The sequence below is a fragment of the Erythrolamprus reginae genome, chromosome 7 (assembly GCF_031021105.1).
Source record: "Erythrolamprus reginae isolate rEryReg1 chromosome 7, rEryReg1.hap1, whole genome shotgun sequence".
Classification (NCBI taxonomy): Eukaryota; Metazoa; Chordata; class Lepidosauria; order Squamata; family Dipsadidae; genus Erythrolamprus; species Erythrolamprus reginae.
In genome coordinates, this window is record NC_091956.1 from 9,766,868 (window position 1) to 9,911,046 (window position 144,179).

Here is a 144,179-nt window from a genome sequence, read left to right on the forward strand (position 1 = left end):
GCCTCGAATTCTACTAACCATATAACCTCTAACCCTGTCCCATCAGTTCCTGCACTTTATTTTCATATATTCACCTTCATAGCCATAATTTCGAACTGAATGTGTTTCACCGTGTACCGGTACCAATTTTGTATTGTCCATTTTGTTGCATCCTTCCAACCTAAAACTATTACTACGTGGGCACTTTCTACAGCTGCTTCTTTAGAGAGAGGAGGGCATCTCCTCTCTCTAAAGAGACATAGAAACCCTGGAGAAGGTGCAGAAAAGATGATGAGGGGACTAGAAACCAAGACTTATAAAGAGAGATTGCTGGAACTGGGCATGGATAGCCTAGAGAAAAGAAGGACCAGGGGGGACACGATAGCAGTCTACAGATACTTGAGGGGTTGTCATAGAGGAGGGGGTCACACTGTTTTCCAGGGCACCACAGGGCCAGACAAGGGCAACGGTTGGAAGCTGACCAAGGAGAGATTCAACCCAGAAATAAGGAAGAACTTCCCGACGGTCAGAGCAATCAACCAGTGGCCTGCCACCGGAGGTTGTGGACCCCCCAACTTGGAAGATTGGACTGTCATTTAGCTGGGGTGCTGTAGGACAGTGTTTCCCAACCTTGGCAACTTGAAGATATTTGGACTTCAACTCCCAGATTGCTGGCTGGGGAATTCTGGGAGTTAAAGTCCAAATATCTTCAAGTTGCCAAGGTTGGGAAACACTGCTGTAGGATTTCCTGCTTAGGCAGGGGGTTGGACTTGATGACCTGCAAGGTCCCTTTCAAAACAAACAAACAAACAAATCTGATAGTCCGGAAAATACGGTCCTTGCTTTGTTCCTTTCTAAGATATTTTCTGGTATCCCAAAGCTGATTTAATGCTAGCCCTTTCCTTTTATGAGACAAGTTAGAATGTACTTTTCCTTCCTGCTAAAACTGAGGGGATTTTTCACAAATTACTTTATTGCATGAGTTATATAGGCCAGTTACAGTTCACCATACTTACCCCTGCCACGTCCTCTGGATCCCCCACGCCCACTAGTTGTAGCACCTCTGCCTCCCTTTTGTTGCTGTTGCTGCTGCCTATATACATCTTTGGGCTGTGCTACTTTGATCTCACACTAGGACAAAAGAAGAGCGTGTGTAAATTTCAATACAAAATAAATGAAGAATATGCGAAGTTCAGTACAGTTAACAGATGAGAAATACCTTGCCAGAACCAATCTGATGGTATCTGCTTTCTAGCAATTTCTTCACTGGTTCTTCATCGGAGTATGTGATGAAGCAGAAACCTCTCCTTTCGTTTGTTTTTGTGTCCATGGGAAGCTCTATATTCTCAATCTGCAAAGCCACATTAAAAAAACAATCAAAGGGTATTCACCTGATCCAAGCTCCTTATATAGGACCTTCAATTTTTAAAACAACCTCTTCCGTTTAACACTGTTCTGCCTTTTTCTATGCTTGGAAAGCATCATAAACTTTATGGAGTTGTAGTTCACATCATTTAAACCACTGATTCTCACCTGGGGGTCGGGATCTCTTTGGAGGGGTTGAACGACCGTTTCATAGGGATAGGACCATTGGGGGGAAAACATTTTCCATGGTGTTAGGAACTAAAGAGTCTCGTGTTCGGAAACTTCAGATCGTGCAGAATGCAGCTGCGAGAGCAATTATGGGCTTCTCTAAGTATGCCCATATTACTCCAACACTCCGCAGTCTGCATTGGTTGCCGATCAGTTTCCGGTCACAATTCAAAGTGTTGGTTATGACCTATAAAGCCCTTCATGGCACCGGACCAGAATATCTTCGGGACCGCCTCCTGCCGCACGAATCCCAGCGACCGGTTAGGTCCCAAAGAGTCGGCCTTCTCCGGGTCCCGTCGACTAAACAATGTCGTCTGGCGGGACCCAGGGGAAGAGCCTTCTCTGTGGGGGCTCTGACCCTCTGGAACCAGCTCCCCCCTGAGATTAGGATTGCCCCCACCCTCCCTGCCTTTCGGAAACTCCTTAAAACCCACCTGTCGTCAAGCATGGGGGAACTAAAACATCTCCCCCTTGCCCATGTTGTTTTGCCGTTTGATTGATTGACTGTGTGCCTGGTTTTTTTATATATATATATATTGGGATTGTTTTATGAATTTTTTATTTTAAAATTGTAATTAGATTGGTGGGAATTGGATTTGTTACTATGTACTGTTTTTATTGTTGTTGTGAGCCGCCCCGAGTTTGCGGAGAGGGGCGGCATATAAATCCAATAAATCTAATCTAATCTAATCTCTTCTAGTGCCTTGGAATGTATTTTTACAATCCTTGGCCATTTTACCTTATTTTTGCCTTTTTCTAGTTTTTTTCACTTCTGTGCATGCGCAGAAGTGAAAAAAACCCAGAAATCTCACATACGTGTGTCCTCGGGTTTCTGCACATGTGCAGAAGCTGAATCCTGCACAGGGGCGCACATACTCCCGGCCCATTCCGGTAGGGCCACCCCTGCTTGGAACATATTTTTACAATGGACCAATCAGGCAATTACAGTGGGGGTGTACCTCTGATCTTCCTGCCAATCAGCTTAAAGCTCTGTTGAGAAAATTGGTGCTAGACTTATGGTTGGGAGTCACCACAACACAAGGAACTATATTAAGGGATCACAGCATTAGAAAGGTGGAGAATCACTGCAAACCAACTCCGTAAACTTTAGCAACAAAATCTTTTAGAAAATAATCACTAACCCTTCAACATGCTAGTGTCATCTCTACCCTGACAATACAATCACCATCTTACTACAAACACTGAGTTATCCCCCCCCCCCAAAAAAAGCAAATTCCCTCCCATTCTTCTCAATGCAAATTCATCCCCAATATTTGCAAGGTACAGTGGTACCTCGGTACTCGAACGCTTCCTTTCTCGTACATTTCGGATAACGAACAAAGTTTTCGGCAAAAATTTGCTTCGGTATCTGAACAAAAATTCAGATACCGAACAACCAGAGAAAATTTTGTTCATTATCCGAAATGTAATCCCGGCAGCTTCAGGGGGCTGAGGAGCTCTCTAAGAGCTCCAAGCTGCAGGAAGGGTGGGGGCTGCTGCAATCTTGTCAGCTTCTGGGGGCTCCTTTCCTCATTGCTTCCTCTTATTACCTGTAAGCAGCTTCAAAAACTTTCTCCTTCCCTGTGGCTGCAACAGCGGCAGCTTCCCTTCCAGTAGCAACAGCGCCGGAAACGTCACGTGATGAAGGGAAGCCGCCGGAGCCATCTCAGCAGTTGCTGCCGCTCCAGCAGCTTCCCTTCATTACGTGACTTCCCGGCGCTCTTGCTACTGGAAGGGAAGCCGCCGCTGTTGCAGCCACAGGGAAGGAGAAAGTTTTTGAAGCTGCTTACAGGTAATAAAAGGAAGCAATGAAGAAAAGAGCCCCCCAAAGCTGCCGGGATTGCAGCAGCCCCCACCTTTCCTGCAGCTTGGAGTAGCGAATTTATTTATCCCATTGGAAATAAAGAAAATAGATTTAATTGGTTCCCAGTGAGTTAACAGGGGCTGGGAACCAATTAAATCCATTTCCATTATTTCCTATGGGATAAATAAATTCGGTACTCGGCCAAATCGGTTCTCGACCACACTTCTGGAACGAATTGTGGTCGAGTACCGAGGTACCACTGTACTTGGGATGCTGTTTCTTGATTTAGAAGAAGCTACACAGGAAGCTACACACTATGGTTTTAACTAGACATTATGCTGGGTAACAGACACACACACACCATTTGGATAAAGCTTCATATGGATTATACCTCTCCAAAGCCACCAAAATACTCCTTGATTTGTTCTTCAGATGTATCCGGGCTCAGTCCACCAACAAACACCTTTTTGGGCGGCTCTTTCCCTTTAAGGGCTTTTGCCCTTTTGGGGTCTATTAACTTGCCATCCAATTTGTGTTCTTTCAATTCCAAGACCTAAAAAAAAGAAGAAGAGATGTATTGGTAATTTAGTTCCAGGAGGAAAAATCAACAACAGGTGTTTGGATTTCCATGGTCCCCAGAGGTGACTACATACCTTCTCAACACTGGCAGCATCTTTGAAAAGCACAAACCCAAACCCTCTTGACCTCCCTGTGACAGGATCTGTTTTTATTGTGCAATCCACCACTTCACCAAAGCGAGATAAATACTCCGTCAAGTCCTTTTTGCTCGTATCCCAGCTCAGACCACCAATGAACATTTTACTGGCAGAGAAAAAAAAAGTTTCAAAAACTGACATTCAGAGCAGTTATACATTGCTCTAAAAACATATTAGCTAATTTGCTCTAATTCAAGTTTGTGGTTCAGATACAAATTGTATTGGGGGGGGGGGATTCCAGAGACACATTTTTAATTGAAACAGGAGGGAAAACAAAAGGAATTCCCCCAGAATGTTCCCCTTCATCTACTTTCCCTCAGAAAACATGTACATAATTCAGAATATCACCTAAATCAGACGATATCAACTGCCCAACAATCCAAAGTAAGTTTATCATAAACGCTAGGTATGCAAAACATTTTGAATGTAAACAACTATCTTAAGCAAAAAAGTAACATGAAATAGAAAATGACTTCAGCCATTCTGGAAACATTCCAAATTCAAAACAGTCCCACAATTCAACCATAAAACGCCATTTGCAAAAAATTGTTATAAAACTTATGATGCAGAAGAACAGTACAGGCATACTTAGGATACATCATGTCAAAATATTACTTTTTGAACTTTAAAAACCTTATTTGAATAAAGTACTGAAATTGGGTATTCGAAATTTCTGCATGTCTCTACTAAATTTCTGATAATTAACATTTGGAAGTCTTTAAAAAGCAGGGCTTTTCATTAAAAAAAATTAAGAGCTTGTCTGTATATATTCTGAAATTTATGGCTGGTTATATCAATTCTACAGATAAAATTTGGAGCATGTTTATTGAAAAGGTTAATGGACTACAGTGGGATTTCTTTCCTATTTTTTTTCCTGAATCAAAGCAGTGTAATAAAATAACAAAACTACAGTACTTAGTCTAGTTAGATGTAATTAGAGATCAAGAAAAGTAACTGGATTATTCCAATAGTTGAAAAAAATGTAAAGTATAACAAGAAATAACTTTTAAAAGAGAGTAAAAACTTGCACATTTTATTCCAAGATAGGTAACAATCGCACCTTCCTATAAAATCAGAATATAGGTGTACCACCTATCAACTTGTTACAAAGATATTTTGCAAATTATCACAGCAATTGTGTGAGACACTGGATTAGCAAATTCAGATATCCCTGATGCCATTTCAATTTCTTAATCATTACACTGCACTGTGTAAATTCTCCTTAACTATAAGGGCATGTAAGATGTTTATGCATTTGAAGGTCCATCTACTGCAGCTCTGCACAAAAGTGACATTTGTCCATGAAGATTCAAACAATCTTTCTTTTAAATGTAATTAAAACAAATAACTAAAATAGGAAAACCAAACCATGTGTCTGCCAAAAGCTACTGGAACCATAAATTTTGCAGTGGGAATCAAATGGCAAGGTATAACTAATATGATGTTGATTTTGCTAAAATGAAGGTGGACATCCTGAACACCAATAATCCTCAAATATGTACATATGTGACAGATGGGATAGTTATATCTCCTTCATAGTTGTGAAGAATGCCATTTTGTGACATTTGAAACTTGAAGCACTCAAGATTTGTACTATATTCTCCAAGGAGTTAAGGATCCTTCATCTGCACCCAAAATAACAATCCAAGCAATTTCTTGCATATGTTTAATCATACAGTCCTTTGGATTTTTTCTAGATCTATTTTGGCTTCCAAGTGCTATGTGTAGCTCTCTCTCTAGACCAGGGGGTCTCCAACTTTGGCACCTTTTAAGACTAGTGGACTTCTACTCCCAGAGTTCCTCAGCCAGTGGAAATAACAAGTCTTAAAGCTGCCAAAATTGGAGACCCCTGCCCTAGGCTATATACTCTGCCCTGCACATGGCTCACTTTCTCAAAATACAGGCAGTCTCCAACTGCCAACCATTCATTGAGTGATCCTTCAAACAGCACTGAAAAAGTGACTTCAAGACTGCTTTGTCAGAGTAATAAGTCACACAGTAGATTCTTCCAGAATAAAGACACTACACAGCAGAGATTCATTCTTGCAGAAGACTTTTACTTTGTTTCAACACACACCATGGGGCTGCTTTTTTGTGTGATTTGATTAGTCAGTGTATATATTCGAATGCACCCTTTGTGTGTGAGTAGTAAGGATTGCCCCACTGTCAAGTATGAGGTGCTCGGTAATTGGTATACAGTAGTTGCCTTGATTCACTTAATTGTGGCAAGAAAAGTTGTAAAATGAGGCAAAAGCCATCTGTTTTGCTTAGCAACATACATTTTGGGCTCAATTGCTACCTGTAACTCACCTCCAATCATCTTCTAGATGGATTTCAAATTTGGCAACTTTAAAGACATGCAGGCTTCAACTCCCTTTAATTCCCTAACCAGCAAGGTTAGGAGTTGAAAAACAGATTTTTAAATGTTTTGGACAGCACTTTAGACCAGGGGTCTCCAACCTTGGCAACTTTACAACCCATGCATGCGCTCGCTGAGGAATTCTGGGAGTTGAAGTCCACAAGTCGTAAAGTTGCCAAGGTTGGTGACCCCTGTTTTAATTAAAGACAATCGTTTCTCTCCAGGGGCCTTGGACTGAATCTCAGCCAAGAATAAAAAAACATAATCTAATATTAGCTCTTCTACAACTAGTTGAGAGGAAAGAGACTGGCCAATAAAAAATTAATCAGGATCTGAAATGTTGAGCGTCCTAGGGGAGAAATCAAACCCAAGATCACTCTTAAAAATAAAAGGTCTTTAAAAATAAAAGGAACACATCCTAGATCTGAATGAATGAAATATTCTCATTGAATATTTCATTTGCACAACTATTCCATTTGCACAACAGCATGTGAAATTGACTGCCAATCAGTATTGCTTCCTAAGTGGACAGTTTGTTTCCACAGAAGTTTGATTGATATTCTGTTTTTTAAGCGTTCCCTTTATTATTATTTTTGAGCAGTGTATAAAACAGATCGGAGGCTTTTCAGCCAGCCACGCTTCCAGTCCGCAAAGCAAGAATGGCGCAGAAGGGAAGCCCGGGAAGACCGCCCACAATGCACCGTTTTGCCAACTCCGCCCCCTGCCCTTCCTTCCCCCATTCTCAATGTTGCCAAGGTTTGACTTCGCCCCGCCCACCCGACGGGGGCCACCAACGCGCATTCTCGGCCGCCCAGGCCCGCCCACTGCGTTCCTACTGGCTGCCGGTGGCGTCACGAGGCAACGATCAACCCGCCTCTCTCAACCCCTCCGCCGTTCCACCCATTCCGGACGTGGAGACCCGCCCCCCCTCCGTTCCTCTCGCGAGAGTGATAGTGGTGGGGGGGTGAAAAGACACAAAGGGAATTGCGGTGGCGGGAGGTGCCCCGCTCGCCAAGGAAGAGCGCGGTCACGTGGCAGCTGCCGGGCGAAAGGCCTCGCTGAGGGCTTCCCCCCATTAACTCTTTTTTAAAAAACAGGCCAAAATGGCGTCCGGCCCATCAACTCGCTCTTCTCACCCCCTCCCTCGTTCGGCAAAGCTTCCCTTATCCCACCCAGCCACCCTCCGCTCGGGATTGAATCCCCTCGTACCCGTCATCCTGCTGATTCTTGCTGGCGTTGATCTTGGAGCCTTCGGCGAATTCTTCCTGGCCGCCGCCGCCGGAGCCTGTGTTGTTGTTGTTATTGCTGCTGCCATAGTCGGTGTTCTCCTCCATAGCGGGAACGGGCCGAAGGGGGGGGCGATAAAAAAAAGCGCGCGCACACCGACGCGAAGAGGTTGACTACTGCGCGGTCCGACCCGAGTAATAAAATGGCGGCCGTAACAAGAGATCCGGGCAGAGCCTGCGCTGCATTTATATAGGGCCGCGCTCGGCCAATCGGGGCGCTCCGACGGCGCAGGCGCAATGCGGCTTCTGAAGGAGCGGCGGCGGGTGGAGGAGGGTCCGGGTTGCCCATGGCGGAAGGGCAGAGGCGGGGAGCCCAATACGCCTCTGCGAGGCTTCCCTTCTCTTAAACGGCCACTTTGTGGATCCCCGGGCACTTTTCCAACAATAATTCTCCTGAATTTGGGCCGGCCTCCGTTGCGACGAGGGTAACCCGCCGAATATGACAAAAACATGAGCCGACCATGGCTTTCCTCAGGAATCCACCCTCAAAACACATATATGTGCAGAGTCACCGACCGCCCCACGTGTGCAGGTCGTAACTTGTGAACACGCGGGTTTAACGGTGTCCTTGCGATGGGCTGCATTGAGAGGAGCTGGCTCATAAGTCGGATTTAAAATATTTTCTTAAATTAGGCGTCAAGTCCTAAAATGCAGGGCTGGTTTATTTCTTTATTTTCATTTGTATTTATTTGTTTTGTCAAGTACGTATTGGTGATATACAAAGATATACTAATAATATTTATATGCATGATACTAGTAAAAAAGAACATTAGGACGGGACGGAAGGCACTCTGGTGCAGTTCATAATTCATATTTTTCTGTGCATTATTTTTGCCTCCATTTTTTAAAACAAATCACAAACTTGTTGGAAGGGCTTTTGCAATCTCAAATTGGTTTGGCATTTGCTATCGCCTTTTTTTATACTATAACCACTTATTGCATGCTTCATCTGCAATTTTAGGCCATATAAACAGGACACCTTATTTTTAAAGTATAATAAAGACTATCACAGTATATAGAAAGTATAATAAAGGATATCACAGACCAAATGATATACAGTGCTCAAAAAAATAAAGGGAACACTTAAACAACACAATATAACTCCAAGGAAATCAAACTTCTGTGAAATCAAACTGTCCACTTAGGAAGCAACACTGATTGACAATCAATTTCACATGGCTGTTGTACACATTCAACTTTGTACAGAACAAAGTATTCAATGAAATTATTTCATTCAGATGCAGGATGTGTTATTTGAGTGTTCCCTTTTTTTTTTTTTAGCAGTACTGTATACATTTAGATGTATCTCCTACTTTTTAAAAAAATAATGTGAAGGTTTACTTTGCAAATTTTCCAAATGATTTAATGTTTATGAATTATTTAAAACTAAAGTTAATCTGCTCTAATTACATGTGTACCGAGTCTACGGAGAGGGGCGGCATACAAATTTAATAAATAATAATAAATAATAATAATGTGTATAATAGTTTTTAAATTATTTCTTTTGTAAGTGGCTGTCATTAACAAAGGAGATACTGGTCTGCATTATATTTTTAATACAAATTGGCTGTCTCACTAATAATAATAATAATAATAAAAATAAAAATAATAATAATAATAATAATAATAATTTATTAGATTTGTATGCCGCCCCTCTCCGAAGACTCGGGGTGGCTCACAACAACATAAACAGTGTACAAATTCAATTTTAAAAAAATACAATTTAAATCTCTTATAATAAAATAATCACACAATCCAATCAAACCATACACTAACCATGACAATTGGGGGGGGGGGGCGGAAGTGTCAATTTCCCCATGCCTGGCGGCAAAGATGAGTTTTTAATGACTTACGAAAGGTGAGGAGGGTGGGGGTTCCAGAGGGCCGGGGCCGCCACAGAGAAGTTTCTTTCCCTGGGTCCTGCCAGACAACATTGTTTAGTTGACGGGACATGGAGAAGGCCAACTCTGTGGGACCTAATCGGCCACTGGGATTCATGCGGCAGAAGGCGGTCCGGCAGGTATTCTGATCCGATGCCATGTAGGGCTTCATAGGTCATAACCAACACTTTGAATTGCGACCGGAAATTGATCGGCAGCCAGTGCAGGCCACAGAGTGTTGATGAGACATGGGCATATCTGGGGAGGCCCATGATTGCTCTCGCGGCCGCATTCTGCACGATCTTACGTTTCCGAACACTCTTCAAAGATAGCCCCATGTAGAGAGCATTGCAGTAGTCGAACCTCGAGGTGATGAAGGCATGAGTGACTGTGAGCAGTGACTCCCAGTCCAAATAGGGCCGCAACTGGTAAACCAGGCGAACCTGGGCAAACGCCCTCCTCGCCACAGCTGAAAGATGGTGCTCTAATGTTTGCTGTGGATCGAGGAGGATGCCCAAGTTGTGGACCCTCTCTAAGGAGGTCAATAATTCCCCCCTCAGGTAATGGACGGAAGATGGGATTGTCCTTGGGAGGCAAAACCCACAGCCACTCTGTCTTGTCAGGGTTGAGCTTGAGCCTGTTGACACCCATGCAGACCCCAACAGCCTCCAGGCACCTGCAAATCACTGCTTTCCTTGGAAAATTGACAAAGTGACACATTGTCCCCTTCCTGTTACAAAACTGATGGAAAGCCCACCTCTGTAGAGATAGAATTTAGGAGACTATAATCTCTAAATAGGAGTATAAAAGATTAATTGGGTATAAAATATCTTTGGACACAATTTGCCGTTGGAACTAAGACAGCCTGTGCTTTTGATGGAAACAGACAGCATTGTTGCTTTTTACAAAACAATAATTTATTAAATTTGTATACTACTTGAGTTTCAACTATTCTGGGTAGCTCTCAACAATCAAATGAGAGTAAAATAAACTAAAACATTGCATACAATGAAATCAAATTTTATTGTAAGGGAGTGTATTGGTCGGCGCTATGTACGTAGTTGATTGTATATGTTGTATCTTTATTGTAATTAGTCTGTTTTTGTATTGTTTTGTTTTTTCTGTTTGTCTATTTTTGTTGAAGTGTGTATACAATTTCTGTTTTTAAAGGAAAACTCAACAAAATTATTTTTTTAAAAATATTGCTTAAAACAGTGAGAACAGAGGAAATGAAATTAGAAAAATAGACATAGTTTAATCAGAAAATCGGAGTCACCTTCGTTTTTTAACTTCCAATTTATTAAGCAAACTTAATAAGAGGCAAAACTATGCCAAAGGTTGCATTCTCTATAGTCATTTCTGGTGTCCCTGAGATTTCCAGAGATGTTGGATTTCAATTTCCATCATCCCCATGCAATCCTAGACCCAGCCTGCATGGCATTGCTCACATTCAAAGGTCCATGATGTCTTAGAAAAAATATATAAAATTCCATTGTATGTATGGAGACACCCCAAAAATAAAATCACCAATACCTGTTTTTTTAGCCAAACTGTTGATGTGCCTTTTGAAGATTACAAAAAATGAATCCCATCACTGGCAACTCCAAATATTGTATTTATTAAACTTTTACAAAGGTTATAGCTGAAGCGAATTCATCAGTGTTCTGTCGGGCTCTCTGGTAGACTCCTCCCAAAAATTCACAGGTACAAATTTCAGACACACACACGTTTGACAATTCAAAACAATTCACTTAAACCAAGACCTCTTTTGGTATCGCAAAGAGCACTGGTCTCCAAACAAACTGGTAATTTGTACAAGTCCCTTATCAGTTCTGTGATACTTAGCTTGCAGCTGTGAGGCAATTCACAGTCCTTCTTCTTTCACAAAGTGAAACACACTTTGCTCTGGTTTAGTTTCAAAGCGGGGGAAAATCAGCACACAAAAGGTCAAAGTCAGTAAAGCAGTCAGGAAACACAACAATCAGATAATCCTCCACAATGGCCAAACCCACAGGCTGCTATTTATAGCAGCCTCACTAATTACCACAGCCCCACCCAACCACAGGTGGCCTCATTTTCTTTGATAATAATCTCTCAGTTGTTGCCGATGCATTGCTCTCCGCATGCGTGGCTGTATCATTAACTCTTGTTCTGAATCCAAGGAGGAGCTAGATAATTGATCTCCTTCTGAGCTGTCTGCCACACTCTCCTCCTCCCTGTCACTCATGTCTTCTTGGTCAGAGGAGCCTTCATCAGAAGATTCCACTGGGGGCAAAACAGGCCTGCAGCATGTGGATGTCTCCCCGACACCCACAGTCCTTGGGGCAGGAGCTGGGCCAGAGCTAACCACAACAATCAGGATGTAGGAAAACTGTATTGCTAAAATAATTCACCATAAAGAGGCTCGATATTAGAAATAATCACTGAGTGAGGTCCCCTTGTGCAAAAGGAGTGTATCTTTGAATGTCTGGTCTGTACAACTAAAAGAAGAAGAGAGGTAGAACACTTGGCCCTTATAATTTTGGGGCTTCCCAGAGACAAAATGATTAGATCATACCTAGGAAAACAAGGATCTTCATCACTACAGCTAATCCTTGACTTACAATCACAATTGAGCACAAAATTTATGTTACTAAGTAAGACAGTGAGGTATATTTTGCTCAATTATTTTCTGTTACCAACCAGGAAGAAGTAACACTCATGCACTCATCACCTCGAGATTCGACTACTGTAATGCTCTCTACATGGGGTTACCTTTTAAAAGTGTTCGGAAACATCAGATCGTGCAGAATGCAGCTGCGAGAGCAATCATGTTCCATCAACACTCCATAGTCTGCATTGGTTGCCGATCAATTTCCGGTCACAATTCAAAGTGTTGGTTATGACCTATAAAGCCCTTCATGGCATCGGACCAGAATATCTCCGGGACCGCCTTCTGCCGCACGAATCCCAGCGACCTATTACGTCCCACAGAGTTGGCCTTCTCCGGGTCCCGTCGACTAAACAATGTCGTTTGGCGGGACCCAGGGGAAGAGTCTTCTCTGTGGCGGCCCTGATCCTCTGGAACCAGCTCCCCCCTGAGATTAGAACTGCCCCCACCCTCCGTGCCTTTCGTAAACTCTTTAAAACCCACCTCTGCCATCAGGCATGGGGGAATTGAGACATCTCCCCCGGGCCTATACAATTCATGTATGGTATGTTTGTGTGTATGTCTGCTTTAATAATGGGTTTTTAAATGTTTTTAAATTATTAGATTTGTCTTGAATTGTTTTATTGTTGTTGTGAGCCACCCCGAGTCTATGGATAGGGGCGGCATACAAATCTAATAAATAAATAAACAAATAAATAAATAAACAAATAAATAAATAAATAAAAAATATATAAAATAAAATAAAATAATATAATAAAATAAAATAATATAATAAAATAAAATAATAAAATAAAATGAATGGCTGTAAGACGACTACCCCAGGCACATTTGGAAATTTAAGGACATGCTGGCGGAATTCATAGCCATAATGATGGTGCTGTTCTTCTACCAATAAATCAGAATAGAACAGGAAGGGACACTGGAGATCTTCAAGTGCAAGTGAATGCTCCATCTCTTCTTAAAAATCTCCAGAGATGAAGTACTCACAATTTCTGAAGGCAAGCTTGTTCTACTGGTTAATTATCCTCACCACAATCTGGAATTAAATTCCTCCTTAATTCTACATTGTTTCTCTCCTTGATTAGTTTCCATCCCTTGTTTCTTGTCTTGCCTCCTGGTGCTGCGGAAAATAAACTGACTCTTTGTGGCAGCCTCTCAAATACTGGAATTATTATTATTATTATTATTATTATTATTATTATTATTATTATTATTATTTAGATTTGTATACCGCCCTTCTCCGTAGAATACAGCTATCATGTCCCCCCTAGTCCTTTTTTTCTCTAGACTAACCAAACCCAAGTCCTGCAACCTTTCTTCATGTTTTAGTCTCCAGTCCAGGCACTTAATCATTTTATCTGCTCCTTTGCACTTTTTCCAAATTTTCAACATTTTTTTTAATAATGTGGTGACCAAAACTGGATTAATTATTCCAGGTATGGCTTTACTAAAGTGGTACTAATATTTTTTTGATTCTATGCCTCTGTTTATACAACAAAGACTGTATTATATACAATAATCCTTTAGGAAATTAGCAGCCACTCCTCTCCTAGGAAAATAAGTTATTTTAGGCAATATTAAAAGGGCAGAATATTTCCCCTAAAAGAGAGGCAGAAACTCAGCCTTCCCCTTTGTCAATGGGCCATTAAAGCCTGAGCCAGTATCTTCTACATAACAAAGATCTAACCCCTTCAACTCCAGGGTGATGGGATTAAGACAGAGGTCTTCAAATTTGGCAACTTTTAACACAGGTGGACTTAATAGGACTTGTGGACAACTCCCAGAATTCTCCAGCCAGCTATTCTGGGAGTTGAAGCCCAAGAGTCTTAAAGGTGCCCACTTTGAAGCCCTCTGTCTTAATCCCATCACCCTGACATGGTCCTCAAAACATGATAGGATTAGCCCTTTACCCATCTCACCCAATGGCACCTGGGAACATTACATCACCAGCAAGGATCAACCAAGCCTGGGAGAGTTAACAAGAGTTAACAGAGTTAACCAAGACCACCAGCCCTGGGAGTCTGACCACCAATCAGAGTGCATTTCTTACACCGGAACAGGAAGTTGTAGGGTGGGGCTTAGAAATGGGATAAAATCAGGGCACCCAGAACATCTGGGCCATTTTACAGTATTATTCTTCATCCCCCCCCCCCCCCAGATTAGAACTGCTCCCACCCTCCCTGTCTTTCGTAAACTACTCAAGACTCACTTGTACCTCCAGGCATGGGGGAGTTGAGATATTCCTTCCCCCTAGGCCATTACAAGTTATACATGGTATGTTTGTGTGTATGTTTGGTTTTATAATAAGGGTTTTTAGTTGTTTTTATTATTGGATTGTACATGTTGTTGTTTTTATTATTGTTGTTAGCCGCCCCGAGTCTATGGAGAGGGGCGGCATACAAATCCAATAAATAATAATAATAATAATAATAATAATAATAATTATTATTATTATTATTATTATTATTATTATTATTATCTTCAAGGCATGTGATCCTGTCCACCATTAAAACCATCTTTCCAAGCAGACACCACCGTTTCCAGTCTTTTCCCCACTTGGAACTGAACCCAGAATGATATTTCTTGCAACAATATTTATTTATTTATTATTTATTTATTTATTTATTCGATTTTTATGCCGCCCTTCTCTTTAGACTCAGGGCGGCTTACAACATGTTAGCAATAGCACTTTTTAACAGAGCCAGGCTATTGCCCCCACAATCCGGGTCCTCATTTCACCCACCTCGGAAGGATGGAAGGCTGAGTCAACCTTGAGCCGGTGATGAGATTTGAACTGCTGACCTACAGATCTACAGCCAGCTTCAGTGGCCTGCAGTACAGCACTCTACCCACTGCGCCACCCCGGCTCATTACATTTGTATGCCGCCCCTCTCCGAAGACTTGACATATATTAATATGTATTTAATTACATATTATTTAATATGTAATAATATGTAAGACAAATAATATGTATTTTAAAAAGTGGTGGGCACAACCTCCATTTGCCTCAAATGGAGGCAAACACCGAGTGAGTGGTGGGCACAACTTCAAATGCTCCATTTGCAAAGGTAAAACTGACTTTCACCTTCACTTTTAGTGAAAGTGTATGATGCATATTGGAATGAATGCGATTAATTTTAAGTATTGGGTTTTTAAGATTGTATTTTAACTTAGATTTCTAACATGCTTCCTTAATTTTTGCTGTAAGCCGCCCTGAGTCTCAGAAAGGCGGCAAAGAAATTGAATGGATGAATTTAGCATACGGCAGGTGCCCTGTTGCCTTTTGAGCAGCTGGGCACCCTTCCAAACAGATAAGAGGTAGTCCATTGGCAACAATGTCGTCTGGCGGGACCCAGGGGAAGAGCCTTCTCTGTGGTGGCCCCAACCCTCTGGAATCAACTCCCCCCGGGAGAATAGGATTGCCCCCACCCTCCTTGCCTTTTGAAAACTCCTTAAAAATCCACCTCTGCCATCAGGCATGGGGAAATTGATTCCCTGTGCCGTTTCCGCTTTACATATGGTTTGTATGAGATGCATGTTTGTTTTTTATATTAAGGGTTTTAAATTGTTTCAACCATTGGATTTGTACTGTTTTGTTGTTGTGAGCCGCTCCAAGTCTCCGGAGAGGGGCGGCATACAAATCTTTAATAATAATAATAATAATAATAATAATAATAATAATAATAATAATAATAATAATAATAATAATAATAGGTTGCAGGAATCGGGGCAAAAATCCCGAAGCATCAGAATGAGTTTAGATGTCCCCCTAAAGCCGGGCACTATTACTTTTAACCCACATTGAAGTATTGCCGTATTTACTGTGCCCTTTTTAAAAGCGAGCGTGGAAGAAATCTAGAGCCTAAAATAGTCTTCCTTGCAGGTCGACAAACGCTTGCTTTAGACCAGAGGTCTTCAAACTTGGAAATGACATTGACTACCTGCCAATGACTACTTCAGCTTCAACCGCAACAACACAAGAGCATGCAACAGATTCAAACTTAATATTAACCGCTCCAAACTTGACTAAAAAATATGACTTCAGCAACCGGGTTGTCGAAGCGTGGAACTCATTACCTGACTCAGTAGTGTCAACCCCTAACCCCCAACATTTTTCCCTTAGACTGTTCACGATTGACCTCTCCAGGTTCCTAAGAGGTCAGTAAGGGGTGTGCATAAGTGCACCAGTGTGCCTTCCGTCCCCTGTCGAATTGTCTCTCCTTATCACATTTATCTTTCCTTCCTTTCAAATATGTTCACCTATACTTTTATATCTTTTCTTCTATTCTTTTCTTTATTTATATTATTACATATCTATTCTCTTTAATGTGTATTATGTATTGGACGAAATAAATAAATAAACTTTAAGACCTGTGGACTTCAACTCCCAGAATTCTATGCTGGCTGGAGAATTCTGGGAGTTGAAGTCCACAGGTCTTAAAGTTCCCAAGTTTGGGGACCCCTGCTTTAGACTATTTCAGATTGGGAAGCATGGCAAGGCAAATCGGAAGGCCGAATTTCAAGGATGTGCAGAGCACCACTCAGTTCTTATTCCACCACCACCTTAAAAGGTTGATGCGTTATATGGTTTCCTAACTCTTCCAAGAGTGCAGGGCTAATTCCACGGGTCACCTAACTCAGTGTTTCCCAACCTTGGCTACTTGAAGATATCTGGACTTCAACTCCCAGAATTCCCCAGCCAGTGTTTGCTGGCTGGGGAATTCTGGGACTTGAAGTCCAGATACCTTCAAGTGGCCAAGGTTGGGAAACACTGGCGTAACCCACCCACCCGTGCAATGTGGCCGGCAAAGCTCTGCCGAATCCAGGCGCAACTTTTAAAAGGACCGTCTTTCCTAAGGAGGAAAAGCCGGGCGCCGGCTCAGCAGCGCGCAAGACGCCTTCGCTTCCCGGCCTTGATCCCATTTTACACACGCAGAGTCACGCGCACGCGTGCACACGCGCTGGGAAAATGGCCGCTCGTCTTACACAACATGGTCGTATGGGGCGTGCACGTTCACGCGCGGGTTCTTTGCACCGAGTTTCTCTTTTTCTCCCGAGGGATAATTAAAGCACGAATGTTAGTGGGATACGATCGAGGGCCACGGCAGCGTTTTGCACACTGGTTTCACTCTGCAAACACGCACGCACGCGCACACACACACTAAAATCATCGTTTCCTGAAACGGCAAGATGGCCTTTAAAAATTTAAAAAAATAAAATAAAAATCGGCTCTTCAAAACCCGGGAATTTTGCAAGCTTTTTTTCTTGGCCTCCAGTTTCCGGGGACGAAGTAATCGATCCCTCTTCCTGTGCAACCGTGCGGTGGGGGAATGGGGAAGCCCCTCGCGTCTCCGTGTGATTTGCACCGGGCGTGCAACCGCGTCTGTTTACACGTTTTCGAGCGAAGGTGCAAAAAATAAACCCAAACCCAAGGGAAAAGATGTAAGGCAAACGCGAGGCTTGCAACCAACGGCCATCCATCCACCCATTCACTCACTCGCAACCTCCCTCTCTCCGCCCGCAAAGATCAATGTCCCCCAACCTTGGCAACTTGAAGATATTTGCACTTCAACTCCCAGAATTCCCCAGCCAGCATTCGCTGGCTTGGGAATTCTGGGAGTTGAAGTCCAAATATCTTCAAGTTGCCAAGGTTGGGAAACACTGGCATAGATGATTGAAGACCAGAGACATACACACACACACTGTATCTCTCCCCCTCGGACAGACAGATACACACACACTTTATGCCCCCCCTCCGAGAAACACACAACACACACTTTATCTTCCCCCTTAGAGACACATACACACACACACACACACTTTGTCACTCCCCCCAAACATACAATCCCCCCCAGACACATACACTTTATCTCCTCCATCAGACACACACACACAATCTGCCCCCCCAGACACACACACACACATTAACTTCCCCCTCACACACAGGGACACACTATATCTTCCCCCTTAGAGGGCACACTCACAAACCCCTCTGACAGACACTTTTAATTCTCCCCACCCAGGCACACACATACATACATTTTATCTCCCTTCTCACACACACACTTTAATAACAACAACAACAACAATAATAATAATTTATTAGATTTGTATGCCACCCCTCTCCGAGGACTCGGAGCGGCTCACAACAACAATAAATACAATAGAATACAAATCCAATATAAACTATATTAAAAAACCCATTATTATTAAAAACTAGCAATTCTAAAACAAGCACACCAATCTCATAGGTTGAATCAGGAAAAGTGAGGGGAGAAATTAATCTCCCCATGCTTGGTGGCATAGATGGGCCTTCAACATTTTAGGGAAGGCAAGGAGGGTGGGGGCAATTCAAATCTTGGGGGAGTTGATTCCAGAGGCTGCCACAGAGAAGGCTCTTCCCCTAGGTTCTGCCAGATGACAGGACCCAGAGAAGGCCGGCTGTGTGGGACCTAATTGGTCGCTGGGATTCATGCAGCAAGAGGCGATCCCGTAGGTATTCTGGTCTGATGCCATGTAGGGCTTTATAGGTCATTACCAACACTTCCCCCTCACACACACACAAACACAAACACACACGTTATCTCCCCCCCCCCATACTAGACACACTCACAGACTTTAACCCACCCTCAGACTGACACACACACTCTTTAACTCCCCCCCAGACATCTACATTTTTATCTCCCCATTCAGATAGACATAAAATCTCCCCCCTCAGAAAGACAATCTCACACACACACTTTAACTTCCCCCTCAGACACACACACACCACACACACACACACAGTTAGGTCCCACAGAGTGGATCTTCTCCAGGTCCCGTCAACTAAAGAATGTCGCTTGGCAGGACCCAGGGGAAGAGCCTTCTCTGTGGTGGCCCCGGCCCTCTGGAACCAACTCCCCCAAAGATTAGAATTGCCCCCACCCTCCTTGCCTTTCGTAAGCTCCTTAAAATCCACCTCTGCCGTCAGGCATGGGGGAATTGAGACCCTCTTCCCCCTAGGCCTTTACAATCCTATGCATGGTATGTATATATGTTTGGTTTTTTATATTAATGGGCTTTTAATTATTTCTAATATCAGACTACTATTGTTCACTGCTTTATTGTTGCTGTTAGCCGCCCCGAGTCTCCAGAGGGGCGGCATACAAATCCAATAAATAAATAAATAAACTCCCCCCCTTAGAGACACATACACACATTTTAACTCCCCCCCTCAGAGACACACACACTTTACCTCACCCCTCAGACAGACACACTTTAACTTCCCCCTGACACACACACAAACTCCCACCTCAGAGACACACACACACACTTTAATTCCCCCCCCTCAGACAGACTCACACACTTTAACTCCCCTCTCTCTCACACACACACACTCTAACCCCCACCTCAGACAGACAAATAGACACACGCACATACACACTTTATCCCCCGACCCCAGGCAGACACACTTTTACCTCCCCCTCCCCGTTTCCAGCCACCAATCAGAGCGCCGCGACCCGGCCGATGCGGCGTCTCCACTTCCAGCCACGTGGGTCTCCGCCCTCCCGCTCGTGCTCGCGGAGGGCTCGTGGCAGCCCCGCCGTCTCTCTGGGGGAAGTCGCCTCCGGAAGCTTTTCATTTTGCCGGAGCGGCTGCTCCCCCCACCCTCCCTCACCCCGATTCCCAGGGAATTTCCCTCGATCGCATCTGTTTTCACGTTCCCCCCCCCCCCCCCGGAGAAAATCGAGGCTTGGCGAAGAAACCGGCCCAAAAGCTTCCAGCCGGGGACATGGTGGGTTTCACGGTCCCCGCGGAAGTCAGCGTCTTTTTGCTCGACATAGAAGGCACCACCACTCCGATCACGTTTGTCAAGGTGAGTTGTTGGGGTGGGAGTGCGAGTTGCGTACCTTGCGATCCTCTCAGGCTTGTAGGGGAAAAAAAGGGGGGGGGGCGTTTATAGAGGGGGGCTATTGCCCCCCCAAAATGCACACACACATACACACACGGGAAGAAGCAATCGCCCTTTGCCCTGCCTTAAACTGGACGCGCGTGGGAATTTTTTTTTTTGGGGGGGGCGATCTACTTCAGTCTGGCCTTTTGCAGAAAAAAACCCCCAAAACACGTGAGGATGCCCCCCCCCCCCGCGTGTAGATCGCGCAGCCGGTTTAAAAAGTGGGGAAGGTGCTGGATTTTAGAACCACCACCACCCCCTTCCAGCAGGCAACTAAAATCTGGTCCTTTCTCTTAAGTGCTGAAACCTGGCTGAGTTATGTTAAAACTTAAGAACCACTCACTCAGCCCCCAGCCTACTTTGCAGGGTTGTTTGGAAGAAGGAGTGTTAGTAAGCCCAGCTTGAGTGCAACAAGAATCAAGGTAGAGTGGAAATTGTGTCTATGGGTGTGTATTTATTGTAGCTTGGATGAAAGTGACAGTGTAGGGATGTGTTTCTCAAACGTTGGGAACTTTTTAAGATTGGGGGGGGGGCCTTCAATTCCCAGAATTCTGAGGGGGAATTCTGGGAGTTGAAGTCCACTCACATTAAAAAGTTGCCAACATTGAAAAACCTTGTGGGTGGTTGGTTGGTTGGTAGGTTGGTAGATTGGTAGATTAGATAGATGGATGGATAATGATGATGATGAAGATAGGTATGTAGGTAGGTAGTTAGGTAGGTAGGTAGATAGATAATAATAATAATAATAATAATTTATTAGATTTGTATGCCGCCCCTCTCCGAAGACTCGGGGCGGCTCACAACAAGCGATAAAACAATATTGTACAGGCACAAATCTAATACAGTATTAAGAAAAAAACTAAACTAGATAGATAGATAGATAGATAGATAGATAGATAGATAGATAGATAGATAGATAGATAGATAGATAGATGCGGATACAGTACTGTTTATCTTTGTATCAAGTGCTGGGTTGGGTGTGGGGCTTTTTTCTGTAAAGCTATTCTTTCATAGGAAGGAAATTGATTTAAATTCTACATAAAAAGATTAACTGTTGGGTAGATTTTACTGAAAGGAAGATACAATTATATGAGTCCTGTTTTTTTTAAAAAACTTTCCTTTTGCGTTACATGATGTAAATATTACTTTTTAAACCTCATATTGGCCATGCAGTCGAATGTTGGCTGATAATCCATATGCTAATCCAGTGTTTCCCAACCTTGGTAACTTGAAGACATTTGGACTTCAACTCCCAGAATTCCCCAGCCAGCAAATGCTGGGGGGGGGGGGGATTCTGGGAGCTGAAGTCCAAATATCTTCAAGTTGCCAAGGTTGGGAAACACAGTACTAATCTATGCAAAATTTGGCTGGGCTGAAAGGATGGATGGATAGATGGATGTGATTGGATGCGGTGTTTTGGGTGAATTCAGCCAACTCTGAAAACATTCAGTGAAGGATTATTTTTTTAAAAAAATTTTTTATTGAAATTTCCAATTTTAAAAACAACTCCACATAAAAAGACAAAGACAAACCAACATAAGAAAAATACACATATAAAAGACAAATACATAAAATATAATTTCACTAATGCAGGTTTCTTATCATTATTAAATGATAGCTTTGTGCAGTTCAGTCTGAGACTCTAAGCCAATACTGTATTGTGGCATTGCCATCAGGAAAAAAAATGATTAAATTATATTTTATATCTGTCTTCCCATTTTTTCCACAACACCAATCCGGAGAGATAAGTTGGACTGACAAAGAGCAACCTCTATGCCTGTGGGTGGATTTGAACCTGGATTTCTCCAGTACTAGTCTTAACACATTAAATGCATTGGCTTTTCAAATTCCGCAACAGCCTAGTGCATGTTTATTGGGCAGTAAATAGCAGTGCCCCTATGGACCTATTACCATGGAAAGGCAGGAAGATATAATAGCTAGGAATCAACTTTCTGATTAGAGTGAGTGTCGACTTACAAACACAATTGAGGCCAGAATTTATGTTGCTTAGCGAGACATTTCTTAAATAAGCTTTGCCCCATTTTACAACTTTTCTTGCCACAATTATTGCAGTTATGTTAGTAACACGGCTGTTAAGTGAATTTGTTCTATCCATTGACTTTGCTTGTCAGAAGATCACAAAAGGAGACCGAGTGATCTCGGAACACCGCAACCGTCAGAGAGGGTCCGCAACTTGGGCGTCCTCCTCGATCCACAGCTCACATTAGAGAACCATCTTTCAGCTGTGGCGAGGGGGACGTTTGCCCAGGTTCGCCTGGTGCACCATTTGCGGCCCTATCTGGACCGGGACTCACTGCTCACAGTCACTCATGCACTCATCACCTCGAGGTTCGACTACTGCAATGCTCTCTACATGGGGCTACCTTTGAAGAATGTTCGGAAACTTCAGATCGTGCAGAATGCAGCTGCGAGAGCAATTATGGGGTTTCCCAAATATGCCCATGTTACACCAACACTCCCCAGTCTGCATTGGTTGCCGATCAATTTCCGGTCACAATTCAAAGTGTTGGTTATGACCTATAACAGTGTTTTTCAACCAGTGTGCCGGGGCACACTAGTGTGCCGCGAGACATGGTCAGGTGTACTGCGAAGCTCAGCAAGAGAGAGAAAGAGAGAGAGAAAGAAAGCAAGAGAGAGAGAGAGAAAACAAGAGAGAGAGAGAAAAAAAGAGAGAGAGAGAAAGAAAGGCAGGGAAGGAGGGAGAGATAGAAAGAGCAAAAAAGAGAGGAAGGAAGGGAGAAAGAAAGGGATGGAGAGAGAGGAAGGAAGGAAGAGAGAGAAAGAGGGAGAGAAATAGAGTGAAAGGGAGGAAGAGAGAGATAATTTTTTTGTCCAAACTTTTTTTAGCCCCCACCCCCACCCCCACCCCGCTCAATGTGCCCCATGATTTTGTATATGTAAAAAATGTGCCGCAGCTCAAAAAAGGTTGAAAATCACTGACCTATAAAGCCCTTCATGGCACCGGACCAGAATATCTCCGGGACCGCCTTCTGCCGCACGTATCCCAGCGACCGGTTAGGCCCCACAGAGTTCGCCTTCTCCGGGTCCCGTCGACTAAGCAATGTTGTTTGGCGGGACCCAGGAGAAGAGCCTTCTCTGTGGCGGCCCCGACCCTCTGGAACCAGCTCCCCCCAGATATCAGAGTTGCCCCCACCCTCCTTGCCTTTCGCAAGCTCCTTAAAACCCACCTCTGCCGTCAGGCATGGGGGAATTGAAATTTCCCTTCCCCCTAGGCTTATATGATTTATACATGGTATGCTTGTATGTATGAGTGGTTCTTTAAATTGGGGTTTTTAAGATTGTTTTTAATATTAGATTTGTTTACATTGTCTTTTTATATTGTTGTGAGCCGCCCCGAATCTTCGGAGAGGGGCGGCATACAAATCTAATAAATACAAATACAAATGTGTGACTGAGGTTGCCCGCAGTCTGAATATTGATCAAGTGACCATGGGGATGCTGCAATGGTTGTAAGTCTGAAAAATGGACATAGGTAACTTGTTTTTTTTCAAATGATGTCATAACTTTGAACGGCCGCTAAATGAATTGTTCTAAGTCGAGGACTACCTGTAATATTCTACGGCGCAGGAATCAAGTTCAATTTCATTGAGGATCGCTTCATGATTGTGTTTGACTGTGGGGGTGGCCAGCTCAGTGTCCGTCATGTCGGGGATGCCTGTGATGGCTGAGCACTCTGCCAGCGAAAAGAGGCTCCCAAGGTCTGTTTTCACTTGCGACGGCCTCCTGCAACTCACTGCCAGTGAACATGGAGCTTGGGAAGGCCACCTACAGTCCTGTTGTGTTTGGCTCTGGGCCAGCTCCTGAAGGCATGCAGCCCTCCTTCAGTGGGTCGCCCTCTAGGGAGGCACAGCATGCCATGATTGTCACATCAGAATGAAATGACAGAGAGGAAGTTTTCTCGATGGGAGGACGACCTCAAATGAATCAAGGTCTCTCCTATTTATTGTGTTTTCACAGTTCTGACATGTGGTACAGAATAACCAATTCGCGAACGTCACATACATTAAGCCAGCACCATATAAAGCAAACTTCTCTTTTGGCTTCCCTATAGATAATTAACGGAAGCTACAATCTTTGCCCCTTTCCTGGAATGTGTGTTTACTGGTGATTAACAAAGGAATGTGTAAGGCATATATTTCCTTATCGTGATTCTGCAGGATGCTTGCTCAGCCTGGACTTTGCTTCCTGCCTTTCCATAGAGGAAAAATAAAGATCTTATTCAGCACATAATTTAGGCTTAAAACATCACTCTCCAGCAATATTTTATTCCCAAATTCCAGTGCTTAAAAACCTATGATTACAACAAGCTCCTGCCCCAAGGACTGGGGGTGGATGTGGGTGATCCTCCCAGTGTCAGAGGTCTGTTTTACTGCCGACTGCTTCGGGCAGCAAAGTATCGTCGGAAACGGAGTGACTGTGAAATGGGACCCTCAGAGGGGGGCTTGGCAGGCAGCCCAGGAGGAAGCCATTCATCCTCCTCCTTATCTTCACTGGACTCTGATGAGGAAGCAGTTATAGATCCGCACATGCAAAGAGCCATGAATAGAAGAGAGCGGCTACGGAGGTATTACAAGAGATAAGAGAGTTCACCTGTGGCTGGGTGTGGTTCAAGTAATTAGGGCTGCTGTTAAATGGGCAGCGTGCCAGCCTCTTAGTGTGGAAGATTATCTCTTCGTGATTGTGGATTTGCCTTGACTCTTCGGATTCTCCAAGGACCCTGTGCTTTAATATCTGGACTCTGAACGTAAATCATAGTTAACCGTGTGAGTTAAACCAAAGTCTGAAGGAGGGTAGCTGTGACGACTTCACAGCTACTTGTTAATTGCTTTGAGGTGGTTTTTTTTTGTTATTTCACTGCCGTCAAGTCTGTTTGTTTTACGTGTGAGCCCTTTGACTCCAAAAAAGGGGGTTTGCTTCTATTTTTTCTGTGGATAAAGAAAGTATTGTTGACTTTTCCCGTGTGTGTGTCCGTTTTGGCTACTTTTGCATTTTATTATTATTATTATTATTATTATTATTATTATTATTATTATTATTTATTGGATTTGTATGCCGCCCCTCTCCGTGGACTTGGGGCGGCTAACAACAGTGATAAAAACAATAAGTAGCAATCCAATAATAAAACTACTGAAAACCCTTATTATAAAAACCAGACATACATACTGACATAGCATGAATAAACTGTAGAGGCCCAGGGGGAAAGAATATCTCAGTTCCCCCATGCCTGACGGCAGAGGTGGGTTTTAAGGATCTTACGAAAGGCACGGAGGGTGGGGGCAGTTCTGATCTCTGGAGGGAGTTGGTTCCAGAGGGCCGGGGCCGCCACAGAGAAGGCTCTTCCCCTGGGTCCCGCCAAACGACATTGTTTAGTTGACGGGACCCGGAGAAGGCCCACTCTGGTCACTGGGATTCGTGCGGCAGAAGGCGGTCCCGGAGATAATCTGGTCCAGTGCCATGAAGGGCTTTATAGGTCATAACCAACACTTTGAATTGTGACCAGAAACTGATCGGCAACCAATGCAGACTGCGGAGTGTTGGTGTAACATGGGCATACCTAGGTAAGCCCATGATTGCTCCCGCAGCTGCATTCTGCACGATCTGAAGTTTCCGAACACTTTTCAAAGGTAGCCCCATGTAGAGAGCGTTACAGTAGTCGAACCTCGAGGTGATGAGGGCATGAGTGACTGTGATCAGTGACTCCCGGTCCAGATAGGGCCGCAACTGGTGCACCAGGTGAACCTGGGCAAACGCCCCCCTCGCCACAGCTGAAAGATGGTTCTTTAATGTAATTCTTTAGAGGCTCGTGCCAAGAGCCGGGAGAACAGAGTCCTTCCGAACTCTGTTTTCGATGGTAGAAGCACCGCAGGCCGGTCCTTCACTGTTTCCAGGGCAGCCCCGCAGGCCAGATCTAAGCACCCGATGGGCCGGATCCAGCCCCCCACCTTGAGTTTGGCACCCCTGTTTTAAGGGATCTCCTGTTATATTCTTTCCCGTCTATGCAAAATATGCTGCTTTTTCACTTTGCACTGCAATCCACCTTAAAGTAACCCTATCCATTATAGACATAGTGTTGTGGTTAGCTCTGGCCCAGCGCTTGCCCCAAGGACTGTGGATGTGGGGGAGACATCCACATGCTGCAGGCCTGTTTTGCCCCCCGGTGGAATCTGCTGATGAAGGCTCCTCTGACCAAGAAGACATGAGTGACAGGGAGGAGGAGAGTGTGGCAGACAGCTCAGAAGGAGATCAATTATCTCTCTCCTCCTTGGATTCAGAACAAGAGTTCATGATACAGCCACGCATGCGGAGAGCGATGCATAGGCAACAACAACTGAGAGGTTATTATCAAAGAAAACGAGGCCACCTGTGGTTGGGTGGGGCTGTGGTCGTTAGTGAGGCTGCTATAAAGAGCAGCCTGTGGGTTTGGCCATTGTGGAGGATTATCTGATCGTTGTGTTTCGTGACTGCTTTACTGACTTTGACCTTTTGTGTGCTGATTTTTCCCCGCTTTGAAACTAAACCAGAGCAAAGTGTGTTTCACTTTGTGAAAGAAGAAGGACTGTGAATTGCCTCACAGCTGCAAGCTATGTATCACAGAACTGATAAGGGACTTGTACAAATTACCAGTTTGTTTGGAGACGAGTGCTCTTTGCTATCCCAAAAGAGGGCTTAGGTTAAGTGAATTTTCATTATAAAGAACATTGTTTTGAATTTTCAAACCTGTGTGTGTCTGAAATTTGTACCTGTGAATTTTGGGGAGGATTCTACCAGAGAGCCCGACAGAACACATAGTAACACTAGAAAGAAATAATTATGGACTGCAGTACAATGGCATGATTGATATAGATTATGTAATTGGCGACGCGAGGGGTGGGGGGATAGTGCTATGAGAAAACACTCCAGGGAGAATTGGCTGACCAGATACTATGAGGATTAAGTGTTCCTTCAAGTAACCAGGCTCTAAGTCAGGTAGGGCTTCATCAGCAGCACCTTGAAACCTACCAGGAAGCAACCTGTGCAGCTCTCAAAGTCAGAAGTGTTACATGGACATACTGAGTCATGGCCAATTACACCTACAACTGCTGCACTCTGGATCTGTTTAAACTTAATTTGTCTTTATGGGCAGCCCATGAAGAGCTGGGTGCAGTAGTCAAAGCATCAGATCAGCAAAGTCAACGGGGAAGCCAGATTCACTTAACAACCGTGTCACTAACTTAGCAGCTGAGGCCCCAGATTGTTGGGAGCAATATTATTTATTTATTTATTTAATTTAATTTGTTTATTTTAATTTACTTATTTACTTATTTACTTACTTATTTATTTACTTACTTACTTACTTACTTACTTACTTACTTACTTACTTACTTACTTACTTACTTACTTACTTACTTACTAGATTTTTATGCCGCCCCTCTCTGTAGACTTGGAGCGGCTCACAACAACAATAAAACAATATAAAACAAATCTCATAATTTAAAAGTCACTAAAAACCCCTTATTAAAAAAGCAAAAACATACACACAAACATACCATGTATAAACTGTATAGGCCCGGGGGAGATGTCTCAATTCCCCCATGCCTGACGGCAGAGGTGGGTTTTAAGGAGTTTACGAAAGGCAAGGAGGGTGGGGGCAATTCTAATCTCCGGGGGGGGAGCTGGTTCCAGAGGGTTGGGGCCGCCACAGAGAAGGCTCTTCCCCTGGGTCCCTCCAAACGACATTGTTTAGTCGACGGGACCTGGAGAAGGCCAACTCTGTGGGACCTAAGCAGAACTGAACACAGTATTCCAAATGTGGTGTCATCAGCGCTCTATATAGCGGGATCACAATCTCACTCTTCCTGCTTGTTAAACCTCTAGCTATGCAGCCAAGCATCCTACTTGCTTTTCCTACCGCCCGACCGCACTGCTCACCCATTTTGAGACTCTCAGAAATCACTACCTCTAAATCCTTCTCTTCTGAAGTTTTTGCTAACACAGAACTGCCAATATAATACTCAGATTGAGGATTCCTTTTCCCCAAGTGCATTATTTTACATTTGGGAACATTAAACCGCAGTTTCCATTGCTTTGACCATTTATCTAGTAAAGCTAAATCATTTACCATATTACAGACGCTTCCAGGAATATCAACCCTATTGCACACTTTAGAGTCATTGGCAAATAGGCAAACCTTCCCTACCAAACCTTCCCCTATGTCACTCACAAACATATTAAAAAGAATAGGACCCAGAACAGACCCTTGTGGCACACCGCTTGTATTAACCTGAATAACTATAAGAAGGTCACTTACATAGAATTAGTTTTCTCCATGATTTGCTTTTCAAGCACGAGCAGCCAACCTTAAACCCACGTTGCTTATTTTAACATGAAGGTCACATCATGGTTGCTTAGCAAGCCCAGTAGACCTGCACATGGAGATTTGGCAGACATGATCAATCTTCGTTTAATGTAGTTCTAGCTCATAGAGATGCTCCTCAAATTAATAGGCTTTTCTGATGTTTAAGAATAGCACTTACAGTTGCTGATTCAGCATTTAATTATACGGCTAATTGAAAGGCAAACAGACTGTTGGAACTGGAACAGGGAAAAATATAACAGGAAGGACTAATCTATCTCACATCACTGGCATCCTTGACTTAACAACTGTTCATTTAGCAACTGTTCAAAGACACAACAGGACTGACAGAAGTTACTTACCCCGGGTCTTTGTATTTATAATCACAGCACTGTCAATCAGGTGATCAAAATTTGAGTGCTTGATAACGGCACATACACTGCTCAAAAAAATAAAGGCAAGAGGGAGATGTCTCAGTTACCCCATGCCTGACGGCAGAGGTGGGTTTTAAGAAGTTTACGAAAGGCAAGGAGGGTGGGGGCAATCCTAATCTCTGGGGGGAGCTGGTTCCAGAGGGTCGGGGCCGCCACAGAGAAGGCTCTTCCCCTGGGTCCCGCCAGCCAATACCGTTTAGTCGACGGGACCCAGAGAAGGCCAGCTCGGTGGGACCTAACCGGCCGCTGGGATTCGTGCGGCAGAAGGCGGTCCCGGAGATATTCTGGTCCGGTGCCATGTAGGGCTTTATAGGTCATATTCAACACTTTGAATTGTGACCGGAAACTGATAGGCAAGCAATGCCAATCTATATTACTTTAACCAATTTAATCTATACAGTGATACCTTGCCTTACAAACTTAATTGGTTCCAGGACGAGGTTCTTAAGGTGAAAAGTTTGTAAGACGAAACAATGTTTCCCATAGGAATCAATGGAAAAGCGATTAATGCGTGCAAGCCCAAAATTCACCCCTTTTGCCAGCCGAAGCGCCCGTTTTTGTGCTGCTGGGATTGCCATGAGGCTCCCCTCCATGGGAAACCCCACCTCCAGACTTCTGTTGCCAGCAAAGTGCACATTTTTACGATGCTGGGATTCCCCTGCTGTGATTCGCCTGCAGCATCACAAAAACACGGAAGTCCGGAGGTGGTGTTTCCCATGGAGGGGAGCCTCAGGGGAATCCCAGCAGCGCAAAAACGAGTGCTTCGCTGGCAACGGAAGTCTGGAGGCGGGGCATCCCAGCGGCGGTGGTGGGTTTGTAAGATGAAAATAGTTTGTAAGAAGAGGCAAAAAAATCTTAAACCCCGGGTTTCTATCTCGAAAAGTTTGTATGACGTTTGTAAGACGAGGTATCACTGTATTACTTACCTTCTATGCATATTCATTCATTCAAAAAGATTCTGTCTCTTTTTCATCTTTGTCTTAAGTAAGTGCTCACTATTTCCCCTGGCTCCTTGTGTTTAAATTTCTCTTGGGAGAATTAGATTGTATAGATTTGGTGAAGTGACTAAATTAACACGTATTGGCTAATCCAGTGATTTTCAACCTTTTTTGAGCCGCGGCACATTTTTTACATTTACGAAACCCTGGGGCACATTGAGCGGGGGGAGGATGGGGGCTAAAAAAAGTTTGGACAAAAAAATTCTCTCTCTCTTCCTCCCTTTGGCTCTATTTCTCTCTCCCTCCCTCTTTCTCTCCCTTCCTTCTTTCTCTCTCCATCCCTCTTTCTTTCTCTTCCTTCCTTCCTCTCTTTTTTGCTCTCTTTCTCTCTCCCTCCCTGCCTCCCTCTTTCTCTCTCTCTTCTTCCCTCCCTCTCTTTCTCTCTCTTGCTTTCTTTCTCTCTCTTTCTCTCTCTTGCTTTCTTTCTCTTCTCTTTCTCTCTCTCGCTCTTTCTCTCGCTTTCTTTCTCTCTCTCTTGCTTTCTTTCTCTCTTGCTTTCTCTCTCTCTTTGAGCTTCGCGGCACACCTGACCATGTCTCACGGCACACTAGTGTGCCGCGGCACACTGGTTGAAAAACACTGGGCTAATCAATGCTTTTAAAGATGCCTTGAGGGTTCGATGTTGTTTGCAAACTTATGTCCACAGTAGCTTAAAACACCGATATCTTTTTTGTTGTGTCCCCAGGACATTTTGTTTCCTTACATCAGGGAAAATATTCGCGATTATCTAGAAGCTCATTGGGAAGAAGAAGAATGCCAGCAAGATGTTGGCCTGCTGAGAAAACAGGTAGCACATCTCTCCTTCATTATTTATTTAATTTAAAATATTAGTATGGCCTCCGATCTCAACATAACTCTGGCTCGTTTCATGCCAGTCTGGGTATTGGCAGAATTACAAAATAACATAACAAGAGTTACAGGATATGTTCCAAAAGTAATGCAATTTTTTTAAAAAAAAGTAATTTATTGAACAGATTTGTACAAACACTTAAAATTATTCAAAGCACTGTCCTTGGGCCTCTACATATTTTTTCCAGCGACTTTGCCATGACCGGTACGCACCCTGGAAGGTGTCTTCGGGGATGTCTCGCAAGATCTTCGTCACGGCTGATTGGATGAAAAAAGCGTCTTGCCACAACGCGCTACGAGTCCGCAAGTTCCTGGCCAAACACCAGGTGCCAACGCTGCCCCCCCCCCAATAGTCCTGACGTCGCCCCAGCAGATTTATTTTTGTTCCCAGCCCTGAAAGGAACCCGTTTTTCATCCATAGAAGAGATCCAATCAGCCGTGACGAAGACCTGGTGAGAGGTCCCCGAAGATGCCTTACAGGGCACGTACCGGTCATGGCAGAGTCACTGGAAAAAATGTGTAGAGACCCAAGGACAGTACTTTGAAGAATTTTAAGTGTTTGTGCAAATCTGTTCAATAAATTTATTTATTTATTTATTTATTGGATTTGTATGCCGCCCCTCTCCAGAGACTCGGGGCGGCTAACAGCGACAATAAAACAGTGTGCAATAGTAATTTGGTATTAGAAATGATTAAAAATCCATTAATATAAAAACCATACATACATACATACATACATACATACATACATACATACATACATACATACATACCATGCATAGAATTGTAAAGGCCTAAGTGGAAAGAGGATCTCAATTCCCCCATGCCTGGCTGCAGAGGTGGGTTTTAAGTTGTTTATGAAAGGCAAGCAGTTTTAATCTCTGGGGGGAATTGGTTCCAGAGGGCCAGGGCCGCCACAGAGAAGGCTCTTCCCCTGGGTCCCGCCAGGCGACATTGCTTAGTTGACGGGACCCGGAGAAGATCCACTCTGTGGGACCTAACTGGTCGCTGGGATTCGTGCAGCAGAAGGCGGTCCCTGAGATAATCTGGCCTGGTGCCATGAAGGGCTTTATAGGTCATAACCAACACTTTGAATTGTGACCGGAAACTGATCGGCAACCAATGCAGACTGCGGAGTGTTGGTGTAACATGGGCATTTTTGGGAAAGCCCACGATTGCTCTCGCAGCTGCAATTACTTTTTAAAAAATAATTGCATTACTTTTGGAACGCACCCTGTAGAAGGGACCTTGGAGGTCTTCTAGTCCAACCCCCTGCTCAGGGAGTGAACCTTATAAACTCGGTCCTGTGCAGCTATGTGAGCTTCAATTTCCGGAATTCAACTAGCAAGGTTCATGTTAAATATTCCAGATATTGAAGTCCACACATCTGGAATATATCCAGATTGGTGAAGGCATTGCTATTGACATTCTTTGGGAAATAAAAATGGATGAGCATGCCAGCAGAATCAAGAAGTTATGTGAAGGCAGGAACTATTATTTGGTGGTGGGGTTCGTCCATTGTCATCCCAGCTGGAAGCAGCACTTGGAATTCCCATCATCCTTGACATCTCAAGTGCAAATGAACAGTAGGTCATCTAGCCCAGTGGTCCCCAACGTTTTTTCCACCAGGGACCAGTTTCAGCAAGACAATTTTTCTATGGCCCGGTGGGGGCGGAAAGGGGTGTGGTTGGGGGCGGGATTAAGCATGGGGGTGCTGGTCCTCCCCGCCCCTCTTTCCCGCCATTGCCCTGTGGCCGGCAGAACCTGCCTCCCAAGCCCTCTTGCCCAGTGGGAGGCTAAGCGCTGGAGAGAGGGGGTCAGGCTGGCCCTCCTGCCTCCCCCCAGCCAAAAACGCAAAAGCGCCCCACGGCAGAAGCCAAAAGAGGCTTGAGCCTCTCGGTCCTTCCCGCCCCTCTGTCCCGTCCATCATCCTGTGGCCGGCAGAACCTGCCTCCCCAGGCCTCTTGCCCGGCGGGAGGCGAAGCGCTGGAGGGAGGGGGTGGCGGCATGAGGGCCGGCAGCTGCTGACTCCACGGACCGGTGCAACATGCCCCGCGACCCGGTACTGGTCCGCGGCCCGGTGGTTGGGGACCCCTGATCTAGCCCAGTGCTTTTCAACCTTTTTTGAGCCACGGCACATTTTTTACATTTACAAAATCCTGGGGCACACCACTAACCAAAATGACACCCTAAGACACTCTCCTCTCTTTTTCCATCCCTGTCTCCTCCCCACCCTTGTGTGTGTGTGTGTGTGTGTGTGTGTGTGTGTATACACACTCTTGAACCATTTCCAAAAACAAATGATGGATGGGTTTTTCTCTCTCTTATTCTTTGGGTGCTTTTTATCATATGCTTTAAATCAAGAGTCACTTCTCTCTCTCTTGTTTCTCTTTCTTTCCTCTCATTCTCTGTCTCAATCATTTTCTCATTTCTCTTTTTTCCTCCCCTTTTTGCTCATTTCTCTCTCTCTCTCTCCCTTCCTCTCCTTTTCTCTCTCTCTTGCTTTCGTTCTCTCTCTCTCCTCTTGCCTTCTTTCTCTCACACTCTTGCTTTCTCTCTCTTTCTCTCTTTTCTTTCTCTCTTGCTTTCTCTCTCTCTCTCACTCTTTCTCTCTCTCTTTCTCACTCTCACTCTCTCAGCAAAAAGTTGCGAGACCATGTCTCGCGGCACACTAGTGTGCCACGGCACACTGGTTGAAAAACACTGATCTAGCCTCACCCCACCCCGCCCAAACAGGAGATCATACCATTTCTAACTTATGTCAGTCTAGTCTCTTATTGAAAGCTCCCAGTGATGAAGGACCCACAAATTCTGAAGGCAACTTCTGTTCCATTGGTTGGTTGCTCTCATTGTCAAACATTTCGATGCTATTCATTTATTTATTTGGAAAATTTGTATAACAACCTACTCACTCACAGTGACTCTAGGAGGCTTGCAAGCATAGAAAAATAAAATGAAATAAAATAAATAAATATTATTATTATTATTATTATTATTATTATTATTATTATTATTATTATTAATTGGATTTGTATGCCGCCCCTCTCCGCAGACTCAGGGCGACTAACAACAATGATAAAAACAACATGTAACAATCCAATTAATAAAACAACTAAAAACCCTTATTATAATAACACAATGACACCCCCCGAGCAGCAATGAACAGTGAAATGAAGCATTTGATGGGGGTCCATCCCACTTCAGGGTTCCTGAGGCCCGCTGGGGAAAAAACCCCGAGTCTCCAGGCCCTTACGAAAAAGTGTCGAACTGGGGGCCAATCTAAGGATGATATTTCAAAAGGAGGGAGCCACCACGGAGAAGGCCCTCCTCCCGAGTCCTGCCAGATGGTATTTCCTTAGGCTATCACTTTGCTTGTTTCTCTGTTTCAGGCTGAAGAAGACTCTCATATGGAGGGAGTGGTGCCTATCCCATTGGAAACCAGGGATGGGGAAGAAGAGATTGAACGTGTCATCCAGGCCGTGATAGACAATGTCCTCTGGCAGATGTCACTGGATAGGAAGACCACAGCTTTGAAACAGCTCCAGGGCCACATGTGGAGAGCGGCCTACGAAAATGGGCGCCTGAAGGGCGAGTGAGTAGTTCCTTGTGGTAGGCAGATTTTTTTGCCCGAGGCTTCTCTATACATCATTTCCTTCATCATCCAATGTTTGGCTCTTTTTATCAGGGGCTGATTTAATGTAGGTAGTCCGACTTAAAACCATTCATTTAGCCCAGTGTTTCCCAACCTTGGCAACTTGAAGATATTTGGACTTCAACTCCCAGAATTCCCCAGCCAGCGAATCCTGGCTGGGGAATTCTGGGAGTTGAAGTCCAAATATCTTCAAGTTGCCAAGGTTGGGAAACACTGATTTAGCCGACCTAATTAGAACAATACTGGGGAGGGGAAAGGACTTTAGATCATTTTTCAAACTTATGACCTGTTCTGTCCGGCTCTCTGGCAGACTCCTCCCAAAAATTCACAGGTACAAATTTTAGACACACGTTTGAAAAGTCAAAACAATGTTCTTTATAATGAAAATTCACTTAAACCAAGCCCTCTTTTGGTATAGCAAAGAGCACTGCTCTCCAAACAAAACTGGTAATTTGTACAAGTCCCTTATCAGTTCTGTGAAACTTAGCTTGCAGCTGTGAGGCAATTCACAGTCCTTCTTCTTTCACAAAGTAAAACACACTTTGCTCTGGTTTAGTTTCAAAGCGGGGAAAAATCAGCACACAAAGGTCAAAGTCAGCAAAGCAGGCACGAAACACACCGATCAGATAATCCTCCACAATGGCCAAACCCACAGGCTGCTCTTTATAGCAGCCTCACTAATCACCACAGCCCCACCCAACCACAGGTGGCCTCATTTTCTTTGATAATAATCTCTCAGTTGTTGTTGCCTATGCATCGCTCTCCGCATGCGTGGCTGTATCATTAACTCTTGTTCCGAATCCAAGGAGGAGCTAGATAATTGATCTCCTTCTGAGCTGTCTGCCACACTCTCCTCCTCCCTGTCACTCATGTCTTCTTGGTCAGAGGAGCCTTCATCAGCAGATTCCACCGGGGGCAAAACAGGCCTGCAGCATGTGGATGTCTCCCCCACATCCACAGTCCTTGGGTCAGGAGCTGGGCCAGAGCTAACCACAACATGACTGTTCTAGCATCCCCCCGTGATCACATGATCAAAAGTCAGATGCTTTGCAATAGGTTCATATTTATGATGGCGGTCGTGTCCTGGAGTCATGTGATCCCCTTTCGTGACCTCCTGATGAGTCAATGGGGAAGCCAGATTCACTTAACAACGTAACAATGGAATTGTTTCATTGTTTAACAGCTGCGGCAAGAAACGTTGTAAAATGGAACCAAATTCACTTAATCTACTGTCTTGCTTGGCAGCAGAAATTTGGGGCTGAATTGAAGTCATAAATTGAGGACTACCCATACAGGATTGCCACAGAAAGTAGCATTTTCTACATTTATTATTATTATTATTATTATTATTATTATTATTATTATTATTATTATTATTATTATTATAGATTTCTATGCCGCCCCTCTCTGTAGACTCGGGGCGACTCACAGCATTAATAAAAACAATGTACAACAAATCTATATAGGCCTGGGGGAGATGTCTCAGTTCCCCCATGCCTGAGGGCAGAGATGGGTTTTAAGGAGTTTACGAAAGGCAAGGAGGGTGGGGGCAATCCTAATATCCGGAGGGAGCTGGCTCCAGAGGGTCGGGGCCACCACAGAGAAGGCTCTTCTCTTGGGTCCCACCAAGTGACATTGTTTAGTTGACGGGACCCGGAGAAGGCCAACTCTGTGGGACCTAACTGATCGCTGGGATTCGTGCGGCAGAAGGCGGTCCTGGAGGTATGCTGGTCCAATGCCATGAAGGGCTTTATAGGTCATAACGAACACTTTGAATTGTGACCGGAAACTGATCGGCAACCAATGCAGACTGCGGAGTGTTGGTGTAACATGGGCATACTAGAGAATTTACTCTACTCTCTGAAGTGCTTTGTCATTTATACAAGACACTTCCTCCCTGCACTATTTTCCAATGTTTTTGCTCAACCTTTCCTTAAATATTTAATGATTATCTGATTATTATGTTTTTACCATGGATGTTTTACTTGCTTTTCAATAACTTCATTTGCTGTTCAGGCTTCTACATCATGTTCATGATTGAAACATTTAAATATGTCAAAGGGTTAAATAAGGTTCAAGAGGGAAGTGTTTTTAATAGGAAAGTGAACACAAGAACAAGGGGACACAATCTGAAGTTAGTTGGGGGAAAGATCAAAAGCAACATGAGAAAATATTACTTTACTGAAAGAGTAGTAGATCCTTGGAACAAACTTCCAGCAGGCGTGGTTGGTAAATCCACAGTAAACATGCCTGGGATAAACATAGATCCATCCTAAGATAAAATACAAAAAACAGTATAAGGGAAGACTAGATGGATCGTGAGCTCTTTTTCTGCCGTCAGTCTTCTATGTTTCTGTGTTTCTATCATGATTAGGATAAGCTTCCAGTGATGTCTTAAAATATTGGTGAGGAAATCTGTTTCATTCATTCCCTTTTTCAACAATTCTGTTTCCCTGCCCTGCCCAACCCATTCCAGATTTTTTAAGGATGTCGTTCCGGCAGTGAAAAAGTGGAAAGAAGCAGGAAGAAAGGTGTATATTTATTCCTCTGGGAGTGTGGAGGCACAAAAGCTTTTGTTCGGGAATTCTACAGAAGGTGATATTTTACAGGTAAATATACAGTCTAAATGTCTATGGAAATTTTCAATTATCCAGGTCTTGGTTGTTGTTATTATTATTATTATTATTATTATTATTATTATTATTATTATTAATTAGATTTGTATGCCGCCCCTGTCCGCAGACTCGAGGTGGCTCACAGCAATAATAAAAAACAATGTACAATAACAAATCTAATATTTAAAAATATCTAAACCCCCCTTATTTAAAAACAGGACATACACACACACAAACATACCATACATAATTTTTTAAACAAATATTTTTATTTATTTTATAGATATGGTTACATAAAACAAACATAAAACAGTGCACAGTGCATCTACTACTCTTTCAGTAAAATAATATACAGTGTTCCCTCGATTTCCGCGGGGGATGCGTTCCGAGACCGCCCGCGAAAGTCGAATTTCCGCGAAGTAGAGATGCGGAAGTAAATACACCATTTTTGGCTATGGACAATATCACAAGCCACTCGTTAACACTTTAAACCACTAAATTACCATTTCCCATTCCCTTAACAATCATTTACTCATCATTATTACTGGTACTCACCATTGAATAGTGATCCTGGTATTTACAAACATAATTATTTATTAACAATAATTATTATTTTTGTTATTTGCAAAAATTATTAGTTTGGCGATGACATATGACATCATCGGATGGAAAAAACCGTGGTATAGGAAAAAAACCGCGAAGTATTTTTAAATTAATATTTTTTTAAAAAACGTGGTATAGGCTATCCGCGAAGTTCGAACCCGCGAAAATCGAGGGAACACTGTATTCTCATGTTGCTTTTGATCTTTCCCCCAACTAACTTCAGATTGTGTCCCCTTGTTCTTGTGTTCTCCTTCCATCTATCAGCTTTTTGACGGTCACTTTGACACCAAGATAGGACCTAAAGTTGACAGCGAGAGCTATCAGCGGATCGCTGCGAGCATTGGATGTGCCACAAACAACATACTATTCTTGACAGACGTAACTCAAGGTAATAAAGCTAGTGGGGGGCTCTCTGGTGTGGTGACAGGGTACATGTCTAGTTTGATGCTAGAGGCAAAGCAGAGCACACGTGTCCCCAAGGTCAACAGCACTGCGGGACAAAGTTTTCATAAAAATAATTACATCTTATATAATTCCCCCTTTAGGGAAGAAGAGCAATAGAGGAGATGCTTTGGATCTGAAACTGATCCGGTTTAATGTTTGACACCACCAGGTGGAGTGTGGAAGCCTCTGTTCCAGGCTCAGGATTTTAAGGCAACCACAATCCACCAGAGTCTGCTGTGGGACTTCCACAGTGTTGGGGTTAGAAATTGCCAAGAAAAAAAACGAAGGGGGAATATCCCTATTCAAATTCATTCTCACATTAAAACAAAACAAAACAAAACCTTGTTTGCGAACGTGAGAGTAACAGGATTGTTTCTGTAGGTAGGGACTTTTTTTGGGGGGGAGCAGGAGGTGTTAATATTTTTTTTATTTTTCTCCAAACTTCTCCAGTGCATTTTAAAATATTTTAGAATAGAATAGAATAGAATTTTTATTGGCCAAGTGTGATTGGACACACAAGGAATTTGTCTTGGTGCATATGCTCTCAGCGTACATAAAATAAAATATACATTTCATACTATAATAAAAACAGTATCGAGTTAGCTCATGATTTATAATTAATCTCCCCCAAAATATTAGGGTTTTTTACTTCTTTTTGACTCCTGCAGTATACAAGTCCTCAAGGAAAGGCAGGTGGGCAGTAATATTTTTTTCTGCAGGTTGCTTCTGCTGATTGCCGGCTGCCTGCAATTTTTCAGTTCGAATCTTACCAGGCTCAAGGTTGTCTCAGCCTTCCGTCCTTCGGAGGTCGGGAAAATGAGGACCCAGATTGTTGGGGGGCAATAGGCTGACTCTGTAAACCGCTTAGAGAGGGCTGTAAAAATACTGTAAAGCAGTATATAAATCTAAGTGCTATTGTCTAATGCAGTGTCTCCCAACCTTGGCAACTTGAAGATATTTGGACTTCAACTCCCAGAATTCCCCAGCCAGCAAATGCTGGCTGGGGAATTCTGGCAATTGAAGTCCAAATACAGTGATACCTGGTCTTACAAACTCCTCGTCATACAAACTTTTCGAGAAAGAAACCTGGGTTTTAATATTTTTTGCCTCTTCTTACAAACTATTTTCACCTTACAAACCCACTGCCGCCGCTGGGATGCCCCGCCTCCGGACTTCCATTGCCACTGAAGTGCCCATTTTTGCGCTGCTGGGGTTCCCCTGAGGCTCCCCTCCATGAGAAACTCCACCTCCGGACTTCTGTGTTTTTGTGATGCTGCAGGGGAATCCCAGCAGTGCAAAAACGGGCGCTTTGCTGGCAACGGAAGTCCGGAGGTGGGGTTTCCCAGCGAGGGGAGCCTCAGCGAAATCGCAGCATCACAAAAACACAGAGGTCCGGAGGTAGGGTTTCGAGGACTTTGGTGTTTTTGCGATGCTGCGATTTCACTGATGCTCCCTTCGCTGGGAAACCCCACCTCCGGACTTCCGTTGCCAGCGAAGCGCTCGTTTTTGCGCTGCTGGGATTCCCCTGCTGGGATTCCCCTGCAGCATCACGAAAACACAGAAGTCCGCAGGTGGGGGTTTCCCATGGAGGGGACCCTCAGGGGAATCCCAGCAGCACAAAAACGGGCGCTTCGGCTGGCAAAAGGGGTGCACCCATTAATCGCTTTTCCATTGATTCCTATGGGAAAACATTGTTTCGTCTTACAAACTTTTCACCTTAAGAACCTCGTCCCGGAACCAATTAAGTTTGCAAGACAAACTATCACTGTATCTTCAAGTTGCCAAGGTTGGGAAACACTGGCCTAATGACCCTTGCCTTGTGTCCTTTAGAAGCAGATGCTGCCGAAGAAGCGGACATGCATGTAGCTGTAGTGATCAGGCCGGGCAACGCAGGACTGACCGATGACGAGAAATCGTATTACAGACTCATAACCTCTTTCAGCGAACTGTTCCTGCCGTCCTCTGCTTAAAAGTTGCACCTAGGGATGCCAGGGAGGAGCAGCTGAGAAAATCACCCTTACCGTTTACTGTCGTTCCGCCAGCGATTAAAAAGAGTCTCGGAAACAAAACTACTGGGCGTCCGACTTCGCCGATGACACAACATGGAACCCGATGGAAAATTACCAGTTCTGCAATTGTAGCAAAGTGAAGGTCTCAAGTGGGGGTGTGGGGTGTGAACTTGGGTTTTTCCCCCCCCCCCCTTTGGAATCAAGAGGTGCAACTGAAAAGAAATAGGTCCTCCTGTCTTTTTGAGGTCAACCGGTAGGATGCAAAGCCCACCTCCCACTCAGTTCAAAGAGGACAGCCGTGTATATTTTCCTTGCGAGATGTGTCTTGGGTGTATAACTACAAACTCTCACCTCTTATTGGCGTCGCACGTGACTGCAGGTTTTTTAAAGTCTTCTGTTCTTGTTTGTAGTGAACGTAGGGGAAAAATCCAGGCTATTCAATGGCAAGCTGAGCTCTCTAAATCGGCTGGTTTTGGAAAAGGAAGGGGGGGGGAAAGTAGCACAGGCACCATTAACTAAGGCAAACATGGCAACTAGTAAGAACGGATGTGTCCGCTGGAACATGTTCGCATGTGGAAGGCATGGTTGATCCTTTGTCACAAAAAGAGTTGCATGATTCCTCAAAGGTTGTCCTACTTAAGTTAAAGGGCAACCTACTTAACGCGGAAAATTGCACCCTAAATCCTGCAGGTTAGTACTTTACCTACTGCGGCTTGAGACCTTAATTGTTTTGTGTGCAGCATTTCAAAGTGGTAAGCATGTCTCAATGTCAGCACCTCTTTTTTCCCATTTGGTTGACTTCTCAAGCCTCCCGAGTGTTTCAGCAGTCCAAAACGGAAATAATTCTGTCCCCTTAGCATGTTGCACATTTTACGTTCTGCTCGGAGTCATGTTTTGCCTCCTTAAACCCTGCTCCTTTTCAGTCAGTCTGTAAGGGGAACAATCCCAAAATCCTATTGAATGGAACTACTGTAATGGCAATACAGTAGTACCTCTAGATACGAGCTGCTCTACATGCGAGTATTTCAAGATACGAGCCACGAGGGGTGAGACATTTCTGTTCTATTCCCGAGCTCAAATTCGGGATACGAGCCGAGCGTCCACTAGGTGGCGCAAGAATCCTTGCTTTTGGTTATCTCGGAGGGGAAAAACAACTTGTTCCATATACGAGTTGCCTCGAGATACAAGCTCCCTTATGGAACGAACTATGCTCGTATCTAGGGGTACTACTGTATCCTTTTCCCCATTTGGCCAACCTATTTAGGAATTACATCCTTGCTTGGAAACGAGGCCTATTGTAACAACTCCAAAGATGAATAAAGTACAGAAATCATAAGATATCAAGAACATCTCGATTTAATTGGAAATGTCCTGAGAATCGAGTAGGCTGCCTAGAATCTTAACAATGGAACAAGCACATGAGATCTAATTCCTTTATATTTTTGTGGCGGGCAGCCCTTCCAGTACTTGAAGATGTTGTTAGAATCGGCCGTGCGGTTATGTTCCAGGTAGGAAAGGTGTGGTGTTACACACAAACGAGTAGCTGATCCTTGGAAATCTACTACACAATCCATGTAGGAAAAGTCCGACGTGCTATTAAAATTTTTCATGTACTGATCTTATAAATCCTTTCCCAGTCTGGATGCTAATGGACAATGGCTCCATATTGCCGATTTAGTCAGTGTCAATATAGGATCGTTGCCTTGTGGTGCATGTCTTGCCTTTAAATAAAATCTATGACTGAAGTAGAAGTGTCTGAAAGTCGCTTCCTCTTCGCTTGGTTGCCCATACGGTGTGCCTTTGGGAGGCAAAAAGTCAACTTTTATTCTTCACTGTTGATAACCTGTTCTTTTTATTTTTATTTTAAAAAAAAATTAATTAAAATTTATTGCAACAAACAAAAAAAATGCTTAAAAGAAAAAGTGCCCAACACCAATAAAACCCCACCACCATTTAGGGGGTTAAATTATTTGCAATAAGTTTCCATTTCTTCCTTAGCTCCGGTTTACATTTCTTTGCATACAAAAAGTGATTGGAATTTATTTTTCACATTGTCGTCATAAATTCTACTTAAGATATAATTTTTCACCTTATTCCATCGTGCCATCAGCTTCTCCAATTTATTTTCATCAAAGCATCCTACTTGCTTTCCCTACCGCCTGACTGCACTGTTCACCCAAGATCAAAGTTATTTAATCTTGGGTGAACAGTGCAGTCAGGCGGTAGGGAAAGCAAGTAGGATGCTTGGCTGCATAGCTAGAGGTATAACAAGCAGGAAGAGGGAGATTGTGATCCCGCTATATAGAATGCTGGTGAGACCACATTTGGAATACTGTGTTCAGTTCTGGAGACCTCACCTACAAAAAGATATTGACAAATTGAATGGGTCCAAAGACGGGCTACAAGAATGGTGGAAGGTCTTAAGCATAAAACGTATCAGGAAAGACTTAATGAACTCAATCTGTATAGTCTGGAGGACAGAAGGAAAAGGGGGGACATGATCGAAACATTTAAATATATTAAAGGATTAAATAAGGTCCAGGAGGGAAGTGTTTTTAATAGGAAAGTGAACACAAGAACAAGGGGACACAATCTGAAGTTAGTTGGGGGAAAGATCAAAAGCAACATGAGAAAATATTATTTTACTGAAAGAGTAGTAGATCCTTGGAACAAACTTCCAGCAGACCTGGTAGATAAATCCACAGTAACTGAATTTAAACATGCCTGGGATAAACATAGATCCATCCTAAGATAAAATACAGAAAATAGTATAAGGGCAGACTAGATGGACCATGAGGTCTTTTTCTGCCGTCAGACTTCTATGTTTCTATGTTTCTATCTTATTTCCATAATTTCGAAGTGGATGTGGTCCACCACGTACCAGTACCAATTCTGGATTGTCCATTTATTGCTATCCTTGATAACCTGTTCAATGTTTTTTTTCTAGTTTCTGAAGTAATGCCAATAAAGACAATGTCCTGTCCAGATAAATGAGATCTCTGCCTTGTATCTAAACCTTTAGGTCTTTAATTCAGATTTTCGTCAGACATGTGTCGTTTGCTGAGATCCAGATCAATACAGGTGGTCCTCCATTTACAACAGCTTAATGACCGAAGTTACAACAGCATTGAAAACAGTGACTTATGACCATTTCTCATACTTATGACCAAACCAGCATTTCCATGGTCGATGGGACTCATTCATTCATTCATTCATTCATTCATTCATTCATTCATTCATTCATTCGACTTCTATTATTATTATTATTATTATTATTATTATTATTATTATTATTATTATTATTAATTAGATTTGTATGCCGCCCAATCCCAAAGGACTCAGGGCGGCTTACAACAATAATAAAAAATAAAAATACAGTAGTACCTCGAGATACGAACCCGGGGTTCGGGATTTTTGTGCCTCTTCTTACAAACTTTTTTCGCCTAACGAACCTGCCGCTGCAAACACAGAAGTTCGGCAAAAGTTCGGGTTCGGCGTTTTGGAGGCCACCGAGAAGCGCCGCCACCCAGCTGTCACCTTTGCAGAAGAGCCGCAGAGCTGCCAAAACGTGGACTCCAGGAAGGACGTCTTCGTGACATCAAAGCTTCGCCCATGGAATTCCCTATTGGGATTCCCCACCTCCGTTTGAGCCTCCCGACCGGCTGACAGCTCCGCAGCTCTTTGCAAAAGTGACAGCCGGGTGGCGGTGCTTCTCGGTGGTCTCCTGAACCCGAGCGCCGAACCCGAACTTTTGCCGAACTTCCGGGTTCGGCATTTGGGAGAATGCTGAGAAGCCCCCCGGCTGTTTCAAAAGGTGACAGCCGGGCAGCGGCATTTCTCAGTGGCCTCCCGAACCTTTGCCGAACTTCCGGGTTCGGCGTTCAGGAGAATGCAGAGAAGCACCCGGCTGTCTCAAAAGGTGACAGCCACGCGGCGGCGCCCAACAGCGCGCCGTGTTTGCGATTTTTTCCCCCTTGCACGCATTAATTAGTTTAGTTTTATTGGATTTGTATCCCGTCCCTCTCCAGAGACTCGGGGCGGCTAACAGCAATAATAAAACAGTGTACAGTAATAATCCAATACTAAAAATGATTAAAAACCCATTAATATAAAAAACCAAACATACATACAGACATACCATGCATAAAATTGTAAAGGCCTAGGGGGAAAGAGGATCTCAATTCCCCCATGCCTGGCGACAGAGGTGGGTTTTAAGTAGCTTACGAAAGGCAAGGAGAGTGGGGGCAATTCTAATCTCTGGGGGGGAGTTGGTTCCAGAGAGCCGGGGCCGCCACAGAGAAGGCTCTTCCCCTGGGTCCCGCCAAGCGGCATTGTTTAGTTGACGGGACCCAGAGAAGACCCACTCTGTGGGACCTAACTCGTCGCTGGGATTCGTGCAGCAGAAGGCGGTCCCTGAGATAATCTGGCCCGGTGCCATGAAGGGCTTTATAGGTCATAACCAACACTTTGAATTGTGACCGGAAACTGATCGGCAACAAATGCAGACTGCAGAGTGTTGGTGTAACATGGGCATATTTGGGAAACCCCATGATTGCTCTCGCACCTGCATTCTGCACTATCTGAAGTTTCCGAACACTTTTCAAAGGTAGACCCATTAATCCATTTTACATTGTTTCCTATGGGAAACATTGTTTCGTCTTACGAACTTTCCGCCTTACGAACCTCCTCCCGGAACCAATTAAGTTCGTAAGACGAGGTATCACTGTATAAATAGATACAAAGGGATAAAAAAAAGTTGAACTTTATCTAAAACTAAAACATTTACATTCGGATGCTTGACCACTGTTTCATTTTTATGACGGTTGCGATGTCCCGCAGTCATGTGACCATCTTGGACAACCCCAAAGTCAATGGGGAAAACCAGATTCACAACCGTATTACTAATTTAACAATTGCAGTGATTCACAAATGTGGCAAGTCATAAAATGGGAACAAAACTCATTTAACAAATTTCTTGCTTAGCAGCTTAGATTCCGGGCTTCATTGTGGTCATAAGTCAAGGACTACCTGTATTACTTACTCCTTGCTCTGTTCTTCTCCTTCCCTACTACAGAGCTTAGGAAGAAAAGGGTGCAAATACAGATGGTCCCCACCTTACAATGATAATTGTAAGCCCTAACTCATGCTAAATTGTTAAGTGAGCCATCATGGGACCCAACTTGATTTTACATTTTTGCAGCTGCAACAGTCCTTAAGTGAATGCTGTAAATGTTAAAACGAACCATTGTCCATTGTCGGGGGTTTTTTTTTGGCAGAAACAAGAAATAGATGCCACTTTCCAATGAATTTCCAACATAGAAACATAGAAGTCTGACGGCAGAAAAAGACCTCATGGTCCATCTAGTCTGCCCTTATACTATTTTCTGTATTTTATCTTAGGATGGATATATGTTTATCCCAGGCATGTTTAAATTCAGTTACTGTGGATTTATCTACCACGTCTGCTGGAAGTTTGTTCCAAGGATCTACTACTCTTTCAGTAAAGTAATATTTTCTCATGTTGCTTTTGATCTTTCTCCCAACTAACTTCAGATTGTGTCCCCTTGTTCTTGTGTTCACTTTCCTATTAAAAACACTTCCCTCCTGGACCTTATTTAACCCTTGAACATATTTAAATGTTTCGATCATGTCCCCCCTTTTCCTTCTGTCCTCCAGACTATACAGATTGAGTTCATGAAGTCTTGCCTGATAGGTTTTATGCTTAAGACCTTCCACCATTCTTGTAGCCAGTCTTTGGACCCGTTCAATTTTTTATTATTATTTATTGGATATTGATTTTGTCAATATCTTTTTGTAGGTGAGGTCTCCAGAACTGAACACAGTATTCCAGATGTGGTCTCACCAGCGCTCTATATAGCAGGATCACAATCTCCCTCTTCCTCCTTGTTATACCTCCAGCTATGCAGCCAAGCATCCTACTGGCTTTCCCTACTGCCTGATATTGTAAATACGAAAATAAATGAATAAAATTGCACTCATCCGACCATGGGTCCCTGTACATTCCCCATGGAGAAAAGTGTAAATGTCATATAATTCCCTTTACATCTGGTTTTGGCTGAACCACTTCTGGATTGTCTTCCCTGCACAAACAGATGTTTCATTTGAACAAGGGCGTGCTTAGTGGGCTCCTGAATATTTTTCATTGTTTGGCATTTGGGCTCAGCTTTATAACGCAGGTAGGAATATAATTATGGTGTGTAGGTATGAGGGTCGCCCAGAAAGTAATGCACCACATTTTTTTTCTTCAACAATTATTTATTGAACACAACGAAACTTACACACAAGAAAGAATGATGTTTCTTCTACTCTCCCTATTTTTCCACGTAATCTCCGTCCTGTTCTATGGACTTTCTCCAGCGAGACACAAAGGGTGTGTATGCCCTGTGGGTACCACTCCTTGTTCTGGTCACGAAGTTTTGGAGCTCTGCCGAACCGTCTTCTTATGGCCTCCCCCTCGGTGCCCAGCGACTAATCGTACTTCTGTTGACTGCAGATTCTCCATAAACTGTACACAAACATTTGTGAATGTTCCCAACAGTTTCCTCTGAAAAGTGTTCGGAAACTTCAGATCATGTATTGTGGGGCTCCCTAGATTTGCCCACGTTTCTGCAACACTCCGTGGCCTGCATTGGCTGCCGATCAGTTTCTGGTCACAATTAAAAGTGTTGGTTATGAGCTTTAAAACCCTGCATGGCATTGGACCAAAGTACCTCCGGAACCGCCTGCTACCGCACGAATCCCAGCGACCGATAAGGTCTCACAGAGTTGGCCTTTTCCGGGTCCCGTCGACCAAACAATGTCGTTTGGCGTGCCCCAGGGGAAGAGCCTTCTCTGTGGCAGCCCCAGCCCTCTGGAATCAACTCCCCCCGGGGATTAGAACTGCCCTCACCCTCCTTGTCTTTCGTAAATTACTCAAGACCCATCTATACCGCCAGACATGGGGGAGTTGAGACACCTTTCCCCCAGGCTTTTTTATATTTATGTTTGGATATGTATATGTTGTTTGCTTTTTAAAATATGATAGGGTTTTATGTACTTTTTAATATTAGATTCGTTTTCGCTGGAATATTGTTTTTATTATTGTTGTGAGCTGCCCCGAGTCTTCGGAGAGGGGCGGCATACAAATCTAATAAATTGAATTGAATTGAATTGAATTCTTTCCCTGCAGTGAGAAATTAAATGATGACATGCTGCTTGTAATGTACATCATTTACAGACGCCATTTCGAAACACAGCTGCAGCTACGCTCTCTGTCTGAAGAAACACAAATTTTACACATGCACTCCTGACAATTCAAATAATGTATATCTAAAATTTTGCATTCGTACTATTACTGTAGGTTGAGGGGGGGAAAATATGGTGCATTACTTTCTGGGCGACCCTCGTACAAGGACAAAATAATACCCAGGCTTTCCATAAAAGAAATTTATTTAGTGGTCATGTGTCAGTATACAATTATGAAGTCTTTGCTCAACCATATTGAAAAATGTGCCGTAAGAAATACTTAAAAGATATTTACACTATTGTGGGGGGAAAATAAGTCAGGTTGCATATTCAATGGAGAGAGAGGAAATGTTCACAAAACAATTTTTCCCCCTCCCTTTCATGGAAAAAAAAATGCAAAATATAAATGATACAACATAAACATTTTTAAAAATTCACAATGAATTATTTACAGTAAAACAACATTTTAACAGGAACCCATTTAGCTGCTTGTTGGTGGATTTCTTAACATTCTCAACCTTTTCGTTAACTGGAGAATCACAGCTGGTTTGGATTCGTCTACAGCTGGGGTAAGCAACCTGTTACCCACCAGATGTTTATAATATAATCTCTTGCCCTTAGCCATTCTGTCGGGAGCTGATGGGAAATGGATTCCAAAACATCTGAACAGCATTTACAGTAGCTATCTACACCTGACTTACACCCTCTCTCGTAAACCCCTCTAATATAGAAACACTTGTGTATTTTACAATTCTGTGCGTGTTTTATGTCCTACGTTGAAAACCAGTATCCACTTTGACAGGTCTCCTATTTCTATCATTAAATTTAAGCTTTTCGTCCAATTCACTGTTCTCTCCGTTAAATATTTTCTTGAGTCCTATTTCAAGGATTCACTATCTCCGTCGAGATTATGGTGCAATTCTTGAAATTTAATGTTTTGGACTTAATCTAATTTATGTTCCAACCCACCCCGCTCCTCCCAAATTTATGTTTAATTAGGCTTACTCTGATGTGAAAGTAGATAGGATTGTGTGGCAAATAATTTCATCCCCAAAGTCTATATCTAGTTATTTCATTATTCCATATGGCAAATTAGCAACTTTTCAATTATCCCTTTACAAGATCCTCGTCGTTGCTACTTGGTTAATGTTCCAACATCTGATTTTATTTTATTTATTTATTGCCACTTCAAGCCACGTTATGCTTCCCTCCTTTTATTTATTTATTTATAAATAAATAAGCAGGAACCCTATAGCATCCAACCCGATAGCATCCAACAAAATAACAGTCCAATTTCCTCTTTAAAATGTCCAGAGTATTGGAGTTCACGACGTCCGCTGGTAGGTTGTTCCACTGGTTGATCGTTCTGAAGTCTTTGCTCAACCATATTGAAAAATGTGCCATAAGAAATACTTAAAGTATTAAGTAACAACTCTATCCCACAGCTTCACATTGGCAGATCTAGTATTAAAAATTCCAGCATAGAAACATCTTCCAATCTCTGAAAAAAAGATGTGTTAAATATACAGGCCATATGTATAAGAAAAAGAAAAGATTGCCTAATAAAGAGTATTTTTGCAGGACAGGTCCTTGAGATTCCTGCCTCTTTGCAAATACTAAAGGCTCAGCAACAATCCTGTCTTGTGTATCTGACCACCTAAGATTGCATAAATGCCCACTATCCATTCACTGGGCCCCCCAGAGAGAAGCCATATTAAAAAACATTCCTGTTTCTTTGTGTTCTTATTCCCTAAGTCAGTGAGAAGTTAAACCTGTTTTCAGTATAAAGGGTGGTAAAAGCACCAGAATAGGTAGACTTGATAATCCAAGCCCTGATTTTTGTGATGGTCAAACTCCATCTAATGGACCAGGCTGCAGTAAAAATTGGCAGTTCCTTTTCAGAGTCTGGAATGCAGGAAATGTGAGGGAAAAATGATATTGCACATCAGCAAACTGACCCCATAAACTCAACAACACGGGAAACTGGTCCACAAACCTCGGCAACAGAGATGGTATTTGCTTACTTTTTGCAAATGTGAGCGTGCTTTCCTCGCAGTGCGTGACTTCAAAATGTGCCTAAATAAGACGGCATAGCACCGGGGCAAGCAAACCGCTACTACCGGTTCACCCAAACTGAATGAATACCATCTCTGCTCCACAAAAATAGAGATGGCAACTGCAGATTCCACAGCCCAATGTACAGGTTATAGTACAGCTTATACATAATAGTCTAAGACAGGTAAGCAAAGTTGGTTCTTCTATGACTTGTGGACTTCAACTCCCAGAATTCCTGAGACAATCATACTAGCTCAGGAATTCTGGGAGTTGAAGTCCACAAGTCATAGAAGAGCCAACTTTGCCTACCCCAGGTCTAAGGTAACTAGCCGTGGTATCACAACCATAGCCTGTCTTCTGTATGGTGTATGCGTATAGACACCCGATGCAGCTTGCATTGCAACTTGACACTTGGTTTTTGCAAATCTGGATACACTTCCTCCACCATAGGTGGATGCCCTATGGCAGAGGTCTTCAAACGTGGCAATTTTAAGCCTTGTGGACTTCAACTCCCAGAATTCTCCAGCCAGTATAGCTGGCTAGAGAATTCTGGGAGTTGAAGTCCACAAGTCTTAAAATTGCCAAGTTTGGGGACCCCTGCCCTATGGGATGTCCACAGACCATGGTTGCTGCATAATCCTGGTTTAAAGCTTACCGCAGGTAACAAGACTCTTCCATTTTTTTTTTATAGCCACTCAAGGCGCAACTGCATATATTGTACGTATGGATAACAGTTTGTTCATAGTTCTCTGCTACCTCTTTTTGCGTAACATAACATAATGCAAAAATTAAAATTTTGCCAGCCAGTCACCAGTGAACTATGGGAAATTAACATAAAGCTAATATCTCATACCGTGTTATTAAAATGCCTTAAGGGGGGGAAAAAGGAGCAAAGAGGTAGTATGGGCCAAACGTTTCAAACCGAGCCATTTCGAGGACAAAACACCCTGTCTTAAAAGGGGGACAATTATTCTAAGCGAGATGTGGGTTGTTTTGAACATCGGGGGAAATGTGGTAGCAATGCTCTGACTTGAGCCCAGAAAACATGCAGGAAGTTTCCTGCTTGGAACTCGGAAAATAGACATTTTGCATTTTGTTTGGAGGCAGGATGTCCTCCAAAGGTGGACAAAAGGCAACTGGACTTTTGTCTTCCCTCGAATATGTTTCGCTTCTCATCCAAGAAGCCTCTTCGGTTCTGACTGAAGGACTGAAATGAACTGATGTCAGAAAGGAAGAAGTTTCCTAGATGAGAAGCGAAACGTCTTCAAGGAAAAACCGAAGTTCAGTTGGGACAACAACAGCCGTGATCTAGGTCAGTGTTTCCCAACCTTGGCAACTTGACGATATCTGGACTTCAACACCCAGAATTCCCCAGCCAGCAAATGCTGGCTGGGGAATTCTGGGAGATGAAGTCCAGATATCTCCAAGTTGCCAAGGTTGGGAAACAATGATCTAGGTCAGTGTTTTTCAACCAGTGTGCCGCAAGAGAGAGAAAGCAAGCAAGAGAGAGAGAAAGAAAACAAGAGAGAAAGAAAGAAAGAGAGAAAGAAAGTAAGTAAGAAAGAGAGAGAGAGAGAACAAGAGAAAGAAAGCAAGAAAGAGAGAAAGAGAGAGAAAGAAAGAAAGAAAGAAAGCAAGAGAGAGAGAAAGAGAGGGAGGGGAGGTGGGAGAGAGAAAGACATAGAGGAAGGGAGGGAGGGAGAGATAAAGAGAGCAAAAAAGAGGAAAGAAGGAAGAGAGAAAGAAAGAGGGATGGAGAGAGAGAAAAAAAAAAAGAGGAAGGGAGAGAAATAGGGAGGGAGAAATAGAACGAAAGGGAGGAAGAGAGAGAGAATTTTTTTGTCCAAACTTTTTTTAGCCCCCCCCCTTCAATGTATCCCATGGTTTTGTAAATGTAAAAAATGTACCGCAGCTCAAAAAAGGTTGAAAATCACTGATCTAGGTGACCGAATCTCCGCTGAATTTCGAGGCAGGGTGTTTGCGCTCAAACCCAAAGCGATTCAATTGGGAACCTTTTTTTAACAAAAAAATATATCCATGCAAAGAGGCATCTGGTTCTTTCTTCCGAACAAAGTTTGGGTGATCACAGAGAGAAATTAGCCCTCCCCCAAAAGTTAAAACACGGTAAATGAAAGTTCAATCCTTCGACATCAGACCTCAAACACCTGGTCAGCTGGGAGTTGAGTTACACCTGGTCTGTTTGATACTCGGAGGCTTCCGAGAGGGTTTCGGAGAAGCTGAGGAAATTCTCTTGGTACTCGGAGCAAATGATCTCGAAGCGGTAGTGTCTGAATTCCACGGCGAAGGAGCCGAAGAAACATAGGAAGCACATCACCATTCCCCACTGGATCCGTGCCGCGTGCATGTGCAACTTGAACTCGTTCATCAAAATGAAATCTGAAGGACGGTCAAGGAAACATATACGAAACATATATATATATACACACACATAGTAAAATACATGATGAAGGTTATAGAGGAGATATTCATAGTAAAATATATCTAAGAAATAATAGAAAAGAAGGTATAGTAATAAAACATATCATTGAAAGAATAGAAGAAGAGATATAGGAATAGAAGAAAGGTATAGGAGATATAGGAGAGCAATAGGACAGGGGACGGAAGGCACTCTAGTGCACTTGTACTCGCCCCTGTGTACAAGTGCCTGTGGCCGCCTGAACAGACTCACAGTTCAGCAAGAAAGGTGCAAAGCATCGCACAGGGATGAAGGTGTTGTGGTTAGCTCTGGCCCAGCTCCTGCCCCAAGGACTGTGGATGTGGGGGAGACATCCACATGATGCAGGCCTGTTTTGCCCCCGGTGGAATCTGCTGATGAAGGCTCCTCTGATCAAGAAGACATGAGTGACAGGGAGGAGGAGAGTGTGGCAGACAGCTCAGAAGGAGATCAATTATCTAGCTCCTCCTTGGATTCAGAACGAGAGTTAATGATACAGCCACGCATGCGGAGAGCGATGCATAGGCAGTAACAACTGAAAGATTATTATCAAAGAAAATGAGGCCACCTGTGGCTGGGTGGGGCTGTGGTCATTAGTGAGGCTGCTATAAATAGCAGCCTGTGGGTTTGGCCATTGTGGAGGATTATCTGATTGTTGTGTTTCGTGACTGCTTTACTGACTTTGACCTTTTGTGTGCTGATTTTTCCCCGCTTTGAAACTAAACCAGAGTAAAGTGTGTTTCACTTTGTGAAAGAAGAAGGACTGTGAATTGCCTCACAGCTGCAAGCTAAGTATCACAGAACTGATAAGGGACTTGTACAAATTACCAGTTTGTTTGGAGACAAGTGCTCTTTGCTATACCAAAAGAGGGCTTGGTTTAAGTGAATTTTCATGATAAAGAACATTGTTTTGAATTTTCAAACGTGTGTGTGTGTGTCTGAAATTTGTACCTGTGAATTTTTGGGAGGAGTCTACCAGAGAGCCTGACAGAACAGAAGGTAAAGGATTTAAACTCAGAAAGTCCTCTCAGCCTCGATTCTCCGCCATCCATGATGAGGAATGTTGTCTGCCACACCCACCTTCACTTAAAACAGTGATGGTGAACCTATGGCGCAGGTGCCACAGGTGGCACGCAGAGGTATGGTAATGTGTGCGCATGCGATTTCAGTGCCTGAGAGAAAAAAGGTTCGCCATCACGCCTTAGAAAGTCCCTTATATACTGGCAAGGCGTGGCCAAGTCTCTCATATATCTATTAATGCCAAGAACCCCTCCTTTTACCCCAAACAATTCTGGCAAGGTTATAAAATGGGACAAAGCAACTCTTGCTTCTTCTTCTTGTTGTTGTGCTGTATCGGTCATTGGATGTCAGCAATCATGTTGGCAATCCTATTTTTGTCAACAGCCGAATGAAAAAGTGTTGCTGAGTTTTGTCCAAACCAGCCCTTTACATTCTGAAGCCATGATGTTCTTCTTCTGCCTGGACCTCATTTGGCCTTCAATCTTTCCCTGGAGGATTAAGTGAAGGATGCTGTATTTTTATCTTGCTTATTTAACTTATTTAGTTGTATTTAACCTTTTTGCTTAGCAACAGAAATAGTTGGCAGAATTGCAAGCTCTATTTCGTATTGCCTATTCACCCACAGTTTGCAACTTGGTTAGTCATAGGAACAAAACCATATCAACCCATGGTAAAAAAAAACCTGGAAATGTTAATCCTGGGCTGCTAGGACTCGTACATATACTGCTGCTCGCACATATATTGCTGTTTTTCCACCCCACGGTATATGTTGTGGTTGACTCTGGCCCAGCTCCTGCCCCAGGGAATGTGGAGGTGGATGCAGGGGAAACTTCCACATGTCACAGGCCTGTGTTATTGCCGACAGAATCAGTTCAGAGTTTAGTTTCCTCGGACGAAGAAGAAGGTGGGAGTGACTCGGCAGAGGAGGGCTTGGCACACAGCCCAGGCAGTCAATCTTCCTTATCTTCCACTGATTCGGATGAAGACATTTTGTATCCACGCAAGTGCAGAATTATGCATAGAAGAGACCAAGTAAGGACATATTACAGGAGATAAGAGCGGCCACCTCTGTTTGGGTGGGGCTCCAGTAATTAGGGCTGCTGCTATAAATAGCAGCATGTTGGTTTGGCCGTTGTGGAAGAGTATCTGATCGCAGTTCATTAGGAATCCTGTGTTGCTGGTTTCTGGACTTTGTTGAATTTTTCACGCCTTTGAAAACAAAGCAGAGCAACGTGTGTGTGTGTGTGTGTCTCACTTCGTTGGAAGAAGAAGGGGTGTGAAGTTTCTTCACAGCTGCTAGCTAAGTACTTAATGACTGCTTAAGGTTAATTGTACAGACTACCAGGTTGTTTTGGGACGAGTGCTCTTTGCAATACAAAAAGAGGGCTTAGTTTATTTTGAATTTTGGGATGAAGAACATTGTTTTGAATTTTCAAATGTGTGTGTGTCTGAAATTTGTACCCTTGAATTTCTGGGAGGCTCCTTCCAGAGAGCCCGGCAGAACATTATATATTCATTGAGACAAAGATTAGATATCAAAAACAAGGAGGGTGCCAATTCAGGCGATGTCAATATGTCAATCAGACTAATTGTGATTAGGGTAGGGTTCCTTAAGTAGTGTTTGGCACAACCCAAAACTTCTACAAGAATTTGATACGGTACAGCATATGTGGCAGATGAAGGGCGAAAAAGGATGAATAAATCAGTTCCAACTATCAACTTCCACAGACTAAATAGGTTTGGAAAACCGTTGGCATAAAGCATTAGATCCACATTTTTTAATAGCACAAGCCTGTATTCAGGTCTTCCTTAAAAATGACCTCATCAAGAAAGAAACAAGAGTATTTCTTGTGGGTTATTTCCTCAAGCTGTAGAAACTTCCCAGCGGTCAATGTGTTGCCGTCCAGCTGTTTTTAAATTGAAATTTTCATTATTTCCCAATACAGTGATACCTCGTCTTACAAACTTAATTGGTTCCAGGAGGAGGTTCGTAAGGCGAAAAGTCCGTAAGACGAAACAATGTTTCCCATAGGAAACAATGTAAAACTGATTAATGTGTGCAAAAATTGCAAAAACGGCGCTCGGCTGGGCGCCGCCCTGTGTTTCTCGGTGTTCTCCCGAACCCGGAAATTCGGCAAAAGTTCGGAGCTTTGGCGTCACGAAGACGTCCTTCCTGGAGTCCACATTTTGGCTGGCCAGGAAGGACGTCTCTGTGACGTCAAAGCTCCGCCCCTGGAATTCCCTATTGGGATTCCCCACCTCCGTTTGAGCCTCTCGACTGGCCGACAGCTCCACGGCTCTTCTGCAAAGGTGACAGACGGGCGGCTGCGCTTCTCGGCAGCCTCCTGAACCCGAATGCCGAACCCAAACTTTTGCCAAACTTCCGGGTTTGGCATTCACAGCGGCGGGTTCGTAAGGTGAAAAAAGAGGCAAAAAAATTCCGAACCCTGGGTTCTTATTTCGAAAAGTTCTTATGACGAGGAGTTCATATCACGAGGTACTACTGTCCTGGCTTGCTGTTAGAATCACCGGTCGGAAAAAATAAGAGGAACCCGCCCCTACGTGCTACCATGAGTGAGTGTACTGGGTTCAATCCCAAGTCTTCGGGGAGGGGCGGCATACAAATCCAAGTAATAAATAAATAAAATTAATAAAAACATCTGAAGTATCAGTTAAACACCATCAGTGGGGGTTTTTTAATTACCATCAGTCAATTTCAAAAGGCAACTTTGTATGAACTGTTTATTAAGCCACCCCGAGTCTACGGAGAGGGGCGGCATGCAAATCTAATTAATAATAATAATAATAATAATAATAATAATAATAATAATAATGACAACATGCCTGTGCAACCAACTGTAATCATTCAAATGCGGATAATTTTTAAGCACTAAAGCTTTTGTTCTTTCAAATACTGAAACTTGGGAAGTTAAAAAAGCCCTAATCTGGGCCTTTTGGCTTTAAAAATAGGGTCTTCTCCACACATCAAAGGAAGCAAATGAAAAAAGCCACAGGACTGAATTTAGTAACAATCCAGAAACCTTTAACCTTAGACTGTCTACAATTGACCTCTCCCCCTTTCTAAGAGGTCTGTAAGGGGCGTGCATAAGTGCACCATTGTGCCTACCGTCCCTGTCCTATTGTCTTCTTTTGTTACTTTTTATCATTACTTATCTAATGTTTAATTTGTACAAATTATCACCCTATAATTGTTTGACAAATAAATAAAATAAAATAAAATAAATGCAATCTGGTGTTTGTTTGTTTGTTTTTAAGCAATACTTACATTTTGAAAAGGGACAAAACCCACTAAAAACTTATAAAGGATACAAAGGACTAGGCAGAGTGTTATTGCCGCTGATAAAATCACCCGTGGGATCCCAGCTTGTCTGCCTTCATTCTTCAAGTTTATTTTGAGGGTCAGTGCGGACTGAACCCAACAGCCTAGAGTGCCGAAACCAAAGGCCAAAGAGGTGCCAATATTGTGTATTTCTTCATCATTGGAAAGCTAAAAAGAACATAAAACATAGAAACATAGAAGACTGACGGCAGAAAAAGACCTCATGATCCATCTAGTCTGCCCTTATACTATTTAAAGGCACAAACAACGGAACATAGAAGACTGACGGCAGTAAAAGACCTCCTGGTCCATCTAGTCTGCCCTTATACTATTTTCTGTATTTTATCTTAGGATGGATCTATGTTTATCCCAGGCATGTTTAAATTCAGTTACTGTGGATTTATCTACCAGGTCTGCTGAAAGTTTGTTCCAAGGATCTACTATTCTTTCAGTAAAATAATATTTTCTCATGTTGCTTTTGATCTTTCCCCCCAACTAACTTGAGATTGTTTCCCCTTGTTCTTGTGTTCACTGTCCTATTAAAAACACTTCCCTCCTGGACCTTATTTAACCCTTTAACATATTTAAATGTTTCGATCATGTCCCCACTTTTTCTTCTGTCCTCCAGACTATACAGATTGAGTTCATTAAGTCTTTCCTGGTATGTTTTATGCAACTCAGCCCAATTTTCCTAAGAATTCCATTTTCTATTGCTCAACTCAGAATGCCCTAATATATCTGCAATGTGTATTTAGACAGATGCAGGTCATTGCTTTTCCATTCCCAAGAAGTATTTTGTTTATCTCTCGACTTCCAAACTGATACATGTAACCCTGATCTTAAGGACTGCAATTGAGCCCAGAATTATACTACTGTACTTAAATGATGCCGATCATTAAACTGGTTTCCAAGTGACCTACCCAATTTTATGACCTTTTCTTCCAGCGTAACATTTGATTATAAAATGTTGTAAAATACAAAATAAAATAGAATAGCAGTGGGGAGGAAAAGGAAGAAGAGAAGTGAGGAAGGATAAGGAAGAAAGAAAGAAAGAAAGAAAAAAAGGAAGGAAGGAAGAAAGAAAGAAAAAAGAAAGAAAGAAAGAAAGAAAGGAAGAAAGAAAGAAAGAAAGAAAGAAAAAAAGAAAGGAAGGAAGAAAGAAAGAAAGAAAGAAAAAAAGGAAGGAAGGAAGAAAGAAAGAAAAAAGAAAGGAAGGAAGGAAGAAAGAAAAAAGAAAGGAAGAAAGAAAGAAAGAAAGAAAAAAGAAAGGAAGGAAGGAAGAAAGAAAAAAGAAAGGAAGGAAGGAAGAAAGAAAGAAAAAAGAAACAGTGACTTCCAACTCCCTCTGTTTCAGTAAAGCATTAACATCAAATCATCATTCCCGCCCCACGCATGCGCTGCCCCCTGCGCATGTCAAGGATTAAGTCAATCCTAGGCGATATTCCATTATGTTACCATAAAAGGTAAAAGAAGGATGTAAGCATGTTGAACAGTAATGAATGTGGATGTAAACTGCAACCTGATTGGGCCAGAGCATTATAAAATGCAAAGCAACTTTACAATGATTGTTAGTTGATAGCTGTGGGCTGTTGCTGTTATTGTTGGTAATATTGTTAGCTGGCTGCAGAAATGGCTTTGTGACCAGAACAAGGAGTGGTACCGACAGGGCATACACACCCTTGTGTCTTGTTGGAGGAAGGCCACAGAATGGGACGGAGATTACATGGAAAAACAGGGAGTGTAGAAGAAACATCCTTCTTTCTTGTGTGTAAGTTTCATTGTGTTCAATAAATAATTGTTGAAGGAAAAAAATGTGGTGCATTACTTTCTGGGCAACCCTCGTATGTAACACACTACAGTAGTACCTCTAGATACGAGCTGCTCCACATGCGAGTATTCCAAGTTACGAGCCATGACGGGAGCGAAATTTCTGTTCGACACCCGAGCTCAAATTCGGGATACGAGCTGAGCTTCCACTAGGTGGCGCAAGAATCCTTGCTTCTGGTTATCTTGGCAGGGAAAAACAAAGGCTAAAGGCATTCGTTCGAGATACGAGTTGATCGACATACGAGCTCGGTTCTGGAACGAATTAAACTCGTATCTAGAGGTACTACTGTAATTCAAAAGCAACAAAATGATATAACTGCAGAATGAAAGGTGTGAACCACTGCCCCCTATTGGTAAGGAGGAGAAAATAAAATACCTGGAAGTTGCCCAGGAGCGTCATTCCAAAAGAAGCCAAGCAAAAGGCCACCAACCCACTGATATTGAGCCATGGAGTCAAAACTTTTGGCTTCAGCTGAATGAAACGAAGGACAGCTATGACCAGGGCTGAAAATATAAGAGGGGAAAAAAATTGGTAATGCAGCTCTGCAATTTTAACTTTCACAATAAAATAACAGCTATTAACATCCAAGTAAAGATCCACTTACATGGACAGGTATTGTCACTTATTGCAAAACAACTTTTAGCAGAGGTTGAACAGCCCCCAAATGAATTCTCCCTTTAACTTAATTTTAAGCATCCGGGTTTTAAAACAGTATTTTAATGTAGATTTTATTGTAGATTTCTACCATGTTTTGCCTAAATTTGCTGTAAGCGACACTGAGTTTCACGAGAAGGGCGGCATAGAAATCGAATGAATGAATGAATGAATGAATGAATGAATGAATGAACAAATAAAAAAATAAATAACTTTGTGGATGGCTAAACCAGTAACTAGCACCAGTAACCAGGAGTCTAGCCTTTTGACTTGATCAAAGTGTATAAAATCATGCATGGGATAGAAAAGTTGGATAGAAAAAAATATTTTCTCAAAAATATTTTTGACCCCCTCAGAGAGGGTTCGCAACTTGGGCGTCCCCCTCAATCCACAGCTCACATTAGAGAAACATCTTTCAGCTGTGGCGAGGGGGGCGTTTGCCCAGGTCTGCCTGGTGCACCAGTTGCGGCCCTATCTGGACCGGGAGTCACTGCTCACAGTCACTCATGCCCTCATCACCTCGAGGTTTGACTACTGTAACGCTCTCTACATGGGGCTACCTTTGAAAAGTGTTCAGAAACTTCAGATCGTGCAGAACGCAGCTGCGAGAGCAATCATGGGCTTTCCTAAGTATGCTCATGTTAATCCAACATTCCGCAGTCTGCATTGGTTGCCGATCAGTTTCCGGTCACAATTCAAAGTGTTGGTTATGATCTATAAAGCCCTCCATGGCATCAAACCAGAATATCTCCGGGACCGTCTTCTGCCGCACGAATCCCAGCGACCGGTTAGGTCCCACAGAGTCGGCCTTCTCCTGGTCCTGTCGACTAAACAATGTCGTTTGGTGGGACCCAGGGGAAGAGCCTTCTCTGTGGCGGCCCCCGACCCTCTGGAACCAACTCCCTCCGGATATCAGGGTTGCCCCCACCCTCCTTGCCTTTTGTAAGCTCCTTAAAACCCACCTCTGTCGTCAGGCATGGGGGAATGGAGATATTCCCTTCCCCCTAGGCTTATAAAATTTATGCACGGTATGTCCGTTTGTATGATTGGTCTCTTAAATTGGGGTTTTTTAAATTATTTTAGATTTGTTATATTTGTCTTTTTTACTGCTGTTAGTTGCCCTGAGTCTGCAGAGAGGGGCGGCATACAAATCTAATAAATAAATAAGTAAAATAATAAATAAATAAATAGATGTGAAGTTGTTTTTAGCCTAAACCCAACTTTTATCACCTCGGAAAGAATTTAGCCCTTGTAGCTTGCTGCTCCTTAAGTCTCAATGACATGGATTTGGATAAAACAGGAGATTCTCTAGATCAGGGGTCCCCAACCACCGGGCCGCGGACCAGTACCGGGCCGCGGGGCATGTTGCACGGGTCCGTGGAGTCAGCAGCTGCCGGCCCTCATGCCGCCACCCCCTCCCTCCAGCGCTTCGCCTCCCGCCGGGCAAGAGGCCTCGGGAGGCAGGTTCTGCCGGCCACAGGACGATGGACGGGACAGAGGGGCGGGAAGGACCGAGAGGCTCAAGCCTCTTTTGGCTTCTGCCGCGGGGCGCTTTTGCATTTTTGGTTGGGGGGAGGCAGGAGGGCCAGCCTGACCCCCTGTCTCCAGCGCTTAGCTCCCGCTGGGCAAGAGGGCTTGGGAAGCAGGTTCTGCCGGCCACAGGGCAATGGCGGGAAAGAGGGGCGGGGAGGACCAGCACCCCCATGCTTAATCCCGCCCCCAACCACGCCCCTTTCCGCCCCCACTGGGCCATAGAAAAATTGTCTTGCTGAAACTGGTCCCTGGTGGAAAAAACGTTGGGGACCACTGCTCTAGATAATTAAAAGAGATACAAAAAGAAGAAGAAGAAACCACACATTCTTCATGCAAGGCCTACCTAGGAATGCTGCCATGTTCATCACTTGGCTAAATACACAGCTGGCAGGAGGGGCATCACCTGCAATACTTCAAAAATAGAATGTGTTTCATTGTAAATCTACTAAGCCTGCAACAAAGGTAAATAAATCAATTTTAAAAAAGCATAGGATAGAACAAGCCTTGTAGTTGGGGGGGGGGGGGGAGAAAGAGAAAAGAGAGGGGACAAGAGAAGAGAAACGGACAAGGGGATGATTACCTTATATACGGCGGCCTTAAATTCGGTAGTTTGCTGTGGGACACAAAAGGAAAGTAATCACACCTAAGTCAGAATGACAACATTAGTCATTTGGTGCTACTGAAGTTGTTTTGCAAAGAAATTTTATTTATTTTTATTTATTTATTTTGTCCAATACACAATGAGGGTTTTAGTGGGTATATATCTATATACACATAGTAAAATACATGATGAAGGTTATAGAGGAGATACTCATAGTAATGGATTTATCTATCTATCTATCTATCTATCTATCTATCTATCTATCTATCTATCTATCTATCTATCTATCTATCTATCTATCTATCTATCTATCTATCTATTTTGTCCAATACACAATGAGGGTTTTAGTGGGTATATATCTATATACACATAGTAAAATACATGATGAAGGTTATAGAGGAGATACTCATAGTAATGGATTTATCTATCTATCTATCTATCTATCTATCTATCTATCTATCTATCTATCTATCTATCTATCTATCTATCTATCTATCTATCTATCTATCTATCTATCTATTTTGTCCAATACACAATGAGGGTTTTAGTGGGTATATATCTATATACACATAGTAAAATACATGATGAAGGTTATAGAGGAGATACTCATAGTAATGGATTTATCTATCTATCTATCTATCTATCTATCTATCTATCTATCTATCTATCTATCTATCTATTTATTTTGTCCAATACACAATGAGGGTTTTAGTGGGTATATATCTATATACACATAGTAAAATACATGATGAAGGTTATAGAGGAGATACTCATAGTAAAACATATCTAAGAAATAACAGAAAAGAAGGTATAGTAATAGAACATATCAATGAAATAATAGAAGAAGAGAAACAGGAATTTCTTAGATATATTTTACTATGAGTATCTCCTCTATAACCTTCATCATGTATTTTACTATGTGTATATAGATATATACCCACTAAAACCCTCATTGTGTATTGGACAAAATAAATAAATAAAATAAATAAATTCTTTGGGCTCCCATTTAGTAACTGGAATGTTGCCTCAAAGACAAACAAAAGGAGAAACAAGTAGACCCTTGTGCTACTAAGAGCACTTCCTACACAAAACTAGGAGAGGCTAGTGACCAAATGCACAATCAAACAAGCTGAACAGCTTATATTTGTTTGTTATCTACTTTCAGTGCACTCACCCTTGAGCTCTTTACATCATAATGGGTTATTAATAGAGAATAGGCGAATGCCCATAAAGCTCTCAGCTACGACTGGCAAGTGCTTCAGATTCATAGAAACATAGAAACATAGAAGATTGACGGCAGAAAAAGATCTCATGGTCCATCTGGCCTTCCCTTATACTATTTCCTGTATTTTATCTTCGGATGGATCTATGTTTATCCCAGGCATGTTTAAATTCAGTTCCTGTGGATTTACCAACTACGTCTGCTGGAAGTTTGTTCTAAGTATCTACTACTTTCAATAAAATAATATTTTCTCACGTTGCTTCTGATCTTTCCCGCAACTAACCTCAGATTGTGCCCCCTTGTTCTTGTGTTCACTTTCCTATTAAAACACTTCCCTCCTGAACCGTATTTAACCCTTTAACATATTTAAATGTTTCGATCATGTCCCCCCTTTTCCTTCTGTCCTCCAGACTATACAGATTGAGCTCATTAAGTCTTTCCTGATACGTTTTATGCTTAAGACCTTCCACCATTTTTGTAGCCCGTCTTTGGACCCGTTCAATTTTGTCAATATCTTTTTGTCAGTTCTTCAAAGGTTGTTCAAAGTGGACAGGAGCAAAATTACAGCACTATAATAATAACAACAGAGATGGAAGGGACCTTGGAGGTCTTCTAGACCAGTGTTTCCCAACCTTTTTTGAGCCGCGGCACATTATTCATGTTTTCAAAATTCTGGGGAACACTGAAGGGGGGGGGGCGCGGGGGGGCTAAAGAAAAGTTTGGACAAAAAAAATATCTCTTCCTCCATTTCACTCTATTTCTCCCTCCCTCTTTCTCTCTCTTCCTTCCTTCCCTTCTTTCTCTCCATCCCTCTTTCTTTCTTTCTTCCTCTCTTTTTTGCTCTCTTTCTCTCTCCTTCCTTCCCTCCCTCTATGTCTTTCCCTCTCCCTCCTTCCCCCCTTTCTTTCTCTCTCTCTCTTGCTTTCTTTCCCTCTCTTTCTCTTGCTTTCTTTCTCTCATTCTCTCTCCCCTCCTTTTTCTCTCTCTCTCTTTCTCTCTCGTTCACCACGCCAGCAACAGAGAGAAAAAGAAAGAGTGAGAGAGAGCCGGAGAGAGAGTGGAGTGCGCAGCAGCCCTCAGCCTCCTCGCCCTCCCAGACGTCCCCAGCGCCCGGCCTCGCGCCGCCTCCCGTTAGCCCGGCTGAAAGCCACACAGTCCCGGACTCCCGGATCGCTCGCTTCTCCGGCCAGCGCAGCGCTTTCCTGGGCAGATGGCTTTGCTGACCGGAGAAGCGAGTGATCCGGGAGTCCGGGACTGTGTGGCTTTGCGCCATGAAGAGAAAACGGCAGCAGGGAAAAGTCGGCCGTTTTCTCTTCATGCTGCAAAGCCACACAGTCCCGGACTCCCGGATTGCTCGCCCCAAGGCAGGAGGCGGCGGCGGAGGAGAGTGGGCGGATCGGGCGGGCAATGGGGCAGGGCGGAGAAGCCAGGGGCGTGTTTGGCCGGAGGCACCATGGGGAGGCAGGGACAGGGAGGTGCGGCAGTAGGTGCCTCCGGCCAAACGCGCCCCTGGCTTCTCCGCCCTGCCCCATTGCCCGCCCGATCCGCCCACTCTCCTCCGCCGCCTCTCGCCGCGGCACACCTGACGGTGTCTCGTGGCACACTAGTGTGCCGCGGCACACCGGTTGGGAAACGCTGTTCTAGACCAACCCCCTGCTTAGGCACTACTTCAGACAGATGGTTATCCAACATCTTTTTAAAAACCTCTAGTATTGGAGCATTCACAACTTCTAGAGGCAAGCCGTTCCACTGATTAATTGTTCTAACTGTCAGGAAATTTCTTCTTAATTCTAAGTCACTTTTCTGCTTGTTTAGTTTCCATTCATTGCTTCTTGTTCTACCCTCAGGCGCTTTGGAGAATAGGTTGACTCCTTCTTCTTTGTGTCAACCCCTGAGATATTGGAACATTGCTATCATGTCTCCCATGGTCCTTCTTTTTCTTAAACTAGCCATGCCCAGTTCCTACAACCGTTCTTCCTATGTTTTAGCCTCCGGTCCCCTAATCATCTCTGTCGCTCTTCTCTGAATTTTTTCTAGAGTCTCAATATCCTTTTTGCATCGTGGCGACCAAAACTGAATGCAGTATTCCAAGTGTGGCCTTACCAAGGCCTTATAAAGCGGTATTAACATTTCACATGATCTTGATTCTGTCCCTTTGTAACTCAAATGCCGGTTTTTAACCCTGCTGTTCTGTTTGGGTCGTATGTGACCCGAAGCCAAGTTTGATTCCCTGTAAAAAAATTTCCCTGCATATCTGAAACTTGAAATTTCATGACTTTTCATCATTTCAGGGGTTCTCTCTATGAGAATTTTTTTTGGGGGGTGGGGGGTTTCTTTCTTGCTGAAAAACAAAAAGTCACACTTGTTGTGTTCCCGGGTCACCCTGACCCGGACCGAAAACTATTCATTTGAAGTGCTTATGTTTGGTCAATTTGAATACTTTTTTCACTTGGAAAGTAGACCGAACATTTCTGCACACAATGATATGAAAATTGAAATCAAAAAAGTAATTCTTATTGGTTTATTTTGCTGATAGAAGGCGTGCCCCCCCGTTTTTGTGAAATATATTTCAATTTATGGATAGTTTTGCTTGCAAAAACACGGGGGGGGGGAGGCACATTTATGTGCAAAATAAACCAATAAGGATTAATTTTTTCAGTTCAATTTTCATTCCATTGTGTGCAGAAATGTTCAAACTTGTTTCCAGGTGAAAAAAGCTTTCAAAAAGACCAAATATAAGTACCTAAAATGATCAATTTGCAGTCCGGGTCAAATAGACCCGGGAACATAAGATTAGGGAGTTTTCTCGAACTGAACAGCAGGGTTTTTAAAGCAGCCATGACTTTTTCTGGGCTCATGCAACTGCCATTCCCAGAAAAGACATGGCTACTTTAAAAAGTTACAGAAGGTAGTGACCTTCACAGATTTGTGTGTTTCAAACAGATCTTGGGAATTAAATCCAAAACACTGCATAGCTTTATTTTTTAAAAAACACTAACATATCTATTGGAACTTGAGTTAATAAAAAAAGCTTATTAAAAAAGCACTTCGCGCTTAAGGGAAGCTCATTCTATTTTATTATAGATGGCGACAGAGTAACGCTCCTAACATTGTTTTGGAACCAAGCCTGGTGAAAGCCTTCAAGTGCCAAATAAGAAGAAAAGAAATACAAATTTTTAAAAATGTGTCTTACCCGTCTGGCACATCTAGTGGACGAATTTTGTTGTCCTCTACCGCTATAAAATATCTGTCAAAAATAGGAAAGGAGAAGAGGAAATGTTAATGTTAATTCAATTATCTCTCACAGAGAAAAAGGAAGGATGTGTAGCTCTATTGCAACTAGGAGCTGGCAGGAAAGTATTTTGGAGAGAGTGAGGAAGAAGCTGATAGAAACATAGAAACATAGAAGTCTGACGGCAGAAAAAGACCTCATGGTCCATCTAGTCTTCCCTTATACTATTTTCTGTATTTTATCTTAGGATGGATATATGTTTATCCCAGGCATGTTTAAATTCAGTTACTGTGGATTTATCTACCACGTCTGCTGGAAGTTTGTCCCAAGGATCTACTACTCTTTCAGTAAAATAATATTTTCTCATGTTGCTTTTGATCTTTCCCCCAACTAACTTCAGATTGTGTCCCCTTGTTCTTGTGTTCACTTTCCTATTAAAAACACTTCCCCTCCTGGAGCTTACTTAACCCTTTAACATATTTAAATGTTTTGATCATGTCCCCCCTTCTCCTTCTGTCCTTCAGATTAGACAGATTGAGTTCATGAAGTCTTTCCTGATACGTTTTATGCTTAAGGCCTTCCACCATTCTTGTAGCCCGTTTTTGGACCCGTTCAATTTTGTCAATATCTTTTTGTAGGTGAGGTCTCCAGAACTGAACACAGTATTCCAAATGTGGTCTCACCAGCGCTCTATATAGCGGGATCATAATCTCTCTCTTCCTGCTTGTTATACCTCTAGCTATGCAGCCAAATATATTAAAAATGATGTTGGGGAAGAGTGACTGGATTGGGAGGCAGGAAAAAACCCAAGAAAGTTATGTTTGGATGGAGTTGATAATAGAATTCTTTATTGGCCAAGTGGGATTGGACACACAAGGAATTTGTCTGTGGTGCAGATGCTCTCAGTGTACATAAAAGAAAAAGATACATTTGTCAAGAATCATGAGATACAACACTTAATGAATGTCACAGGGGGTCAAATAAGCAATGAAGAAACAATCGATATTAATAAAAATGTTAAGCATAATCTTAAAATCTTAAATTCCTCTAAAAAGAGGCAGATGAGAAGTTTAAAGAACTAAGGAAAATTACAGGTAATCCTTGAGTTACGACCACAACTGAGCCCAAAATCTATGTTGCTAAGTAAAACATCTGTTGCGTTTTGGCTCCATTTCACAATCTTTCTTGCCGTAGTTGTTAAATCAATCACTGCAATTGTTAAGTTAGTAACAGGGTTGTTAAGTGAATCTGGTTTCCCTATTGACTTTGCTTGTTAGAAAGTCACTCTAGGATAAATATTAGCTGCCCAGCATCTAAATTTGGATCATGTAACCATGGGGATTGTGATCATAAGTGTAAAAAAAAAATCCCTTAAGTCTTATGGTCTTAAGGTAACTTTGAATGACCACTAAATGAATCGTTGTAAGTTGAGGATATCTGTAATGAAGTGGCATATGGGTATTATGAAAACTAGAATAACTAAAATAAATTAAAATATATGGAGAGACATCTAGGATGGTATTTATGTACAGCAGTGAAGTGATAGATAAATTCTCTTTTTTTCACATGCGATGTTTCTGATTTCTCAGCTTAGTAATTTATTTATTTTTTTTACTTTCGTCCTGTTGTTGCAAATGTTGCTTTCCCCAGGAAAAGCCATGAGCTGTCAGGGAAAGCCATGACTTCCTGTGACAATCAAACACAGAATAAGCCTCAATTTACTATTTAAGCAGCCTTTAATAGTGATGTCTGAATAACTTTGACTGATGCAGGATTAGCTTAGCTATCTTTCAATTTTCAATTCAATTTATTAGATTTGTATGCCGCCCCTCTCCGAAGACTCGGGGCGACTCACAACAATAATAAAAACAGTATAATAATGGAACCAATCTAATAATAAAATTATATTTTTTAAAAATTATCTTGCACCGAGTAATGAAATGGTGCCCTGAAATTCATCAAATAACAGTATTCGAAGTAAAGAAACTCACAGGACGCTTGGCAAAAACCCAACAAAATTGCCATTAGGTCTTTGCCGTTGTTGGTATTGGCCATTTTTTGGTGCTTTTTTTCCTAGCAATGTAGGTTGTAGGTGCAGAGCTACTGATTCATCTTAATATATTTTTTTATTGTTTGCTTCCACTCAAAACATCTAGGTGTCCTGGGAAAGTAGGTCAGTAATAACATCTGCTGACAATTTATGACAGCACATGAGATTTAGATCTTCAGACTAACTTTTTGCAGACTTCCCCGGGTGGCAAACCCTACCGAGATAAAATATTGCATAAGGAAAAAACATGCAAATTAAACAATGCAGAACAGAACAAGCCTTCCACATTTGCTTAATGTTGCATAACTATGCCAGATTATCATCACAAATTGGATTGCAAATATTGGTGCTTAATTTCTTGCATGTGTGTGCATGGCTTTTATCAGTGGCACTGTTTATATTGGCAAGGCAATGTTGTTCAACCTCAATACACAACAGAGAAACCTTGGCAGGATTAGGAAATGCTAAATTTTGCAGCGGCACTGCAAAAAATACAATTAAAGAAACCAACTTCCACAGCGCTGAAATCTTGCCTGAAAATGTTTCCAGGCAAATTTATTACGCAACTCTCTTACCTCATTCAAAGAAAGTTATTGTCTTGAAAAAAAAGTGTTCCAAGAAAGAGATTTAATTATAATAATGTTCCTGAGTAGAATGCGACTTCGGCTGGGAACGTTTTCAGTCAAGATCTTTGCTGGAAACATGTTGTGACTTCTATTATTTGACAGACTTGTTTTGTGTCAAATAATCTTCCAGAAACTACAGCAAAGGGTACTTACACAATCCAGAGTCCCGATGAGGTAAACAATGTCAGGACAAGAGGTAAGAACATCCATACACTGAATTTTTTCCCATCCATGCCTGAAAACAAACAAGGAAACCGGAAATGAACTAAAGCTATGTTGAATGGAAGTTAACAAACTCATTGGGTGAAGACATTTTTTAATTTTTTTTTGCTAAGCACAAAGAACGTCTTCTCCGCGTGTTGTGGTTAGCTCTGGCCCAGCTCCTGCCCCAAGGACTGTGGATGTGGGGGAGACATGCACATGCTGCAGGTCTGTTTTGCTCCCGGTGGAATCTGCTGGTGAAGGTTCCTCTGACCAAGAAGACATGAGTGACAGGGAGGAGGAGAGTGTGGCAGACAGCTCAGAAGGAGATCAATTATCTAGCTCCTCCTTGGATTCAGAACAAGAGTTAATGATACATTGTGGAGGATTATCTGATCGTTGTGTTTGCTGCCTGCTTTGCTGACTTTGACCTTTGTGTGCTGATTTTTCCCCGCTTTGAAACTAAACCAGAGCAAAGAGTGTTTCACTTTGTGAAAGAAGAAGGACTGTGAATTGCCTCACAGCTGCAAGCTAAGTATCACAGAACTGATAAGGGACTTGTACAAATTACCAGTTTGTTTGGAGACGAGTGCTCTTTGCTATACAAAAAGAGGGCTTAGTTTATTTGCATTTTCGGTATAAAGAATATTGTTCTGAATTGTCAAACGTCTGTGTGTCTGAAATGGTATCTGTGCATTTTCGGGAGGATTCTACCAGAGAGCTTGACAGAACACCGTGTAGAATACGGATGGTGCAAACTCTTCGCCCATCTTGCTTCTTTATCTCATTGGGATGTCCTTGATTTCTCTCTCTGGAGCAATGCGGATCTTATCTGATTCTTTTCAGATGAAGAAATGGGGTCATGCTGTTATGGTTATTGTTTTTATTTATTTGTATCCCACCTTTATTATTTTTTAGAAATAACTCAGAGCAGCAAACACATTGGTTGCTGATCGGTTTCTGAACACAATTCAAAATGTTGGTTATGACTAGTGATGGGCGAACCGAACCCGCACAATTTGGGTCTGTACTGAATTTTGCGGTATTCGGTATGCTGAAAACGAACCCGAAATTTTTTCAAACTTCGGGCAAAGTTCAGGGTCGTGTTCGGCGTTCGGAGCTTTGAATGCTCTATCCACATTCTCAGCGTTTATCTTCCATTCCCAAAAACTGGGGTGAGGAAACATCATGTAGCAATTAATTAATTTCATATGTAAATGATGTAATGATTGAGAAAAGATTATCAACTCATCGGTTCATGTTGACTTGGCAATATGACAATTTTGTGCGGCCTCCAGAAGGCAAGAGTGCAGTTACGCATATCACACCCTTAATTTTTTCACAGGTTAAAAATATTGCCTAATATGCTAATCTTGTTTTATTTAAATCATGGTAAGAGGGTTTGGGGTTCTTTTGTCGCTCAGACGCAGTTGTGCAAATCTTATTCATGTATTTAGTGCGCAGTTTAATATATTATGCAAAGCTAGTAAATGATTAAATTCAGTAACTAAGGCTAAGCATGCTAAGTGAACATAGCTTCCTGTATATATTTAACTAAGTTATTTGCTATCCTGTTTCCCCCCAAATAAGGCATCTCCTTATAATAAGCCCAATCAGGCTTTTGAGTGCATGGCAATAAGGCCAAGCGCTTATTTCCGGGTTCAAAAAATATATATAAGACAGGGTCTTATTTTCAGGGAAACACGGTACTAAACAAGTAACTGAATGGTTTAAAGTTGCCTCTTCATCTCAGTGGTAGTTTCCTCCCGGTATGGACCGGTTCTTAGAACTAGTAGCACCAGCAGCGGGATGCTCTTCCCACACACCTGGGACACTTCTGCACATGCACAGAAGTGTCACATGTGTACGCAAGCACATGCAAACTGGTAGTAAAGGGTTTTAGAACCCAGTACTGTTGTACATACTCCTGGTCAGTTGGAGGATGATGAAGAGCTTGAGGACTCTGATACAGATAATGTTTATGAATTAGTGGTAGTCCCTGGGTTACAGGTATTAGAACAGGTGGGAGGCCAGCCACAGGATGTTGCTATGAGTCCAGAGGCCAGTGGGGAAGAAGGGCGGAGTTTCAATGTTGTAGTTCTAAGATGAAATGTGTTTCAGTTTGGCTCCGGAGCGAGTAAGTCATTCCTGCTGTTTTTGAATCATGCTGTGAGTACATAAATCTTGGGAGACGGAGGAGGCTGGGAGGAATGTATGTGGAATGCAATTAAGAGAGATAACGGGAGAAAAGAATGTGCCACTCTGTATTGCATTTTTGAATACGGAAGCGAAGAGAATAAAAATGGAGTTTCTCTGTTTATGAAATACTGCATTCAGTAAGCGTTATTTTCAATAACTGAAGTTCTACCAGAAACCAGAACAAGGACTGCCTCATGTTACCCATCCTTCAAATAAGGAGCATTTAAAGCACATTTTACGTAAAATGTGATGAGTACACATATGTAAAAGCAGTTGTCTGGCCTATATTTTGTTTCAAGGACTCAAATAATGTTCCTTACTTTGCAAAACTACTATAGGGAGAGTTTTCACACACACCCTCCAACTTATATTCATGCTGGGGTGAGGTTATTGGCAACACCCCAAGTCTACAGAGAGGGGCGGCATACAAATCTCATAAATAAATAAAGAGATAGATAGATAGATAGATAGATAGATAGATAGATAGATAGACAGACAGACAGACAGACAGACAGACAGACAGACAGACAGACAGACATGATAGACAGACATGATAGTGAGAGGTGATAGATAGATAGATAGATGGATGGATGGATGGATAGATGGATGGATGGATGGATAGATGGATAAATGGATAGATGGATAGATGATGGATAGAGGGATAGAGGGATAGTGGGATAGAGGGATGGATAGATAGATAGATATGATAGAGAGAGGTGATAGATAGATAGATAAATAGATAGATAGATAGATAGATAGATAGATAGATAGATAGAGAGAGAGAGAGAGAGAGAGAGAGAGGGATAGATGGATGGATGGATGGATGGATAGATAGATAGATAGATAGATAGATAAATAGTGATAGTAATACTTTTAATTAGCACATGCTTATAACTGGGGCAAACTAAGTAAATCAAAACTATACAGTAATATAAAGATAAAACAGTATTGCAACCAAGATAAGAAATTCCCAATACAGTACAAAAATCAACATACAAAATTTTAATACCAGCAGAAATTTAGTATAAATCTTTAACATACGAGAGGAAGAGAAAAAGAAAGAAATGAGATGAGGTGGGGATTTTTTTTTTTCAATTATAAAGTGCTATGAAAAAACAAAGTGGGTTTTCATTTTAAATTTCTGGAAATGGACTCAATGGAAAAAGCCCTAAAACATGAAAGGGTCGTTTTAAAACGAGATGAAAAACACAATTGCGTTATTAATGCAAGTATTCAAAAGCATGAATGGTAATTAAGTTTTTCAAATAATGGAATGGTCCATAGGGGCAGCCTCCCTATTTTAAATGATGACTGATGACCACCAATATAAGGATGGATAAAAATAAAAATAAATGATGGGATTTGGTGAAAAATTCATGACCAGTTGGATTCACCAACATACTTTCACTGGTTCCTTACTAACCTAGCAGTCAACATTAGACAGAACCTCAGATTTAACTTCACCTGTATCCTGAAGTATATTTGAAAAGTGTTCGGAAACTTCAGATCGTGCAGAATGCGGCCGCGAGAGCTATCATAGGGCTTCCTAGATTCGCCCACGTTTCTACAACACTCCGTGGTCTGCACTGGCTGCCGATCGGTTTCCGGTCACAATTCAAAGTGTTGGTAATGACCTTTAAAGCCCTACATGGCATTGGACCAGAATACATCCGGAACCGCTTTCTACTGCACGAATCCCAGCGGCCGATAAGGTCCCACAGAGTTGGCCTTCTCCGGGTCCCGTCAACCAAACAATGTCATTTGGCGGGCCCCAGGGGAAGAGCCTTCTCTGTGGCAGCCCCAGCCCTCTGGAACCAACTCCCCCCGGAGATTAGAACAGCCCCCACCCTCCTTGTCTTTCGCAAGTTACTCAAGACCCACCTATATCGCCAGGCATGGGGGAACTAAGACATCTCCCCCAGGCTCTCTTATATTCTATGTTTGGTATGTATGTGTTGTATGGTTTTTTAACAGTTGGGGTTTTTAATATAATCCTTATTATTAGATTTGTTCCATTGTCTATACTGTTTTTTATTGTTATTGTGAGCCGCCCTGAGTCTTCGGAGAGGGGCGGCATACAAATCTAATTAATATTATTATTATTATTATTATTATTATTATTATTATTATTTGTTACCTGGAAAAATGAAGACTAATTTCCATGCTTAATTTCCAAGCAAGGTGCAGGTAACCTCATAAATCAGATTTTCCCTAATTCCTTCCACGCCAATCCTCAGTCCTTGCATATTAACTAACAATTAATGGAAGCTGTTACTCAACTTTAGGAAAGACGACAGACATTTCTGTCTCATCCTAACTTCCTTATTAACTTTTAATTCAGTTAACACCGAGTAATGCTGAAATGCCTCAATTTTGCAGCTAGGAGCTTCCAATTATCGGTTTATCTATCCTGTTTCCATGCCTCTCATGTGACCAAATGTGGTTCTTGGCTTGGAAAGTCTAAAGCAGAATTACTAGATGAAACTAGGGAAAACCTACAGTTCCCATTTAGGTGGCATTATTGAATTTTTATTTTAAAACTGTGCGGCATATTGACATTTAAGCAATGTCGTTTGGCGGGACCCAGGAGAAGAGCCTTCTCTGTGGCGGCCCCGATCCTCTGGAACCAGCTCCCCCCAGCTATCAGAGTTGCCCCCACCCTCCTTGCCTTTCGCAAGCTCCTTAAAACCCACATACAAAATTCAGATTCTATATTATTTTATATTATCTGGAATAAAGTTTATACATGGATAGACAAAAATAAAATTAAAATTAAGGTTATGAAAATTGCATGAATATATCGAAATGTTATTGAAATTTTTTTGGCTGTTGGTTTTTCTTTTTTATTAACTTAACCCTATGTTTATTAGAATATGTAAACAAAATTCTTCTTTTCACTTAGAATACTATGTTGAGTTAAAGACTTAAGAATTTATCCTTTTTTCTGTATTAAAAATTGACTTCAAGAAGAGAGGGGTAATTGTAACCCCTACTATGTGTTTAAATGTTTGTGAGTTTGTATGTCTTTTTATGGAAAAATCAATAAAGTATATTTCAAAAAATAAATCCCACATACATACAAGCATACTATGTATAGAATTTATACATGGTATGCTTGTATATATGAGTGGTTCTTTAAATTGGGGTTTTTTAGATTGTTTTTAATATTAGATTTGTTTACATTGTCTTTTTATATTGTTGCTAGCCGCCCCGAGTCTTTGGAGAGGGGCGGCATACAAATCTAATAAATACAAATACAAATTTAATAGAACGATGCCCTCAATAAAGGATATTTTAATGTTGTTTTGCTATACATCCCCTGGAGTCACAAAGTCAGCAGAGTTAGAAAGGAAAGAAGTCTAAGAATATGGAGAGGTTTTTCTGAATCTCAAACCTTCATTGTAAGCTCACTCACATGGACCGCATCGGCTGGACCGTCCGTTTGGCTGAGGCCTTGATGGCATCAACTTATCCCTTGTGACTTCAGTGGCATTTTTAGGGCTCTCGGCTGTCTGCTTTTGTTCAAGGTGGGCCATCGCTCTGGAAAGCTGGTGCACCAACTGCACTGCTTCTTGTCTCAGTGGGCAAGAATGGAATTAAACCTGGGGAGAAAGGGGGGTTGCACCTGTATCTTTCCTCCAGCCAATCCCATCAAAAAACGGGGCTATAGGCTGGGCAGCCACAAGATAGATAGATGCTGCAATGTGAAAAGTAGATAAATGCAACACAGTGTAATTGATAGGGTTGTGGTTAGTCTATAAAGAGCTTTACTGCTCAGCATTTGGGTGATGCGCCAGATCATAGAAACATAGAAGACTGACGGCAGAAAAAGACCTCATGGTCCATCTAGTCTGCCCTTACACTATTTCCTGTATTTTATCTTACAGTGGAGATATGTTTATCCCAGGCATGTTTAAATTCAGTTACTGTGGATTTACCAACCACGTCTGCTGGAAGTTTGTTCCAAGTATCTACTACTCTTTCAGTGAAATAATATTTTCTCACGTTGCTTTTGATCTTTCCCCCAACTAACTTCAGATTGTGTCCCCTTGTCCTTGTGTTCACTTTCCTATTAAAAACACTTCCCTCTTGAACCTTATTTAACCCTTGAACATATTTAAATGTTTCGATCATGTCCCCCCTTTTCCTTCTGTCCTCCAGACCAGTGTTTCCCAACCTTTTTTGAGCCGCGGCACATTATTAATATTTTCAAAATTCTGGGGAACACTGAAGGGGGGGCGGGGGCGGGGCTAAAGAAAAGTTTGGACAAAAAAAAATCTCTTCCTCCATTTCACTCTATTTCTCCCTCCCTCTTTCTCTCTCTTCCTTCCCTTCTTTCTCTCTCTCCATCCCTCTTTCTTTCTTCCTCTTTTTTGCTCTTTCTCTCTCCCTCCTCTCCCTCCATGTCTTTCCCTCTCCCTCCTTCCCCCCTCTCTTTCTCTCTCTTGCTTTCTTTCCCTCTCTTTCTCTTGCTTTCTTTCTCTCTCATTCTCTCTCCCCTCCGTTTTCTCTCTCTCTCTTTCTCTCTCGTTCACCATGCCGGCAACAGAGAGAAAAAGAAAGAGAGAGAGAGAGCTGGAGAGAGAATGGAGGGCGCCGTTGTCTTCGCCTCCGCCCGCCGGCTCTGCAGCTAAGAGGCAACAGCAGCCATCAGCCTCCTCGCCCTCCCAGACGTTCCCAGCGCCCGGCCACGCGCCGCCTCCCGTTAGCCCGGCTGACCTTTCCCTGCTGCCGTTTTCTCTTCATGGCGCAAAGCCACACAGTCCCGGACTCCCGGATCGCTCGCTTTTCCGGCCAGCAAGCGCGGCGCGGCGCTTTCCTGGGCAGATGGCTTTGCTGACCGGAGAAGCGAGCGATCCGGGAGTCCGGGACTGTGTGGCTTTGCGCCATGAAGAGAAAACGGCAGCAGGGAATGTCGGCTGGGCTAACGGGAGGCGGCGCATGGCCGGGCGCTGGGGACGTCTGGGAGGGCGAGGGGAGCCGGCGGGCGGAGGCGAAGACAACGGCGCCTTCCATTCTCTCTCCGGCAGCGAAGGAGAGGGGGCGGATCACGCCCCAAGACAGGAGGCGACGGCGGAGGAGGAGGAGAGTGGGCGGATCGGGCGGGCAATGGGGCAGGGCAGAGAAGCCAGGGGCGCGTTTGGCCAGAGGCACCGTGGGGAGGCAGGGGCGGCCGCGGCTCCCTTTACTCCTACTGCCGGACCTCCCCGCCCCTGCCTCCTTTTTCCCGCCTTCCTTCTTTGGGGCCCAGCCGGAAACAGCTGCATCGGGCTGCGAGTGGAAGCTCCAGGTCGGAGGCACTGGCGGTCCGGCACTGGCAGTGCCCCGCCCACCTGGAGCTTCCTACGGCACACCTGACCGTGTCTCGCGGCACACTACTGTGCCGCGGCACACCGGTTGGGAAACGCTGCTCCAGACTATACAGATTGAGTTCATGAAGTCTTTCCTGATACGTTTTATGCTTAAGACCTTCCACCATTCATGTAGCCCGTCTTTGGACCCGTTCAATTTTGTCAATATCTTTTTGTAGGTGAGGTCTCCAGAACTGAACACAGTCTTCCAAATGTGGTCTCACCAGCGCTCTATATAAGGGGATCACAATCTCCCTCTTCCTGCTTGTTATACCTCTACCTATGCAGCCAAGCATCCTACTTGCTTTTCCTACTGCCCGACCACACTGCTCACCCATTTTGAGACTGTCAGAAATCACTACCCCTAAATCCTTCTCTTCTGAAGTTTTTGCTAACACAGAACTGCCAATGCAATACTCAGATTGAGGATTCCTTTTCCCCAAGTGCATTATTTTACATTTGGAAACATTAAACTGCAGTTTCCATTGCTTTGACCATTTATCTAGTAAAGCTAAATCATTTACCTTTTTACAGACCCCTCCAGGAATAACTCTCTATTGATAATAACAATAACAACACAGTTGGAAGGGACCTTGGAGGTCTTCTAGTCCAACCCCCTGCTTCGGCAGGAGACCCTACACTACTTCAGACAAATAGTTATCTATTCTGCCGGCGTGTTTCAACCGCCCGTAATTACAGGGTAATTAGTCCAGGAAGACACACATCACACCATAAAAGGAAAACCCAAAAGTTTTTATAAACAGAAACAGCTCCCTTTTTAAATATCAAAGGGATTTTCTGGTACACACAAGGCACAGGTTAAATGCAATCCAATTGCTCACCCAATAACTGGGAAATTGAGTTCAATTCTGAAGTCCAGAGAGTCCACACACAATCTTGAACAGCACAAAAACCACGATCTTGACAAAACAATGAATCAGATAAACTGCCATGAGGCTAAAACACCAGGTTGCACTTTTATCTGTAGCACTAATTACAGCAGCCCCACCCAACCACAGGCGGCCTCATTTTCTCTTGTAATAATCCTTCAGTTGTTGTCTCCTATGTATCACTCTACACATGCGTGGATGTGTCATTAATTCTTGTTCAGAATCCAGGGATGATACAGATGACTGATCTCCTCCTGGGCTGTCTGCCAAACTCCCCTCTTCCCTGTCACTCACGCTTCCTTGGTCAGAGGAGGCTTCGTCGGCAGATTCCATCGGGAGCAAAACAGGCCTGCGACATGTGGATGTTTCCCCCACATCCACCTGCACATTCCTTGGGGCAGGAGCTGGGCCAGAGCTAACCACAACCATTATCTAACATCTTCTTAAAAACTTCCAGTGTTGGAGCACTCACAACTTCTGGAGGCAAGAGGTTCCACGAATTAATTTGATCTAACTGTCAGGAAATTTCTCGTTAGTTCTAAGTTGCTTCTCTCCTTGATTAATTTCCACCCATGGCTTCTTGTCCTACCCTCAGGGGCTTTGGAGAATAGCCTGACTCCTTTTTTGTGGCAGCCCCTGAGATATTGGAAGACTGCTGTCGTGTCTCCCCTGGTCCTTATTTTCATTAAACTAGATATACCCAGTTCCTGCAACCGTTCTTCATATGTTTTAGCCTCCAGTCCCTTAATCCTCTTTGTCGCTCTTCTTTGCACTCTTTCTAGAGTCTCAACATCCTTTTTACATCATGGTGACCAAAACTGAATGCAGTACATGTATTCCAAGTGTGGCCTTACCAAGGCCTTACAAAGTGGTATTAGCACTTCACGTGATCTTGATTCTATCCCTATGTTGTTCAAGTGATTGATTTTTAATATAATGGGGATTTTAGATTAGATAAGTGGGTTTTATATTAGTTGGATTTAGGATTTGTATTGTATTGTTCTTGTTGTAAGCTGCCCTGAGTCCCCACAGAGTGGCGACATATAAATTCAATTAATAAATAAAATAAATATCTGCACTTAGCCTTTTCTTTTTTAAATTAATCACCCTCAAAGTTCTATAAAGTCTCTTCGCAGATTTCTCTTCTAGTTCCCTAAGGATACCTTTTGTCTTTTCTGAACCTATTTCAAAATCTCTGAATTCTTCTTAAAATATGATGTCCAGAACTGCAATGTCCAAACTGCGCACTAATCCAGAATAAAATGGCACGGTCATTTCCCATAATTTCTAAATTATCCTGTACTTCCATTCATGCATCTGAACATATTTTTGCAGTTATTTCACATTGCTGACTCATATGCAGTTTATAATTAACTGTTATAGGAATAACTTTTTTTTTTACAAGCACCACCAACTCAGAAGATTCCTTTCTCCGTTTTATACCTACACCTTTGCTTTCTTTTTTTTTAAAGAAAGAAGTAGAGTTTTAAATTGACTTCTGCTGTTTTCAGCTCATTGGTTAAGATTTTGTTAGGATTTTATTTCTGCTTTTTAAAGATTCTAACTACCCTACTGGATTTGCCGCCCCGAGTCTCCGGAGAGAAGTGGCATACAAATCTAATAAATAAATAAAAATAAATAAATTTGTGTCGACTGCAAATTTGATAAGCACACCTTCCACCCCTTCATCTAATACGTTAATAAAACTGAAGAAAGGGGCATATAAGCGCCATCTCCGTCCCCGTCCCTGTCATAAGTGGCGTTCTGCAAGGAAGTGTACTAGGTCCTACTCTCTTCATTCTCTACATCAACGACCTCTGTGACCATATCGAAAGCAACTGTGTTCTTTTTGCTGATGATGTGAAACTTTTCAACACCACTGACAACTCACTCACTCTCCAAAAAGACCTGGACTTTGTCTCAGACTGGTCTAACACATGGCAACTTCAAATATCAACCAACAAATGCTGTACCCTCCACATTGGCAAAAAGAATCCAAACCACATATATGAACTGAATAAACAATCTCTCACGGCCAACCCACAATCAGTAAAAGACCTTGGAATACTATTATCGAATGACCTAAGTGCTATAAAGCCCACTGCAACAATATCGCCAAAAAAGCTTCTAGAGTTGTTAACCTGATCCTACGCAGCTTCTGCTCAGGAAATCTCACTCTACTCACAAAAGCCTACAAAACTTTTGCTAGACCCATCCTGGACTACTGCTCATCTGTCTGGAACCCATACCACATCTCAGACATCAACACCCTTGAAAATGTCCAAAGATATTTCACCAGAAGAGCCCTTCACTCCTCCACTCGAAACAGAACATCCTACGAAAATAGACTAACAATCCTGGGCCTAGAAAGCCTAGAACTACGGCGCCTAAAACACAATTTGAGTATTGTCCACAAGATCATATGCTGCAACATCCTACCGGTCTATGACTACTTCAGCTTCAACAGCAACAACAAAAGAGCACACAACAGATTCAAACTTAATACGAACCGCTCCAAACTTGACTGTAAAAAATATGATTTCAACAATCGAGTTATCGAAGCGTGGAACTCATTGCCGGACTCAATTGTGTCAACCCCTAACCCCCAACATTTCTCCCTTAGACTCTCCACGATTGACCTCTCCAGGTTCCTAAGAGGCCAGTAAGGGGTGTACATAAGTGCACTGGTGTGCCTTTCGTCCCATGTCCAATTGTCTTTCTCTCACTTATCATATATATTTTCTTTCTTTCATATATCCTCTCCTCTAAGTTCACTTTACCCTTGTATATATTACTACATGTCTATTTTTCTTCCTATGTATTTGTGTATTGGACAAATGAATAAATAAATAAATAAAATAAATAAATAACCATGACAACATGCAATGCATGCCATTTGCATTTTAAATATGCTGGGATTTTCTTCTCTTTTTAATTGGACAATTTGCATAGGTTCCAACAACAATAAGATTTAATCTTTTCCTCTTTCGCCTTTCCCTTCTGAAATGTATTTCCATTATTGTAAAACAAAAATCCCCGTGAAAGGATTTAGCCATACTAAGCTGACTGCAATTCACAAATAAGGCCACCAAAGATTCTAACTTCTTAAGAACGTCTCATCCAGCAAGATGAGAAAGAAAACAAAGGAAGAATGCAAATGCCTAAACAATGACATTGTTTAAAACCAAAAATGTTATGGATGTGCAAATGAGGTACCCTACAGCACTAACAATGTGTCATACAATCCTTGGTCTAGCCTAAAAATGCACTTTAAGGAAGAAAGAAACAAGCAGACCTGTCACAAAAATATTAAAATCCATGTGTTAAAATCAAATCTATTTCCAATCCTAACAGAAGTACAAAAAAAATCAGTGGGTGGAAAAAACAAGCTAAGCTACTTTTCATCTTAATGAAACTGGAGATCATATTTAAATTTTGTACAATATGCATGCTAAGGCTATTCTTAGTTTAATAATAATATTAGGTTTAGAATAGAATAGAATTCTTTATTGGCCAAGTGTGATTGGACCACAAGGAATTTTGCTTTTGGTGCATGTGCTCTCAGTGTACATAAAGGAAAATATACATTTGTCAAGAATTATGAGTTACAACACTTAATGATTGTCATAGGGGTCAATAAGCAATCAGGAAACAATATTAAATGTAGAAATGGAGTTTGTGCCATGGTAGGTAGAATTGCAAGCTAAGACATTGCTTGCTGCCAGGAGTTGGATCCTGACCAATTCAAGGTTGACCCAGCCTTCCATCCTTCCGAGGTTGGTAATATGAGGGACCTGATTGTTGGTTAGAAAGAGCTGAGACTGAAGGAAAATGGAGTCCAGAACATCATGACTTCAAAATCTAAGGGACTGATTTGCACAAAACTCAACAGCACTTTTTCATGCATCTGTTGATAAAAACAGCATCGCCAACATCCAATGATGGATATCTAATGAATGTTTGTTGTGTGAATGCGAATGATTGATTTTTAATGTTATTGGGGTTTTTAGATTAATTCGTTTAAGTTAATTGGATTAGGATGTTCACATTGTTTCTATGTTGTAAGCTGCCCCGAGTCCTCGGAGAGGGGCGTCATATCTCAGGCATTAACACCCTTGAAAATGTTCAAAGATACTTCACTAGAAGAGCCTTTCACTCCTCCACTCAAAACAGAATACCTTTAGAGTTTCAACCCTGGCTCTAGAAAGCTTAGAACTAAGACGCCTTAAACATGATCTAAGTATTGCCCACAAAATTATATGCTGCAACGTCCTGCCTGTTGGCGACTACTTCAGCTTCAACCACAACAACACAAGAGCTCACAACAGATTTAAACTTAATATTAACCGCTCCAAACTTGACTGTAAAAAATACTTCAGTAACCGAGTTGTCGAAGCGTGGAACTCATTGCCGGACTCTGTAGTGTCATCCCCAAACCCCAAACCCCCAACACTTTACCCTTAGACTATCCATGGTTGACCTCTCCAGATTCCTAACAGGTCAGTAAGGGGTGTGCATAAGTGCACTAGAGTGCCTTCCGTCCCCTGTCCTATTGCTCTCCTATATCTCCTATACCATTCTTCTTTCCTATATTTATTCTTTCACTGATATATTTTATTCCTATTTATTCTCTTCTGTTCTTTCTTAGATATACTTTACCATGAGTATATCCTCTATAACCTTCATTATAAATTTACTATATGTATCCCCAATATAACTCTCATTGTGCAATGGACAAAATCAATAAATAAAATAAATAAAATATAAACTCAATAAATAAATAAATATAGAGTAGAGTAGCGTAGAGTAGAATAGAATAGAATAGAATAACAGAGTTGGAAGGGACCTTGGAGGTCTTCTAGTCCAACCCCCTGCTTAGGCAGGAAGCCCTACACTACTTCAGACAAATGGTTATCTAACATCCTAAAAACTTCCAGTGTTGGAGCATTCACAACTTCTGGAGGCAAGCTGTTCCACTGGTTAATCGCTCTGTCAGGAATTTTCTCCTTAGTTCAAAATTGCTTCTCTCCTTGATTAGTTTCCACCCATTGCTTCTTGTTCTACCCTCAGGTGCTTTGGAAAATAGTTTGACTCCTTCTTCTTTGTGGCAACAAAGCAAAAAAAATATATATTGCCCAAATCTCTCGTGCACATCCCCTTGTGAGATTTTGCTTCCTGAGCATGCTGATAGCAGCATGTCATAAGTTGAGGACTACCTTCATACGTAGAATATGGAGAAAGAGGTTCACTTCAAGTCAAACGAGGTATCAAAGAATAGAAGCGAGTGTTGGCTGGTTATGTAAAGGACAACCAAGACCAAGCAGTGATGCAAGTTAAAAATTGGAACTTGATCTACAGCGAAAGAAAAATAAATATCAACATAATGTAATAAAGGCACCAAAAAAGAATGCTGGCAAAGAAATGCATCATATGATCAATTTCTAAAAAAAAAAAGACACATTGAAAGGATGATGGATCAAGATAAAATCTGGCTTACAACTGGAACATTAAAAAACAGAAACGGATAGCTTGATTTTGGCTGCATAAGAACAAGCTATCCAAACAAAGGCAATCCAAGCCAGAACTCAAAAATAATTCAAAGTACAGATTGTGCAAAAAACCACACACGGCATGCTTAATTTATGCATGAAGATTGCACAAGCAAGATTCGCTGACACAGCTGTAAACATTGTTCATGTGCCATTAATGAAAAATTGGTGGGAACGTATAATCGAACATGTGAAGGTTACTAGGATTACTTTTGCCCAAGTTTGGAAAAATATCAAGATACCTCCAGAAAAGGCGATAATAAATAAAATTTATGATTGCTCCGAGATGGACAAACTTACATTGGAACTAAGAAGTCAAAGAAATCAGGGGAACAGTGGTGTTGTGGTTAGCTCTAGCCCAGCTGCCCCAAGGACTGTGGATGTGGGGGAGACATCCACATGCTGCAGGCCTGTTTTGCCCCCGGTGGAATCTGCTGATGAAGGCTCCTCTGACCAAGAAGACATGAGTGACAGGGAGGAGGAGAGTGTGGTATACAGCTCAGAAGGAGATCAATTATCTAGCTCCTCCTTGGATTCAGAACAAGAGTTAATGATACAGCCACCCATGCGGAGAGCGATGCATAGGCAGCAACAACTGAGATATTATTATCAAAGAAAATGAGGCCACCTGTGGTTGGATGGGGCTGTTGTGGAGGATTATCTGATCTTTGTGTTTCGTGACTGCTTTACTGACTTTGACCTTTTGTGTGCTGATTTTCCCCCACTTTGAAACTAAACCAGAGCAAAGTGTGTTTCACTTTGTGAAAGAAGAAGGACTGTGAATTGCCTCACAGCTGCAAGCTAAGTAACACAGAACTGATAAGGGACTTGTACAAATTACCAGGTTGTTTGGAGACCAGTGCTCTTTGCTATACAAAAAGAGGGCTTAGTTAAGTGAATTTTCATTATAAAGAACATTGTTTTGACTTTTCAAACGTGTGTGTGTCTGAAATTTGTAGCTGTGAATTTTCGGGAGGAGTCTACCAGAGAGCCCGACAGAACAGAAATGTATAACTATATTAATTATTATGTTAAAGAAATAACGCCTGAATGCAAGCACCATGATGAAATATAGATATGTGATGGTTTATTCTTATTCTTTTTTCATGCATCAGTGCAGAATTACTAAAAGTATAATTATGTTATTGTTTTTAATGAAAATGTTTTAAAAAACCAATAAAGTTTACGTAATTTAGAAAACCCAAGCTATCCAAACAAATGCACTCAAAGCCAGAACTAAAAAATAATTCAAAGTACAGATTGTGCAAAAAAGCAGAAGAAACACACAACATGCCTAATTTATGCATGAAGGTTGCGCAAGCAGATTCGCTGACACAGCTGTAAACAAGGTCAAGTTCCATTAATGAAAAATTGGTGGGAACGGATAGTTGAAAATGAGAAGGTTAAAATAGTGTAGGATTATAACCCAGATATAACTGAGGTGGAAAAGAAGAAAGCATGGATTGAGGTGGCAATACCAGGAGATAGTAGAACAGAAGACAAAGAATTTGAGAAGATTACCAAGTATCAAGATCTGAAAATGCAACCACACGAAAGGTCATGGGCCTTCCAAGGCAAGTCCATATTTCTCCAGCACTCCGTGGGCTGCACTGGCTGCCGATTGGTTTCCGGATGCAATTCAAAGTGTTGGTAATGACCTTTAAAGCCCTACATGGCATTGGGCCAGAATACATCCAGAACCGCCTTTTACCGCACGAATCCCAGCGGCCGATAAGGTCCCACAGAGTTGGCCTTCTCCGGGTCCCATCGACCAAACAATGTCATTTGGCGGGCCCCAGGGGAAGAGCCTTCTCTGTGGTGGCCCCGGCCCTCTGGAATCAACTCCCCCCAGAGATTAGAACGGCCCCCACCCTACTTGTCTTTCGCAAATTACTCAAGACCCACCTTTGTCGCCAGGCATGGGGGAGTTAGGATATTCCTTCCCCTAGGCCATTACAAGTTATGTATGGTATGTTTGTGTGTATGTTTGGTTTTTATAATAAGGGTTTTTAAGTTGTTTTATTAAATTGGATTGTTACATGTTGTTTTTTTTATCATTGTTGTTAGCCGCCCCGAGTCTACGGAGAGGGGCGGCATACAAATCAAATCAAATCAAATCAAATCAAGAAAGAAAGAAAGAAAGAAAGAAAGAAAGAAAGAAAGAAAGCCCTACATGGTATTGGACCAGACTATTTATGGAACCGCCTCCTGCTGTATGAGCCCACAAAGCTGGCCTTCTCCAGGTCCTGTCAACTAGACAATGCTGTTTGGTGGGGCCCAGGGGAAGAGCCTTCTCTATGGGGGCCCCGGCCCTCTGGAATCAGCTTCCCTCAGAGATTCAGACTGCATGTACCCTCCTCGCTTTCCGAAAGAGTTTGAAGACTCACTTGTGCTGCCAGGCTTGGGACTATTAGACTCTAGCCCCCTGGCCAATGAATGAAATATATTTGTTCGCTTGGAAGGGAATGATAGGTTTTTAATGAAATTTAAATTTTTAGATTACCAGTAGTTAGTTTTTTTTAAATTTAATTGAATTCAGGATGCTTTGTGTTGTTTTTTATATGTTGTAAGCCACCCCGAGTCCTCAGAGAGGGGAGGCATATGAATCCAATAAATAAATAGATAATAATTAATATTAATAATAATTTATTAGATTTGTATGCCGCCCCTCTCCGAAGACTCGGGGCGGCTCACAACAAGCGATAAAACAATATTGTACAGGCACAAATCTAATATTAAGAAAAAAACTAAAAACCCTATCAATTTAAAAAACCAAACAGCACATACATACCAAACATAAATTATAATAAGCTTGGGGGAAAGGTGTCTCAAATCCCCCATGCCTGGCGGTATAGATGGGTCTTAAGTAGTTTACGGAAGACAAGGAGGGTGGGAGCAGTTCTAATCTCCGGGGGGAGTTGATTCCAGAGGGCCGGGGCCGCCACAGAGAAGGCTCTTCCCCTGGGGCCCGCCAGACGACATTGTTTAGTCGACGGGACCCGGAGAAGGCCAACTCTGTGGGACCTTATCGGCCGCTGGTATTCGCGCGGTAGTAGGCGGTTCCGGAGGTATTCTGGTCCAATGCCATGTAGGGCTTTAAAGATCATGACCAACACTTTGAATTGTGACCGGAAACTGATCGGCAGCCAATGCAGGCCACGGAGTGTTGTAGAAACGTGGGCGAATCTGGGAAGCCCCACGATGGCTCTCGCGGCTGCGTTCTGCACGATCTGAAGTTTCCGAACACTTTTCAGATGGATAGATAGATAGATAGATAGATAGATAGATAGATAGATAGATAGATAGATAATAGATAGTTAGATGGATGGATGGATAGAGGGATAGATAGAGGAATGGATAGATGGATGGATAGATAGATAGATAGATAGATAGATAGATAGATAGATAGATAGATAGATAAGAGGGATAGATAGAGGAATGGATAGTTGGGTGGATGGATAGATAGAGGGAAAGACAGAGGAATGGATAGATGGATGGATGGATGGATGGATGGATGGATAGATAGATAGATAGATAGATAGATAGAGGGATAGATAGAGGAATGGATAGATGGATGGATGGATGGATGGATGGATGGATGGATGGATAGATAGATAGATAGATAGAGGGATAGATAGAGGAATGGATAGATGGATGGATGGATGGATAGAGGGATAGACAGAGGAATGGATAGATGGATAGATAGATAGATGGATGGATGGATGGATAGATAAAGGGATAGATAGAGGAATGGATAGATGGATGGATGGATAGATAGATGGATAGATAGATAGAGCGATAGATAGAGGAATAGATAGATGGATGAATAAATAGATAGATGGATAGATAGAGGGATAGATAGAGGAATAGATAGATGGATGGATAGATAGATAAATAGACAGACAGACAGACAGACAAAATCAAAATTGATAGATTATGGTAGAATCACTTGTGGTGGTCTCAGGGGTTATCCGCGTGCTGGGTGCCACATTCATACATCTCAGATGGCACTTGGAAATTTTGTCAATGCCCAGATTTTCTATCTGTCAATTGCAAAAAATCCACACTGCTCCCATCAGCACATATACTGTGCTGATACATTACGACATTTCAGGTTTTTTGAGAAGATGCCTATGAAGGCCAAGACAAGCTAAAGAACTGGCAGCTCTGATTTCACATCTGCTTCCTCCAATTCTGGTGGTCCGCACATCTTCAGGATGCCCAGAATGAGTAACAATAGAAACGCTAGGATTTTATAATCCAGCTTGGAATTCCAAATTAAGGAAATTGTAGTGGAAGGCAGGGAAGAATAAACACTACAGAATAAACAACATCTGAGTCAGATTTCTACAGGAGTGGTAAGTGCTTAATGACAAATCATTTATTAACTTTATATTAATTCCAGAAAAGAAAGTGATTCATCACTTGTCGCATTGATTGATTGAAACGCTCCTTTTGCAAAAGTCATGGCAATATTCACTGTACTTCTTAAGAACATAAGAAGAGCCATGCTGAAACGGCAAAACTCTCCCTTTCCCTTGACCCCCAGCTGGCCCTGGTTCGCCTAGTGCACCAGTTGCGGCCCTATCTGGACCGGGAGTCACTGCTCTCATCACCTCGAGGTTCAACTACTGTAATGTCAACTACATGGGGATTCCTTTGAAGAGTGTTCGGAAACTTCAGATCGTGCAGACCGCAGCTGTGAGAGCAATCATGGGCTTCCCTAAATATGCCCATGTTATACTAACACTCCGCAGTCTGCATTGGTTGCCAATCAGTTTCCGGTCACAATTCAAAGTGTTGGTTATGACCTATAAAGCCCTTCATGGCATCGGACCAGAATATCTCTGGGACCGCCTTCTGCCGCACGAATCCCAGCAACCAGTTAGGTCCCACAGAGTTGGCCTTCTCCGGGTCCCGTCGACAAAACAATGTTGATTGGTGGGACCCAGGGGAAAAGCCTTCTCTGTGGCGGCCCCGACCCTCTGGAACCAGCTCCCCCCCGGAGATCAGAATTGCCCCCACCCTCCTCGCCTTTCGTAAGCTCCTTAAAACCCACCTCTGTCGTCAGGCATGGGGGAACTGAGATATCCTTTCCCCCCAGGCCTATACAATTTATACATGGTATGTTTGTGTGTGTCCTTATTTGGTTTTTAATAAGGGTTTTTAGTTATTTTAAATATTAGATTTGTTATATGCTGTTTTTATTATTGTTGTTAGCCGCCCCAAGTCTACGGAGAGGGGCGGCATACAAATCTAATAAATAAATAAATGAATAAATGAATACATGAATGAATGAATGAATAAATGAATAAATAAATGAATGAATGAATGAATGGTACCCAAGGGAATCCTGCCTGCCTCCACCAACATTTCTCCCTTAGACTCTCCACGATTGACCTCTCCAGGTTCCTAAGAGGCCAGTAAGGGGCGTACATAAGTGCATTGATGTGCCTAACGTCCCCTGTCCAATTGTCTTTCCTTTTCTCATATATCATATATATTCTCTCCCTCTCATCTACTTCTCTTCTTTTTTACTTACTATCCTTATATATATTACTTAATGTCTATTTTCTTCCATATGTATTGTATATTGGACAAAGAATAAATAGATAGATAGATAGATAGATAGATAGATAGATAGATAGATAGATAGATAGATAGAGGCGGCACATGGACATCCCTTTCAATAACCACCGATACCCTTGGCATCCATGAATCTGTCTAATCCTGCCTTGAAGCTCTCCAGGCTGACAGCTGTCATGACCTCTTCCAGAAGTGAATTCCTTAAACCAAAGACCCTCTGGGTGAAGAAATATTCCCCCTTTGTTTGTCCTCACTTTCTTACCTATGAGCTTTAGGGAGGGCCCCCTCGTCCTAGTATTGTGTGATAGAGAAAATAATTTTTCTCTATCCACCTTTTCTTTCCATTTCTCACACAACAGCCTCTCTCTCTCTCTGATATTATCACACCAAGCCAATCCATTCCATTTGACACACATTAAACTCACTTCCAGTTTACAAAATCTGCACTCATCAAATCTGGGGTTTAGTGTTGTTGTTTAAAAAAGAAACAAGTTCCAGGAACACTTTATAGCTCAGCCTTGAAAGTCCCTAGATATTATGCCAAAAAAGCAAAAACCCTCAAACAATTTGCCAATTTCACACAATTTCAGACATTTCAGAGCTCTGGTTTTTCCCCCTTGGTAATTTATTCTGATTGCACAATATGCTTCTTTGAAATTATCTGGAGGGCTGTAAAAAACAAAATTAGACAGACGCATTGATCCAGTTGAGATGACAAAGTAAAGTAGCCTGCAGATTGGAATACAGAGTATGGCTAAGGGCCATCTTAACTCCTATCTGTAATAACAGATTGCTTTATGACTGATCATATGTCCACCACACAGACCAGCATGGTATCCAAACCTACATTAGTGGTTAACGTATGATTAAGCAGCAGAATTCTACTATTCCTCCAGGAACACAAAACAAGTAACTAGAGTTGTGTCAAAGCTACTTTTCTACTGCTCCCTCTTATTATTCTGTTACAACTGTTTTTTAGTATCACATGTTGACTTTGTTGTTAAATTAAAAAGGTAGGGGGAAAAAACCCATCATTCTCATCTCACATGCATATAATCACCCCATGCTAGATTTTAGACATATTTTTGAGAAACAAACCTCACAATATCCATATTAATTAAAACGAGATAGTCAAACTGCATTCCGAGCCGGTTTGGGGTGTGTAATTTGGAGCAAATTCATTGAGTAAGTGTCTTAACCATGGTTAACTCTAATCCTAGTCTAATAATATCACGCAAATACAAACAATGGTTGAGGCTTTTAGAGAAGAAGAATGTAGTAGAGTCTATCTTAAGTGCCCTGCAAAAGCAATGAAACTTAAAAAACGGTTGTGATTCATTTGTTCCATTACTTAATACAGTGATACCTGGTGTTACAAATGCCTTGTCATACAAACTTTTCGAGATACAAACCCGGGGTTTAAGATTTTTTTGCCTCTTTTTACAAACTATTTTCACCTTACAAACCCACCGCTGCCACTGGGATGCCCCGCCTCCGGACTTCCGTTGCCAGCGAAGCACCTGTTTTTGCGCTGCTGGGATTTCCCTGAGGCTCCCCTCCATGGGAAACCCCACCTCCAGACTTCCATGTTTTTGTGATGCTGCAGGGGAATCCCAGCAGTGCAAAAATGGGTGCTTCGCTAGCAACGGAAGTCCAGAGGTGGGGTTTCCCAGTGAGGGGAGCCTCAGTGAAATCACAGCATCGCAAAAACACCAAAGTCCTCGAAACCCCATCTCCGGACCTCTGTGTTTTTGGGATGCTGTGATTTCACTGAGGCTCCCCTCACTGGGAAACCTCACCTCCGGATTTCCGTTGCCAGCGAAGCGCTCATTTTTGTGATGCTGGGATTCCCCCTGCTGGGATTTCCCTGCAGCACTGCAAAAACACAGAAGTCCGGAGGTGGGGTTTCCCATGGAGGGGAGCCTCAGGGAAATCCCAGCAGCGCAAAAACGGGTGCTTCGGCTGGCAAAAGGGGTGAGTTTTGGGCTTGCACGCATTAATCGCTTTTCCATTGATTCCTATGGGAAACATTGTTTCGTCTTACAAACTTTTCACCTTAAGAACCTCGTCCCGGAACCGATTAAGTTTGTAAGACAAGGTATCACTGAGCCGAGGTGGCGCAGTGGGTAGAATGCAGTACTGCAGGCCACTAAAGCTGACTGCTAGATCTGCAGGTCAGCAGTTCAAATCTCATCACCGGCTGAAGGTTGACTCAACCTTCCGAGGTGGGTAAAATGAGGACCCGGATTGTGGGGGCAATATGCTGGCTCTGTTAAAAAGTGCTATTGCTAACATGTTGTAAGCTGCCCTGCGTCTAAGGAAAAGGGTGGCATAAAAAATAGAATAAATGAATGAATGAATAAATAAAACTGTTTTTGAATACTGAGGCTTACAGGACCAGCAAGTATGGAGGACAATAAATTATTCTTATTAAAAGAAAAAGATTTTATCCATAAAATGGGTACATCTTTCTTTTTCTCTAATGGAGAGTTCCAGCAGCTGTGTGCTTTCACATCTTCAGGGTTATGGGGAAAACGTACCTCCTAACGTCCAAGAGCTCCAGCATATATGACGCTTTGTGGAAAGTCACACTTCGCTCTCAGCCTGTTAGACAGAAAACCACATGTCGGTTACAATATCGAAGATATGCTGTGAGAGGCAATAATAATAATAATCATAGAAGAAGAGGAGGAGGAGGGGGAGGAAGAGGAGGAGGAAAAGGAAGAGTAGAAAGGAGAAGGAGAAAGGGAAGGGGAGGGGGAGGAGGAAGAAGTGGAAGAAGAAGAAGAAGAAGAAGAAGAAGAAGAAGAAGAAGAAGAAGAAGAAGAAGAAGGAAGAAGAAGAAAGAGAAGGAGGAGGAGAAGGAAGCAGAAGGAAGAAGGAGAAGAAGAAGAAGGAGAAGAAGAAGAGGAAGAAGAAAGAAGGAGAAAGAAGGAGAAGGAGAAAGAAGGAGAAGAAGGAGAAAGAGAAGGAGGAGAAGAAGAGGAAGAAGAAAGGAGAAGGAGAAAGAAGAAGAAGGAAGCAGAAGGAAGAAGGAGAAGAAGAAGAGGAAGAAAAAGAAGGAAGAAGAAGAAAGAGAAGGAGGAGAAGAAGAAGAAGGAAGCAGAAGGAGAAGAAGAGGAAGAAGAGGAAGAAGAGGAGGAAGAAAGAAGAAGGAGAAGAAGGAAGAAGAAGAAAGAGAAGGAGGAGGAGGAGAAAAAGGAAGCAGAAGGAGAAGAAGGAGAAGAAGGAGAAGAGGAAGAAGAAGAAGAAGAAGAAGAAGAAGAAGAAAAAGAAAAAGAAGAAGAAGTCGAAGAAGAAGAAGAAGAAGGAAGGAGGAGGAGGAGGAGGAGGAGGAGGAGGAGGAGGAGAAGGAGAAGGAGAAGGAGAAGAAGAAGAAGACCTGGACATCACAAATTTAAAACTGCTACTCCAATCGGTACTACCAGTTTTAGAAACAAAACAACTTCTCCCCTTGACATCGCTGCTTGGAGCACACAATGATGGGCTTATGTGAATCAGCATGCAGAGACAAAACCTTCACCGGGATTTAAAACGTTCCCCTGCCAGGAATTGCATGCAAAGTCTGAGTGATGTACAGTACATGTCTTCAAGGACCACCCTCCAATGACTGGTATTTGGCTCGGACAGAGGCTCTGGGAGGGCGTTTTTACCTCCCCCAGCTCCAGGGAAGCCTTTGGAGCCTGGGGAGGGCGAAACACGAGCCTACTGGGCCCACCAGAAGTTTGGAAACAGGCTGTTTCCGGCCTCCAGAGGGCTTCCGTAGGGGCGGGGGAAGCTATTTTGGCCTCCCCAGGCTTTGAATTATGGGTGTGGGCACTCGCATGCTCTTTCAGCACCCGAGGAAAAAAAAGGTTTGCCATCCCTGAGATAGGAGGTTGGGAACTCCTAAACCACATTCTAACCACAAATTATGAATTTTTTAAAAGCACATAAGCCTCAGGTGCAGAAAGACAACTTATTCATTCATCTCCAAAAGAAAAGGCAACATGCTGTGCTAAATTTATTCCACCTATCCCTATTTGCAAAAAGAATAAAAATAAAAAATTACACTCCCACAATCAGAGAACAAAGAAAGGGCGTGGGCAAGGGAAATCCTTCCACATGTCCGATGCTTCAAGCTAAAACATAATAAAGTGGACAGATAAGCACAAAAATATTATCCTTATTTTTCTGTAATGATGTTCCTTTGGCTTACATACCAATTGCATCAACAGTTTTTTCACTTTTATCCTTGTTTTCATTTCCACTCTCTTTCTTCCTTGACTCCCTTTTTACACTGTGCAAACCACTTATTAATCAATCAATCAATTAATTAATTAAATGGCATGGGGTACAGAAATTAATTAATTAATCAATTAATTAATTTCTGTACCCCCTGCCATCTCAACTGGATGACTCTTGCCGGCTTATCATTCTAAATAGCGATAGCATTTAGACTTATGTACCATTTCATTGGGCCCTACAGGTTTGGCGGGCCCCAGGGGAAGAGCCTTCTCTGTGGCAGCCCCGGCCCTTTGGAATCAACTCCCCCCGGAGATTAGAACTGCCCCCACACTCCTTGTCTTTCGTAAATTACTCAAGACCCATCTATACCGCCAAGCATGGGGGAGTTGTGACACCTATCCCCCAGGCTTTTTTATATTTATGTTTGCTTTTTTAAATATGATAGGGTTTTATGTGCTTTTTAATATTATTATTATTATTATTATTATTTATTATTATTTATTGGATTTGTATGCCGCCCCTCTCCGCAGACTCGGGGCGGATAACAACAGTGGTAAAACAACATGAACAATCCAATTAATAAAAACAACTAAAAAACCTTTATTATAAAAAACCAAACATACACACAAACATACCATGCATAACTTGTAATAGCCTAGGGGGAAAGGATAACTTAACTCCCCCATGCCTGGCGACAAAGGTGGGTCTTAAGTAATTTGCGAAAGACAAGGAGGGTGGGGGCCGTTCTAATCTCTGGGGGGAGTTGGTTCCAGAGGGCTGGGGCCGCCACAGAGAAGGCTCTTCCCCTGGGGCCCGCCAAACGACATTGTTTGGTCGACGGGACCCGGAGAAGGCCAACTCTGTGGGACCTTATCGGCCACTGGGATTCATGCGGTAGAAGGCGGTTCCGGATGTATTCTGGCCCAATGCCATGTAGGGCTTTAAAGGTCATTACCAACACTTTGAATTGTGACCGCAAACCGATCGGCAGCCAGTGCAGGCTGCCGATCGGTTTGTTTTTGCTGGAATATTGTTTTTATTATTGTTGTGAGCCGCCCCGAGTCTTCGGAGAGGGGCAGCATACAAATCTAATAAATTGAATTGAATTGAAATTGAATTTTACAGAGTCAGCGTATTGCCCCCAACAATCTGAATTCTCATTTTATCGATCTTGGAAGGATGGAAGGTTGAGTCAACCTTGAACCCGTCTGGCAGTGGGCATTCTAACTACTGCACTACCACAGGCATTTAAAACCGATAAAAACAGTACAAAATAGACACAGAGAGCACCCAATTTAAAAATAAAACCAATAGACAGGGCCCTTAATACATTTGGAATCCCAGATTTGAACACATAGCCAAGTTTTTAGAGTTTTGGGAGAGTCACTAATTTCTGAAGGGAAGATGTTCCACAGAGCAGAGGCTACAACAGATGGCCATTATAATAATAATAATAATAATAATAATAATAATAATAATAATAATAATAATAATAATATCTCCAGGACCGCCTTCTACCGCACGAATCCCAGCGACCAGTTAGGTCCCACAGAGTTGGCCTTCTCCGGATCCCGTCGACTAAACAATGTCATTTGGCAGGACCCAGGGGAAGAGCCTTCTCTGTGGCGGCCCCGACCCTCTGGAACCAACTCCCCCCAGAGATCAGAATTGCCCCCACCCTCCTCGCCTTTCGTAAGCTCCTTAAAACCCACCTCTGTCGTCAGGCGTGGGGGAACTGAGATATGCCCTTCCCCCTAGGCCTATACAATTTATGCATGGTATGTTTGTGTATATGTTTGGTTTTTTGAATTAGGGTTTTTAAATTATTTCAAATATTAGATTTGTTATATGTTGTTTCACTATTGTTGTTAGCCGCCCCGAGTCTGCGGAGAGGGGCGGCATGCAAATCTAATAAATAAATAAATAAATAAAATAAATAAGTAATAATAATAATAATAATAATAATAATAATAGCAGGAGCAACAGCAGCAATAACAAGAGTTGGAAAGGACCTTGGAGGTCTTCTAGTCCAACCCGCTGCTTCAGCAGGAAAACCTACACTACTTCAGACAGATGGTTATCCAACATCTGCTTAAAAACTTCCAGTGTTGGGGCATTCACAACTTCTGGAGGCACGCTGTTCCACTGACCAACCATTCTGACTGTCAGGAAATTTCTCCTTAGTTTAAGTTACTTCTCTCCTTGTTCAGCTTCTACCCATTGCTTCTTGTTCTACTTTCAGGTGCTTTGGAGAATAGGTTGACTCCTTCTTTGTGGCAACCCCTGAGATATTGCAACACTGCTATCATGTCTCCCCTGGTTTTTCTTTTCATTAAACTAGCCATGCCCTGTTCCTGCAACCCTTCTTCATATGTTTTAGCCTCCAGTCTCCTAATCATCTTTGTTGTTCTTCTCTGCATTCTTTCTAGAGTCTCAACATCCTTTTTGCATCGTGGCGACCAAAACTGAAGGCAGTATTCCAAGTATGGCCTTACCAAGGCCTTATAAAGTAGTATTAACACTTCACGTGATCTTGATTCTATCCCTCTGTTAATGCAGCCTAGAAATGATGGGATCCACTAAGTGTCTAATCTGGAGGAACCAATTTGGACAGGCCAGGATTTGATTGCTGATGCACACCTAGCGATCACCCTTCTAGATGTATGGATGTGATCTTTCAAAATTCTTTGCAACGGCCACCACCAGTTAGGAATTCCGGGCACTGCAGTCCAAGCACATATATTATTATTATTATTATTATTATTATTATTATTATTATTATTATTAATTGGATTTGTATGCCGCCCCTCTCCGCAGACTCAGGGTGGCTAACAACAGTGGTAAAACAACATGAACAATACAACTAAAAAACCCTTATTATAAAAAACCAAACATACACACAAACATACCATCCATAACTTGTAAGAGCCTAGGGGGAAAGGATAACTTAACTCCCCCATGCCTGGCGACAAAGGTGGGTCCTAAGTAATTTGCGAAAGACAAGGAGGGTTGGAGCCATTCTAATCTCTGGGGGGAGCTGGTTCCAGAGGGCCGGGGCCGCCACAGAGAAGGCTCTTCCCCTGGGGCCCGCCAAACGACATTTTTTGGTCGACGGGACCCGGAGAAGGCCAACTCTGTGGGACCTTATCGGCCGCTGGGATTCGTGCGGTAGAAGGCGGTTCTGGATGTATTCTGGCCCAATGCCAGAATGCCAATATAGATGTTGTCAGCATTTGAAAAACTGGTAGGAACAAACCCCCAAAATAGTTTCACACTGTTTTCAAGAGCAAAGTTCTGGCCGTCTATGATTTCCCTGGAGGAGTCTTGATTGTGGCTTTTGGAACTTGACTGACAGTCAGACATTGGGGAGCAGAATACCCAAGCCCCCACTTCCATGGGTGGCATGTAAATCAACCTATTCTTTGCCAGTTGTTTCTAAGAACAAAATTAACCCGAATTAAAAGATGCTCTTTCCTGTTTTTCTGACAGCCTGACCGAATCCTGCAACGAGGTACAAAGCACTGCCTGCACAATATCATTTCCAGTTTTTGCACACTCACACAAAACCCACCCCTCAAGGGCACTTCACTCTTGATACAATAGCAAGCACATGGCTTTGAAATGTCCTTAGGCTGGCTGCCACACGCCAGAAAGAGAGAGAGAGAGAGAGGGAGGGAGGGAGGAAGGAAGGAAGGAAGGAAGGAAGGAAAGAAATTGTCATTGACATGTTTTCTGCAACAGGAAGGCTTTCCACACACAAGAAAAAGAAATAAATAAATAAATAAAAATAATAATAATAATAATAATAATAATAATAATAATAATAATAAATTAGATTTGTATGCCGCCCCTCCCCTCTCTGAAGACTCGGGCACATGGCAAGCACATGGCTTTGAAATGTCCTTAGGCTGCCTGCCACATGCCAGAAAGAGAGAGAGAGAGAGGGAGGGAGGAAGGAAGGAAGGAAAGAAAGAAAGAAAGAAAGAAAGAAAGAAATAAATCTTTATCATTGCCATGTCTTTTGCACCAGGAAGCCTTTTCATACACCAGAAAGAGAGAGAGAGAGAGAAAGAGATGGAGAGAGGGAAATAAATCTTTATCATTGCTATGTCTTTTGCACCAGGAAGGCTTTCCACATACAAGGAAGGAAGAAAGAAAGAAAGAAAGAAAGAAAGAAAGAAAGAAGGAAGGAAGGAAGGAAGGAAGGAAGGAAAGATCTTTATCATTGCCATCTCCCCTGCACCAACAAGGCTTTCCATACACAAGAAAGAAAGAAAGAAAGAAATAATAATAATAATAATAATAATAATAATAATAATAATTTATTAGATTTGTATGCCGCCCCTCCCCTCTCCGAAGACTCGGGCACATGGCAAGCACATGGCTTTGAAATGTCCTTAGGCTGCCTGCCACACGCCAGAAAGAGAGAGAGAGAGAGAGGGAGGGAGGGAGGAAGGAAGGAAGGAAAGAAAGAAAGAAAGAAAGAAAGAAATCTTTATCATTGCCATGTCTTTTGCACCAGGAAGCCTTTTCATACACCAGAAAGAGAGAGAGAGAGAGAGAGAGAGAGAGAGAGAGAGATATGGAGAGAGGGAAATAAATCTTTATCATTGCTATGTCTTTTGCACCAGGAAGGCTTTCCACACACAAGGAAGAAAGAAAGAAAGAAAGAAAGAAAGAAAGAAAGAAAGATCTTTATCATTGCCATCTCCCCTGCACCAACAAGGCTTTCCACACACAAGAAAGAAAGAAAGAAAGAAGGAAGGAAGGAAGGAAAGAAAGAAAGAAAGAAAGAAAGAAAGAAAGATCCTTATCATTGCCATCTCTTCTGCACCAACAAGGCTTTCCAAGATTAGACTTCCACCAATGGCTGCAGGAGGGAAATACCTGAAATAAGGAGCATCCTCCAACCGTTTTTGCTTCTGGAGATTAGGATAAAGGAGGCTACTCTTCAAGTTTTTTTTACCGGGCTGCAACGAATGAAAAAACACACACGAGCAAATGGGAATCTCAGAGAGGTTGGCCCCTTTCCGAAGGCAGGTGAAACCTTGTGTGAAAAAAACAACAGCCATCCACGGAACGGATGTAAGAAAGCAAGCTTTGATCCGAGAGAAAGAGCAAGGCTCGGGGAGGAGAAACATATTAATAGCAGCATCTTATGCCGGCTTCAGCAGGGGTTACCCAGCCCCAGGGAAGAAAAAATCAAGAATTGCAGCATGCAGCTTGTAATCACAGCAAGCTGGATTTCAGATCGGAAAACTGCTACATGCATCCCAAAGAGGGGTGATTTGCTGTTTGCTCCCACCTCCTCTTTTCTTCCAAGCTTGGAGAAAGGATTTCAGAGCAGGAGGCTTTAAAAAACATTATGCCCCCCCCTCAAAGGCAAAGCAAGGTACTGGGGCCCCTACGACAACTACACCACTGGACCAAAAATGTAAACGGTCAATAAAATCAAACCTATATTTTGCCTGCTAGTCTTCATCTTTAAAAAATGCAGTAGAATGTGATACATATGTCGCCGCATTTATAGGATACAAGGTGCATTGAAGGGTTAACATACACAGATTAATATGCCCCCCTATTCTTGTGGGGGCCACGGGAAAGTACCCATCAGGCCCACGTGTTAAGACAGCCCAAAAGGCTAATGGAAGGACAAAGACTGGCTAAGGCCAAAAAACCAGGAGAACAGAAATCAAGTAAAGCCCTCCTGATGGTTTCCTGAATGCTTATTGGCATCCTATGACTATCATTAAGTGTGGCACCCCATGATTCTTGACCAATTTAGCTTGTCTTTTTATGTACACTGAGAGCTTATGCATCAAAGACCAATTCCTTGTGTGTTCAATCACACTTGGCCAATAAAGAATTCTATTCTATTCTATTTTCCTTATTCTCTTCTCTTTTATTCTATTCTATTCTATATACTATATTCCTTATTCTATTCTATTCCATTTTCCCCTATTTTATTCTATTGTATTGTATTGTATTCTATGCCATCCCATCCCATCCGATTCCTTATCATTTTTTCCCTCCTCTACATCACATACAGGTCAATATGTGCCGAGTTTGCATGGAGTTGAGTGACCTACAAATCAAAATAATAGATAGATAGATAGATGGATAGATGGATAGATAGATAGATAGGTAAGTAGGTAGGTAGGTAGGTAGGTAGATATAGAATGCTAGATAGATAGATAGATGCTAGATAGAGATAGAAAAATACAATAGATGTAGATAGAGAGAGATAAAAGGATAGATAGATAGATAGATAGAGATAGAGATAGATAGATAGAAAGATACTGTAGATAGAAAAATACAATAGATGTAGATAGAGATAGATAAAAGGATAGATAGATAGATATAGCTAGATAGATAAAAAGATAGATAGATAGATAAAAGGATAGATAGATAGATGATAGATAGAATGATAGATAGATAGATTGATAGAAAGAAAAATAGAATAGATGTAGATAGAGATAGATAAAAGGAGAGAGAGAGAGAGACAATATGTACATACCTTGAAATACTGAAAATAACATGTTAGAGTTGCATGGTTCAGAAGCTATCCAGCCCAACCATAACGTACATGGTTACACATTTTCTATAAATCGTTCAAAAATCCAGATCTTATCTTGCCCTTACATCAACAATCATCAGTCTGTTTTGTTCCCTTGCATTTTATTCCATCCCATCCCATCCCATCCCAATTCAATTCCCAAGATAAAACACCAGCTGCCCATCCTTGGGGGGGGTGGGGGGACTTGGAGATGCAAGAAGGAGAAAATGTGGGGAGGGTGGGGAGAGAGCGGCACGAGGGAGGCAGGGAAGGGGTGAAACACAAGAGCATCCCCCCCCTCCAATATTTAGAGTTGCCGGCTGGGGCTTCATCCCGGGACCGGGATCGCAAAGAGTCCAGTAGCTGGACGGTCCAAAGAGGACGGGAGGGAAGGGAGAAACAAGAAGGAAGCAATAATTGCCGAGAGGGGGGCAAGGGGATGACAGCGGGGAAGCATTTGGAGGGGGGGCGTTAAAGCCAGCATCCGATCTACCCACCTGCCGAGGATCCGCGACCGGCCCCGCCGGATGGGAAGAGAAGAGATTCCCAGGAAGGACCACCACCCGACCGTGGTGGGGACTTCGCCCTGTCTGGCCAGACTCTCTCTCTCCCTCTCTCTCGTGGAAGGGGGGGGGCTCGGAAACAAAAGAGGCGGCCGCCCTTCTATCCTCCCTCCCTCCCTCTTTCCTCTCCTTCCTTCTGATGCTCGGGGTTAGAAAAAAAATAAAGGGTGGGTGTGTGTGGGGGGGGACACCCCCCGAAAGGGGCGTTGGGGCGGATGGATCCTGATAGGAAGGGGGGGGGAGCGGCGGAGGGTGGGGTCATCCTGGCCACGCCAGGCCAGGAAAAGCCTCCGGGCCGCCCGGAGAGAGAGCCGGAGGGAGGGAAGACAGGAACCGGGTGTGTTTGGGGGTTCCTTTTGCAGCCCCCTTCCCCGCCCGCCTCGCATGGACGGGGAAAATACACGCGGGGAAGATGCCGGAGGCTTGGGATCGCCCAATAGCACTGGGCGGGGGGGGGAACCGCCTTGGCGCTAGAACACCCCCCCCACACACACACACACTACGGGTTGCGTGGTCCATCACCCACCCACGGTGTTGAGTGGGTTGCCTTTGCGGTGGTTTTGTTGTTGTTTCCCGTGGTCTGGTGCCCGGGACGCTTCGGTTTCCAGTCGCCCGATCGGCGGTTTGATTTGCTTTCTTTATTCCGGGTGCTGCTCCGGTTTTCTGGGTGGTTTTTTTTCCCCAGCCACGAGACTGCGGTGGCTTAGAGCCGTGAATAATAGAACATACATTATACGGTGTGTACCATACAGTGCCGGAAAAAAGGAGGAAAAGAGGGTAGGGTGGGGTAGAATAAGGAATGTAGAATAGAATAAGGAATATAAAATAGAATACAGGGAATATAGAATGGAATTGAATAAGGAATATAGAATAGAATAAGGAATATAGAATAGAATAAGGAATATAAAATAGAATATAGGGAATATAGAATGGAATTGAATAAGGAATATAGAATAGAATAAGGAATATAGAATAGAATAAGGAATATAAAATAGAATAGGGAATATAGAATGGAATTGAATAAGGAATATAGAATGGAATGGAATAAAGAATATAGAATAGAATAGAATAAGGAATATAGAATAGAATAATAAATGTAGAATAGAATAAGGAATATAAAATAGAATATAGGGAATATAGATTAGAATAGAATAAGGAATATAGAATAGAATAGAATAAGAAATATAGAATAGAATAAGGAATATAAAATAGAATAGAATAGGGAATATAGAATGGAATTGAATAAGGAATAGAATAGAATAAGGAATATAGAATAAGAAATATAGAATAGAATAGAATAAAGAATATAAAATAGAATAGGGAATATAGAATGGAATTGAATAAGGAATATAGAATAGAATGGAATAAAGAATATAGAATAGAATAGAATAAGGAATATAGAATAGAATAATAAATGTAGAATAGAATAAGGAATATAAAATAGAATAAGGAATATAGAATAGAATAAGGAATATAGAATAGAATAAGAAATATAGAATAGAATAAGGAATATACAATAGAATAGAATAGGGAATATAGAATGGAATTGAATAAGGAATAGAATAGAATAAGGAATATAGAATAAGAAATATAGAATAGAATAAAGAATATAAAATAGAATAGGGAATATAGAATGGAATTGAATAAGGAATATAAAATAGAATAGAATAAGGAATATAAAATGGAATAGAATAGGGAATATAGAATAGAATAATTGATATATCCCCTTTGGCAATAAGATTTATGTGTGGTTATGATTGGGTAGTGTGATTGTTTTTATTGATAGTGGGTTTCTTAAATTTAGTTTTTAATTATTGGATTTGTACCGTATTGTTTATTGTTGTTGTGAGTCTTCAGAGAGGGGCGGCATACAAATCTAATAAATTATTATTATTATTATTATTATTATTATTATTATTATTATTATTGAATATAGAATAGAATAAGGAGAATAGAATAGAATAAGGAATATAGAATAGAATAGAAATTGGAATGGAATTGGAATATGGAATAGAAAATATAACAGAACAGAGAATTAGAATTCTTTATTGGCCAAGTGTGATTGGACTCACAAGGAATTTGTCATTATTGCATATGCTCACAGTGTACATGAAAGAAAAGATACGTTTGTCAAGAATCATGAGGTAAAAAACAATGATTGTCATAGGGGTCAAATAAGTATTGTAAGCAACGTTTTTTGCTACCATGCTGTGGGTGTGGCTTGCCAGCCATGTGACCAGGTGGGAATGGCTTCACGATCATGTGACCCGAGGGGGTGGCTTAAAGGTCATGTGATTGGCTTAAAGGTGGCAAGCTTGACGTCACTCCCGTTAAGGGTTTGAGTTAGGGTTAGGCCTCTCTTCGCCTCAGAGAGATACAATTTCCCTATCTATTTACTATTACTGAACATCCAAAATATACTATTTAATTCTATGTATATATGCCATATGTGTACATACATATTACACACAGGCGCACAAAAATATACATTATCTCCTCTATAAACTGCATGTATATGTACACACACACAACATACACAAGCAAGCACAGCTCTTCTAAAATTATATACATTCAACCTCATTTACTGCAATAGGAAAAACATAATCAGAGCCCAGAAGGCAAAAAAAGAAAAAAAATATCAAATTTTTTCTACCAGTTCTGCGTACCTGACCCAAAATGTTCTACCGGTTCTGCATACTTGTAGGAACCCATCATTGATTGTAAGGCACACCATGTGGGTCCCCTTAACACATATTTGTTTGTTTGTTTGTTTGTTTGTTTGTTTATTTATTTATTTATAGCCAGAGCTAACCACAACAGTCAGTTAGTTAGTTAGTTAGTTAGTTAGTTAGTTAGTTAGTTAGTTAGTTAGATAGATAGTTAGTTAGTTAGTTAGATAGTTAGTTATTTTGTCCAATACACAATGATACACATTGAAGGTAATAGAGGACACCTTCGAGGAAATAGAATTAGAGAAAGAATAGAAGACAGAGTATAGGATAAAATAATCAATGAGAGAATAGAAGAAAGATATAGGGATAGAAGAAAAGATATGTGGGATATAGGAGAGACAATAGGACAGGGGTCGGATGGCACACTCGTGCACTTATGCACGCCCCTTACTGACCTCTTAGGAATCTGGAGAGGTCAACCATGGACAATCTAAGGGTAAAACGTTGGGGGTTAGGGCATGATACTACGGAGTCCGGCAATGAGTTCCACGCTTCAACAATTCGATTACTAAAGTCGTATTTTTTACAGTCAAGTTTGGAGCGGTTAATATTGAGCTTGAATCTGTTATGTGCTCTTGTGTTGTTGTGGTTGAAGCTGAAGTAGCCGTTGACAGGCAGGACATTGCAGCATATAATCTTGTGGGCAATATTTAGATCATGTTTAAGGTGTCTTAGTTCTAAGTTTTCTAGGCCCAGGATTGTAAGTCTAGTTTCGTATGGTATTCTGTTACAGGAGGAGGAATGCAGGGCTCTTCTGGTGAAGTATCTCTGGACATTTTCGAGGGTGTTAATGTCTGAGTAAAATCTTCTTGCAAGATTTTGCTTCCTGTGTATGGACAGAAGGAAAATATCACTGGGACGCGCATGTGTTTATGCGAGCAACCTGAAGCTATAGCAGTAGTGGCAGTAAGTAGCAACCCTCGCCTGACTCAGAGGTATGGTATCACGAATGGACTTGGATGTAGGGGTGAATAAAATGTTTCTTTACCCCCATTTTCAAAAGAACAGCATCTGTGACTTCGACGGTTCATTTCTTTTTCTGAAAAACAGACCAAATTCTTAGAAACCAGTGGAATTCTCAATCTCAAAGATTATCCAAACAATGTGTTTCTTTTCAGTTTCAGTTTGGCTTTGCAAAATCTTGCAAAATCCTTAATCGGAGGAGCAGAGTTTTCAAAAGCAATAAATGAAACCTTGAATGGGATAAAATTTAGCCTGGTGAACAACACCAGGGAGCCTCTTAGGGGATTAGTCACTATTTATATTATTTCGATGAGAATAAATATAGGAGGGAAAGAATCCTTTGGTCACCGAAAGTTCACCCATAAAGCAACAGTGAAATATAAATATGACTCGCTGTTCAAAAATCACAATTTTACAGCAACTTTTAGAGTTAGGGTTAGAGTTGTGCCAAAAGAATATTACAGCTAGATTTAAGGGATCAGACTGAGCTGGTAATACATTGCATAGATTAAAGGATATAAGAATGAGACAGAGTTGGTAGAACCATGCTCACTTCAATTAATTGGCCCCCAATGTTACATGCTCGGTTACAATTAGCCAAAAAAATAACCACTGCATTGTGACATCATTAACCTCTGCTTTGTGACATCAATAGAATAGAACAGAATAGAATAGGAATAGGAATAAGAATATAATTCTTTAGTGGTTAAGTGTGATTAGACACATAAGGAATTTGTCTTTGGTGCCTATGCTCTCAGCGTACATAAAAAGAAAAGATACATTTGTCAAGAATCATATGGTGCAACACTTAATGATTATCATAGGGTATAAATAAGTAATCAGGAAACAATATTAATATAAATTGTAAGGATACAAGCAGCAAGTTACAGTCATACAGTCATAAATGGGTGTAGATGGGTGATAGAAACCATGAGAAGACTAATAGTAATAGTAATGCAGCTTTAGTGAATACTTTGACAGTTGTTTAGCAGAGTGATGGGGAAAAACTGTTCTTTAAAAAAAATATTTTATTGGTTTTGCACATAGGGTTACATAAAACAAACATAAAACAGTGCACCTTGCATGTGCCCATCACCCGACTGACAATAACCATCACCACCACCGCTTGGAAACTTCAGCCTGATGATGGTGAATGTGATTTCACCGAAACGTCGCATAGACATACAAAATATTACACAGGGCAAAACCCGAACTCAGAACAATCTACATATATATATATATATATATATATATATATATATATATATATATATATATATTCGTAGATTTTCTAATCAACAACCATTAACTAATCAGCATACTTCAGCTACATCAACGACCCCAGATGTTACCCCACTGACTCACCAGGAAGTTTCTACACAGCAGGCAATTGCTGAGCCATCAAACCACACCCAGCCACCAGTATTTATAGAAGGAAGGCAGCTTAGGTCTCGCAGTGTTTGCCTTAGAACAAGGACAGAAACACCAGCCTGAAGATGATGAGTGGGACCTCATCGAAACGTCGCCAGAAATTTCCAAATCCTACACGGGAAGAAACCCGAATATACCAAGACCGTCATATATGTATATGTATATATGTGGGGTTTTTTTATGTCGGATCACCCTGGTATATTGTAGGAACGTCACAGCTCCTTTTTGCCTCTAGGCCCAACCCAGGACCATTTCAAGGCAGTTAATTTATTTATAGCCGACAACTATATTCTGTATGTGTCAAATGTTTTTTTAGCTGGAATTTTAAAATTAAGTGAGACTAGGATGGTCCCATTTCGGCCTTGTTCTGGCCTCATCAGCTAGCCACACCCTTCCTTACTGGGATTTGATCCGGTGGACTCTGCTATATGTAGATTGTTCTGAGTTCGGGTTTTGCCCCGTGTAATATTACACGGGGCAAAACCCGAACTCAGAACAATCTACATACATATACCCATGAAAATCTACGAAAACAAATATATATAGAGAGAGAGATATAGGAATAGAAGAAAGGTATAGGAGATATAGGAGAGCAATAGGACAGGGGACGGAAGGCACTCTAGTGCACTTGTACTCGCCCCTTACTGACCTCTTAGGAATCTGGATAGGTCAACCGTGGATAATCTAAGGGTAAAGTGTTGGGGGTTTGGGGATGACACTATGGAGTCTGGTAATGAGTTCCATGCTTCGACAACTCAGTTACTGAAGTCATATTTTTTACAGTCAAGTTTGGAGCGGTTAATATTAAGTTTAAATCTGTTGTGTGCTCTTGTGTTGTTGTGGTTGAAACTGAAGTAGTCGCCGACAGGCAGGACGTTGCAGCATATGATCTTGTGGACAATACTTAGATCGTGTTTAAGGCATCTTAGTTCTAAACTTTCTAGGCCCAGGATTGAAAGTCTAGTCTCGTAGGGTATTCTGTTTCAAGTGGAGGAGTGAAGGGCTCTTCTGGTGAAGTATCTTTGGACATTTTCAAGGGTCTTAATGTCTGAGATGCAATATGGGTTCCATATCATATTTCATATATGATATGATATTTCATATCATATTTGTTTTTGCCTAGCTTCACTTGCTGCTTCCTGTATGTTAGGAAGCTTGTGATCCACTTACAAGTGTGTTCAGGTACTGCTAGCTGATTTAGTTTATTTACAAGAATGTCTGGTATGATGGTGTTGAATGCTGAATTATAGTCTACAAAGAAGTTGCTTGCATCGGTCTTTGGAGATTCAAGATATTGTAGGATGTAGTGGTGAGGGAACACTTAAACAACACAACATAAATACAAGTAAATCAAACTTATAACAATATAACTACAAGTAAATCAAACTTCTGTGAAATCAAACTGTCCACTTAGGAAGCAACACTGATTGGCAATCAATTTCACCTGCTGTTGTGCACATTCAACTTTGTACAAAACAAAGTATTCAATGAGAATATTACATTCATTCAGATCTAGGATGTGTTATTTGAGTGTTTCCTTCCTTTTTTTCCCCAGCAGTAAACATAGAATTTAATACTACAGAATTAAATACTGTAGTATATTTTGGATGTTCATTAATAGTAAATAGATAGGGAAATTGTATCTCTTTGAGGCAAGGAGAGGCCAGGCACCCTTGACCTGAGTGATGTCACATTGGCCACATTTAAGCTAGTCACATGACCTTTAAGCAACTAGTCACATGATCGTCAAACTACTGCTACCTGGTCACATGGCCAGCAAACCACACCCAGAAATTAAGCCACACCCATGTGGTAGTAAAAATTTTGCAGCCCTTCACTAGGCAAAATCCAAATATGTCTTAGGACAAATATTTCCCTTTAAACACAGCCTCCCAAAATCAGTTCTCCTTTGAAGTCCTTGGGCTTCCTTACAAAGGCCAAATCAGCCTTTGAACCAAAGAAAATGTTGTGCATTCTTGTTGTGAGGTGGGTGTGTTTTCAATTAACTTAAGATAATTTGGATTACTTCCCTGTCCACCCAATCCTAGATTTGTATTCAAAGTTTCATCATTTCAGAGAGGGAATTGTGTTAATTATCATATAGCCAGAGCAACAAACAGATAGGATGTAGCTTATATTGCATTCTTCATGGACAAAATACAACGTAAGCTATCTGTTAAGGAAGTTATAAATGCTGTTTTAAAGTGATAAGACTGATGGTAGGAATGTTGTAATCACAGAAATGGAATGTCTGCGTGGCTTGTATAATGTGTGCTAATATCACAATTGTGATTGATGTCCAGTGAAGGGCTATCAAATTTTTTACTACCACACTGTGGCTGACATCCTGCATTTTCTTTCAACATCCTGCCTGTCAACGTTTCCTTTCAACGTCTTGCCTGTCAATGACTACTTCAGCTCCAACCGCAACAACACAAGAGCACGCAACAGATCCAAACTTAATATTAATCGCTCGACTGTAAAAAATATGACTTTAACAATCGAGTTGTCGAAGCGTGGAACTCATTACCGGACTCAGTAGTGTCAACCCCTAACCCCCAACATTTCTCCCTTAGACTATCCACGATTGAACTCTCCAGGTTCCTAAGAGGTCAGTAAGGGGCGTACATAAGTGCACTAGTGTGCCTTTCATCCCCTGTCCAATTGTCTCTCCTTTATCTCATATATCATATATCTTTTCTTCCTTTCATATATCTTCTCTATTTTTATATCTTTTCTTCTTTCCTTTTCCTTATATATACGAATCCCAGCGACCGATAAGGTCCCACAGAGTTGGCCTTCTCCGGGTCCCATCGACTAAAACAATGTTGTTTGGCGTGCCCCATGGGAAGAGCCTTCTCTGTGGCAGCCCCGGCCCTATGGGACCAACTCCCACCAGAGATTAGAACTGCCCCCACCCTCCCTGTCTTTCGTAAACTACTCAAGACTCACTTATGCCGCCAGGCATGGGGGAGTTGAGATATTCCTTCCCCCTAGGCCATTACAAGTTATGCATGGTATGTTTGTGTGTATGTTTGGTTTTATAATAAGGGTTTTTAGTTCTTTTATTATTGGATTGTTACATGCTGTTTTTTATCATTGTTGTTAGCCGCCCTGAGTCTACAGAGAGGGGCGGCATACAAATCCAATAAATAAATAAATATAATACTACATGTCTATTCTCTTCAATGTGTATTGGACAAATTAATAAATTTTATATATATATATGTATGTATGTATGTATGTATGTATGTATGTATGTATATGTTTTTTATGACACTATATATATAGTGTCACATGTTTTTTTGCTGAATTTGAAAATTAAGGGAGACTAGGATAGATCTATTTCGGCCTTAGTTTGGCCTCATCAGCTAGCCATACCCACTGGGACTTTAACCTGCAACCTTTTTGCCTTGTAAGGCAGAGAATTATCCTCTAGGCTACAGTATCCAATCCCTTCAGCTCTGCACCAGGGATGGGTTACATATTTTTGTGTCGAATCACCCTGGTGTATTGAAGGAACATCACAGCTCCTTATTTGCCTTTATTTGCCTCTGGGCCCAACCCAGGGCCATTTCCAAGGCAGTTAATTTTATTGATAGCCAATATAATATATCTTTCAGTGCAAATTAGGTGCTCTGGGGTGGAGCTCTATTTTTGCTACCCCACTGTGCCCCCCACCCCGCTGATGTCTGAACAAATGCAAACAAGGGGCTAGTTTGATAAGTGTGCAAGGAAAGGCATTTGGCTGAATTCTGACCACAAATGAATACAGGTGACAATGGGCAACCTTTTGGAAAGTACAATGTGACCTTTTATTGTGCAGGCAGAGAAGACTTCGATGCTGATTTAGAAATAGCACACAATCAAGTTTGAATATGTTTAAGGGTTAAATAAGGTTCAGGAGGGAAGTGTTTTTAATAGGAAAGTGAACATAAGAACAAGGGGACACAATCTGAAGTTAGTTGGGGGAAAGATCAAAGGCAACATGAGAAAATATTATTTTACTGAAAGTAGTAAATACTTAGAACAAACTTCCAGCAGACGTGGTTGGTAAATCCACAGTCACTGAATTTAAACATTCCTGGGATAAACATAGATCCATCCTAAGATAAAATACAGGAAATAGTATAAGGGCAGACTAGATGGACCATGAGGTCTTTTTCTGCCCTCAATCTTCTATTTTTCTATGTTGAATTATGAAACATTGTCCTCCAATATGGAATTGGAAGTGTGGTAAAAGTTGTAGTTGATGCAAGTAAATCATTGTATGAGAATAATTGGAACCCTGAGCAGAGATTTTAAACAAGAATGTGTGACGTCCCCTTATTGTTATTTATTTGTGAATGATTACAGAACGTATTTAAACATATTTAAGAAGGAAATGTGAATGCCTGAAAGGAAAGAATGTTGTGTTGTGGTTCCATAAAGCTGATGCAACCCACAAGTTTATTAGGTACAGTCTGGCAGGGATTTAGAAAGATATGTTTATTTTAAACAGAGAACCAATTTCTAAGCCCCAGATATTAACAACAGAGCCTTCAAGTTATTTCAAAACTTTACCATGTTACATCCATCAGCGGCTGGTTGGGAGGCACCAGACTTGCTAAAAGACAAACCAGAGAAACAGACTAGACAAGTTTTTACAACTCAACACTGAGATGAAACAGAAATAATCATTTTCACATAGAAAAATTAAAATTAAGGGCAATCATGGACTGTGGGGTTGAAATGATATATATGGCCACAACTCTAGTCTTACTAGAAGCAACCAAAATAAGAACCAATTTCTTAATGTTGGATTTTTTTTTCAGTAAAGGGTTGGAAGCAGTGAAGGACTGAAATTTTTTTTACTAACACACTGTGGGCTAATTTTGTGGGTGTGGCTTGCCAGCCATGTGGCCAGGTGGGAGTGGCTTGACGATCATGTGACTGGGGTGGCTTAAAGGTCATGTGACTGGCTTAAAGGAGGTCAACTTGATGTCACTTACATCAAGGGTTTGGGTGAGGGGTGCCTGGCCTCTCCTTGCCTCAAAGAGTTGCAATTTCCCTATGTATTCACCATTACTGAACATCCAAAATATGCTATTTAATTCTATGTATGTACAGTGATCCCCCGCTCGTTGCGAGGTTCCGTTCCAGGACCCCCCGCAACGAGCGGGTTTTCGTGAAGTAGCGCTGCGGAAGTAAAAACACCATCTGCGCATGTGCAGATGGTGTTTTTACTCCCACAGCGCTAGCGAGGAGCCGAAGATTGGAGGCGGCGCGGCTGTTTGCCGCCGGCATGGAGGGCTTCCTAGCAGCCCCCCAAACCCGGGTTGGGGGTCCGGGGGGCGCTGGCTCTCGGCGCTTTCGAGCTGAGTCCGGGAGCGAATTCGCTCCCGGACTCAGCTCAAAAGCGCCGATAGCAAGCGGCAAGGAACGGCTTGTCTCGGCGCTTTCGAGCTGAGTCCGGGAGCGAATTCGCTCCCGGACTCAGCTCAAAAGCGCCGATAGCAAGCGGCAAGGAACGGCTTGTCTCGGCGCTTTCGAGCTGAGTCCGGGAGCGAATTCGCTCCCGGACTCAGCTCAAAAGCGCCGATAGCAAGCGGCAAGGAACGGCTTGTCTCGGCGCTTTCGAGCTGAGTCCGGGAGCGAATTCGCTCCCGGACTCAGCTCAAAAGCGCCGATAGCAAGCGGCAAGGAACGGCTTGTCTCGGCGCTTTCGAGCTGAGTCCGGGAGCGAATTCGCTTCCGGACTCAGCTCAAAAGCGGCGAGAATGAACGGCGTGGGCGGGCGAAGGGCGGGCGGCAGCGAGGAGTTTGCGTGGGCGGTGGGGAAACTCCTCGCTGACGCCAGCAAGAGGGGGAAGACTCAGGGAAGCCGCCCAGCAGCTGATCTCCCGGTTGCCATCTACGCATGCGTGCCCCGGGCACGCATGCGTAGATGGTATTTTGACTTCCGGGTTGAAAAATAGCGAAGTACCCTGTTCGCAATGGTTGGGGACGCAATAAACGGGGGATCACTGTATATGCCATATGTATACATCCGCTCCAAGTCTTCAGAGAGGGGCGGCATACAAGTCTAATAAATATTATTATTATTATTATTATTATTATTATTATTATTATTATTATTATTATTATTATTATTAATTAGATTTGTATGCCGCCCCTCTCCGTAGACTCGGGGTGGCTTACAGCAATAATAAAACCAATATATAATAGCAAATCTAATAGTTAGAATCTAAAATAACAATAATACATTTAAAAAGTCTAAAAAACAAGAAACCCCAATATATAAAAAAACATACATACAGTCATATCATACATGGGCAGGGGGAGATGTTTCAGTTCCCCCATGCCTGACGACAGAGGTGGGTTTTAAGGAGTTTACGAAAGGCAAGGAGGGTGGGGGCAGTTCTAATCTCTGGAGGGAGCTGATTCCAGAGGGTCGGAGCCACCACAGAGAAGGCTCTTCCTCTGGGTCCAGCCAAACGACATTGTTTAGTTGACGGGACCCGGAGGACACCAATTCTGTGGGACCTAACCAGTCGCTGGGATTCGTGCGGCACTTTGAATTGTGACCGGAAACTGATCGGCAACCAATGCAGACTGCAGAGTGTTGGAGTAACAGGGGCATACCTAGGGAAGCCCATGATTGCTCTTGCAGCTGCATTCAGCACAATCTGAAGTTTCCGAACACTTTTCAAGGGTAGCCCCATGTAGAGAGCGTTACAATAGTCGAACCTCGAGGTGATGAGGGCATGAGTGACTGTGAGCAGTGACTCCCGGTCCGAACAGGGCTGAAACTGGTGCACCAGGCGAACCTGGGCAAACCCCCCCTCACCACAGCTGAAAGATGTTTCTCTAATGTTAGCTTGGATTGAGGAGGACACCCAAGTTGAGGACCCTCTCTGAGAGGGTCAGCAATTCCCATGGACAGATGGGATTGTCCCTGGGAGGCAGAACCCACAGCCACTCCGTCTTATCCGGGTTGAGTTTGAGTCTGTTGATACCCATCCAGACTCTAACAGCTTCCAGGCACCGGCACATCACTTCTACTGCTTCGTTGACTGGACATGGGGTGGAGGTGTACAACTGAGTAACCTCAGCATACTGAGGTGTACAACTGAGTAACCTCAGCATACTGAGGCAGCACGGGGGGAGGCGGTTGCACTTGTATGAGGGGGAGGGAATGAGTGTAGCACTCGCACACACAACCTTTTGGCACACGAACCCAAAAAGGTCCATCCTCACTGCCCTAGAAGGATGCAAATCACTTTTCTTTAAAAAAATATTTTTTTTATACAAAGATTAAAAAGCAGACATATAGGATCGTACATATTATATCATTTTACAGTATAATTATTATTTGTTGAGATTTTGTACTTAACATTCTGAAATATCATCTACGGAGCTGCTAATACTTTAATGTCAGTTGATAAGAGTTAGACATATAATCTTCCTTCTTTTGCTTCAATTCTTCAGAATTATAAATGTAGTAGAGTTGGCACGAAAGTCGGATTTTGCCTTCCTGCGAAGCGGATCATTTATCATCCAAAGCACGGCTGTCCTATGTTGACCTCTCTGAAGACTTGTGGACTTCAACCCCCAGAATTCCCCAGCCAGCCATTGGGGAATTCTTGCTGGGAAATTCCGGGCTGGCTGGGGAATTCTGGGAGTTGAAGTCCACATGTCTTAAAATTGCCAAAGTTGGACAATCTTGATTTTAAAGAGCAAAGGTATACAGTGATACCTCATCTTACAAATGCATCATCATACAAACTTTTTGAGATACAAACCTGGGGTTTAAGATTTTTTTGCCTCTTCTTACAAACTATTTTCACCTTACAAACCCACTGTCGCCGCTGGGATGCCCCTTCAGCGAAGCGCCCGTTTTTGCACTGCTGGGATTCCCCTTAGCTCCCCTCCATGGGAAACCCCACCTCCAGACTTTCATTGCCAGCGAAGCGCCCGTTTTTGCGATGCTGGGATTCCCTTGCAGCATCGTAAAAACACAGATGTCCAAAGGTGGGGTTTCCCATGGAGGGGAGCCTCAGGGAAATCCCAGCAGCGCAAAAACTGGTGGTTTGGCTGGCAAAAGGGGTGAATTTGGGGCTTGCACGCATTAATCACTTTTCCATTGATTCCTATGGGAAACATTGTTTTGTCTTACAAACTTTTCACCTTAAGAACCTCGTCCCGGAACCAATTAAGTTTGTAAGACAAGGTATCACTGTATTTACTTTTCCTACTGGTTTGCCAATATATGTTGTGTCCAGAGAGAGCGGGGAGAGAGAGAGAGAGGGAGAGACGCGAGTCAAAGGAATAACCAACCTTTATTCACAACTGAAGGCCGCACAACACAAAACAAGACAACAGCTAGGAACATGCTCAGCCAAGTTGCCTTAGCCATGTCTGATAGCTCATTTTATATGCGGCTGTCAGACATGGCAGCCAATCGGAGAACTCAAAATCTCCCAGTCAACCAATCATCTCTGCCCCTGGCTGTCTCCAGAATGCAACAATATGAGCGTGCATGTGTGCTTTGCTCACAACCGCGGCTTATACACATGTGTGCAGCTTCCAAAATGTGCCTAAATAGGACAGCATAACGCCTCGGCTGGGCCTCGGCCAAATCAGCTGAATTTATTTTATTTTATTTATTTATTTTGTCCAATACATAATACACATTGAAGAGAAAGATATGTAATAATATAAGTAAAGAAAAGAATAGAAGAAAAGATATAAAAGTATAGGTGAACATATTTGAAAGGAAGAAAAGATAAATGAGAAAAGGAGAGACAATTGGACAAGGGACGGAAGGCACACTGGTGCACTTATGCACGCCCCTTACTGATCTCTTAGGAACCTGGAGAGGTCAATCGTGGATAGTCTAAAGGAAAAATGTTTGGGGTTAGGGGTTGACACTACTGAGTCAGGTAATGAGTTCCACGCTTCGACAACTCGGTTGCTGAAGTCATATTTTTTACAGTCAAGTTTGGAGCGGTTAATATTAAGTTTGAATCTGTTGCGTGCTCTTGTGTTGTTGCGATTGAAGCTGAAATAGTCATTGACAGGTAGAACGTTGCAGCATATGATCTTGTGGGCAATACTTAGATCTTGTTTTAGGCAATGTAGTTCTAAGCTTTCTAGACCCAGGATTGATAGTCTGAATCCCCCACTCTGCTTAAGAGTGACCATACAACTGTCCAGTCTCTAAACAACACTGCACAATTTGATTAAAACTCTTTCCCTAGGGCAGTTTTTCTCAATTATTTCCTGTTGTGCCCCCCCAGGAAGAAGTAAACATTTTGCGCCCCCCCAACTCTCCCCCGGGACAATTGTTTGCAATATTCAGCATGTTTTCGCTTAAAAAACTCAAGTAGTTTATCAGCATTATTGGGGTGCAATGTGTTTAAGTGACCTCTTAATTTATTTGGCTTCCTGCTGTCCGCTGCCAACATTTTTATACAGAGTAAACATAGTGGTCTTTCCTCGCCTCCCACCGTGGTCACAGTGAAGCCAAGCGCTACATACGCGTTGTCATATTTCCTCATCTTAGCTTTCGGGAGACTGACATTTGTCTCATAATCTCCGTCTCTCTCCTCCTTTCTTTTCATCCCTGTTAAATATTTTTCCACGGTGTCTCTTAAGGGTTTTTGATAGGCACTTCATATCTCTTATTCTGGGCTGTGTGCTGTTGTTTGGTGCAAAAAAACCCCTGCTCCCTGTGGCAACAAAAACATGTTCCTAAGGTCACGCGCCCCACCGGCATCACTCTGCACCCCCCCACCACTATTTGAGAAACACTGCCTTAGAGAAACAACCCAGTTCCTTTCGTATTTTCAGACCGAAAGACTTCCCCACCCCACCCCCCAAAAAAGTTCTGCTATCTGCCTGGATGAGGAACGAAATTGGTCTGTAAACTCCAAACAGTAGCACATTTGGTGGAAAGATAAATCTTTTTTAAAAAAAGCAAAAGGGAAGGTACAGTGGTACCTCTACTTACGAACTTAATTCGTTCCGTGACCAGGTTCTTAAGTAGAAAAGTTTGTAAGAAGAAGCATTTTTCCCCATAGGAATCAATATAAAAGCAAATACCGTATTTTTCGCTCTATAAGACGCACCTGCTGATAAGACGCACCTAGATTTTAGAGGAGGAAAATAGAAAAAAAATATTTTGAGCCAAAAAGTGGGCTAAACACATACACAGAGAGACAGAGAGAGAGAGAGATTTGCAGTGGTTAGGAATAGATAAAGAAATCCAGCGGGGTGGATGAGAAGTACAATTCAGAGAGCACTCAACCACACTTAGCAACCTCTTCTCTCTTTCACGGGGCCGAGGTGGCCGCTAATCAAGAAGGGGGCTTGCTTCGGTGACGGGCACCGCCTGCCTGCTTTCCTTTACCTGAGCTTGCCTCTGCAGCAAAGGCCCAGCAGCCGGCAGTAGAGAGCGCCGCGCCGCTCGGCCTGAGCCGGCGTCCACTTCCAGAGACAACAGCCCCCGCTGCTTCCTCAGTTGGGGAGGAAGGTAGCAGAAGCGGAGGCAGCCAAGCTCCCTGACGCGCCCCTGGGAGAGCTGGCAGGCGCCGGGGGACCCTTCCTTCTGCCAACCGAGGCCGCCCTTCATTTCCCTCTGACGGCTGCCGCTATTTGCAAATAGCAGCCCAGCCAAAACGGCCGCTGTCCCCTCCTCCTCCTCCTCCCCCCCCCGATCCTTGTGTGCAACTCCGCTCCAAAAAAAAAAAAGCACCGCTAGTCTTCTCAACTTCACGGGTTTTGCGCCGCGACGCAGGCGGAGGTGGACGCGACGCCGAGGTGCCATTTCAAGAAAAGAAAGCAACAAAAAAACGGGGGGGGAAGCTGGGTATGTGCGTGAGGAGAAGGGAGACGTCCCCGAAGTCTAGGGCAGAGCTAAGGTCATAAGGGGGGATTGGGAGGGTCTCCCCTCCTAGTCTTTCCCCTCCACCTTTCCTTTCAGCCCCCCTCACCGCCGCCCCTGCTCCAGCGCCTCCCCCCCCCTCCCTGCCTGCATCTTCGCTCCATAAGACGGGGCTGATTTTTCATCCTACTTTGGGAGGAAAAAAACTGCGTCTTATGGAGCGAAAAATACGGTAATGTATGTGATTGGGGAAACCATAGGGAGGATGGGGGCCTTGTTTCCTCCCAGGAGATTCCTAGAGAGGCCACATGGAGGTTTCTCCCCGCCTTTTCCAGTCCTATTTCCTCCCAGGGGATTCCTAGAGAGGCCCCACGGAGGCTTCTCCCTGCCTTTTCCGGATACAGTTTCAAAGGCTCGGGTCTGTAAGTGGAAAATGGTTCTTGAGAAGAGGCAAAAAAAAATTGAACACACGGTTCTTATCTAGAAAAGTTCATAAGTAGAGGCATTCTTAGGTAGAGGTACCACTGTATTTCCTTCATTATTTTCTTTTAATTATTTTTATTTACATATAAACATTTAAAACAATAAAAAACAGACATGACATTACATCTAAACAATGTATAATACACACACGAAAATTCAAAGACGAGCATATAGTATATCTCCCCTCCCCTCCTACGGCTGGCTCTATTGTATTTCCTTCATTTTTAAACTGACCTTGTTTTTATAAGAACATCTGAAGAAAAAGAACTCTTCATGCTGACAAATTGGCTTGGGTCCTTTGAGTTGGCCCTAAATTATAAATTATCGATAACAGATGTCAGATCTTTAAATAAATGGACACTGGAATAACTCTGAACTGCTGTTACTAAAAAAAAATAAGCTGGCAGTGGCTGTATTGAACGTCCTGGGAAAATGGGGTTCTTTTACCTTTGTTTCTGACAAGTCAACAGAAAAAGAAGAAGTGTTGTTGTTTTTTTAAAAGAGAAAGTCCGTTCTTTTAAGTAGTTCCTATTTTTAATTCCAGACTTCTTCCACTTATCTCACTTTGACTTGAGCTTCACTTTTCTTTTTGTGGGTGATAATAACCAGGGAGGGTCATTTAGTTCACCCACTTACTTTTTCTTTCTTTTTTGTTCATACGAACGAAGGGCAGAACTGCCTTCCTGGAATTGATGTTTCAACATAAAATAGATCCGAACCCAGACTTCTTACTGGGTAGCGAGTCTTCCTGGCTGGTTTACGGAGAATTTCTCTAATTCTTTAGAAGTTTATTGGAGGTGTATGTCAGAGTTATTTGGAATTTGTGTTGAAAACGTGGCGGATACCAGGGACAAGGTAGTTTTCTTAATACAGTGTTTCCCAACCTTTTTTGAGCCGCGGCACATTATTCACACTTACAAAATCCTGGGGAACACTGAGCGGGGGGGGGGGGGGTGAGTGGGGGGGAGGTGCTAAAAATGTTTGGACAAAAACCCCCTCTCTTCCTCCCTTTCGCCCTATTTCTCCCCTATCTGTTTCTTTCCCTCTCTCTCCATCCCTCTTTCTTTCTTCCTTCCTCTCTTTTTTGCTTTCTCTCACCCTCATTCCCTCCTTCTTTCTCGCTTTCTCTCTCTTGCATTCTTTCTCTCTCTCTTTCTGTCTCTCTTGCTATCTCTTTTATTCTTTCTTTCTCTCTCTCTTGCTTTCTTTCTCTCTTTCTCTCTCTCGCTTTCCTTCTCCCTCTTTCTCTCTTGCTTTCTCTCTAACCCTCCTTTTTCTCTCTCTCTCTTTCTCTCTCGTGCACCACGTCGGCAACATAGAGAGAAAGAGAGAGTGGAGAGAGAGTGGAGGGCGGCTTGCCGGTCCGCGGCCCCCTGGATCAGCGGCACCACATGGCCCCAGCGCAAACTCCACCGTTGCCTTCGCCTCCACCTAAGAGGCAGCAGCCACATCCAGCCCTTCACCCTCCCAGGTGTCTATGGCGCCCAGCGCCTGGCCACGCACCGCCTCCGCCTCCCGGTACCCTGCCCGACTTCTACCTGCAGGAACGGGTGGTGGGGCGCCACGAAGGGCGGCACTTGGAGGCCACCATGGCACCGTTGTCATCATGGCGCAAAGCCATGCAGTCCCGGATTGCTCGCTTCTCCGGCCAGCAAGCTGGCTGCCTGGGAAAACGGCACGCTTTTTAAACGCGCACTTTTCAAAGGCGGCGCTTTCCCGGGCAGCCGACTTTGCTGGCCGGAGAAGGGAGCGATTCAGGACTGCGTGGCTTTGCGCCACTTCAAAAATTTCTGCGGGGTGGTGGTGTCCTAATGACTCTGCGGGCGCATGCCCACGCAGCTTAGAAGCAACAGTGGCCGGCACCCTCCCACCGAGCCCCAAAAGTTCACTTCCCATCACCGCCAGGGAAGCTCCAGCCAGGCCGGGCTCGTGGCACACTGGTTGGGAAACACTGTCTTAATAAAGACAAGACAGCAGGAGTTCTTGTACTTCTTCAACCAACTTTCTCAAACCACCCTATATTTTATTTCGGTTTCTCAATGCAACACCTGCTTTCAGCCGGACATCAGGCCAAGGCAATATTTAAACAAAGAGTTTTAGATGTTAATGCACAAACTGATATTGAGACACTTTCTAAGTGCAGGTCACTGAAATAGTTAGCCAAGAACAAAACAGCCTTTCAACTGGAAAAATACCTGACAATGGGTCTGACTCAATACCATAGAACAACACTCACAAGATTTGATCAGTTAGATTCTAATATGGACGATTCCACCAAGTACCATATTTTGAGAGAACATGCATTTGCGGTGCACCAGAAATAGAAGACATTGCACATGTGCTACTCAATTGTAAACTATACTCCTCAGTAAGACCTCAGTATTTACAGCCCCTACTTGACAAAATCATACACTGGGACTGTAATAAACAATTATCATATTTTCTTCAGGGTACAAATATACATGTAGTTTCTAGAACCGCTAAGTTTATAGTCAGGGCTGTTCAGATGAGAATACGTTTTATAGAACATTGGGGTGGCATGCAAAGGAGAGGAACTCACTTAAGAATATTTTATATCAGTATCTTAGATTTGTTTAATATAATCCTTTGCACGAGTTATATTCTCATGTTTTGCTACTCAATTTTAGCATATTATACTGCATTTTAACTTATTATTTATTCAAATTTCCTCTATTTTAGCCAATTTTATTGTATTTTAACTAGTCACAGTTGTGGTCCTTTTCCTTGCTTTGATATGGTAGATTGACTAATCAAATAAAGTTGATATTGATTAATTGTACTTCTTCAGTAATATCAAAAAGTAACTATTTACTCTACACTATATTACAGAACAAACCACCAACCAACCAATCACTATTAGATCACACTATACTAAACCACTAAACCAAACCATCAAACCAGACCAGACCATAACCCCAGAAACGTTGTATTTCATTATATACATATACCAACCAATCAGATCATAGAACTGATTGCATCATTCTGCTGAAGCATTCACTTCTACTGTACTTGTAATATTATTAGTAATAATAATAATAATAATAATAATTATTATTATTATTATTATTGTTATTATTTATTAGATTTGCATGCCGCCCCTCTCTGAGGACTCTGAGCGGCTCACAAAAACAATAAATACAATAGAATACAAATCCAATATAAACTATATTAAAAAAACACATTATTATTAAAAGCTAGCAATTCTAAAACAATCACAAAGTTGGGGAAAGTGAGGGGAGAAATCAATCCCCCCATGCATGGCGGCATAGATGGGTCCTCAACATCTTACGGAAGGCAAGGAGGGCGGGGGCAATTCAAATGTCAGGGGGGAGTTGATTCCAGAGGGCCGGGGCCTCCACAGAGAAGGCTCTTCCCCTGGGCCCCACCAGACATTGTTTAGTTGATGGGACCCAGAGGAGGCCAATTCTGTGGGACCTAATCAGGCTGAGATTCGTGCGGCAGGAGGCGATCCCGTTTACTTCATTACCTCAGGTATATCCTGAAGTAACGAAGTATACGTTAGGTTTATATCCTGACAGTGTATGATACTTCGTTTCTTCAGGGAGCTCATAGAGATGGCGCCTTGCTGATAAACTCCGTTGTTATTCTCCCAACAGCTGCAGTTATTACACTAACTATTTCTAAGAGGTGGTTTGCGACATCGGTCACAATGGGATGGATTGAGGGGTGGTTTCTGGTTTCTTCTACTGCTGGTTTGCTTAGGGATGCACTGTATTTAATAAAACAAGATGGCACCTACAGCGCTGCTGAGGGAACAGGCTCAGGGGGCGTGGCAGGCCTGGGATGCCACCGATTCCAACAACCCAGGCTGCCAATTTATTTATTTATTTATTTATTTATTTATTTATTTATTTATTTATTTAGTCCAATACACAATATTTATTTATTTACTTATTTGCTTATTTGCTTATTTGCTTATTTACTTATTTACTTATTTACTTATTTACTTATTTACTTATTTACTTATTTACTTATTTACTTATTTACTTATTTACTTATTTACTTATTTACTTACTTACTTACTTACTTATTTATTTATTTATTTACATTTGTATGCCACCCCTCTCCGTAGACTTGGGGTGGCTCACAACAACAATAGAAAACAGTTCATAACAAATCTAATAATTTTAACGATTAAAAAAGAAAACATTAAAATCCCCTTTATTAAAACATACATACACACAGACATACCATTTATTAAAACATACAATCCCCTTTATTAAAACATTCATACACACAGACATACCATACTTAAATTGTATAGGCCCGGGGGAGATGATTCAACTCCCCCATGCCTGACGGCAAAGGTGGGTTTTAAGGAGTTTACGAAAGGCAGGGAGGGTGGGGGCAGTTCTAATCTCCGGGGGAAGCTGGTTCCAGAGGGTCGGGGCCGCCACAGAGAAGGCTCTTCCCCTGGGGCCCGCCAAACGACAATAATACACAATGAATGTAATAGAGAACACCTTCGAGGAAATAGAATTAGAGAAAGAATAGAAGAGAGAGTATAGGATAAAGTAATCAATGAGAGAATAGAAGAAAGATATAGGGATAGAAGAGAAGATATATGGGATATAGGAGAGACAATAGGACAGGGGTCGGAAGACACGCTAGTGCACTTATGCTCGCCCATTACTGAACCTCTTAGGAATCTGGAGAGGTCAACCGTGGACAGTCTAAGGGTAAAATGTTGGGGGTTAGGGGATGATACTACGGAGTCCGGCAATGAGTTCCACGCTTCAACAACTCGATTACTAACGTCGTATTTTTTACAGTCAAGTTTGGAGCGGTTAATATTGAGCTTTAATCTGTTGTGTTGTTGTGGTTGAAGCTGAAGTAGTCGTTGACAGGCAGGACGTTGCGGCATATAATCTTGTGGGCAATACTTAGATCATGTTTAAGGCATCTTAGTTCTAAGTTTTCTAGGGTTACGTGTTAGTGTTAGTGTTAGGGTTCTATAAAACTGGTCCGAACCGGGAGGAAGGCCCTCTGGATGGATCAACCTCTTTGTTTCTAGTCTGTATCGTGATTTGAATCTTGACTTCCGTGGTTCCCAAGAAGCTTTGAGAAAGCCTGTCTGTTCGTAGTCTGCTCATTGACTCTAATTTGTTTGCTTTATTTGGCTTGGATGTTTTCAAGGAGTAATTTCTAGTAACTTTGCCAACTCTTGAAGACTCAGTAACATAACTGGACTTCCTTGTTATTCTTTATCTTCGTTTGCTTTGAACTATTTGCACATTAAAGTCTGGTTTTTGTGTTTTGGGCTCCTTAAAGGTCTATTAGGAGCCTCTGCATTTAATTTCTAAAAACAAACCATTATTGTAAGTTTGTGTGTGTGTGTGATGTGTAATTATTTGGTGCTTCGGCGCTGGGCCAGAAAAGATTGTTCCTAGTCTCACCAATGCACCACCAGCATGGAGAAATTAAATGCTGAGAAATTAAATGCAAAGAGCACCCAGTTCCAGTAGCAGTAGTTGGCTGTGAGGCCTGCCCAACTGGCTCGGATTCAGGCCCTGGTAGCGTCACCTGCTGCTTCTCTTGCTCCACAGAGGAGATTGGCCGGCATTCTTAGGTCAATACAAGTCAATTATCAGTTTGTGACCAGAGTCTACAACAGGGAGTATGACTTCCAAGCCCTGCTTCAGTTCTTGTTCCTGATCCTGTTCCTGAATTTTTCTACAGACATTCCTCCCTCCCTCCCTCCCTCCCTCCCTCCATTCATTCATTCATTCATTCATTCATTCATTCATTCATTCATTTCATTTATATGCTGCTCACTCCAAAAAGGGACTCTGAGTGGCTAACAACAGCTATTTTATTTATTTATTTATTTATTTATTTATTTATTTATTTATTTATTTATTTATTTATTTTAGTCCAATACACAATGACGGTTTTATTTTATTTATTTATTTTTTATTCTTTGTCCAATATACAGTACATATGAAAGAGAATAGACATTAAGTAATGTATATAAAGATAGGAAGTAAAGAAGAAGAGAAGTACAGTAGTCCCTCGCTATACCGCGCTTCACCTACTGCGGCTTCACTTCATCGCGGGTTTCTAAGGAAGTCGATTGGCAGATTTAAACAGCCCGCTGAACTCGATCGGCAGGTTTTTTTTAAAAAAAATATATCTAAAATTGTAAATACAGTGTTCCCTCACTTTTCGCGGGGGATGCGTTCTGATACTGCCCGCGAAAGTTGAATTTCCGCGAAGTAGAGATGCGGAAGTAAATACACTATTTTTGGCTATGAACAGTATCACAAGCCTTCCCTTAACACTTTAAACCCCTAAATTGCAATTTTCCATTCCCTTAGCAACCATTCAGATTATTACTCACCATGTTTCTTTATTAAAGTTTATTAAAAAAAATATTTATTAAAGGCAGACGAAAGTTTGGTGATGACATATGACGTCATCGGGTGGGAAAAACCGTGGTATAGGGAAAAAATCTGCGAAGTATTTTTTAATTAATATTTTTGAAAAACCGTGGTATAGCCGTTTCGCGAAGTTCGAACCCGCGAAAATCGAGGGACCACTGTACTGTATTTAAATACTGTATCTAAAATAAATACTGTGTGGGAAGGGTTTATAAACACTTTAAACAATGAAAACTTACCAAACAATTACAATATAAATACTTAAATAAGTACTATCAGTTGATAAATTCCCCATCGCGGATTTCACCTATCGCAGCCAGGTCTGGAACGTAACACCAGCGATAGGTGAGGGACTACTGTAGATAGGAAGAGAATATATAAAAGGAGAGAATATATAGGATAAAAGGGATAAGGAAAGACAATTGGACAGGGGATGATAGGCACATCAGTGCACTTATGTACACCCCTTACTGGCCTCTTAGGAACCTGGAGAGGTCAATCATGGAGAGTCTTAGGGAGAAATGTTGGGGGTTAGGGGTTGACACTATTGCGTCCGGTAATGAGTTCCACGCTTCGACAATTCGATTGTTAAAGTCATATTTTTTACAGTCAAGTTTGGAGCGATTAATATTAAGTTTGAATCTGTTGCATGCTCTTGTGTTGTTGCTGTTGAAGCTGAAGTAGTCGTTGACCGGAAGGATGTTGCAGCATATGATCTTGTGGGCAATACTCAAATCGTGTTTTAGGCGTCGTAGTTCTAAGCTTTCAAGGCCCATGATAGTTAGTCTATTTTCGTAGGGTATTCTGTTTTGAGTGGAGGAGTGGGGGGCTCTTCGGGTGAAATATCTTTGGACGTTTTCAAGAGTGTTGATGTCTGAGATGTGGTGTGGGTTCCAGACAGATGAGCTGTATTAGAGAATGGGTCTGGCATAGGTTTTGTAGGCTCTAGTCAGAAGTGTGAGATTGCCGGAGCAGAAGCTGCGTAGGATCAGGTTAACAACTCTGGAAGCCTTTTTGGCGATATTGTTGCAGTGGGCTTTAGCACTTAGGTCATTTGATATTAGTATTCCAAGGTCTTTTACTGAGTGTTGGTTGGTTGTGAGGGTTTGTTTATTCAGTTCATATATGTGGTTGGATTCTTTTTGCCGATGTGGAGGGTAGAGCATTTGTTGGTTGCTATTTGAAGTTGAAGTAGTGGGTATATACCTATATAAACATAGTAAAATACATGATGAAGGTTATAGAGGAGATACTCATAGTAAAATATATCTAAGAAATAATAGAAAAGAAGGTATAGTAATAGAACATATCAATGAAAGAATAGAAGAGATATAGGAACAGAAGAAAGGTATAGGAGATATAGGAGAGCAATAGGACAGGGGACGGAAGGCACTCTAGTGCACTTGTGCTCGACCCTTACTGACCTCTTAGGAATCTGGATAGGTCAACCGTAGATAATCCAAGGGTAAAGTGTTGGGGATTTGGGGATGACACTATGGAGTCTGGTAATGAGTTCCACGCTTCGACAACTCGGTTACTGAAGTCATATTTTTTACAGTCAAGTTTGGAGCGGTTAATATTAAGTTTAAATCTGTTGTGTGCTCTTGTGTTTTTGAGGTTGAAGCTGAAGTAGTCGCCGACAGGCAGGACGTTGCAGCATATGATCTTGTGGGCAATACTTAGATCTTGTTTAAGGCGTCTTAGTTCTAGGGTTCTATCTTAGTTCTATCTCTCCCAGTCATAACCTTGATACTCCGGCTCTCCAACATCAAACTTATCAGGAAAGACTTCATGAACACAATCTGTACAGTCTGGAGGACAGAAGGAAAAGGGGGGGACATGATCGAAACATTTAAATATGTGAAAGGGTTAAATAAGGTTCAGGAGGGAAGTGTTTTTAATAGGAAAGTGAACACAGGAACAAGGGGGCACGAAAGAGTAGTAGATGCTTGGAACAAACCTCTAGTAGACTGAATTTAAACATTCCTGGGATAAACATATATCAATCCTAGGATAAAATACAGGAAATAGTATAAGGGCAGACTAGATGGACCATGAGCTCTTTTTCTGCCCTCAATCTTCTATGTTTCTAATAGGCTTGCATGCCTCAAGAGCCACTCACAGAACCCAAACCACAGATATCTTATTTCAAATGAACCCAGGAATCGGTTGTGTAATACCCTGCTGGTGTGATCTGTCTATGACCCGTTATAGTAGCTTTACATTGTGGCCAGTAACTACATATTTCCTTCATTTAGTTGGAAAGAAACTAGGAGAAGAGGCAGATGTCTCAAGGGGCCATGTAAGAGTATATATAGTTGGCCAGCTATTTCTGCAACAGCCCAAAGGAATTCTGTTCACAGGCCATAAATGTGTTATCAATCAAATACTTGGAAAGCAGGATGACATGACATTCTTGTTTCTTTGTAAATACTTTTATAGGCTTTTATTTACTCTTCCTTTATCTTCCTTCATCCTGTTAATGATTTCTTTCACTTGCATTCCATATCCAAGCATTAATGCCAACGCTTTTATAACAGGGGTGAAACTCAGGTTGTGACAGGTTCTGGAGAACCAGCAATGGAAATTTTGAATACTTCTGAGAACCAGCACATACCACCTCTCGCTAGCCCCAAAGTGGATAGGGAATGCGGATTTTGCAGTACCCTTCCCCTGGAGTGGGGAGAGAATGGAGATTTTGCAGTATCCTTCCCCTGGAGTGCAGAGGGAATGGAGATTTTGCAGTATCCTTCCCCTGGAGTGCAGAGGGAATGGAGATTTTGCAGTATCCTTCCCCTGGAGTGGAGAAGGAATGGAGATTTTGCAGTATCCTTCACCTGGAGTGCAGAGGGAATGGAGATTTTGCAGTATCCTTCCCCTGGAGTGCAGAGGGAATAGAGATTTTGCAGTATCCTTCTCCCGGAGTGCAGAGGGAATGGGGATTTTGCAGTATCCTCCCCCTGGAGTGCAGAGGAAATGGGGATTTTGCAGTATCCTTCTCCCGGAGTGCAGAGGGAATGGGGATTTTGCAGTATCCTTCTCCCGGAGTGCAGAGGGAATGGGGATTTTGCAGTATCCTTCACCTGGAGTGCAGAGGGAATGGAGATTTTGCAGTATCCGTCTCCCGGAGTGCGGAGGGAATGGAGATTTTGCAGTATCCTTCCCCTGGAGTGGGGAGGGAATAGAGGTTTTGCAGTATCCTTCCCCCGGAGTGGGGAGGGAATGGGGATTTTGCAGCATCCTTTGTTGTGTATGTAAATACATTAAATCTACATACCGGTCATGGATTGGCCAAACCACGGCCGGGAAATTCAAGTGGCTGTCAAAGCCGCACCTCTACTGGAAAACCTTTAAAAAGGACAGCGTGGCCATTCCCCATTCACTTTTTCCATTTAAGCGCCTTGTATATATTTTGTTACAAGTTTGTTACTGTTCCAGCCAATTCCTAATAAACAAGAATCTGGCTACAATGTGTTTCTTCATTCCTTCAAACCTAACATCCTTTCCCTGGAGTGGGAGGGAATGGAGATTTTGCAATATTCTTTCCCTGCAGTGGGGAGGGAATTGGGATTGAGCCGGGGTGGCGCAGCAGGTAGAGTGCTGTACTGCAGGCCACTGAAGCTGACTCTGTAGATCTGAAGGTCAGCGGTTCAAATCTCATCACCGGCTCAAGGTTGACTCAGCCTTCCATCCTTCCGAGGTGGGTAAAACGAGGACCCGGATTGTGGGGGCACTAGCCTAGCTCTGTTAAAAAGTGCTAACATGTTGTAAGCCGCCCTGAGTCTAAGGAGAAGGGCGGCATAAAAATCAATCAATCAATCAATCAATCAAACAAACAAACAAACAAACAAATAAATAAATTTTGCAATGTCCTTCCTTTGCCACACCTACCAAGCCACACCAACTGAATCAGTAGGGGAACATTTTGATTTCACCCTTGTTTTATTATAATAATAATAATAATAATAATAATAATAATAATAATAATAATAGTAGTAGTAGTAATAGTAATAGTAATAGTAATAATATATTATAATTTATTATAAATAAATTTCGACCACTTTTTCGGGCTTATGATCCCACCAGTTCTTTGCCACTGGTAGATGGTAGTTCTGGCACAAGTTCCAGTGGATCATCAGTGCCACAGCATCGTGTCTATGCTTGTAGTCAGTTTGTGCGATCTTTTTGCAGCAGCTGAGTGTGTGATCGATTGTTTCATCTGTTTCTTTACAGAGTCTGCTCTTTGGATTGTCTGTTGATGTTTCAATTCTGGCTTTGACAGCATTTGTTCTAATGGCCTGTTCTTGTGCCGCCAGTATTAGTCCTTCTGTCTCCTTTTTGAGTGTTCCACTTGTAAGCTATGACCAGGTCTTTTCTTTATCCACTTTGCCTTCAATCTTCTCCAAGAACTGGCCATGCAATGCTTTATTCTGCCAACTGTCCATACGACATTGAGTTACAGTTTTTCTGTACTGGTCCTTAGTTTGCTTCACCTTGAGAAGCTTCCTATTGTTGACCTCCATCAAGGAGAGCAAAGAGTCAGAGATATATCCTTATATACAATTATACATTCATTCATACATACTTGTTTTCTTGCAGATTAGATAGAAGATAGATAGATGGGTGGATGGATGGATGGATGGATGGATGGATGACAGACAGACAGACAGACAGATGATAGATAGATGATGATGATGATGATGATAATAATAATAATAATAATAATAATAATAATAATAATAATAATAATAATAATAGATTTGTATCCTGCCCCTCTCCAAGGACTCGGGGTGGCTCACAACAACATAAACAGTGTACAAATCCAATTTAAAAATACAATTTAATTGTAGATTGATTGATAGATTAATAGATAGATAGATAGATAGATAGATAGATAGATAGATAGATAGATAGATAGATAGATAGATAGATAGATGATAGATAGATAGAACCCTGCTGACAATCAGATATGATCAGGGAATAAAAAATTAAGGCCCTTCATGGCATTGGACCAGAATATCTCCGAGACCGTCTTCTGCCGCACGAATCCCAGCGACCGATTAGGTCCCACAGAGTGGGCCTTCTCCGGGTCCTGTCAACTAAACAATGTCGGTTGGTGGGCCCCAGGGGAAGAGCCTCCTCTGTGGTGGCCCCGACTCTCTGGAACCAGCTCCCCCCAGAGATTAGGACTGCCCCTACCCTCCTTGCCTTTCGTAAACTCCTTAAAACCCACCTTTGTCGTCAGGCATGGGGGAACTGAGACATCTCTCCCGGACCTATTCAATTCAATTTATGTATGGTATGCTTGTATGTATGTATGTTTGCTTAAATAATGGGGTTTTTTAATATTTTAAATTGTAAATTATTAGATTTGTCATGAACTGTTTTATTGTGTTGTGAGCCGCCCCGATTCTACGGAAAGGGGCGGCATACAAATCTAATTAATAATAATAATAATAATGATAATAATAATAATAATAATAATAATAATAATAATAATAATAATAATAACTGCATCCTAGGAGGCAGTCTATCTCTCTTTTGATGAACCAATTCCCCCCAGAGATTAGAACTGCCCCTACTCTTCTTGCCTTTCGTAAGCTCCTTAAAACCCACCTTTGTCGTCAGGCATGGGGGAACTGAGACATCTCCCCCGGACATATACAATTTATGTATGGTATGTTTGTAGGTATGTTTGTTTAGTAAATGGGGTTTTTAAAAATATTTTAAATTATAATTTAGATTTGTCATGAATTGTTTTGTTTTGCTGTGAGCCGCCCCGAGTCTGCGGAGAGGGGCGGCATACAAATCTAAATAATTAAAAATAATAATAATGGACTTGAACATGAAGCCTATCTCTTTCCTTCAAACGTCCACAATCAGTGCGTAAACAAACGCAGGAAAATTCTTCCCGAGGATTGTGGTAAATCTTAAAATAAGCCTTACGGGGGGGAAAAAAACCTATGCAAAGGTCTTCTAGCAGTTGTTTGAACAATAGCAGGATGCTGCCAGCTAATATCTTCCCCCCACAAAGAGCAAGCTAAGTATAGTAACAAAATTAAAGCCACTTATCTGTATTGCACACTGTTGATCAGCTCAATCTCTCCTCTCCAGCCATCTGCTCCTCTGTTTAAGATTTCAAAATGTATGGAGACATTGAGTGTTTTAAAGATAGATTCCATACTATACCTTAATGTTTCATTCAGCCCTTATTTGCATCATTTGTGTTTATTTATTTATTAGATTTGTATGCCGCCCCTCTCCGTAGACTCGGGGCGGCTCACAACTGCAATAAAACAATTCATGACAAATCTAATAATTTAAAAATATTTTTAAAAACCCCGTTATTAAGCAGACATACACACAAACGTACCATACATAAATTGTATAGGCCCGGGGGGAGATATCTCAATTCCCCCATGCCTGGCGGCAAAGATGAGTTTTAAGGAGTTTACAAAAGGCAAGGAGGGTGGGTTCTCTGTCATGTTGTTCCCACCTAATGTTGTTCTACTACCACTTTATAGTAAGACCCCACCTAGAATGCTGCATCCTGTTTTGGTCACCGCACCATAAAAATATGTTGAGTACAAAGAAGAGCAACCAGGATGCTTAGCTTTCACAAGATTGGTAGGCCACGTTACTTTTGGCAGTTTTGATCAGTTGTGAGTTGAACCGATTATTTCTGCAAAAAGTAATGGATAGTTGATGAAAGATTCCTTGAGGAACAGATGTCCACTGTGATCACTCCAAATCTCAACTAGCAAATGCTCTGTCCTACACATTGGGAAGAAGAATCCGAACTCCAAATACGAACTGAATAATCAAATTATCACAGATAATCCCCACTCGGTTAAAGACCTTGGTATACTAATAACAAAAGATTTAAGTCCCAAAGCCCACTGCAACAATATAGCCAAGAAGGCTTCAAGAGTTGTAAACCTAATCCTATGTAGCTTCTGCTCTGGCAATCTCACACTACTTACCAGAGCTTACAAAACTTTTGCCAGACCCATCCTCGAATACAGCTCATCTGTTTGGAACCCATATCGCATCATCCCCTGGGGCCCGCCAAACGACATTGTTTGGTCGATGGGACCCGGAGAGGGCCAACTCTGTGGGACCTTATCGGCCACTGGGATTCGTGCGGTAGAAGGCGGTTCCGGATGTATTCTGGCCCAATGCCATGTAGGGCTTTAAAGGTCATTACCAACACTTTGAATTGTGACCGGAAAACGATCGGCAGCCAGTTTATTAGATTTGTATGCTGCCCCTCTCCGAAGATCCACAGTAACTGAATTTAAACATGCCTGGGATAAACATAGATCCATCCTAAGATAAAATACAAGAAATAGTCTAAAGGCAGACTAGATGGACCATGAGGTCTTTTTCTGCCGTCAATCTTCTATGTTTCTATATTTCTGTAGGGAGCCACCAAGTAACAAAAGCTACCGGGCTATCAATTAACAAGATGGATTAGAGTAGAGGTTGTCTTTCCCCTCCCCTTAATGGCCCTTTGAGCAAACACGATGCAATGGTGATTGTTTTGCTAAGCTGTTCCTGTTTTAAACATTGTGTTCTCTTCTGCCATATCCTCTTCTCTCCCCCAGGGATCTGGGTCTTTCTTTTTTCTGAAATCCCGGAAAAGGCTAAAAAAACAAACGAAACCACACCGGGAACACAGGGAGAGAACAATGAAAACTTTTCATCTGCATATTTAAGAGGCCATCTCACAGGGTTCAGGGGGGGAAGCGGCCCGACAACCAGTGAAGGGCTACCAAAATTTTTGCTACTGCATTGGGGGCATGGCTTGTGCATCACGCCCTGCAACATCTTTCAGTGCAAATTCAGTGCTCTGGGGTGGAGCTCCAATTTCATGACCCCACTATGTTCCCCCCCCCACCAATCCGGGCAGTAGAACACCCCTGTCTACAACCCTAAAGTGACCAGATTTTAAGTTTGGGAAAGAGGGACACCATTGAGCAAGAGGGGGGGAGTCTAAAGAAAATTTAGCCAAAAAAAAAAAAAAAAAATCTCTCTCTTGCTCTCTCTCCCTCTTTCTTTCTCCCTCTCTCTTTCTCCCTCTCTCTTTCTCCCTCTCTTTTTGTCATTCTCTCTCTTGCTCTCTCTCTCTCGCTCTCTGTCTCTTGCTGTCTTTCTCTCTCCCTCTTTCTCTCTCTTTCTCTCTCTCTCTTTCTCTCTCTCCTTCTTTCTCTCTCTCTTTCTCTTTCTCTCCCTCTTGCTCCCTCTCCCTCTCTCTTTCTCCATCTCTCTCTCTTTTTGTCATTCTCTCTCTTGCTCTCTCGCTCTCTCTTGCTCTCTGTCTCTTGCTGTCTTTCTCCCTCTTTCTCTCTCTCTCTTTCTCTCTCTCTCTTTCTCTTTCTCTTTCTCTCTCTCCCTCTTGCTCCCTCTCCCTCTCCATCTCTCTCCCTTTTTGTCATTCTCTCTCTTGCTCTCTCGCTCTCTCTTGCTCTCTGTCTCTTGCTGTCTTTCTCCCTCTTTCTCTCTCCCTCTTTCTCTCTCCCTCTTTCTCTCTCTCTCTGTTTCTCATTCTCTCTTTCTCTCTCTCTCTCTTTCTTTCTCTCTCTCTTTCTCTCTCTGTCTCTTGCTCTCTCTCCCCCCCATCAATGAGAGAGCATGCTCAGTCTCTCCACTCGTAGCGCCGGGGCGAAGGCAAGGAAAAATGTCGGGCTTGCAAGCTCTTTCATTCTTACTCCCTTTTAATAAGTTTTTTTTAAAGCCCTAACCAGGGGATAAAATAATGTGCTGAAGCTGACCAGACTAAGGACACTAGCCAGGTGAACACCTGATAAGCAGATTCTTTTCCCTATTTTGGAATGTGGAATGCTAGTCTGGTTAATATTGACTAAGCAACCTATTTATTTACTCAGCTTAAGGAAATGATTATTTACTCAGCTTCTGTTTATCTAACTTAATTAAAACTTCTGTTTGTCTAAGGTAAAAAGTTAATTAGACATTCTTCTGTTTAGTTAGCAATCACACCTTGACGTGAACTGCCTGTACTCTATATGTTATGTATTAACCATTTATTCACTGTAATTAAAATAGTAAAGTTCATCTTTTGTACTTGTATACACAAGAAATTTGTTATAAAAGTTAAACGCCAGTCCAAGATAGGCAGAGCTTCTGAACATGGAGGCTGCTCAGCTCAGAGAGATTTATTCCTTACTCAGACAAGCTTTGCTCAAGAAATCAGAGAAACATAGAAGATTGGCGGAAGAAAAAGACTTCATGGTCCATCTAGTCGGCTCTTATACTATTTCCTATATTTTATCTTAGGATGGATCTATGTTTATCCCAGGCATGTTTAAATTCCGTTACTGTGGATTTAACAACCACTGGAAGTCTGCTGGGAGTTTGTTCCAAACATCTACTACTCTTTCAGTAAAATAATACTTTCTCACGTTGCTTCTGATCTTTCCCCCAACTAACCTCAGTTTGTGCCCCCTTGTTCTTGTGTTCACTTTCCTATTAAAAACACTTCCCTCCCGAATCTTATTTAACTCTTTAACATATTTAAATGTTTCGATCATGTCTCCCCTTTTCCTTCTGTCCTCCAGACTATACAGATTGAGTTCATGAAGTCTTTCCTGATACGTTTTATGCTTAAGACCTTCCACCATTCTTGTAGCCCATCTTTGGACCCGTTCAATTTTATCAATATCTTTTTGCAGATGAAGTCTCCAGAACTGAACACAGTATTCCAATGTGATCTCACCAGCGCTCTATATAGCGGGATCACAATCTCCCTCTTCCTGCTTGTTATACCTCTAGGTATGCAGCCAAGCATTCTACTTGCTTTCCCTACCGCCCGACCACACTGTTCACCCATGTTGAGACTGTCAGAAATCACTACCCTAAATCATTCTCTTCTTAAGTTTTTGCTAACACAGAACTGCCAATACAATACTCAGATTGAGGATTCCTTTTCCCCAAGTGCATTATTTTACATTTGGAAACATTAAAGTGCAGTTTCCATTGCTTTGACCACTTATCTAGTAAAGCTAAATCATTTGCCATATTACAGACGCCTCCAGGGATATCAACCCTATTGCACACTTTAGAATAATCGGCAAATAGGCAATCCTTCCCTACCAAACCTTCCCCTATGTCACTCACAAACATATTAAAAAGAATAGGACCCATAACAGACCTGTGAACATGTCTCTGTGTCTATGATTCCTACACCAATGTAACTTTGAATGGTCATTAATGAACAGTTGTAAGTCGAGGACTACCTGGTAAGTATAAAAAAACTGGAGGATGGAGAATGGGGTTCAGTTTTTACTGGAAGGAAACATTGTAGAAGAGCAGTCTTGGTAGGCTACAGTGCAAAAGCCAAAAAGAACAGTAGCGCTTTGCAACTAATGAAAAACTTCTGCCTTTTAATGAATTTTGTGGTTTTGACAACATGCTACCAGATTCTTTTTGATTTATTGGAATGGCGGAAGCCTTAGAGTTTTGTCTTTGCAAACTCTGACTCTTTACAGACCTTGCAGTTGGGACAGGCTGCATTGATTGATTGATTGATTGATTGATTTATCGATTTATCTATCTATTTATCTGTTTGTCTGTTTGTCTGTCTGTCTGTTTGTTTGTTTGTTTTTTCATTCGTTCGTTCGTTCGTTCATTCATTCATTCATTCATTTAATTATTCATTTATTCATTTATTTATTGGATTTGTATGCTACCCCTCTCCGTGGACTCGGGGCGGCTAACAACAGTGATAAAAAAAGGAAGTACCGTAACAATCCAATACTAAAACAACTAAAAAACCCTTATTATAATCATATAATAAGCATATAATCATCTCTACCATCTTCATTGTAACATGGGCTATGTTGTTGTTACACATATAATTATTATAATGCAGTTTTCCTGATCATCCTATAATTATAAGTGGTCTCCCCTTAAAGCCAAATGAACTTTGTTTCAGCAGCAGAAATGTATCATGCTATTTACTGCCTGCTTATAGACTCCCCAAGTTTGACTATTAGTCTCTCATAGCAATGCAGCAAATAAACTTAACATTTAAAGCAGTGGTTTTTAACCTGGGGGTCAAGACCCCTTTGGGGGTCCAACAACCATTTCACAGGGGTCACCTAAGATCCTGGGAAAAGACAAATTCACAGTGTTAAGCTCACAGTGTTAAGTTTATTTTAATTTAATTTAATTTATTTATTTGTTTTGTTAAGTACATATTGGTGGTATTCAAAGATATAACCGTGTTTACACTGCTCAAAAAAATAAAGGGAACACTCAAATAACACATCCTAGACCTGAATGAATGAAATATTCTCATTGAATACTTTGTTCTGTACAAAGTTGAATGTGCTGACAACACGTGAAATTGATCATCAATCAGTGTTGCTTGCTAAGTGGACAGTTTGATTTCACAGACGTTTGATTTACTTGGAGTTATATTGTGTTGTTTAAGTGTTCCCTTTATTTTTTTGAGCAGTATACATGATACTAGTAAGAGAGAAACATTAGGGCAGGGGATGGACGGCACTCTGGTGCGCTTATGCACGCCCCTTACTGACCTCTTAGGAATCGGGAGAGGTCAACAGTGGGCAGTCTAAGGATAAGGTTTTGGAGGTTAGGTGATGATACTACAGTCAGGTAGTGAGTTCCATGCATTAACTACTTGGCTACTAAAGTCGTGTTTCTGGCAGTCAGGTTTGGAGCAGTTTACTTTAAGTTTGTATCTGTTGTGTGCTCTTGTGTTGTTTTGGTTGAAGCTGAAGTAATCGTTGACAGGAAGGACATTGTAGCAGATGATTTTATGAGCTATGCTTAGGTCGTGTTTAAGGCGACGTTGCACAACTTAAACAACAGGAAGGCACATTAGATGTATTCGCTGCCTTGAATTATTTAAAATAATAATAATAATGACAGGAAATAAATGAATAAATGATGGAGAATTTGTCCCTGCTATTGCCAAAGCTGATGCCATCTTGGGTCCATATTTAAGGAGGTGAGCCACTTTTTGATCCATCGGGTCACTTTATTCGCATTCCAGAGTCTGACACATCGCTTGGCACATTCTCAGACATCGGACTTGCCAACAAAGTTGGTGCAATGCTGAGAATATTTCCGACTTCCAATCTTCCCACATCTCTGCCTCTTCAAAGGTTGGGGCTATTACTCATTCCCTCTGGGAGAGAAAAATCCAAAGTCTCCTTAATCTCCCAGAATGCCTTCTCCCGCTCCACAAATGAATAATTATATTCCCCAAAAGTGGATAAGTTTTCCCTAAATTATGTTTAACAATCCATGAAGTGTCAAGGGAAGCTATTACATTTTGGCAGTGAGCTTCTTAGTCAGTTCTTTTTTTTTTTGCAGCCTGGCTGCCAAGTGATTTAAATGTATCGGTTCTGGGAAACAGGCTATGTGTGTTTCCAACAAAATATTCCCAGTTCCTTCTTTATATTGCAATTCTGGAATATCTGTCGCTATCGAAAGCAGATGAGTGGAATATTCCCAAATTAGATCAATTCTCAGTGGCCTTTGGGGTATATTTAGACAGAAATCTCATATATGTATGTCTGCATTCCAGATATAGACTGTTTAAATAACAAATAACAACAGAGTTGGAAGGGACCTTATTGACCCCCTCAGAGAGGGTCCGCAACTTGGGCGTCCTCCTCGATCCACAGCTCACACTAGAGAAACATCTTTCAGCTGTGGCGAGGGGGGCGTTTGCCCAGGTTCGCCTGGTGCACCAGTTGCGGCCCTATTTGGACCGGGAGTCACTGCTCACAGTCACTCATGCCCTCATCACCTCGAGGCTCGACTACTGTAATGCTCTCTACATGGGGCTACCTCTGAAAAGCATTCGGAAACTTCAGATCGTGCAGAATGCAGCTGCGAGAGCAATCATGGGCTTTCCCAAAAATGCCCATGTAACACCAACACTCCGCAGTCTGCATTGGTTGCCGATCAGTTTCCGGTCACAATTCAAAGTGTTGGTTATGACCTATAAAGCCCTTCATGGCACCGGACCAGGGTATCTACGAGACTGCCTGCTGCTGCACGAATCCCAGCGACCGGTTCGGCCCCACAGAGTGGGCCTTCTCCAGGTCCCGTCAACAAAGCAATGTCGTTTGGCGGGGCCCAGGGCAAGAGCCTTCTCTGTGGCGGCCCCGGCCCTCTGGAACCAACTCCCCCCAGAGATTAGAATTGCCCCCACCCTCCCTGCCTTTCATAAACTCCTTAAAACCCACCTCTGTCATCAAGCGTGGGGGAACTAAGACATCTCCCTCTGCCTATGTAGTTCTAGTACATGATATGACTGTATGTATGTTTGTTATATTGGGGTTTCTTGCTTTTAGATTTTAAGTGTGTAATTGTTATCTTAGATTTTTTAATTATTAGAGTTGTTAATATATATTGTTTTTGTTGTTGTTGTGAGCCGCCCCGAGTCTGCGGAGAGGGGTGGCATACAAATCTAATAAATAAAATAAAATCAAATCAAGTCTTTTAGTCCAATCCCCTGGTTAGGCAAGAAACCCTACACTACTTCAGAGAGATGGCTAACCAATATCTTCTTTAAAACTTCCAGTGTTGGAGCATTCACAACTTCTGGAGGCAAGCCGTTCCACTGATTAATTGTTCTAACTGCCAGAAAATTTCTCCTTAGTTCTAAGTTACTTCTCTCCTTGTTTAGTTTTCACCCATTGCTTCTTGTTCTACCCTCAGGTGCTTTGGAGAATAGCTTGACTCCCTCTTCTTTGTGGCAACCCCTGAGATATTGGAACACTGCTATCCTGTCTCCCCTGGTCCTTCTTTTCATTAAATTCGACATACCCTGTTCCTGAAAATGTTCTTCATATGTTTTAGCCTCCAGTCGTTTGATCCTCTTTATTTTTATTTATTTATTTTATTTATTCATTTGTCCAATACACAATACATATGGAAGAGAATTGACATGAAGTAATATATATAAAGATAATATGTTAAAATAGAGGAGAAGATATATGAACGGAAGAAAATATATATGATATATGAGATAAAGGAAAGACAATTGGACAGGGGACGAAAGGCACACTAGTGCACTTACGTACGCCCCTTACTGACCTCTTAGAAACCTGGAGAGGTCAATCGTGGATAGTCTAAGGGAGAAATGTTGGGGGTTTGGAATTGACACTATTGAGTCCGGTAATGAGTTCCACACTTCGACAACTCGATTGTTAAAGTCATATTTTTTACAGTCAAGTTTGGAGCGGTTAATATTAAGTTTGAATCTGTTGCGTGCTCTTGTGTTGTTGCGGTTGAAGCTGAAGTAGTCACTGACCGGTAGGACGTTGCAGCATATGATCTTGTGGGCAATACTTAAATCGTGTTTTAGGCACCGTAGTTCTAAGCTTACTAGACCCAGGATTGTGAGTCTATTTTCGTAGGGTATTCTGTTTCGAGTGGAGGAGTGAAGGGCTCTTCTGGTGAAATATCTTTGGACGTTCTCAAGGGTGTTGATATCCGAGATGTGGTATGAGAAGGGTATTGCTCTTCTCTACACTTTTTCTAGAGTCTCAACATCTTTTTTGCCTCGTGGCGACCAAAACTGAATGCAGTATTCCAAGTGTGGCTTTACTAAGGCCTTATAAAGTGGTATTAACACTTCACGTGATCTTGATTCTATCCCTCTGTTAATGCAGCCTAGAACTGTGTTGGCTTTTTTGGTAGCTGCTGTATCGTTCCGTAACAAAATCAAAATAAGGGATAACTATGTCCTAAGAACTGGACTGGCATTTTTAGATAGTAAAAATCTGGACAAACATAGAAACATAGAAGTCTGACGGCAGAAAAAGACCTCATGGTCCATCTAGTCTGCCCTTATACTATTTTCTGTATTTTATCTTAGGATGGATCTATGTTTATCCCAGGCATATTTAAATTCAGTTACTGTGGATTTATCTACCACGTCTGCTGGAAGTTTGTTCCAAGGATCTACTACTCTTTCAGAAAAATAATATTTTCGCATGTTGCTTTTGATCTTTCCCCCAAGTAACTTCAGATTGTGTCCCCTTGTTCTTGTGTTCACTTTCCTATTAAAAACACGAATAGAGGAAGCACAACCAATAGAGGAAGACGAAAAAAAGTAATAGAAAGTCTGAAGAAGAAAAAAATGCTTTCATTTATTGGCCAGTCCTGTTTTGCAAGATTTATTATGATCCCCTTCCATAATCTTACTTTTTTTTAAAAAAAGAAATTCTACAAACAGCAGATGGCTCAAATCAGCACAGCTTTTATTTAATGGTACTATATACAGCTTCCCAGAATTAGTTTTTTTTTTTAAAAAAAACTCTTTTTTTTAGTCTTCTGTAACTTGGAAGGAACTTTAATTTGTTTCTCTTTCTTAGATGTTGTCCAGATTATCTTTTTTTATCTCTATAATTTAATTCTGTACTATGATCTACTAAAATATCTTTATCTTTCTGTAATTCCCCGAATCCTACATCCCCCCCCCCCCTGTTGTGATTCCGTCTGAGGCTCCTCAGGGAACGGCTGATCCTCTGCCGGCTTCCTGCTCAGAGGGGGAGGATGAGGAACAGGAGGTTCAGGCAGACGGGGAGGAGGAATCTCAGGCTGAGGGAGAGGGAGGACAGCCAGAGTCCCCCGAGGGGGAGCTCTCCCCAGCAAGCAGCCTGGATTCCTTAGATGAAAATGCACAAGCAATAATCGATCTCCGGCAGAGAAGACCAACACAACGAAGGGGACAATTAGCCAGGTACTTTCAGCACTAAAGAGGCAACAGCTGGGTTTGGGTGTGGTGCTCTCTGGAAAGTCTGAAAAGGCAGACCCACCCTTCCTGGCTTGTGGAGTATTATCTTTGGGAGTCTTGGGACCTGGCTGTGATCTTTGGCATCTTGGAATTCTGGTTTGTGACTTTGAATACTGAAACCTTGGGGGAAAAAGGTGTGGGTCTTATTCTCTACAGTGGTGGGTGTGCCAGCAAGAAGTCTGCTGTATTGTCTGGCCATCAGGACTCTGCTGTGAAGTCTCATAGCCTGCCTGTTGGGAAGAACAGGTTTTTCTCTGTTTATTTTTCAAACTATAAAGTGCTTTTGCTTTTACCAGTGTGTCTGGCTGCTTTTTCCAGTTGGTGTTGAAGTCTGGGGGCACCCAGACAGAACACCCCCCTTGATCAAGATTGGGACATTTGACAGGTCAGCCTTCCTACAGGATATCTTAAAGAAAATCATCAACTTACAGTCAAACCATCACCAAATTTTTTTCCCCAGCCTCCTAGGATGCAGTTATTATTATTATTATTATTATTATTATTATTATTATTATTATTATTATTATTAATTAGATTTGTATGCCGCCCCTTTCCATAGACTTGGGGCTGCTCACAACACAATAAAACAGTTCATGACAAATCTAATAATTTACAATTTAAAATATTTTAAAAACCCATTATTTAAGCAAACATACATACAAGCATACCATACATAAATTGAATTGAATAGGTCCGGGGGAGATGTCTCAGTTCCCCCATGCCTGACGACAAAGGTGGGTTTTAAGGAGTTTACGAAAGGCAAGGAGGGTAGGGGCAGTTCTAATCTCTGGGGGGAGCTGGTTCCAGAGAGTCGGGGCCGCCACAGAGAAGGTTCTTCCCCTGGGGCCCGCCAACCGACATTGTTTAGTTGACGGGACCTGGAGAAGGCCCACTCTGTGGGACTTAATCGGTCACTGGGATTCGTGCGGCAGAAGGCGGTCTCGGAGATATTCTGGTCCGATGCCATGAAGGGCTTTAAAGGTCATAACCAACACTTAATCTGACCCTGGAGATTTGGCATGTAACTGTATTATATTCCAATATTTATTTTGGCCATTCAAAAGCACACTAGTATAATCACGGGAATTTCCAAAGCAGAAACCTCTAAACCCCATTTGCTGGGCTTTAGGTCAGTGGAGAAAAAGAAACACTCTAAGATGAACAACAAAATCTTCCAAAGGTCTGAGATAGTTGTGAAGAACGTGACCAAACTCCCTATTTTCCTCCATATTCCCCTTCCATAGCCCTGTAATCCCTTAATTCTGGGTATAGTCGTGGATGGAGCTGAGCATTTACTGACCGGAAACCCTTCCCGATGCCTATGTGGAGTTCACAGCAGATATTTTCTCTTTTTGCCCCAGGAGAGAAACTTCAACCGCAACAACACAAGAGCACGCAACAAATTCAAACTTAATACATGTATTAACCGCTCCAAGCTTGACTGTAAAAAATATGACTTTAGCAATCGAGTTGTCGAAGCGTGGAACTCATTACCGGACTCAGTAGTGTCAACCCCTAACCCCCAACATTTCTCCCTTAGACTATCCACGATTGACTCCCCAGGTTCCTAAGAGGCCAGTAAGGCACGTACATAAGTGCACTAGCCTGCCTTGCGTCCCCTGTCCAATTGTCTCTCCTTATCTCGTATATCATATATCTTTTCTTCCTTTCATATATCTTCTCCTCTACTTTTATATCTTTTTTTATATATAATACTTCATGTCTATCCTCTTCAATATGCATTGTGTATTGGACTAACTAACTAACTAACTAACTAACTAACTAACTAACTAACTAAATAAATAAATAAATAAATAAATAAATAAATAAATAATCTACTGCTACCAAGGATTCTGTTCTCAACCTTCTGAGTGGGAAGCCAGCATCTGGAGCACATTTATATTAATTTGATTAGATATGTTATTGTACACAGTAATTCCTTGCTATTTCACGGTTCATCTTTCACGGATTTGCTATTTCACAGGTTTTCAAAGGGAGCTTAAATCCATTAAATCCATTAAAATTTTTAAATCCATTAAAAATTCATAAAATTCTTCTACGGTACTACTGAACTCTATTAAAGAAACTGGAAGGACATCACATGTAGTTCCAGCTGAGAAACATCTCATCTGTTTGGAACCCATATCGCATCTCAGACATCAACACCCTCGAAAATGTCCAAAGATACTTAACCAGAAGAGCCCTTCACTCCTCCACTGGAAACAGAATGCCCTACGAGACTAGACTTTCAATCCTGGGCCTAGAAAGTTTAGAACTAAGACGCGTTAAACAAGATCTAAGTATTGCCCACAAGGTCATATGTTGCAATGCCCTGCCTGTCGGCGGCTACTTCAGTTTCAACCACAACAACACAAGAGCACACAACAGATTTAAACTTAATATTAACCGCTCCAAACTTGACTGTAAAAAATATGACTTCAGTAACTGAGTTGTTGAAGCGCGGAACTCATTACCGGACTCCATAGTGTCATCCCCAAACCCCCAACACTTTACCCTTAGATTATCTGCGGTTGACCTATCCAGATTCCTAAGAGGTCAGTAAGGGGCGAGTACAAGTGCACTAGAGTGCCTTCCGTCCCCTGTCCTATTGTCCTATTGCTCTCCTATATCTCCTATACCTTTCTTCTATTCCTATATCTCTTCTCCTATTCTTTCATTGATATGTTCTATTACTATACCTTCTTTTCTATTCTTTCTTAGATATATTTTACTATGAGTATCTCCTCTATAACCTTCATCATGTATTTTACTATGTGTATATAGATATATACCCACTGAAACCCTCATTGTGTATTGGACAAAATAAATAAATAAATAAAATAAAATAAATAAATAAAGAATAAAGAATGACTGTTTAATGCAAAGGGTGGGTTTTTAAAATCCAAATACTTGTTAAATACATTCAAAAAATATCTTTCCTCTGCTTCACGGGGAGAGCGAAAAAAAGACCTACCAGCCCCACTGGAAGTCAGGAATGGGGGAGGAGGGTAGTGTTTGCATGCATGGGAGTGGGGCAGCGTAGGGGGCCCACGCAAGCATGCTCATGGGTTGGGCATGGTGTGCATTGAATGATGGGTGTGGGCACATATGCATGTGCAATAGCGTGCACATATGCGTTTTCAGCACCCCAGGAAAAAATGGTTCGCCATCACTGCAATACAGGGAAAGCAATGCTGATCTTTTTTTCTGGCTGGTGACATACGCACTGTGAACTATTCTGCGCCTCTTTCAGTGTCGCAACGTCTCTCACTTGGCCTCCTTTTACAAGCAAGTACGGCACTTCCTTTGCTGTGTCTCCATTCATAGGAAGAGCGACACCTAGTGAATACTTTTTTTAAAAGCAATCCTTTGCATTCAGATGTTAAATGAAAACATAAGAGCATTAGAACATCAGAAGAGTCCTGCTGAATCGGGCCAAACCCCATCGAGTCCAGCATTCTGTGTTACACAGTGGCCCCCCAATTGTCCATGAGTTGTCGAAGGGTGGAACTCATTACCTGACTCAGTAGTGTCAACCCCTAACCCCCAACATTTTCCCCTTAGACTATCCACGATTGACCTCTCCAGGTTCCTTAGAGGTCAATAAGGGGCGTGCATAAGGGCACCAGTGTGCCTTCCGTCCTCTGTCCAATTGTCTCTCCTTATCTCATTTATCTTTTCTTCCTTTCAAATATGTTCACCTATACTTTTATATCTTTTCTTCTATTCTTTTCTTTACTTATATTATTAGATACCGTGTTTCCCCAAAAGTAAGACAGTGTCTTACTTTCTTTTTATCCCCAAAAGCCCCACTATGTCTTACTTTTGGGGTATGTCTTATATTGGAAAACTCCCCACTGGCGACCTCCCTACCTCCCTTTTATTTTAAACATGTTTCTGACCTGCGGGATGGCTCCAGCTGCGGCTTCTGCTGCCACTTCCATGGATTACAATGGAGATTTCCAAGCTGGTTATCAGGAAATCGACGGCATCAATTTGGGTTACTTGCAGATTAACAGCACGAAGATTAGCGGCGCGCATATTAGCGGCGCGCAGCTAGATGAGAGGGAGGCGGCAATACCCCCGTGTTTCCCCAAAAGTAAGACATACGTCTTACTTTTGGGGTACGGCTTATATTAGCCGACCCCCCTGAAACCCCCGATACGTCTTACAATCGGGGGTGTCTTACTATCGGAGAAACAGGGTATCTTTCTCTTCAATGTGTATTATGTATTGGACAAAATAAATAAATAAATAAATGAATGAATAAATAAATGAATAAATGAATAAATAAATGAATAAATGAATAAATAAATGATTGAATAAATAAATAAATAAAATAAATCTTGAACAGAAAGAGAAGGCAAGACCCTCCCTTTCCCTCGACCTCCAACAAATGGTACCCAAGGGAATCCTGCCTGCCTCAACTGACATAGAGGCGGCACTTGGACATCCGTTTCAATAATCACTTGGCATCCATGAATCTGTCTAATCCTGCCTTGAAGCTATCAAGGCTGACTGCTGTCATGACCTCTTCTGGAAGTGAATTCCATAAACTAAGGACCCTCTGGGTGAAGAAATATTTCCCTTTATTTGTCCTTGCTTTCTTACCTATGGGCTTTACGGAGTGCCCCCTCGTCCTAGTATTGTGTGATAGAGAAAAGAATTTTTCTCTATCCACCTTTTCTATCCCATGCATGATTTTATACACTTCGATCAAGTCACCCCTTAAAGGCTGAAGAGACCAAAGTGTTGCAACCTGGTTTCATAAGGGAGGTGCTCCATTTCCTTGATTGATTGATTGTTTGTTTGTTTATTCATTCATTCATTTATTTATTAGATTTGTATGCCGCCCCTCTCCATAGACTCGGGCCGGCTAACAACAGTAAAAAGACAGTATGAACAAATCTAATATTAAAAGTAATGTAAAAAAACCCAATTTAAGAAACCAATCATTCATACAGACATACCATGCATAAATTTTATAAGCCTAGGGGAAGAGAATATCTCAATTCCCCCATGCCTGACGACAGAGGTGGGTTTTAAGGAGCTTACGAAAGGCTAGGAGGGTGGGGGCAACTCTGATATCTGGGGGGAGTTGGTTCCAGAGGGTTGGGGCCGCCACAGAGAAGGCTCTTCCCCTGGGTCCCGCCAAATGACATTGTTTAGTCGATGGGACCCGGAGAAGGCCAACTCTGTGGGACCTAACTGGTTGCTGGGATTCATGTGGCAGAAGATGGTCCCGGAGATGTTCTTGTTGCCCTTTTTTGCACCTTTTCCAATTCCATTATATCCTTCTTGAGGTGCGGTGACCAGAACTGTACACAGTACTCCAAGTGTGGTCTCACCATCAGGGCTTGACAAATCAGCTGCAAATGGTTGGTTATTGCACCTGAAGTAGTAATAACAAAGAGATCAAATCTAGAGACTCCCCTGAATGTTTTTGTTTGGAGAGATTCCGAAGCCGGAAAAACTCTTAATCTGATGTTTCCTGCTCAAATGAGATCTTTAAAAACATGCATGTCCTTGTTCGCACGGTTTGGCAGGCGTCTATCTCTCTTCCAGAGCGAAAAGGAAAATGTCACCCTGACCTGATGTTTTTAAGAACACACAATATTGATTGTGTTGTGAACATCTCACAATTGGAAATGGAGAACCTGAACTTTTCTCCCAATGATTAAAAGATAATTTGTGTTATCAGGGGAATGGTGAAGAAAAACGTATAATCTACCTGAGTTTACTATGGAATTGTTGTGGTTAGCTCTGGCCCAGCTCCTGCCCCAAGGACTGTGGATGTGGGGGAGACATCCACATGCCGCAGGCCTGTTTTGCTCCCGGTGGAATCTGCTGATGAAGGCTCCTCTGACCAAGAAGACATGAGTGATAGGGAGGAGGAGAGTGTGGCAGACAGCTCAGAAGGAGATCAATTATCTAGCTCCTCTTTGGATTCAGAACAAGAGTTAATGATACATCCACGCATGCGTAGAGTGATGCACAGGAGACAACAACTGAAGGATTATTACAAGAGAAAATGAGGCCACCTGTGGTTGGGTGGGGCTCCAGTAATTAGGGCTGCTGTTATAAATAGCAGCGTGTGGGTTTGGCCCTTGTGAAAGAGTATCTGATCGCAATTCTTCAGAAATCTTGTGTTGCTGCTTTCTGGACTTTGTTTGTTGATTTTTCACGCCTTTGAAACCAAAGCAGAGCAACGTGTGTGTGTGTGTGTGTGTGTATGTGTGTCACTTCCTTGGAAGAAGAAGGGGTGTGAAGTTTCTTCACAGCTGCTAGCTAAGTACTTAATGACTGCTTAAGGGAAAT

General features: G+C 42.3%; 3 protein-coding genes across 5 annotated transcripts in view; 1 reads left to right on the top strand and 2 right to left on the bottom strand.

The window, feature by feature from the left end:
• The window catches only part of HNRNPDL (heterogeneous nuclear ribonucleoprotein D like), a 12,545-nt gene extending 4,629 nt beyond the window's left edge, over positions 1-7,916 (bottom strand). Inside the window, exons 1-5 of one of the 2 annotated variants that reach the window (XR_011559572.1) lie at positions 7,661-7,903; positions 4,030-4,198; positions 3,768-3,929; positions 1,199-1,330; positions 996-1,110 (exon numbers count right to left, since the gene is read on the bottom strand). Coding sequence is in view for 1 of the 2 variants with exons in the window: in XM_070756944.1 (XP_070613045.1) it covers positions 996-1,110; positions 1,199-1,330; positions 3,768-3,929; positions 4,030-4,198; positions 7,661-7,785 (703 nt within the window). In the remaining variant the exon portion in view is untranslated. Of the gene's footprint in view, positions 1-995; positions 1,111-1,198; positions 1,331-3,767; positions 3,930-4,029; positions 4,199-7,660 lie in introns of both variants that reach the window. The other variant, XM_070756944.1, reaches the window with a different exon arrangement.
• An 11,882-nt stretch (positions 7,917-19,798) lies between these two features.
• Positions 19,799-41,923, top strand: ENOPH1 (enolase-phosphatase 1). Its single transcript, XM_070756945.1, has 6 exons — positions 19,799-20,122; positions 30,692-30,793; positions 34,245-34,447; positions 36,984-37,116; positions 37,990-38,113; positions 40,000-41,923. Exons 1-6 carry the CDS (start codon positions 20,039-20,041, stop codon positions 40,137-40,139), a joined length of 786 nt encoding a protein of 261 aa, XP_070613046.1. The 5' UTR covers positions 19,799-20,038; the 3' UTR covers positions 40,140-41,923.
• Positions 41,924-49,738: 7,815 nt separating this feature from the next.
• TMEM150C (transmembrane protein 150C) lies at positions 49,739-99,260 on the bottom strand. 2 transcript variants are annotated; one of them, XM_070756970.1, is made up of 10 exons: positions 99,096-99,259; positions 90,356-90,419; positions 73,855-74,041; positions 68,193-68,274; positions 65,325-65,378; positions 60,889-60,921; positions 60,652-60,719; positions 58,497-58,624; positions 56,284-56,461; positions 49,739-51,875 (listed from the first exon to the last, which is right to left on the bottom strand). In XM_070756970.1, the coding sequence occupies exons 3-10, from the start codon at positions 73,973-73,975 to the stop codon at positions 51,664-51,666; spliced, it is 876 nt and encodes a 291-aa protein (XP_070613071.1). In that variant the 5' UTR covers positions 73,976-74,041; positions 90,356-90,419; positions 99,096-99,259; the 3' UTR covers positions 49,739-51,663. The 2 variants fall into 2 exon arrangements, with proteins under 2 accessions (XP_070613071.1, XP_070613073.1); XM_070756972.1 differs by lacking the exon at positions 73,855-74,041 and having other exon boundaries at positions 99,096-99,260.
• Between the last annotated feature and the right edge of the window lie 44,919 nt (positions 99,261-144,179).

Excerpts from the sequence above, each read along its gene's own strand:
- ENOPH1 (XM_070756945.1), top strand. The coding sequence starts at position 20,039 with ATGGTGGGTTTCACGGTCCCCGCGGAAGTCAGCGTCTTTTTGCTCGAC. Across the intron at positions 20,123-30,691 it reads CTCCGATCACGTTTGTCAAG|GACATTTTGTTTCCTTACAT; the intron begins GTGAGTTGTTGG and ends TTGTGTCCCCAG. Across the intron at positions 38,114-39,999 it reads CTTGACAGACGTAACTCAAG|AAGCAGATGCTGCCGAAGAA; the intron begins GTAATAAAGCTA and ends TGTGTCCTTTAG.
- TMEM150C (XM_070756970.1), bottom strand. The coding sequence starts at position 73,975 with ATGGCCCACCTTGAACAAAAGCAGACAGCCGAGAGCCCTAAAAATGCC. Across the intron at positions 65,379-68,192 it reads TCATCGGGACTCTGGATTGT|ATATTTTATAGCGGTAGAGG; the intron begins GTAAGTACCCTT and ends TATTTTTGACAG. Across the intron at positions 51,876-56,283 it reads AACACTCTGCCTAGTCCTTT|ATTTCATTTTGATGAACGAG; the intron begins GTATCCTTTATA and ends ACCGTCCTTCAG.